At 37.7% G+C, this 111,807-nt stretch overlaps 3 protein-coding genes, 1 non-coding gene and 2 pseudogenes across 5 annotated transcripts; 3 read left to right on the plus strand and 3 right to left on the minus strand.

Moving 5' to 3' along the window:
- Window positions 1-10,481: 10,481 nt before the first annotated feature.
- Window positions 10,482-11,889, plus strand: LOC143564852 (uncharacterized). Its single transcript, XM_077051997.1, has one exon. The coding sequence runs from the start codon at window positions 10,852-10,854 to the stop codon at window positions 11,887-11,889; it is 1,038 nt and encodes a 345-aa protein (XP_076908112.1). The 5' UTR covers window positions 10,482-10,851.
- Window positions 11,890-12,874: 985 nt separating this feature from the next.
- On the minus strand, window positions 12,875-12,947 carry TRNAR-UCU (transfer RNA arginine (anticodon UCU)). The gene has a single exon. It is a non-coding gene; the product is annotated as a tRNA-Arg (tRNA).
- Window positions 12,948-25,883: 12,936 nt separating this feature from the next.
- Window positions 25,884-41,392, minus strand: LOC143564869 (heat shock cognate 70 kDa protein-like; annotated as a pseudogene).
- Window positions 41,393-50,559: 9,167 nt separating this feature from the next.
- On the minus strand, window positions 50,560-55,854 carry LOC143564854 (protein decapping 5-like; annotated as a pseudogene). Its single transcript, XR_013140953.1, has 11 exons — window positions 55,598-55,854; window positions 53,806-53,906; window positions 53,618-53,698; window positions 53,286-53,525; window positions 53,129-53,177; window positions 52,873-53,047; window positions 52,758-52,806; window positions 51,855-51,920; window positions 51,590-51,748; window positions 51,389-51,496; window positions 50,560-50,772 (listed from the first exon to the last, which is right to left on the minus strand). The product of XR_013140953.1 is annotated as a protein decapping 5-like (transcript).
- A 2,318-nt stretch (window positions 55,855-58,172) lies between these two features.
- LOC143564865 (nuclear matrix constituent protein 1-like) lies at window positions 58,173-65,520 on the plus strand. The gene is made up of 8 exons (XM_077052011.1): window positions 58,173-58,624; window positions 61,070-61,279; window positions 61,354-61,607; window positions 61,708-61,978; window positions 62,061-62,144; window positions 62,225-64,092; window positions 64,824-65,070; window positions 65,156-65,520. Exons 1-8 carry the CDS (start codon window positions 58,319-58,321, stop codon window positions 65,447-65,449), a joined length of 3,534 nt encoding a protein of 1,177 aa, XP_076908126.1. The 5' UTR covers window positions 58,173-58,318; the 3' UTR covers window positions 65,450-65,520.
- Window positions 65,521-72,761: 7,241 nt separating this feature from the next.
- Window positions 72,762-75,508, plus strand: LOC143564855 (uncharacterized). Its single transcript, XM_077051998.1, has 2 exons — window positions 72,762-73,131; window positions 73,964-75,508. The coding sequence occupies exons 1-2, from the start codon at window positions 72,883-72,885 to the stop codon at window positions 75,008-75,010; spliced, it is 1,296 nt and encodes a 431-aa protein (XP_076908113.1). The 5' UTR covers window positions 72,762-72,882; the 3' UTR covers window positions 75,011-75,508.
- Window positions 75,509-111,807: the final 36,299 nt, after the last annotated feature.

The raw sequence follows: 111,807 nt of genomic DNA on the forward strand, positions 1-111,807 counted from the left end.
AGTTGTTCGTACTTGTTTTAACGGAGTTGAGCAATGGGGTTCAACACCGTTAAGCGTTTACAGGCGGAAGAAAAAAAAAACAACTTTAATGGCAAGTGACAGAGAAGATACGATAATCCAACCCGAAGCAAGCGGGGGGATATCATTGCAAGTTTCAAAGTTGAATGGAACAATTTACTTCACATGGGCGATTGTGGTGGAAGCGATCCTAAATGATCAAGGCCTATGGGAAGTTGTTAAACCAGAAGAGGGTGCAGCTATTTATACGAAAGAATAAATCGGCAAAATCATTTGTTTTAAGTGGTGGAAGGTGGTATTCTTCTTCAGATTGCTCAATACAAGAATGCTATAGAAATATGGACGGCTTTGAGGGCACGATATGTTGGGGCCGAGACTATCGACCAGTTTGCGGGAAAAATAACAAATATGGTTTTAAAGGCAATGAGTCTTGGTGAAGAAGTTACTGGATGCGGTTCCAGAAAAATATTTCCAACTCATAGCCTTAGTCAAGCAAAGTGTTGATCTCGATAGTATAATGTTTAGAGATGCTTTTGGAAGACTTGAGGCGTTAGAGGAACGTCTACGAGGGACAGAACGCACTTACTTTTCAGTCGATCAAAAGCAATTATAAAAGTAAATTGTATGGTCAGTCCGGTAGCCAAGGTAGAGGTTGGTCGAGTTCACGAGGACGTGGAAGAGGCCATGAAAATGGATGTCAACATCGTGGGTCAAGGCATACGAGTCGACGAATGATCGTCAAAGGAGAAGAAATGTTAGATCATAGGTTCAGTATTACCAATGTGATGAGTTTGGTTACTTTGCGTCTATGTGCCCGGAATGTATGAAGAAAATGAAAAATCTAATTTGAACAAATTTTTTTATATTGATCCATCTTTATTTATTATAAAAGGTGATCAAAAAATGGGTTTTATGAATGAATAAGGTTTGATTCCATAGCATTTTGGAACCAAACCGACGGAGAAAGATGCTTGGTATCTCAACAACAGAGCATCGTATCACATGACGGGAAATAAAACGTATTTTTGTTGAATGAACGTGTAACGGGAAAGGTGAACTTTGGAAATGAATCTTCTATTGATATTTGGGGAAAATGGTTGGCCTTATTGAAGGGAAAACGGGGGAGCATCGCCTGTTGACTGATGTCTAATACATCCCGAGCTTACAATGCAATATTATAAGTCTTGGTCAAGCAACAAAAGATGGATGCGATATTCACATGAAACACGATTTGCTAACAATTAAAGATGATACATGTGCGCTTTTGATAAAGGTGATAAGGACCAAGAACCGATTGTACAAGATTGGCCTCAAGATAACAAGTCTAGGTAAACAAACTAGAATTGAACTAAAGAATTTTGCAGGTCGAGATCTTCAAAGGTTTAGACTGAAAGAAGACAAGCTGAGTACTAGTTAGATTCCAATCAAAAAAACAAGTTCTAACATACAAAGTCCAAAAACGAGTGTTCAAGAAACTAAAAGCCCGGTCAATAAAGTGACTCAAGCCCAAGGATAAACATGTAAGGATCTAAAAAAGCAAGTGTTTCTTCAAGCCAAGTGAAGCCCAAAGAACATTGCAAGATATTAAGATATGTCTCGGTAGAATCAACAGAAAAAGAATGACAAACGTGAAGTTAAAGACCCACTTATTTCAAGTCGAAAATTAGGAGGCGAGTCTGGTACAACAATTTGGGGGGGGGGGGATTGTTGGCCTAATTGTTGTTTGGCCTGAATGTAAGGCCCAACCCAAGAATTAAAAGGGGTTTATAATGGGTTGTTTAATGATCATGTTAGGGTTATGAGGTTTCTTGTTAATTAAGTTAGAGTTTGTTGGAATTACATATGCCCGAGACACATACTTATACTAATGTGGCTAACTGTGTTTGATCCAAGTCGGGTCATACCCAATAACAAGCTAGACAACACCAAATGTATTCTTTTAGTGATTTGATCACTTAAACGAATACCGAACACTGCGCAATTAGAAAATTGGTTTTCTAAATAATTACACTTGATGATTTAAATAAATTATCTGGATAATTTATTTATATATAAATTAATTATTTAATTGGTTAAATAATTAAGATAGCATGTATGTTTTATAAAATTAGTTTTATAAAGTATGAGATGGAGATGTTTTAATTGTTAAAACAAAACAAAAAAAATATATATATATATATATATATACAAAACCGGCCACCCATGTGGGGTGGTGGTTTTACCCAATCAAACACAAGATGCTCTTTAGTTTTTTATAAAGACTTCTTCTTTTGATCCTCCAATGGATATACATGCAATTTTTGAATCCTTTTCTCAAGTGTAGCAAGCAAGCTCTCTCTCTCTCACTCTCCAAAACCTACGGCCCTTTTGGGCAGAAAATAAAGGGGCTTTTGAGCTTGTTTTGGTGTTCCTAATCCTAGCAAAACAACTTGGTGTTGTCACAAATAGCTTGGGGTATCACACTCTTGAGGTCTTCTTCTTTGGAGGCTTGTCATTCATCCACCATCCCTTCAACAATCCACTTGTTCTTCTAAAGGTAGAAGAAGGTACTATTTACATTTTGTGAGCATATTGTTCTTGTAATTTTGATCCTTGTTCTTTGGGTTTTAGTTTTAACATAATGGTATGTTCATTAACATGTTTTAAAATCTAAGCTTCCGTTGCGTTTTCATGTTAAAATGGTTAACTTGAAACTTTGATAACCTTGTATAAAACCCAACAATGGCATCAAGAGCCGGTTACAAGGACTTATGCTCCTTACATGTTCCTAAATTTCGGGTTTTTTCATGGGTGAAAAAGGGGTCCGAAAATTTGGTGGATTTTACCCCTCATGGTTTTGTAAGATCTTGACATGCATGGAAAGATCTTAGGAAACCATTTAACATTATGGATGTTGAAATATCAAAATTGTAAAATTTGGGGGGGGGGGGGGTGGCCGTAGCCTCTTGGGGGGGGGGGCACCTTTTGGTTTTGTGATTTTGGGCAATGGTTGCTTAGGTTGCATGCTTAGAACATTTGGTATGTTTGGATGTGTCATAACCGAAACCTAGACCTTGGATGTGTTGATTGTTGTTTTGTGTATGTTGATTATGTTTATTATTCAATATGGTTGTAATAATTCATAATCTTAGGCTTGTGTAATTTATTTATTCATAAATTGGTATGTAATAAATAGATTAGTTGCATTTTCCTTTTTTTTTAGAAAAATATGTATTAGGATACATTTTGTAAAAATTGAAGATGCAAGAATTGGTGGATTTGGGCCTTGGACCGAAATTTTGGGCTTGTTGGGCCTCACCGGCCCATCATGGGATTCAAGCCCATTAAGCCCATAAATTTCACTCTTGGGCCAAGAAGACTTTTGGAAGTTTGGAGCCCATTAACAAGCCCAACAAGAACACAACAACTTGGAAAGGATACTTGAAGCATTTGGATGCAAGATCAAGTGGGAGTCAACATTCCATCCTTGTGTCATGTTTTGTCCCTTAGGTGTGACTTATGACCTATACTTGTTTCGGCTAACAAGTATGGTCAAATTTAGCGGTTTTCGGTTATGACTATATTTTGCATGTGTATGCTTGGTTGTTTGTTTTACTTATTGTAATGTGTGGTTGATAGATATTAGGATATCCAAACCGTCACATAGGAACGACAACTAGCATAAAACGGGTTCTAATATATATTTGGTAATATCGCGTCAATTAGTTTAATTAAATGGGTTTATTAAAACTAAGCGATCACTCACTTATAATAAAATTGGTTTTATTATAACTAGAACCTTGAAAATTGGTTTTCAAAAATCGCCATATTACTAAATGCATGTTAGGGTATGGCATAATGTTTTTCAACTAGAATATTTGAAAATTTAAAAATCCCTTTTTCATAATTACCAAGGAAACAAGTCTAACACCATCCTTTTGTATGACACTTAACGTATTAGGGAACTTTAAATGGGATAAAGGTCACCTAACCATTTTTAGCAAACTAATATACTTAGGGTAATATTAACATATTTATGGGATAAAGGTCACCTAACCAATTGTATGTTAATCTTACATGTTTATACAAGTAGGACGACTTGAATTGGAAACCATGTGATAAAGGTCACCTAAGCATGGGATCTAATGGTGTTGATGGGATAAACATGCCAACACGAAATAAGAATTTCGAATGGTCCCATACCTCTAGAAGTTGCAAAGGGTTGCAATTGTCAAGGTTGACTACCTTGTTAAATCAAATAACGGGATAAAGGTCACCTAACCGAAATTTGATTTATCGTTGGATTCTAGAATTTAATTATTATTTTAAAATCTGGAATAAAAGGGTATTAATAATTAAATTGTTTATAATACTAAAATAAAACTTTGTTAAATTTTGTAGATGGCCGCTAACAATGCAAACACCTCTACCCATAACACCCGTAACCTATCCTTAAGAACCATCCTTGAAAAGGATCGTCTAAACCATAATAACTTTATGGATTGGTATCGCAACTTGAGAATAGTTCTCAAACAAGAAGAGATATCATATGTCTTAGACGATCCCATTCCCGACGAGCCTAACGTGGAAGATGAGGAGGCGTATAACAATTGGGTCAAGTACACCAAAGATTCGGTGCAAGCCTCTTGCCTCATGTTAGGGACTATGATTCCCGAAATCCAAAAGGATTTCGAGCATCATGGGGCATACGACATGATAACTCAATTGAAGGAAATGTTCCTTCAACAAGCTAGAGCGGAACGTTTCGAAACGGTTCGAGCGTTTCATGCATGTCGTATGGAGGAAACCCAAAGCGTCTCATCTTATGTCCTAAAGATGAAAAGCTACATCGAAAAGCTTCGTAGGTTGAATTGTCCCGTGTCTAATGAGTTGGCTACGGATTTGATCCTCAACTCTTTGACCAAAAGGTTTGAAACCTTTGTCATGAATTATAACATGAATGGATGGGACAAAAGCATTGGTGAGCTTCACGCAATGCTAAGAACGGCCGAAGCGGGAATGGGTAAAAATGTTTTACCCGTTCTAACAATCAATGAAGGAAAAAGGGGACATAACTCCAACCCCAAAGCAAGTGTTGCTAAGGGCAAGGGCCACGTCCAAGGAAAGGGAAAGAGGAAAGCCATCACGCCCACCAAACCGAAGGAAAAGAAGCAAAAGGTTGCGGCGCAAGATCCATGCTTTGAGTGTGGAGAGATAGGTCATTGGAAAAGGAATTGTCCGACCTATCTCAATGCGTTAAAAGATAAGAGGGATGCGGGGCATACCTCAGGTATTATCTTTACTATACATATTGAACTAAATGTTATTTCTTCAAATACATGGGTACTTGATACCGGATGTGGAACTCACATTTGCAATTTGTTGCAGGGGTTCAAAAGAAGTAAACAACTCAATAAAGGGGACATTAGTCTCTTTATGGGCAATGGAGCAAGAGTTGAAGTCCAAGCCCAAGGAGACTACATATTAAATCTTCCAAGTGGTTTGGAAGTAATTTTGAAGAATGTTTTGTATGCTCCTAAGTTAAGGAGAAACATTATTTCCGTGTCTCTTTTAAAACAATGTGGCTTTGATCTTAAGTTTATTGATTATGATATTCATGTTTTGATGAATGGCATATTTTATTTTAAAGCTATACCCATGAATGGTATATATGAAATAGATCAAAGTGGTATGTCACATAGTAGTTCAATGTACAATGTCAGCACCAAGAAACTCAAGAAGGACTTGGGTGATTCCTATCTTTGGCATTGTCGCCTTGGACATATAAGCAAGAATCGCATGCAAACTCTTCGCAAGAGTGGTATTCTAGAAACAAATGAGTATGATTCATTTGATGTATGTGAATCTTGTTTACAAGGCAAAATGACAAAGCAACCCTTTAATAAAACTTTTGAAAGGTCAAAAGAATTATTGGGTATCATACATTCGGATGTATGTGGTCCTTTTAGACCAATGACTAGGAATGGTGAAAGATACTTCATTACCTTTATTGACGATTATAGTCGATATGGTTATGTGTACTTATTGAAACACAAAGATGAAGCTTTTGAAATGTTCAAAGACTTCAAAACTGAAGTAGAAAGACAACTCAAGACCACAATCAAAGTACTTCGTAGTGATAGAGGAGGTGAATACCTAAGTGGTGTTTTTCAAGATCATCTTAAGAGTTGTGGAATTATTTCACAACTTACTCCACCTGGAACACCACAACATAATGGTGTGTCTGAAAGGAGAAATCGTACCCTATTAGATATGGTTCGATCGATGATGGCTAGAAGCACTTTACCTCTATCATTTTGGGGCTATGCTTTACTTTCCGCTGTTCGCATATTGAATATGGCTCCAACCAAGAAAGTGGAGAAGACACCTTTTGAAATATGGCATGGAAAGGCTCCATCGCTATCATTCTTAAGAGTTTGGGGTTGTGAAGCTTATGTAAAGCAATACACCCCAAACAAATTAGAAGTCCGATCCACTAAATGTATCTTTATAGGTTATCCTAAAGATGATATAGGATATTACTTTTACGACCCTAGTGAGCAAAATGTTATTATTGCTCGAAAGGGTAAGTTCTTGGAAACTAAGTTCCTTGAGGAAGGAACTAATAGTAGAACAGTGAAATTTGATGAGGATCAAGAATCACAAGATGATACACAATTGGTTGATACTAGCACTCAACAAGAGGTTGTTGAAAGTGATCAAGTGGTTGATCAAAACACACAAAACGTTCGCAGATCTGGTAGAGTTAGCAATCCACCTGAAAGATATGGATTTTTTGTAGAAGGTTGCTACGTGGTAGATTCGGATGAACCAACCACATACCGTGATGCAATGTCCAAGAATGATTGTGACAAATGGCTTGAAGCCATGAACGTTGAGATGCAATCCATGTATGACAACCAAGTTTGGGAATTGGTTGAACCACCACTCAATTCCAAAGCTGTTGGAAGTAAGTGGGTTTTCAAAAGAAAAACTGATATGCATGGAAACTTGGATACTTATAAAGCGAGACTTGTAGCTAAAGGTTTCACTCAAACTCAAGGGGTTGATTATGATGAAACTTTTTCGCCTGTGGCAATGCTAAAGTCTATTAGGATATTATTTGCCATAGCTGCACATTATGATTATGAAATCTGGCAAATGGATGTCAAGACCGCTTTCCTAAATGGATATCTTGAGGAAGATGTCTATATGGTTCAGCCTGAAGGTTTTGTCGATCCGAAACATCCTAATAAAGTATGCAAGTTAAAGAAATCAATCTATGGATTGAAACAAGCATCTAGAACTTGGAATCATCGTTTTGATGAAGAAATCAAAAGTTTTGGGTTCATCAAAAACGCTGATGAGGCTTGTGTGTATAAGAAAGCTAGTGGGAGTATAATTACCTTCTTAGTATTGTATGTCGATGACATTCTACTATTTGGAAATGACATTCCAACCATGGAAAGCGTTAAGGCTTGGCTTGGAAGTAGATTTTCCATCAAGGATCTTGGTGAAGCTGCCTATATTTTGGGAATAAAGATCTATAGGGATAGGTCAAGGCGCTTGATAGGTTTGAACCAAAGTACATACATTGATAAGATCTTGAAAAGGTTCAAGATGGAAAACTCCAAGAAAGGTTTTGTACCTATTCAAAGAGGGACCATATTGAGTTCAGCTCAATGTCCAAGCTCAAAGGGTGAGCAAGAGATGATGAAACAAATCCCATATGCTTCTGCTATAGGATCCATCATGTATGCGATGATATGTACTAGACCGGATGTGTCATGCGCTTTGAGCATGACAAGCAGATACCAACAGAATCCAGGAAACAGTCATTGGATGGCTGTTAAGAGCATATTGAAATACCTTAGGAGAACTAAGGATATGTTTCTGATATATGGATCTGGTGAGGAGGAACTCGCTATAAAAGGTTACACGGATGCGAGCTTCCAAACTGATCGAGATGATTCTCGATCACAATCTGGGTATGTGTTCACTCTTAATGGAGGAGCTGTCTCTTGGAAGAGCTCAAAACAGGAAGTGGTAGCATTGTCCACTACAGAATCAGAATACATCGCCGCTTCATTGGCAGCTCAGGAAGCTGCATGGTTGAAGAAATTCATTACTGATCTAGGGGTGGTCCCTACCATTCAAGACCCCCTAGAAATCTTTTGTGACAACGAGGGTGCGATTGCACAAATCAAGGAACCTCGTTCGCACCAAAAGACAAGGCACATAGAGCGGAGATTCAACTACATAAGGGATGAAGTTGAAAAAGGAAAGATATGTATTCGCAAAGTTGGAACTGATCAAAATCTTGCGGATCCATTCACGAAGCTCCTAGAAAGACCGAAACATGAGCGTCATGCGAGTGGCTTAGGACTTCGATATTCTAGTAATTGGATTTGATCTATTTTGTATTTACGTTTAAAAGACTTTTGTAATTTAACTTTTATATGATTATGGAATCTTGAGTTAAATTCTAATTTTGCATGTTTAATCCATGAATAAGTTATCTTATTCTAAAAGTCCGTAGTCGATCACATTTGTGGGAACAAATATGAAGCAAGACTATTATGAACTAGGATTGGTGGATATTCATAAGGAATGAATATGGAGCATAGGTTTGCTGCCAAGGTTCATAGATATTTGCGGGATACAAATATTGGACTGACCCGCTCTCAATATTACTACATGGAGTCGATGGACCTGATCATTAGTAATTTTGAGTAAAGGAGAATTTCATATTATCCTTAGACCTGAGATGTATACTGGGCCTTGATTTTCACCGAGTATTACACTTTGACTCTCCCCTTCGCTATTCGTAAAAGATGGTACATAAGGATGAGCTCGGGTGGAGTATAAAGTGATAGTGAGAGGCGTATACAGTCAAGACGGAATTTGTTCCTCTTATGTGTTGAGAGTTTAGATGTCTAAGGCCTGATAAAGTTGAATTGTAAAGAGAATGATCACCTATGTCTCTTAGATTCAACATGATATCTAGTAACAGAGGGATATAATGATAGATTCACCTAAATCATATCAAGTAAGGGACTTGAAGGAATGATGTTATTGAATGGCACTTCGTCAAACACATTAGGGGTGGTGAACTGTTGTTAGGCGGTATTCACCACTTGCATTAATTTTCTATGTATCTCGTGCAAGTGGGAGATTGTTGGAATTACATATGCCCGAGACACATACTTATACTAATGTGGCTAACTGTGTTTGATCCAAGTCGGGTCATACCCAATAACAAGCTAGACAACACCAAATGTATTCTTTTAGTGATTTGATCACTTAAACGAATACCGAACACTGCGCAATTAGAAAATTGGTTTTCTAAATAATTACACTTGATGATTTAAATAAATTATCTGGATAATTTATTTATATATAAATTAATTATTTAATTGGTTAAATAATTAAGATAGCATGTATGTTTTATAAAATTAGTTTTATAAAGTATGAGATGGAGATGTTTTAATTGTTAAAACAAAACAAAAAAAAAATATATATATATATATATATACAAAACCGGCCACCCATGTGGGGTGGTGGTTTTACCCAATCAAACACAAGATGCTCTTTAGTTTTTTATAAAGACTTCTTCTTTTGATCCTCCAATGGATATACATGCAATTTTTGAATCCTTTTCTCAAGTGTAGCAAGCAAGCTCTCTCTCTCTCACTCTCCAAAACCTACGGCCCTTTTGGGCAGAAAATAAAGGGGCTTTTGAGCTTGTTTTGGTGTTCCTAATCCTAGCAAAACAACTTGGTGTTGTCACAAATAGCTTGGGGTATCACACTCTTGAGGTCTTCTTCTTTGGAGGCTTGTCATTCATCCACCATCCCTTCAACAATCCACTTGTTCTTCTAAAGGTAGAAGAAGGTACTATTTACATTTTGTGAGCATATTGTTCTTGTAATTTTGATCCTTGTTCTTTGGGTTTTAGTTTTAACATAATGGTATGTTCATTAACATGTTTTAAAATCTAAGCTTCCGTTGCGTTTTCATGTTAAAATGGTTAACTTGAAACTTTGATAACCTTGTATAAAACCCAACAGAGTTAACATTATAAATAGGGGCAATTAAGTTAAGAATTGTCAAGAAAAGATTAGATGCATCCAACTTAGGGTTTATCAAGAATCAAACCGAGTTATGGTTCAAAAGTTGTAATCAGTTTTTTGAGTTATATTTTTTTGATTAATATAAACGAAAAGTTAGTTGTTTAATTCGTGTTTGTTTATCGATCGGGACTTGAGTGATCACCATTGATGGATCCATAATATGTTTTAGTTTTATTCTCCATCATAGAATCTTCTCATTTATGTTTTGTTCTTCGGCGTTGATACTATTATGTTTACTAGTTAGAGAGCTTATGCTATGTTCTGAACACATGAATTGCTTGCTTTAACTAACCAGTTGAGATTAACACACTTGTGTATATGTATGTGTATGCATCATATACATGTGAATTTCACATATGAAGCGAGATAGATTCTTTTTGAGTCACTCAACCTGTCAAAGAGTGTGATAAGTTGTCATTCTCATCACACTAGCTAGCTAAGGCTAATTGATTGTCTCTGAATAGCCTATAAATAACTGTACTCTTGACATTATAACCATTCCTAGACTTGGCCACATCTCTACACCTATCAACTTAATGCCTCTTTAATATCTCCCACTATGCATCAATAATATCAACCACATGAACTCTTACTACACACCTTTGCTAAATCCATCTATTTTTTATTATGATTATAAATTTGGAAAATTATAGTACATGCAAATGTAGCAATAGCCCATCTCACTCGGTCACTCTCCCTCTCACTCACTCTACATTTGAATATGGAATACATAATTTCATCAAACAACAATGAATCCAATCATGAAAACCTTGAATCAAACTACGAAGAAGACGCACCTGTGTTCGGGCAGTTCCCATCTCCTTTCTTCGATGAAATACCGAATAACGGCCATCAGCACAAGATAAGTAGCACTGCGAACGAGCCACCGCCTTCACCTTCAAAAACGACGAAAACTAAACGCGTAAGGAAGAAAAGAAGTGCCGGTAAGACGGACAGGCATAGCAAGATTCATACCGCGCAAGGCCTTAGAGACCGAAGAATGAGACTGTCTCTCAATATTGCTCATAAGTTTTTTGGCCTTCAAGATATCTTAGGGTTTGATAAAGCAAGTAAAACCATTGAGTGGCTCTTTTGCAAGTCCAAGAAAGCAATAGATGAAGTCTCTGAAAGTCATGTCAAGTTAAAAAAGACCAAACCAAGTGTGGCTAGAGAGAATATCGAAAGCTGCGAATCGCTTTCGGATTGTGAAGTTGATTCAGGTATCGAATTCGATGCTACTTCGAACAAAGGTAAACAATCGAAAAAGCCCACCGAAAGCGAATTAATCGCTAGGGAATTGAGGGACAAGGCAAGAGCAAGAGCAAGAGAGAGAACAAGAGAGAAAACAAAATCAAAGCAAGTGTTTAGAGCAAACCCTAATGATGATTTAGGGTTTTCAACAAACCCTAATAATCATTACATTGAAGGTTCATCAAGTTCTCCTTTGGAATATTCTAGTATGCATCATTTGTTTGATCATACACAATTGAATAATGTTGCAAGCTCAACATATTATTCCGGGTACGGTTATAACAAAGAGTTTGAAGATCCACCAGTAGGATGGTTAAATTCAAGCAATACATTCTTAGGTTTCCTTGGAGGTTGGGATTCCGAAAATTTCACCGAAAACTATGGACTTCTTCCGAATATTATTCCACCATCCATAGGTGACAATAATATTCATGAGCAAAGCTTTAGTGGTTACAACATTCCTTCATATAATCTTGTGCAATTCCAAACTCAAAACCAAAGAGATTAGCAGATGAGATCATTGTATTGTTTTCGAATTATCGATTTATAGTTCAGTTTGAACATTCGATTACGAGTGATCATAAGAATAAATGGTATATCATGTGTTACAATTTGAAAAATGCAATTTTGATTTATCAATCATAAAGGTGAAAAAAAATGTATGTTTTTAATTTCTATATATTGCATGCACTTCTTGGTGTGATGTTAAGTTATGTGAGCAATGTGATATAGTGCCTTTAAAGTTATTGGTTGAATGTAGCTTGTCTTGTTCAGAAGGCATTATATTATAGTTAGGTTTGAATGTTTAATTTACTATAGCAGTGCATAGAACATGAATGTGAATAGAAAAGACAGAATAATTATCTAACTCAATAATTAGCATTAATATTATATATTAAACCAACTAGCTACACCTATATTACAAAGACTCAGGTTGACTGGTATTTGTTGGCACAATCAATATGGAGGTTTAATGTTCTTAATTGATAGAACACAGTTAGGTTGTTTGTATATTATGATGTGTTGATGCAAAACTGAAGGGAAGTACAAAAATAAACAACTTTATTATGTTTTTAACACCTTTAGTCTTACAGGTAGGTTAAATAGCAAAATGTTTAGTGGTTCTATTTATTAATGTGTATACATAGTGGTGTTGGCTAAGTGGTTGAGGGTTATAGTTTTAATTTATAGTGGACGAAGGATAAGGAGTCTGACTTCTAATCATGCGATCATACTCGATCCTCTTTACTCGTTTTATTCTCAATATACTCTACTACCCGTTAATCCATTATGATCGAATGATCGATTGTAAGTTTGTAACCTTAGTACCAATACAAATCATGTATGAAGGTTTTTATGTGACCGGACTTACACTTATAATATGTTCTGTAAAGTTTATTGACTATTTAAGAAAAAGCTTTTAGTTAATGAATGTTAATTTCACAACGATTATAAGTTATTTATTTGATAACAAAATTTTTTTAAAAAATGTACACACCCGGTGGGACTCGAACCCACAATCGCCTGATTAGAAGTCAAACGCCTTATCCATTAGGCCACGGGTGCTTACTAATATTGCTTCCTCTCGATCAAATATAGAACAATCTGCGTGAAGTTAAAACAACGTTTTTTTTATTTTCTTTAATGGGATCCTAAAGGAAGATATTCGTGAAAGATATAGAGAATTATAGATGCTCTATACACCGGGTTTGAGCAAGATTTATAATTGAGAGATAGAATGATATTATTCTTGTATACGGAATGCGCACAATGATTAATGCCTGAAAGGAAATTATTTATTCATAAACGTTACTGAATAAAAATTATATAAAGTGTCAGATATTTTAGTGTAATTCGATTGACTTGTCGACCAATGTAATCATAATATTCATTAAACAAGTCTGGAGGTGCGAGTGCACACATGTTTGAGTTTATTATACTGTTAGGGATGAAGACCCAAACTAACGGGGATTCCTAGAAGGCAGCGCCCTTGGTAGCATGCTCCAACTACAGTCAAAAATTCATCAAAAGATGAATTTTCAGATTTGGTAAAGAATTTTACATTAAAAATTGCATGTTAATGGAGGGTTGTGCTCAAATAGATGTTAAATGAAGGTTCTAATTGATTTCATATAACGAAGTTAGGATCTTAAGGCGTTTAGATCGATTTCAGCTAAAGTCGCCATTGTTAAGCTTGTTAGGGTGCTTCAAGTACGTCAAGCAAAACTTTTATCATTGGAAAGTTTGTTCAAAAGAAACAGTTACACGAATGTGTAATCTAAGAAAATGTAGAGCTAAAGTGAAAATTCGCCTTAGACGAAAGAACTGTCTAGGCATAAGTGCCAAACTTTCGCCCTACTACTTTATGTGAAAGAATGGTTAATGAATTGCTAGGAAAAAATAAACAAATTTTTTTGCCTGATCAAAAACCTTTCACTCAATAAGAAGACAAGTGAAAGCACAAGTTAGACGAAATTAACGTATATAAAGCGAAACTAACTTAACTTTCGCACGGGCAGTAAACACAAGTATGGTAGTTTGTGATCTTCATGCTAAGCAACACTTGGTCTTCATGTTATTCAAGTGTTCTACATGGAACGAGATCATCTAGATTAGTAGTGTTGATAGCTCAAATGACTAGGTGAATTCTTGGATCGATCCCTTATTAACCGTTTTGAGAGTAGCATGCATACTTATAGTAAGACGCGTTAATTAAAATGAAATGTATGGCTTTAAAGTAAAGAAGCAAATAGTAGAAGAATATATATATTATATATATATATAGTGTGAGGTTACTGTACAATAATTGTTTAACGTATGATAGGTACGCGACACGCTCAAAATCAAAAATAATACAACGCTCAGCCAAAAACTAAAACGCTCAGGCAAAAACCTAAAATGCTCAGCCAAAACCTAAAACGCTCAAAAACGGTTTTCGTGTATAAAAGCAAAAAAATGATCGATTAACGATCCAAAACTGTTTATTTCGGTGAACCAATGATTAATTGGATATGTATTGACGATTTCGAGATCTTGTGATATGATTTCATGGATCGATTTCATGAATATAAGAATATATTCTTCTACCTAATATGTGTGTGTGTGTATATATATATATATATAAAGTTTGTGTAAAGTAAAAGAAAATATCTCTATATCTCATGTATTTGATCCAGGATATTCAAGCTGTCAACCTTCAAAAACTCTCAAACAACTAAAGCCTCCTTATATTTCCTCCACTTTGTCTCTCTCTCACTTTGCTCCATGTTTAATCTTCAAGCCTTCAACCACCATTGCCATGAAAATATCTCTCCTTCTCCACCTCATATTCTTGCTCTCTCTTATCCTCCTCATAATCTTCCATGTGAAATCCAAATCCTCTACCACCTCGCCTCTGCGACACCACCGGAAAACTCAAGCCTCTAACTTCGACTTCACCCCATTTCTAATTCACCACCAACATGACAACTTACCAAATCAAGATATGTCATTATTGTTATGGTTTAATTTAGTGGGTAAAAACATGAGTAGCTGCAACGGCAAGGCACCTAATGGTTGTTTAAGATATGTCATTATTTTAATTATTATGGTTAGTGTAAAAGCTTTGTTTGTGTGCAATGCACGTGACATGCCATTTCATCTAATGCGGGTCCGACAAGGGGTGTTGGCAGGTAAAGAGGAACGGATTCAACCAAACCCGTACAAACAAAATAGTGATATATATTCATGTTTTTCAACGTCGAACTCAAACCAGTAGAAGCTTTTATATCGAACCCTTAGAAACCTTGACAATGAACCTTAACCCACATTTCAATTAAAAGTTTTAACTTGTTAAGCCCATAACATTAAGTTTTTGCATCATTAATTCACGTAGGTGAATTGATATTAACAGAAATAAACGAACGTGGTTTTTGGAATAACTCTCCAATGCTTTTTTTATTAATTCAAGAAAAATAACTCAAAAACTTAGATTACAATCCATACCATAACTCGGTATTTATAACCTAACCAATACGTGTTAGACTATAACTAGAATTGCTAAAAACAATTAATTCAGATAATTAATCCAAACTTGATAATTATCTCTTATCCTTAACTAACTTTACTTGCACTAAAAGACCTCTTCTTTGTACCGCAACCCGCATATAATTAAGGATGGTTCGGTAATTAATTCCAACAATCGCCCCCCTAATTTCCGAACCGAAATAGGGAGATCTTTAACACCGAGCAAATCCCGCATCTCTTTGAACTTAATCCTTGCAAGAACTTTCGTCAGTATGTCGGCCCGTTGCTCTTTGCCACTGATATGTTCAACTTCCAATTCACCATCTTGAACACAGTCCCGAATAAAGTGAAAACGGGATTTGATATGCTTGGTTCGACTATGAAAAACGGGATTTTTCACAAGTGCTATGGCAGACGTATTATCGATCTTTAATACCACCTTCTGCAATGCCTTTTCAGTAATCTCGCTTAACAACTCTCGAAGCCAAACGGCTTGACCCGCGATTGCCGATGCCGCCATATATTTTGCTTCACATGAAGATAAAGCAATTGTACTTTGCTTTTGAGAACACCATGTAATAGGAGCATCACCATAATAGAAAACATGACCTGTGGTGCTCCGACCGTCATCCTCATCAATATTGTGACTACTGTCACTAAACCCTAGTAAACCGGTTCCACCTCGACCATACTTAATGCCATAATTTAACGTGCCCTGTATGTATCGCATAATCTATTTCACCGCCACCGAATGAGGAACTCTCGGGCTTTGCATATACCGACTCACCACTCCAACCGAGTACGCGAGATCGGGTCGAGTATGAACCAAGTACCGAAGGCAACCGACTTGTCGCCGATACTCCGTTGCATCTACTTCCGGTTCTGACTCGAACTTTGACATCTTGTCCGCGGGTTGCATCGGACAATAAGTCGGATTACATGATTGCAAATTAGCCTCTTTCAAAATCTTCAACGCGTAGGCTTTTTGTTTAATTGCAATCCCGTTCGCCATTTGATTAACTTCAATCCCCAAATAATAAGATAACTTACCCAAATTGCTCATCTCAAACTTTTTCGCCATTTGTTTCTTGAACTCGCTAATTTCGGTCTTCTCCGAACCCGTCACCACCAAATCGTCCACATAAACGCCAATAATTAGGACCGATGTCAGCGTGTGTTTCTTGTAAACCGCTTGTTCGTTTTCACACCTTTGGAATTTTAGACCTTTAAGAATCCCGTATAGCTTGGTATTCCAAGATCGTGGAGCTTGTCTTAAACCGTAAAGAGCCTTAGAAAGTTTATAAACTTTTCCCTCATGCCCCGATTTTTCTAATCCCTCCGGTTGTAAAACATATACTTCTTCCTTGAGCTCGCCGTGTAAAAACGCGGATTTAACGTCAAGATGGTGTAATTCCCAACCATTACTAGCTGCAAGGGCGATAAGAAGTCTTACGGTTTCGAGTCGAGCTACGGGTGCGAACGCGTCTTCGAAATCAATTCCGGGTTGTTGCACGTAACCTTTTGCAACGAGTCGGGCTTTATACTTATTAATTGTCCCGTCGGCATTTCGTTTGATCTTAAATACCCACTTGAGCCCAATAATTTTTGCACCGGTTGGCGGGTTGACAAGAGACCACGTTTTATTTTTCTCAATTGACTCGATCTCTTGCTTCATGGCCCGTTCCCAATTCACGTTTCCTTTCGTTTCGGAATACAAACCCGGTTCTCCATAGGTAGCTATTAAATGAACTTCATCTCCTCTTACCACCCCATCTTCGATCACGTAATCATTTAATCGTAACGGAATCGCACGTATTCTGGTGGACCTGCGGATCAGATTTTCTGCTGAATTTTGGGCTGTACCGGGGCTGTTTTCAGCTGCAAATGGGCCATTTTGAGCTGCAAATGGGCTGATTTGTTGCTGGGCAGAATCTGATTGGTCTGGCTCAGTTTCGGTTGGATCAGACTGAGCAGTACCTGATCTCGTTAGGCTGCTGCTGCGGTTCTGTAACTGGACTGACCCTATACTGTTTTCTTGGTCAGACGTGGATTCAGAATGCTGAGCTGGTGTCTGGGTCGTTTCGTTTGTAATAATATCTGGACCAATTTCAATAATAAATTCACCCGACTCGAGCTGAATTTTATTTTCCATCCATTTCCAGCTACGTTTCTCATCAAACCGAACATCCCGACTTACACATATTTTCTGTTGAGTCGGGTCATACATACGGTACGCCTTAGTACCCGGTTCATTCCCGAAACACCATCGGACGACTCCGATCGTCGAGTTTTTTCTGATTAATTTTGGGTTCTTTAACAAACCCGACACACCCAAATACCCTTAAGTGTTCGACTGTGGGTTTTCGACCGAGCAAAGCTTCGTATGGCGTCATAGCTTTAACCGCTCTCGTTGGAACCCGGTTTAGGATGTAAACCGCATGTCTCGCGGCTTCTCCCCAAAATATTTATGGCACGTTCATTGTTTTTAGCATACACCGAACAGCCCCAATAATGGTTCGGTTGCGTCTTTCTACAACCCCGTTCTGTTGTGGAGAATACGGGGCTGTTAGATGTCTCCGGATTGCACTCGTTTCACACCAACTATTGAAATCTTTTGATGTAAATTCACCTCCGCGATCTGTTCGGAAGACACCTATTTTGAACCAAACTTCGGCTTCCACCACACCTTTAAATTTCTTGAAGGTCTCGAATGCTTGATCCTTGGTCTTTAATAAATAACACCACATATAACGGGATAGGTCATCAACAATTAGAAACATATACCTATTCCCGACGGGTGTCGGTGGTGTTATTGGGCCACATAAATCTCCGTGTAGTAGCTCGAGTGGTTTTGTTGATCCGGATATGGTAACCTCGATTGTTTCCCTACTAAACATGCATCACACAAATTAGTAGCATGAGAAATTAAAGGAATTCCACGTACCATATTTTTCGTGCCTAACGCCTTCATTGCCTCGAAGTTTAGGTGGCCCATTCCGGCGTGCCATAGCCATGCCGGATCGTCTAGTCTCGATAATAGGCAAACCGGAGCTCCCACGATTAACTTAACCGTACACAACCGGTTCCTTGTTCGAAACACTTTCATCATCAGTTTACCCTCGCCATCATACAAGAGTAAATAATTCTCCTTCACCCGAACATCACTCGGTTGCTTGACCGAGACTAATTATATTGCTTTTTAAACTTGGTATAAAATAAACGTCGGATAAAACCCGGTGATCTCCGGTTTTTGAAGTAAACAAAATTGTTCCTTTACCGACTATATCAACACATGACCCGTCCCCGAATTTAACCTTACCCGTTATATTATTGTCGAGTTCGGAAAAATACGACTGGTTACCTGTCATGTGGTTCGACGCTCCGTTATCGAGATACCAAGTGCCTTCTTCAACTTTCTTGGCTTCTAAGCTTTTCGGGTTAACTCGTTCTTCGTTCAAATAAACAATCTCGTGAAGGTTTAAATAACCAGCCGGGTCAAGATCGGCTGGTTGGTTTGTTTCGGCTAGGTTTGCTTCTTGAATTGCTCGTCTTCGTTCTGGACACGAGGACGAGAAGTGTCCCATCTCGTCACAACGAAAACATTTGATCTGAGAACGGTCCTTTTTTACCTTCACCAGTCCTTCGGTTTGGTTCCGACCCGTTCATCTTCCCCCGGTTTCCCGGCTTCATCCACACCCCCATGAACTCGGCCCGCCTCTACCTCGCCCTCTCGGTGTGTTACTCGACTGACCACGGTTCGAATACTCGGCTTTATGGAACATCAGCTTTTCTTGACCCTCGGATTGACCTATCTGGTCCTTAATCCGTTCTTCATAAGCTTTTAAGCGTCCAACCACATCATCAAAACCAACTGTCTTCAAGTTAACGAGTTGTTCGATCGAGGCTACCATATGTATAAAATTTTTCTTTGGTAGCCCGTTAAGAAATCTCTTAACCATCTTAGATTCTTCGATTATTTCACCAAGAGAGGCTGCTTTTGAGGCTAGAGTATTTATTTGGCTTGCAAACTCATCGACAGTACTCGATTCTTTCATCTTTAAACTATCAAATTCGTCCATGAGACTTTGAAGTCGTGCTTCCCTTACCCGATCAGCTCCTAGATGTCAGGCCTTAATCGTGTCCCACATCTCCTTAGCGGTCGGTAGATTCCCCACTTGCAAGGTCATTGTCTCCGGAATCGATTGGAATAATAGAGCAATCGCCATGCTGTTGTTCTTGGCATCTGTACTCGTTCCCGGGTCAATCATCTCCCACACCCCGTGAACATTAAAGATAGCCCGTAACTTCATTGCCCAAATCGTGTAATTCGTAGAGTTTAGCATCGGACAAATTAACGATGTCGAGCTATTCTCTTTCGTGTTCTGATTTCGGTTACTGTTACCTACGTCACCCATGGTATTCGATCTTCTTTTTCTGTTGTACCTGACTTGAAACCTTTGATCTTGTTCCAGCCCTACCCTACTCCTTGGTCAAATTCAGATTCTAAGAATCAGCCTTAATTAATCGAAACCCTGGTTGCTTGGATCGATTAAACACTTCCTGATTCTTGAAAGTATACCTGCTGTATTCTTCTACCGAATTGAATTGGGCCCTGCTGCACTTGATCGATACCCGTCTGAATCCATTGCTTCTTGGAACAAGTCACCCTTCGATGGTGTTTGTGAATTACTCAGCTCTGATACCAATTCACGTAGACAGAATTAAACGAACGTGGTTTTTGGAATAACTCTCCGATGCTTTTTTTATAAATCCAAGAAAAATAACTCAAAAACTTAGATTACAATCCATACCATAACTCGGTATTTATAACCTAACCAATACGTGTTAGACTATAACTAGGATTGCTAAAAACAATTAATTCAGATAATTAATCCAAACTTGATAATTATCTCTTATCCTTAACTAACTTTACTTGCACTAAAAGACCTCTTCTTTGTACCGCAAGCCACATATAATTAAGGACGGTTCGGTAATTAATTTCAACATTAATTTGATTTTTGCTATCTTTATTATGTGACTCACCCCGTGCTGCTTAACTGTATGAGACAGAAAAACCCGGACATTAGTGATAGACAACTGGTCGTCTGTCCCTCTAAAATTGACTATACATCACTGGATCCAATTTCTATTTTTTGTAATCGTTTAAAACTCTTTGTGTTCTCCTGGTTAGATCGGGTTTGGTTTGATTTGATTTCGTCCTAAGATTCATGCCCATTCGTTTCCTTAACAGTTATATAAATACTGCTGTTCCGCTATAAGCTATATGTTTGGAGGAAAAATCCGTAAAGGGAAGTGGTTTAGAGGTAAATCAATAACTTGAGAGGTTATTTAATATTTATCGTGTTAAGTCAAATATTCAAACTCTTTTGACATAAGTAGAAAAATTAAAAAGAACTCTTTTGATCTGTCTAGTGATATGTGACTCACAAATTATAGAAGTAACATGTCTTGCATAGTGACGAATAGCTAAATGGAAAGTTGATTGAACATTAATCAAACTAAGCTAAATTATTTTGAACATGGAATTAAGAAATAAGAAACGCATGGTAACGTAACACAATTACACAAGAGTGTAAGAATCGCTTGAAGATGACAAACAAGCAATGAATTTCGATGGGCCCAGTCCAAAAGATAATTCAGCCCTCAATTTATCTTTGCAGGCCTTGCGTAGTTGCGTGTTTACTTCGCAGCCCACGAGTAACATTGATGAGTTTCACTAGCAACCCAAATTGTTTTAATTTATTGGTTCAACAAGACAACAACTAGATTCAATGTTTTAAAAACCGTTTAATGTTACAACCTTGTAATACCGGTCACATCGGATGCTGGACAAGTAGCCTGGTAAATTAGACAAAACGGTTTGTAATTTGAACCACCAATTTTACTGCTAATACCGGTTTCTACCGCCTCACCGGTTTAAATCTAGTGTAAATTTTATTGTTTAGACTCTAGACCAAATACTTAGCGGCTCATATTTGCCTTTAAATTTTTTAACTTTGCAGTCTTCCCTATACCATCGAATCAGTCATTTCAACTTTCAGCGTAGCAATCTTTCCTATGCCATGTAATTATTACTTTTAGCTTACCTTTTGAACTAAAGTTGGATTCTTTTAGAATTATAGGGTAGTCAACCTGGTTGAATCGTCCAATACAAGTGGTTGTACAATTTTTTAGCTTAACCATGTAAGGTTCAAAAATCGGTCTTACTAAAAGATCACAAGGACTTAAAATGAGGAATTGAGGATTGATGAGCTGATCATAATTCATGACCTAAGGACATTGATTTTTTAATTTAAAAAAATATTTATAAAAAAATTTATGCTGTCAATTTATATAGTCATTCTAGAATTTGTAAGTATAAAGAGTTATATATAATATATCCATCATAAGTACGTTACTAATTATGAAAGTGAGAACTGAGAAGTAACATTTACATACATATATTTTAATCTTTACCTATGTTTTAAGTTTCACTTCTAATTTCTCTCGCCTCATAATTTTTTTCTCAATTTCTTTTTACATGTAATAAAATTTCTAGAATGTAGTATGCATTCATAATGTAAAATTAATAAATTATTTAAATTTAACGTTAAATTTCAAGATCATGCAGGCCCCACCAACACCTGGTCCCAGTCCCAAGTATCCGTTGAGATGTACAACGTTATTACATGTACCGTTGGAGGTAGCTGCCAGCTGGACAGCCTTTTCTCCTACTAACATTTGTACCCCTAGTGTTCTGAACAATTATACTTATAGCCCTTATACTTTTGTAATGCCCACAAATAGTAGACAAATGTATAAACAAGTATGATTAAGTGATTAACTAAGTCTTAATCGAGAAACCTCATACAACCAACCTTAATGATATAATTTGACATAAAGTCATAAAGTAAAAAAGAAGCAAACAAATTAAAAATCTAACACAATTAAAACAAATAAAACACTGCTTTTGGCCCCTAAGCAACTCTAAATATCTTAAAAGCACTTTCATGAAAAAGTGATTAGTGTTATTAGTTTGTTTGTTTATTTATTAATAAACCACGTTAATTTTTTAACCTCTACAAAAATCAACCGTTGCGATAACAGGGTACTCGGAGCGCATGTCGTAACACCCGATCTCCTTCTCATGCAACATAATCATTCATATTCACTTTCAACATTACCTGATTACATACACGGTGGAAGCCAGTGAAGCCGAGTTTGATACTCTAGCACAATCACAATCCGGTCGTAAAACCTGATTTTGGAAACCGATTGCATTACCCAAGGAAACAACAACAACGACGTAGCCGATGAAACCAAAGTATGCCCGAGTACCCAATGATATATACCGTCAATTAACTTTTATTGATGATATCAACATGAACTTTTATTACTTTTTATTAAATGTATTATAATCATCCCATACAAAAATTGAAAATATATATATCATTTGACTCATAATACAAGGACTAAAAATAAAAACATAATCCACCCGTTGCAAACCCTCTCTCTCCTTAACTATAAAACCAAAACATGTTTTGAGTTCTTTATCATATATTCATATCATAAGTTCATAACAATCTAAACTTCTAAAGCCCAAAGAATAACTAAAGAAAGATGGCTATGGTGTTCGTGATATCACTCCCATTAATATTATTCTCGGTGATGCTAGGTGTCGGATGTTATTTGTTGGGAAGAGCAAGAGGACGACAAGATATTAGAACTCATGTTCAAACATTTGGTGTTCCGGTTGCACCACCTCATGCATATCCTGTTGATAAATCCAAAGTAGCAGAGATGGTGTAGTTGTTTGATTTGCAGTTTTGTGTATCTATCTATATCACAATTTGTTGTATGTATTGTTGGTTGATTTGTAGTCTTGGGTTGAAGTGAATTGAATTGATTCATATGTGATGAATAATATATATTAACTAGACTATGATCAATTGTTCTAATCAGATCCAAAAAATGAGAAATAAATAGTAAGTAAATAGATCTGAATCTTGTTTTTCCAACGGCAAACAAAACATAGTAAAATGTACACCATCCCTAAAATCGACCCACATATAACAACCCCACTATCATCAAATAGCTAAAATCGGCCAAGAATATCATCTCACCTCCTGAAAACGCACTTTTAACTCTACGTACTACATTTGAGTTATAAATAAAGAATTGATCGATTTTTGTCCTTGTAGTTTAGCAAAATCTTGTTTTCAGTCTCTAAAACATTTTTTTATAACACTGTTGTTTACAACTCTTGTCACTTCAGTTGTTAAAATTAACTTGTAATTTTTTTGTTGAATGAGTAGATGGGTATTTTAGTCATTTAGATAAGATAAGACTATTGATATAAATTTAGTTTCTATTAAACCATAGAAATCAATGTTTCTGTTTGATGAGAAAACTCTATTCATGAACATGTCCTATTTGCTTTAATATAACTATAGTAGCACAAAATTAATGATGTAACTTGGGAAATATAGAGATAATTGTAGAAAGAAGTAGCAAGAAATATGAAATATAACACATGAATTTATACAAGATGGTGAATTTTCTCATTTACATTGAGGTGGAATTATGACTTGTTGACATTTATTAATTTTATCATTTTATAAATGAGATCAGATTCAAATATTTTGATTTTTTTAACGACATAATATAAATTTTATCGATAAAAAGTTCTATAAATAAGACTTGAAGAGGCTTTGGGAAAATCAAGCAAGAATTCGGAGAAATTCATGTATTATCACCGGTTTGAACCCCCCTAAAAAAATCCACGTCATAATCTCAATCTTTCAACTCGATCGATTGAACTTATTAATAACCCTTTTGGTTAGATTTATATTTTCAATTCCTCTCAACAGGTTAATAAGCAAGGCTATAGGTTTATTATGAAATTTTCAAATTAAAATGTCTAAGAGATTACATAACTAATTGCAATCATCACTAAATATAACACTATTGGTGATAAACATAACTCAACCCAATCACCAAAATGAGCATCAAATAAAACTAGTCAAGCCTAAAATGCTTAATAGAATGCATCCAAAATTTGGTATATATGTTACACCAAGGTTGATTATAAGTTATTAGAATCAAAGAAATTCAGTTAAAAACAGAAACCCGAGCTACTGAGCTAGCAAAGACTGAAACCATACCGAACATATATATCAGCTCGGTTTCCGACCTGGTTATTAATATATCTTCCTACCCTTTATCATTTCTAAGGAGTTTTTGCAGGTAAAGTGTAAAACCCTTGCAAAACCAAAAATTGTTTAAACGTTACTTGATATAGTCAATATTTTTGTTTAAATTGTTTAGTGCCATTCAAAATTTCGGTCTAAATAAATAAAATAGTCGATTCCAATACCCTTTAGAACTATCCGCATATCAGTCGATTCCTATACCCTTTAGAACTATCTTTTAGCCTATAGATTTTATTTGATTATGGAACTAATAAACAGGCATTAACAAACATGAACACGAACACTTTAAATTGTTTAGTGAGCGAGCATACACAATAAACATGGTTTATCTAATTTCACATGTTCATTCATTTGTTCAATTAAAATTTTAATAATGAACTTTAACATGCTAATTAATATGCTATCATTAAGGTTTGAATATAGGACTAGTTGAATGATAAGGATAAATTAAGAACATTGCTATAAATTTGGTTTCTATGGCTTTAGTTGTTTCTTTTAGCTTAGTAAATTCGTTTCGTTTAAGTTGGTCGTGTTCAAGTTAATTTGCAGAGTCACGGGTTGGCCTATTTAACATAAATATTTTATTAAATTGTATTTTTAGTTATAAATTTATCATTTTAGAGTAATAAAAAGTTTAGTATAATCAAATTTCTATAACAGAATCATGGGTTGTGTTTGAGTTTATATCGCTGATATGATTTTCGAGTTCGGTGCAAAATTTCCACTTCTTGTCGGGTTAGACTCGCAAACCCTGAACATGACTCCTTCAGCAACCATAGTCAGCAGGTTTGTGCATATTTCACATTCTATATCATTTCTGTATTGAAGATAACCTATCTTCTATAATAATAAGATACTATATAAATCTCCTTTACTGTTTGTTTTTAAGAACATGTATAAAAACATACCTAACAACTATAAAGCAAGGAGATTAAATAACTTATTTACAGTTTATGTGCAGCGTTTTTAGTTTATTACTTCCAACAAGGAAGTCCGAACAAAGGAAAAAAACCGACAAAGAATCTATTAATCTCCTGTTTTTCGCTTAGATGCTGCAAGACTTTCCACTTGGTGAAAATCATCTATTAATGCTAATCAATCAACTAATGTGTCACTTAAAATCTTATCAAGTGATTCTTGACAACAAAGCAACATAATATGAAAATCTTTAACTACTTAATATAAACCGTTTAATATCCACTTACTTGCATTCCATTATTTAGCAATCATTGATATATATAAACGCACGCTTAGATTCTACTATTCAGCAGCCATAATCATAAAGCTAAACGAGTAGCTTGCAAACAAACTCTAGGTGTACCTTCTTAGCATGAAGGTCAGCAAAAGATGCAGCTTGGTTGTCCTTCAGCCACTTGGTCGTTTCATCAATGGCTTTCTTCATTCCCTGCAAAATCTCATGGCGCGTACACTTCTTGGCATTTGCCTCTTCGATCTTGTTCTTCATGTTGTATACGCAATCCTCTAATGCATTGTATGCTTCTGCTTTCTTCTTGAATTCTCGGTCCGCAAGTTTGTACTCCTCAGCATCATGTACCATCTTCTCAATCTCGTCTTTGGAGAGTCTTCCGATCGCATTAGTGATTGTGAGTTTCTCAATCTTACCAGTAGATATTATCGAGGCGGTGACTGTGAGGATACCGTTGACATCTATTTCAAAGCATACCATAACTTTAGATACCCCTTTCGGAGCAGGTGGTATTCCGGAGATGCTGAATTTGCCCAACAAATGATTATCTTTGGATCTGGTTCTTTCGCCTTGATACACTTGGATATCGATGACAGCTTGATTATCATATCTTGTAGCGTATGCATTGGCCTTACTTGTCGGTATTGAAGTGTTTCTTGGGATAACAACGCTAAATACTTCTATGTTTATTTCTATACCAAGTGACAAAGGAGCGACATCACGTAGAACCACATCTCGAACACTCTTCTCAGTGTTACCATTTAACTTAGAAGCCAAAGCAGCTGCACCATACGCAACCGCCTCATCAGGGTTCACACTCTTGCATTGCTCTTTGCCTTTGAAATATTCCTGCAGCATATTTTGGACCTTTGGTATCCTAGTTGAGCCACCGATAAGAATCACTTGGTCTACAAATGATTTCTTCATCTTAGCATCACTTAAACAAGTCTCCAAAATCTCGATGCACTTTTTAAAGGAGTCCATGTTCAGCTCTTCAAATTTCGCTCGAGAAAATTTTATAGAAAAATCAATCCCCTTGTACAAGCCATCCAATTCAATCGATGTTTGAGTAGTACACGAGAGAACCTTTTTGCTTTCTCACAAGCAAACCTTAACCTCCCCAATGCTCGTTGATTCCCGGTCAAGTCCTTCTTCCATCTCTTATTAAATTCCAAAACACAGTGATCCACCATACGGTTATCAAAATCCTCACCTCCCAAATGAGTGTCACCAGCAACAGCTTTCACCTCAATTATACCCCCTTCCTCAATAGTCATTACACTGACATCGAACGTGCCACCTCCCAGATCAAAGACAATCACATTTATCTTTCCAGCGATACTAGACTTGTTGTCTAGACCATACGTGATTGCAGCTGCTGTAGGCTCATTGATCATACGAATGACATTTAATCCAGCAATCGTACCAGCGTCCTTGGTAGCCTGACGCTGTGAATCGTTGAAGTAAGCGGGAACAGTTATGACAGCATCTTTTACATCCTTTCCAAGATACGCCTCAGCAGATTCCTTCATCTTTCCCAGAATCATTGAAGAAATTTCTTCAGCCAACCTTTGGCGTGTCGGAAGCCCCTTTGATGACCTTAAAGGGCCACAACTTGATGTCTTCTTGCACCTTGGAGTCACTGAATCTCCTTCCAATTAGCCTTTTAGCATCTGGGTTAATTAAGTCAAAAACCAACATCAATAATCAGAAGAACTCGAACCTTTATAACATAATTTATGGTTCTACGTAACACGCACTGAAGAGGTAGGTCCCAGCAGAGCCCAGTTGGACCCGCAAGACTCACCTTGAAGAGGGACGTCTGCGCAAGGACCAACTGGTCCCGCAGGACCCACCATGCTCAGAGATGAAGACCTTACGCGCAGTACGCCAGCTGTTCCCGCAGGAAAAGCCTCCCAATGGTGAAGTACCCCGCCTGTTCCCGCAGCTGCGGATACAAGCCATCAGGGAAGGCTACCCGCACTAATAGCAAGGCTACACGCACAAGGCACTAACTCAATAATTCAGTGTCACCTGAAGGAATGAGCAAGGCGGGAATACTCCCGCCCAAATGAGCCAGTCCGTACGCTTCTGGAAGGTCTTTTGTACTATACCTGCCAAGGTATGGACAAAATAGACAAGATCTGACCAGAGCAGCCCATGAACCAATCACAGGGTGACAGCTTATCGACAACAGTACGAGGAGCACGCTCTAGTACAAAATGTCACTATCAGCCGCTGCCTACTCACCAACCCTTGTCGTGGCACGTACATAGCCTGCAGTTGGTGGAAAAGGAACAGTACACAGCCGGCGGAAAAGGAATAGTACATAGCCGGCGGAAAAGGAACAGTACACAGCCGGCCTTGTCACTATCAGCCGCTGCCTACCCACCAACCAGCATGGCACGTGCGTAGCCCACAGTTGGTAGAAAAGGAATATTATACAGCTGGCTGTACCTGCTCGGAAACCTACCTTCGGCTATAAATACTCCAACACCTTGGAACGGTATCATCATCTTACCTTCACTAGCTATTTCTCTCAATATACACTTATATTCAGAGCAATCTAGTCTGATTCTCACGCCGGAGGGTGGTCAAAAGGAGGAACCCCCCCCCCTTCTCAGTGACGAGCTCACGGTGTCTGTTTTGCAGGTCATCTGAAGAACATCCATCTTTGCCGAACCTAACCCTCGTGGGAAACATCACTTAGCCCCTAGATTATCCGTAATCTGCCCGGGGTCACTTAGTGTTTCTTCATTGGCGCCATCCGTGGGACAAAGCTAGAACTAATTTTCTCAGTTTTTTCAAAACCTCTGAAAAGATGGTTAACGTTACTCCGGTCCCAAGGCCAGTGAGTGACCAAGAAACCCCGGTAACCACAACCCCAGCTACTGGGGGGAACACCGGCGGTTACACAAATTTTACGAACACTACCCCGGTTACCCAAGTCGGGGCAAGTGCAGTAAACAATCTTTCACTGGGATTCACCGATGACCAGTTGGAGAAACAGACAAGGCTCCCCCGCCAAACACTCGATCAAGTTAAGGCGTGGGCCGAAACACGTCAGAAGGAATTCCAAGCTGAGTTGGATGAACGCTTGCGTTCACTCCAACAGGCCGACGAATTCGGAAGCACTCGACAACAGCTCAACATGAGCAGTGAGTGCGAGTACTCGGACGATGATCGGGAGGAATCCGACACCGACGCAAACCCTCACCATAGGGCGAAAGGGAAGCGTAAGGAAACGGACTTCCAACCAAGAAGGAATTTCGGAGAAACCTTCAAACCAAGGAAGGCGGGGGGAAACCCACGTGACTTCTCCAAAACCTTTAGACCAACTGCTGCAAATGCGGGAACATCCAAGTTTGCAAGGGACATTGCGGAAGCAATCGCCCCGAGAAGTGCCAAACAGATGTCCAACATCGGCACTTATGATGGTCTATCCGACCCAGACGATCACTTGAACAGATTCATAGCGGGGGCAACCGTCAGTAACTGGACGGAACCCACGTGGTGTTATATGTTCCAGATGACGCTGGTTGGAGCGGCCAGGGCGTGGTTTGATCGTTTACCGGTCTACCACATCTATGATTGGGCGGACTTTCAACACAAGTTTAGCCAACACTTCAGTCAACAGAGGAAATACACTGAAGAGCAGTGGACGATCCTCAACTGCGTTAGAGAGGAGGATGAATCTTTACTAGACTTCATCACTCGCTTCAACTCCAAAAAGTTGAGTCTGGGCACAATAAGCGAAGATCTTGTTCGCGCCGCTTTCATCTAGGGCGCCGAATACCCAGAGCTTATCCGCACGTTGACGGGTAAGGACGGCATGCCATCCACATGGGATGCCATCATGACGGCGGCCAAGCGCTTTGCCGAAACGGAGAAGCAACTGGGAAGGGATCTTCCCCAGAACACACACCTCTACACGCAGAGGACTAGAGAAAACAACGTTCGGACCGCCCGGCAAAACAAAAAGAGGAAGCTAGGTATTTGGCAGTCAAGGGTAAACTTTGACACCTCATCCAGCTCTCGCCCTCTAGTAGGCGGAAGGGATAACACGCACCCTTCAAGCCGAAAACACAGGTGGACGCCACTCACCAAAAGCGTCACGGAGATATTTGCCACCGAAAAACTCCCATGGCCAAAAGCTCCAATAATCCGGCAGCGACCTAATGCGGATCAGAGCAAATCCTGTGACTTCCACGGGACAAAGGGTCACAACACTGAGGAGTGTACATCCTTGAAGGATATTGTTGAAACATTCGTCAAGGATGGAAGACTTGCACACCTTGTGGCATCAATCAAGAATGGAGGGAGGAATGATAACCGGTACAAAGGAAACGGACGAAAGCCCGTTGACATCAGCATCTACATGGTTCATAGTAACATCAGAGGAAGAAAAAGACGAACGACAGAACCATGCGCGTGGAAGGAAGCTGAGGTGCGCTTCCCGCGAGTGCCAGGAGGACCCAGCAAGGAAGGCCCTATCGTCATCAAAAGCCAGCCGGGGCACTACATCACTTCCCGCACTCGTGCTGACAACGGCGCCTCGTCAACGGTTATGTACAGGCAGTTCTTCGATAAGCTAGACGACGAAGACAAGGAACGCCTGGAAAAGGTCTACGCCTCAATGGAAGGGTTCGACGGCAGCACAAACACCCCCCTGGGTATCCTATCTTTCCCCGTCATTCTCACAGACGGGAAACACTCCCGCACAGAAGACGTGGACTTTGTCGTGATGAAGAAGCCACACCACACATACGACATTCTCTTCGGGAGAGACGGGATGGCAAGATTCAATGCTGTGGTATCTTCAGTCCACGGCATGATGGGATGGCCAACAGCTGAGGGTGTAGCGATGATCACCGGTATTCCCCAGGTATGCATCACATCTGTCTCATCTAAACCCAAACCAAAGATGGCTAAACCAACCATCACCGAACCAGAAAAATGGGCCCTCAATGGCAAATACTCTGACCAGGCTGTTACCATTGGCCCAACAATCACTGATCCTACGCGCACCTTACTCAAACGCTTACTACAGAAAAACGCTGACATCTTCGCGTGGACACCAGATGACATGACTGGTGTACCTCGAAGTAAAGCAGAGCATAAGCTCAAGTGTGACCCGGCTTTTACGCCAGTCATACAAAAGCGCAGAGTAATGGGGGCGGAACAAGCTAACGCGTGTAGAACCCAAGTCAAGGAACTCCTTGACGCGGGCATCGTACGCGTTAGTAGATATCAAACATGGGTTGCAAATCCCGTTATGGTACCGAAGGCTAACAAACAATGGCGCATGTGCATAGATTTCAAAGATTTAAACAAAGCATGCCCCAAAGATTGTTACCCGTTACCCGAAATTGACCTCAAAGTGGATTCATTAGCACCGTTTCGCCTTAAATGCTTCCTTGACGCATATAAGGGGTACCATCAAATCCACATGGCCGTAGATGATCAGGACAAAACCGCATTTCGGACGCCCGATGGCACATTTTGTTATCAAATGATGCCATTCGGACTTAAGAATGCAGGGTCCACATACCAACGCCTGATGGACAAAGAGTTTCATGCCCAAATTGGGAGAAACTTGGAAGTCTACATGGATGACTTGGTCATCAAAAGCCCTGAGCCAGAAGCGATGTTGAAAGACATCGAAGAAACTTTCAACACGCTCAGAAAGATAAACATGAAGCTCAACCCGAGCAAGTGTTCCTTTGGGATGGAAGAAGGGAAGTTCTTAGGAGTCATTGTTACTAAAGATGGCTTCAGAGCGAACCCTGAAAAGGTCGAAGCCATTATCAAAATGGAATCACCTACTACCATCAAGCAAGCTCAGACACTGAATGGACGCCTAGTCGCACTTAACCGCTTTTTGTCAAACCATGCGGATAGGTCGTTCCCATTCGTGTCAACATTGAGAAACTGTTTAAAGAAAACGCACTTCCGCTGGACACCAGAAGCGGAAGCAGCTTTTCAGGAAATTCGGTCACGCTTGATCGAACTCCCAACGCTCACAGCACCAGAAGCGGGGGAGGAATTAATCATATACCTTTCCGCCACAGATAGAGCAACCGGGGCAGTCCTGCTAGTAGAGCGAAAAGGTATCCAGATGCCTATTTACTATGTTAGCCGTGTCCTAACAGACGTAGAAACCCGGTACTCTACCCTGGAAAAATTAGTCTTAGCACTTGTACAGGCTTCACGCAGGCTAAGACGATATTTCCAAGGTCACCCAATCACCATTCTCACCAACTTCAAACTTGCAAACGTTCTAGGCAAACCCGAGTTATCGGGACGTCTAGCCAAATGGGCAATTGAGTTGGGGGAATATGCGATAAAATACAAGCCGAGACCAGCCATAAAAGGCCAGGTCTTGGCCGACTTTATTGCAGAAGTCCCCGCTTCGCGGGAGAAAGAGTGCCAGGAGGAGGCTCAACCCTCCCCAGCACAGGACATCAATGATGTCTGGCGACTCTACACTGATGGAGCAGCCAGCAACGAGGGTTCAGGCGCAGGGTTGAAACTAACCAACCCAGCAGGCCAAGAATACACTTACGCTATTCGACTGGATTTCCCAAGTACGAATAACGAAGCAGAGTATGAAGCATTCTTGGCCGGGCTGAGGATTGCGCGTAAGATGGGAGTGAAAAACTTGGAAGCCCACGTAGATTCCATGTTAGTAGCCAACCAAATAAACGGGACGTACACGGCCGTGAACGACACAATGGCCCTGTACCTCGCACAGGCAAAAACCCTTATGCGGGATTTTAACGATTTTAAAGTCATACACGTCAAGCGTAGCGAAAACAAATCTGCGGATGCGTTAAGCAAGCTTGCATCGTTAGCCTTCACCCATTTGGGTAAGGACATCTGCATTGAACTCCTTGGAGCACCATCAGTCCCGCACAAGGAAATTTGTGTCATCCAAACCGGCACAAAAACGTGGATGACACCGATAATAAATTACCTTGCAGCGGGTATACTACCAGAGTCAAAAACACAGGCAAAAAAATACGCTGTAAAGCACTGAATTATCAACTCATCGATGACATCCTTTACAGACGTAACTTTCTTGGCACACTCCTAAGATGCGTGGACAACCAAGATGCTGGCTACCTCCTAAGGGAAGTACACGAGGGCATCTGTGGAGTACACGCAGGTCCACGCGCTGTTGTAGCTAAGCTAAACAACGCGGGATACTTTTGGCCGGGGATGCATACGGATGCGCTGGCATACATCAGAAAGTGTAGGTCTTGCCATCTCTACGCACCCAACACGCATCGCCCGAAGAATGAACTTGTTCCAGTCACCTCTTCGTGGCCATTTCAGAAGTGGGCCATCGATGTGACAGGCCCATTTTCCACAGCAGCAGGAAACGTTCAGTTCCTAGTGGTAGCCATCGACTACTTCACCAAGTGGATAGAAGCAAAACCCTTAGCCCAAACAACCGCAAAACATATTAAAAAAATTATTTGGGAATTTATTATTTGTCGTTTTGGACTTCCACAGACTTTGGTGAGCGATAACGGCACCAACTTTGCTGACAAGAAGCTACAAAGGTGGCTGGAAGAACTTCAAATCACCCACACCTTTACCTCAGTGGCACACCCGCAAGGTAACGGTGAGGTGGAAAGAGCAAATAAAAGCATCGTCGAAGGCATAAAGAAAAGACTCTTGGAACACAGATCCGGCTGGGTGGACGAAGTACCACACGTCCTTTGGGCAAACAGAACGCTGAAAAAGGCCAGTACGGGAAAAACCCCGTTCAGCCTCACTTATGGCACTGAAGCCATGGTCCCGGTCGAAATTGGTTTACCCTCACCAAGGGTCTTGATTCAGCCAGAAGACAATGATGCGGAAAGACGGTTAGACCTTATGCTAACCGAAGAACGCAGAGACTTAGCCGCAGCGCGTGAAGAGAACTACAAGCGACAAATGCAAAAGTACTACAACACGAGGGTAAAACTCTGCAACTTCAATGTAGAAGACTACATATTGCGTAACAACGAGGCTTCAAACCAAGAGCGCCCAGGAAAGCTGGCACCGGTCTGAGAAGGACCGTACATTATCAAAGAAGTTTTGGGAAAGGGCGCATACCGGCTCGAAAGGCTCGATGGCACTCCCATCCCAAGAACATGGAACGGAGCTCAATTACGCAAATGTTACATGTAGATCAATTACAAACTTGTAAAGAAAAGGCCTAGAGCCACTTCTAATGGAAATGATTCTCCTTTATCACATTGTGTTGATAGCCTTACCTTTATACTTATGAACTTCCCACACTGATATGCCGGTATTCACCGAATAATTATGAGAAGAAGTAAGTCGTTGCGTGTGGAAGGCGGCAAAACCCGCATAAACACATAAAACGGTAAAAATTTCTAAGGAAAAGATAAGAAAAACTTTCACGTAGGTCAGTTATAGGTGAAGTTTGGTCATCCCACTAAATGAAAGTGACGGTCCTACCCGCACAATCATGATAGAGGAAACTAAACATTAACCTATTGACAACCGCGCGTCGAAAGGTTAACTTATTCAAAATACTTAGAAAATTTCTAAGGAAAAGACGAGGAAAACCTCCACGCAGGTCAGATATAGGTAAAGTTTAGCTATCCTACTAAGTGAAAGTGACGGTCTTACCCGCACAATCACGAAAGAGGAAGCAAAACTTTAACTTATTATTTGCCACGTTGAAAAGTTAACTTATCCAAGTACTCAAGAAATTGCTAAGTTAAACCAAAATATGCGTGAAATAAACAAGGCAAGGCATTAACAAATAATCTTTATTCCATCAAAATTCAAATATTACAAGAATTGCCGGGCATGTACCCGCATACAAGAGTAAATCTGTGCAAAAATAAAAATCTACCCTAATGGTGGAAAGGGATCTAAAGGATCAAGCTTCAGGACCACTCCCACTTGGACCCGCACCATCAGTAGAGTGTGGCGGTTCAAGGAAAGCCTTGAGGATAGCTAGCCCATCATCAGCAGCAGTAATCTCGTTCACCTTCTCCACCACCGGATGCGGGAAGGCAGCATACTGATTCACTGCTTGGTCATAAGCAGCTTCAGTATCTACATCATAAAGAGGGAAGTTGGAAGGCGGGATGCCTTGTTCAACAAACCCTAGACCAAGCAGGAAGCCAGCCTTTTCCCCATCCTCATGAGAAGCGTTGAGGGCTGCGCTCATCGCATCGTCATATGATGTGTTCGTAAAGACCCGATGCACAACCTACAAAACAGAAGTATATCAAACTCTTCTAAGTGTAAGGAAAAGCGTAAAGAAATTGTGAAACTGCGCATACCTGCGACAACGCTTCTCGAAGAAGCCATTCCTTGGTAACCAGAGCCTCCTGGAGGGCAGCTTGAGCTTCATTACGGGCGCGTTCGGTTTCGTTCTTTGTAAGGTTGGATAGCAACACATCTTTGGCTGCAGCCTCTTCGACGCCCTTTAGCTTACGCTCAGTGTGGTCAAGCACCCCCCTCTGGTCCAAGATCTCTTGGAGCTTCTTGGCATCTTCCATGGCCAATGCGTCATGAGCCTGCTGGAGCCTCTCTAATTTGGCTTTAAGATCCTCATTCTCGATGCGTAGAGGCTTAGCAACAGCTTCAGCCTTGGTGGCCCTCTCGGTTGCGTTCCGTGCAGTTTCCTTGGCCAACCGAAGCTGTTCGTTAACAGCTTGGGCAGCCTCGAGCCGGGCCTGAACTTCAACCTCGAGGGCCTTGAAGGCCTTCTCCTTTTCCGCAGCAACGGCGGCATGCTTCGCATTCTCCTCCCGAATAGCTCGCGCCTGAGCCACTTCAAGGCTACGCGCCGTCTTTAACTTGTCGTTTTCACGACAAAGTAGCTCGACGCGTGGCTGCATCCGGGCGAGGAGGATTCGGAGCTCGTTGGACAGCCTACCCTTCTGGTAGCTGGCCATGGCTTCCCCCAGCGCACCGCTTGGGGCGGCGTGGCGCGCCCATTCGAAGCACTCCTCAGCAGTCCGGAGGGTCGTTCCCCGGCGGATATTCCACCGAGGAGCGTATACCTCGTTGGAATCACGGACTGCAATAAAACAAAAAACAGTTAAGAGAGAGAAATGATAAAAGGGATATAGGCCAAAATAACCCTACGCACCTGTAGGGTCGACAACAGGCCGATAGCCACCAAACCCATCACCTGAACCTAAGGGATATCCATCCAAAAGGTCAGGGAGACGGGAAGGAGGCGAGGATTGGCTAGACGCCCCAACACCAAACGTACCTGAAGGACCTGCCGTAGTCGCCGGCGCCGGAGGAGGCATGGTGGAGGCCGCCGCGGTGGAAACAAACGGAGGTGAACTCATCGGAGGTGAACTCACAACCGTGGCCGTGGCGGCGGAAGAACCCGCAAGAGAAACCACCGCTGGCTCAGTGAAGGATTCTGTGAAAATGGCACTGACAGCCGGCGGGGGTGATGTTGCAGTTGGAACAGTTGGCTCAACGGGATGAGCAACTGAACCAATACTGCTAACAGACGTAGCCGCCTGGGTCATCGCCTCGGGTAGGTTGACCAAACCTACCTTCATGGGTCCAGAGCTGCTCCCTCCCGCTCCACTCTGGAATGCGGTAGCATCCACGCCTGCACGAAGACAAGATATATAAGTATAGTGGCGGAAAGATATGCAGTTAAGATAAAGGAAGTTTATACTTACGAGTCCTCTTGAGCTTGAAGGTGCGAACAGGCGGAGACGAACCCGACGGAGCCGGCCTCTTCACGCCGGTCACCGTCGCTGTACTGGGCTGCCCGGAGATGACAGCTGTCTCAACCTCCGGAGCAGTGGTCTCACCACCACCAGGGTTCCCCGCCGCCTCTTCACTCTCGGTCTCCGACTCAGACCGGTTCCCCTGATCGGCAGTTGAGGCGACCTTCGCCTTGCCCTTCCCGCCAGCAGCCTTCTTCTTCCGCGCAAGGAAAGGACCATCTGCGGATTCCTCATCAGAAGATGACAAGATTAGAGGAATTCCAGCAGAGGTTTGAGCATTGAGAGGGCGAGGGTTGAATAATCTTTTACCTGGTCGCGTGGCGCTTAGTATCTCGTGGCCTGGCGGGTAGGCCTCCACAAACCGATCCGCCGTCTGTTCAAGGATGGGCAACTCGTTCTCGTCAAGAGCACGAGTACCCAGCCGAGCGGGACAACCAGCCTCCCGCGGATGCAGGAGCGATCGCAAGTCATTCCCCTCTGAAATAAAAAGAGAAACAGTTAGAAGAAACCTTAAATCAGCAAAGAAGACGGAGCATACCGTAAGGGATAAAGTTCAAACCGTATTCGAGGACGATGGGAATCTGTGGCGCCTCTGCCCCAGCATCCTTCCACACCCGGCTCATCCCGAGCATCACCATACCGGACTCCGCAAAGCGGTAAACCGGAGTCTGGATCCGGGAAATCTTGGAGAACCATTCCGCCTCCTGGTAGTTGGAGGCGTGAAGGCTGGGGAGTGCTCTCCCGTTCTTGAATGTCATCGCTATGGGGACGACACGGGCAGAGATGTAAAAGAACTCCCGCTTCCAAGACCGAAGACTGCGCTCGGTAGCGCAGATCTTCAAACCCTTGATCCGGGTAACCAGGGTGTACCAGCCTTGGATGCACCTCCAGGAGTAGAAGGTCATCAGGCGGTCGACATGGGGCTCCACGCCAAGAATGAGGCACACCCATTCAAAATGGCGGATCTTGGCGATCGCCATTGGGTGTACCTCCGTCAGGTGTACACCGTGTCTCTCCAAAACACGGTATACAAACTTCGTCAATGGGAACCTGAGATTCCCATAGACGAAGAAGGCAGCATATACCCCTATTTTGCCCTTGGGGGCATCATACACTGTCTGGTGAGGCTCAGGAAACTCAGGCTCGAACGGATAGAGCATGAACTTCCTGACGATGTACTGATAAAGCTCGGTGGTAAGAGCGCACTGGCATTCGCCAGCAATGCTCTTATCATCCTTATCAGACGTAGACGTCGGATTCTCGACGTACACGTCAGACTCCTCGGCGGTAGCTTCTGGATCGTGAGTAGAAGACATGTTTTGAGGTAAAGAAGAACGATTTCAGGAGAATGCTCGACAGAAAGTTAGAGTATTCGCCGGAAATCGTTTAAAAGAAGAAGAGAGAAGTGAAAGTGTGGCTTAAGATGAACCCTCTCCCCCTTTATATACTCATCGCAATGAATGCGATGAATTTAATGCGGGGGAGAGAGAAAAACGAAGGTGCAATGAAACTATGACACGTGGAAAAAGCAAGCTGGCAACAGCTGTTGACAGGACGCGCGCCGTAAAATCCGCACCCACGCGCCCGAAAAATCGCGCCCACGCGCCTGAAAAAGCGTCTGGAATGACCATATACTGTCACGTCGTCATAACTTCCTGCACGTCCTGAAACTGTCAGAAGAAACCGTCGGACACTAACGTCCCTTCAACAGTTTGGACTGTTCTTATCCTTTCACCAACTCTTCGAATTTCAAAGAAATTCAAAAAGATTCAAAGATTCAAAAATAAGAGGGAATATACCCCCCCTTACCTTGGTATCCAAGAAACCGTAAGACAAGTGCGGGTACAGTGTCAAGGCGAAACCCTTCACATACCTAGCACCTGCAGGGAATTGAAGCCAAGAATACCTTGGAAGTAAAGAAACTATAAGACGAGTACGGGTACGATGTCAAGGCGAAACCCTTCACATACTTAGCACTTGCAGGGAATTGAAACCAAGAAGGATCTTCTGGACCGTGCTTGCGGAAAGAGAAATAGCACCTCCGCATAGCGGGAACGTTGAGAACTACCTTGTTTGAAACTTCAAGGCGGAATTGGTGGTTTAACATAACTGATCACTATGTCCGAAACTACCAAAATCTCGTGAAGAATCTATGCAAGTGAAACTCAACGCTCCCGATGTGCGAAGGGGTTAAACACCTACCCGCATCACAACCAAAGATCAGGCAGAAAAGTCGGGAATTTCTGCGAGTGACATTAGGAAAACTGCGGGAAGAATCCCCACGGAAAACCTTAAAACTAAAAACCCTTTTCAAAACCCCTTGCTTAAGTCCAAAAGTTCACCTCACTTATTAACAATTCATGAGAAGAACATTGGACTGGGGGGACTTGAAGAGGTAGGTCCCAGCAGAGCCCAGTTGGACCCGCAAGACTCACCTTGAAGAGGGACGTCTGCGCAAGGACCAACTGGTCCCGCAGGACCCACCATGCTCAGAGATGAAGACCTTACGCGCAGTACGCCAGCTGTTCCCGCAGGAAAAGCCTCCCAATGGTGAGGTACCCCGCCTGTTCCCGCAGCTGCGGATACAAGCCATCAAGGAAGGCTACCCGCACTAATAGCAAGGCTACACGCACAAGGCACTAACTCAATAATTCAGTGTCACCTGAAGGAATGAGCAAGGCGAGAATACTCCCGCCCAAATGAGCCAGTCCGTAAGCTTCTGGAAGGTCTTTTGTACTATACCTGCCAAGGTATGGACAAAATAGACAAGATCTGACCAGAGCAGCCCATGAACCAATCACAGGGTGACAGCTCATCGACAACAGTACGAGGAGCACGCTCTAGTACAAAATGTCACTATCAGCCGCTGCCTACTCACCAACCCTTGTCGTGGCACGTACATAGCCTGCAGTTGGTGGAAAAGGAACAGTACACATCCGGCGGAAAAGGAATAGTACATAGCCGGCGGAAAAGGAACAGTACACAGCCGGCCTTGTCACTATCAGCCGCTGCCTACCCACCAACCAGCATGGCACGTGCGTAGCCCACAGTTGGTAGAAAAGGAATATTATACAGCTGGCTGTACCTGCTTGGAAACCTACCTTCGGCTATAAATACTCCAACACCTTGGAACGGTATCATCATCTTACCTTCACTAGCTATTTCTCTCAATATACACTTATATTCAGAGCAATCTAGTCTGATTCTCACGCCGGAGGGTGGTCACAAGGAGGAACCCCCCCTTCTCAGTGACGAGCTCACGGTGTCTGTTTTGCAGGTCATCTGAAGAACATCCATCTTTGCCGGACCTAACCCTCGTGGGAAACATTACTTAGCCCCTAGATTATCCGTAATCTGCCCGGGGTCACTTAGTGTTTCTTCACGCACCTATTTTTATTTTTTGAATTCAATATAATTTGGTACTCTAATACACTATTACAAGCTTAAAATCATCATTTTCATTTTTTATTTAAAAATTTTTTTTTGCAATGTTTACACAGAATTGGAAAAAAAACCCGACTATAACTAGGGGTGCAAAGTGCAAACAAGTCGAGCTCCTCCAAATCGGCTCGTTAAAAAGCTCGATCGAGCTAACCTTAATCCAGCCCGAGCGTGAGCCTAAAAGTAAGCTCGTTTAATAAACGAGCCCGAACCTGAGCTTCACTTATTGAGCTCGAGCCGACTCGCAAGCTTAAACGAGCCTGTCCTTTATACAAATTTTTTAAAATACATATTTAATAATTAATATATATAATGTTATGAAAAATAAATAAAAATAACTAAATGATATATGTTATTTTATACATAAAATTATATAGAAAAAAAATATGTTAAAATTATTATAATTATATAACAAATAATTGATAAATAGTAAACGAACCGAGCCCGAGCCGAGCTCGAGCTTGAAACTCTACTCACGAGCCGAGCTCGAGTTTTGAAAATAGAGCTCGAAACGAGCCGAGCTCGAGCTTTGAAAATAGAGCTCGAAACGAGCCGAGCTTGAGCTCTGTGTAAGTTAAACGAGCCGAGCTCGAGCTTGAGCTCTGCTCATGAGCCGAGCTCGAGTTTTGAAAATAGAGCTCGAATCAAGCCGAGCTCGAGCTTTGAAAATAGAGCTCGAGCTCTGTGTAAGTTAAACGAGCCGAGCTCGAGCTTGAAACTCTACTCACGAGCCGAGCTCGAGCTTTGAAAAATGAGCTCGAAACGAGCCGAGCTCGAGCTCTGTGTAAGTTAAACGAGGCGAGCTCAGGCTTTGCTCGACTCATTTGCACCCCTAACTATAACCGAAACAGAAACCGAAAATAACCAAAACCGAACAGTTTGTATATTCATAAACCGATAACTTCGGTTTCAGTTCCGCCTAATAACCGAACATAACCGTGCTCAGCCCTAAATTATAATATAATTAACTAACAGAATCATTGTTAGCAATGCAAGTGATTGATAAACCCATGAGCAATTGCGATTGAAATAGTATTTAATAATAACTTCATAAGTTATTATTATTATTATTATAATAATAATAGTAGTAGTACATACAATTTGTTCAGATGATCACTAACAAATTCAATAATAATAATAATAATAATAATAATAATAATAATAATAATAATAATAATAATAATAAGACTGACCGAATACGGTGTTAGCATGGTTGATAGGTTGTTGATTCTTGGCGCCATCACCAACCAGACGCTGATTGTCAGCAAAAGCAACGGAAGAAGGTGTGGTTCGGTTGCCTTGATCGTTAGGTATGATCTCGATCCGATTATGCTTCCACACGCCCACACAAGAGTATGTTGTTCCGAGATCAATGCCGATCGCCGGCGAGTCAGTTACCTTTCCGGCCATAATATTATTATTAAAGCTGAAAGTGAGGTGGTGTAAAGTTTACAGTAATTAAACGCGTTACTAAAATGATATTCTCACGTAAACTGAGCTTTATTTTTAAAGTTCGAGCTCGACTCTTGAATAGATTTTCAAGCTCAAGTTTGACTCGGGCTTAGCTCGTTACTATTTTATAATTATTTTTTATATATGTAATTATTATACATATATAATTGAGAACTTCATTTTTTTTTATTTTTTTTAAATTTGATAATTAAACGGTTATTCGTCTCGACTCGACATTGAAAACGTCTGGGACAAATAAATGAGATTTTTACTAACACCCGAGTTTTACCAACATTTCTGTTTACTTCCGGAATCGTAACGTACGTAACCGAAACTGACCGAATTCGCGTCGACTTATCGTCGCAGCGCCCGGAACCGACAACGCTTGGGTTTTACCTACCGAACAAATGTTGGTTTTTATATGTTAATGTTTTATAGGTTAATCAATCAAACCCATAGTAATGTTTTATAGGTCGCCCTCTGCTCTCACATACAATATCATAACAAGAGTCTGTAATAATAACTTTTTTTTGAACGGTCAACTAAGTAACGCCGGGTACTCCGTACGCGGCCCCCATTGGCTAAAGGTAGCCCGAGCCGGCCACTAGTCCGGACAGACGAAGCCCCTAGCGGTCCACCTGTTGAGGGATTCACCGGATAAAACACGACCCCACGCCCGCCAAACGGCACGACAGCGAGGAGCCGGTAAAACTGGGTGAGATCAGGACTCGAACCCTAGCAAGCCAGGGTCATCCCTTATATCTCCCATATAAATTGATGGTAGTGAGGTTTGAACCCCCTACCTCTCACTAGTAAAGTGAGTGCTCTACCGTTGAGCCACATCCAATTTATACTGTAATAATAATTTTTAAGGAGGTTTAGTGTTTTAGAAGAAATAAATGTCTGAAGAAAGTTTGAAATTTTACGTGAAATTGTTTTAGTGGTTTGTGAAATTCTTGTGTTGTGGGTGGTCTAGTACTCAATTTGGTTTAAATGGGTTAAGTTTGAATATTTGAATAGCTTACCAAAATTTAGACTTAAAACACACGGAAAGTGGCCCATAATATTTTTAATTATTGTATGCAACCTCTTAAAAGGTTTATTTAAACCAAAAAATATTGTTTTAGTAGTATAGTTTTTATAGTCATACTGAATTAAATAATTTTGTTCCTAGCAAGTAGCATACAAAGTCTAGTTTAAGCAAAGGTTCTCATGCCAAGTGTTGGGTGCAGGGGTATGCGATGTTTATAAATGATTGGTTGAAACGGAGCCGGTTGATAACCATCATGTTCAAGTGTCCGTGGGCTGATCTCTCATGAAAACAACTTAACTTACCTACATGTATGGGTGTTGACTCCTTAAGAAGCTTGTTGGAATGGGGAGGGCGAATATAGGTGACATTACTAAAAGTAAACCCTCGCAAGCGATTCTTATGATTACCGTTTTGATTATTTGGAAATGTAGAAATGAGAGAATTTTCAACTCTAAATCGATCCATGAGGAACTCGCCTTGGAGATGGTTAAAGAATAAGCGAAATTGTGGCTTTTTATTACATCTAACTTTTATGTTCCATTGTAATCTTTTGTCTTTATGTGAAGTTCTAACCGTTGTTTGTGCACAATTGCCTCGGTTTCCTGTTTGGGCCGGGGCTTTTGGGTTGTGTTTACAATATGTAGTCGTTAAAAAAAACAGACTTTAATGAACCCACCATTAATGTTTTTAACTTCTTTAAAACATATAATAAAAGCAAGTCGAATTGACAACAAATTTGTTTTATAAGTGTATATTCTTAAACTTACTATTAGCTTAATATTTGTTATGGACCATGGTTTTTCGAAAATGATTAATGAAGCTAGGTAAATTGTCTTAATCATACGTAACTTTTCTTTGTCTAATAGTAATGGTGTTATAAAAAGTAGTTAAGAAATTAAATCTCATTTATTTATTAGACTAATCATCAAAATGGGCATTCGATTGTTGTTTTGATAGTGTGAATCGAAGAATCCAACTTGAATGATATCATTAATCCAGCTTTGTGCAAGTTAAAATGTCGTTTTTAAATAGTATGATAGATGGTAGATTTGGTTGGAAAATGAATACTTGCATAAAGTAGATGGTTTTGTCTCAAATCTTCCTTCAAACAACTAGTAAAAAATGCAAGTTGTGAAACTCCAAATGAAGTTATTTATGTAGCACCTAGATGGCTTTTCACCAGCATGGAACTTTTTTAAGAATCATAATAAATAAAGTGTCTTAAAGTCATATTTTTCTTTATGGTTAGTAGTAAAGAAATCAACTAATCTAAAAAAATATGAAATAACCATGTTTTATTTAATATTAAATTTAGGGTATATTTCAATATAAAACTTAAATCTTTTAATTTTTGAATCCAATGACGGGGGTGGCCCAAGGAAATAATAAAATGGCTGGAACACATTAACGCTAAAAGGGTTAAAAGGTTAAACGCTTCATTTCCCGCCCAAACTTATGTAAACAAGTACCCACGTGCTACAGTACGATGTCACATCACTGTTCACATCCTTGTCCCCTCTGAGCAAGGGACATGCTCAGATAAAGTAATAATATTTTAATCATGGACCAGCGGTCCAAAGCTTCCCGCCCATAAAGGTCAACTCTCTATGCAAGCTGGAGGTAGCTTAGTTTGTACACTGGTCAAATGGCTTGATCTCTTCTTCTATATAATAAGAACTTAGCCATAAACATAAAGGAAGGAGATCTGGGCAGATAACATACTCTCCCTTATCTTCTCTTCTTCCTTAAGAAATACGCCTCTCACTTATTTCTTTCTTACTTCAATAACTTCATAGTTTCACCAAGAACATCATCCTAGAACCGATTCCAAACATCACGGCTCCGGATCCTCGGTGAACTATAACAACCAACTACAAACTAGTGAACCTCCTTCTACATTTTGCAAACGTAGAGGGACACCACGACCTGCGTTAGGTTAACCGGAACCCTTGAAGCCTATTAGCCTAACCAGTCCATTCACTATCATTGGTCTTATCTTTGTTGTAGCAACAAGTTGGCGCCCACCGTGGGGCTACGCCACTTACTTTATCATAAAGACCAGTAGTGTAGTTCCATCACCATGTCAGAAGGTGGATCTCCCGGAGAAGTCAACCAAGTGTCAAGAACACCAAGTGCCGGTCAAGAAACTCCGGCAACAACTTCGATTTTTTTACTCCGGGAGGAACTCGAGCAGAACCTTTGTTCCTCGAGCTTTCACCTTTCCGAACTCCAACCCCTTCACGATCCGGAGTTCCTTCTCCCCATGCAGGGGTCACAAACACTCCGGAACGCGTCGACTTGACGCTGGAAGGGGTGTCACGAAATTTCTTGCAACTAAGGCATCTTCTTAACCAACCCGTGAGCCAAGAAAGATAAAAGGGGATAAGAATAAGGCTAGATTATGACGAATCAGAGCCCTCACTGTCGCTTGGACGACCACCTTCCCCTCTAATCAGCTCACGCCCTGCTGCTTCTCTTTTTGAAGCTGGTCCAAGTGTAACCTGTCAACCCTTTAACCCATCTCCCTACACCTATGGGAGATCAAGCCCAACGGCTTTCCATTTGTTCACTTCACAACCCCTTGGACACGAGACCACTCTCGACCAGATATGGCAGTCACCAGCTTCAAGTGCTCCTCCCACAGCTACCACATGGGAGCAGGCCATGTCGGTCTTGCCCTTGGCTCGAAGTGCTGCGATGAGCACTCCCATGGGAACGAATCAAACAGCAGCAACCCCTGAAAGCCTTCAAGGCTTTAACCTGATGCCTCAGATGATGGCTCAAATGATGGCACACTTTCCTTGGACACAAATCATCAACCAAGCGCTGGGTACTCACCAAGGAACAACAAGTCATAATCATGCTGTAAGGCTAGATGAGGATCTGGCAAAACCTTACAAGCCCGGTAACCTATCTTGTTTCTCTCAACAAATCGCCGATTATGACTTTCAAACAAAAATCAAGATACCACCCCATATAAGAACGTATGAGGGGACTGAAGATCTCGAAGACCATCTCCAGGTCTTCACTGGGGCGGCCAGAATCGAAAAATGGTCCCATGCTGAATGTTGTTTGATGTTCATGCAAACGTTAGTGGGGTCAGCCAGAATATGGTTCAATGACCTTCCTGCTCAAAGCGTTCGAAGCTTCGACGATCTGAACAAGGGCTTCTTGGCCCACTTCTCACAACAAAGATGGTACGTCAAGGATGCCACGGTCATTTTTCAGATAAAACAAAAAGATGACGAGAACCTTCGAGACTTCGTCGAGAGGTACAAGAAAGAAGAGTTACAATGTGCGGGGGCTGACAAAAAAATGAGGGTGGCAGGCTTCATGAACGCCATCACCTCCAAGCACCTCACAAGGGACTTTAACAAGTGTCTGCCTAGACCCTTGAAGAAGCTCTCGAACGAGCTGAGGCTTACATCCGAGGCGAAGAGGCCGTTGATTTCAAAGAACAAAGAAAACGAGCTCCTAGTTGGAAATAAGCTTCCAAGACACTGGAATGGCAAAACGCTTAAAAGGATCCATGCCTAGTCAAAGTCTTGAGATGTACTACAAGAGATGAATAATTCTCCTTTTTGTGAACAACAACCTCTTGAAATGAATGATAAAGTTTTTGTCATAATTTGTCTTTACTATCCTATAATCAGGTTGAGAACCTAGCAAGAAACTCCATGGCAAGGGCCATGTAAGGGGATGAGCTCCCAGGCCACATCGGTCAATAGGTTCAAGGGTTAAATGGACCTATATAAGGGGTGAGTACCTATATCAATTCGACTCCATGAGACTTAGAAAATTTTTTCAACTAAAACTCGTCTCATAGATAGGTCTGAACAGCCTACACCAATTCGTTCCTTAAACTTCAAAAAGTTTACGAAAACAAAAAACATACACTAAGTAGTGATATAAAGGATAGCCAACATGTGTTTTTTACCTAATGAAGCCTTGAAGCTAAAATTGACTGCAACACTAAAACTTCTTAAGGAAAGTTAGCTAAAACACATCAAACTAACAAGACAAACAACCAAAACACAATACTTAGAACATTGTGAGTCATAAACAAAGCCTTAAAAGGCCAACATCATCCATGACATGCCATTCAGGCTAAAACAAAGGAAATCACAGGGATTCCCATGAAAATGTTCTATGGGCAATAAAAACAACCAAAACTGAACAAAGCCTCGAAGCCTACAAGCCTTGAAGCCTTTAAGCAATAAACAAAATGTGTGTAAAAGTCAGAAGCCCTTGAGCCAACCTCTCAAACACCTCTGACTTGGGGGGCTGATGACGGGGGTAGCCCAAGGAAATAATAAAATGGCTGGAACACATTAACGCTAAAAGGGTTAAAAGGTTAAACGCTTCATTTCCCGCCCAAACTTATGTAAACAAGTACCCACGTGCTACAGTACGATGTCACATCACTGTTCACATCCTTGTCCCATCTGAGCAAGGGACATGCTCAGATAAAGTAATAATATTTTAATCATGGACCAGCGGTCCAAAGCTTCCCGCCCATAAAGGTCAACTCTCTATGCAAGCTGGAGGTAGCTTAGTTTGTACACTGGACAAATGGCTTGGTCTCTTCTTCTATATAATAAGAACTTAGCCATAAACATAAAGGAAGGAGATCTGGGCAGATAACATACTCTCCCTTATCTTCTCTTCTTCCCTAAGAAATATGCCTCTTATTTATTTCTTTCTTACTTCAATAACTTCATAGCTTCACCAAGAACATCATCCTAGAACCGATTCCAAACATCACGGCTCCGGATCCTCGGTGAACTATAACAACCAACTACAAACTAGTAAACCTCCTTCTACGTTTTGCAAACGTAGAGGGACACCACGACCTGCGTTAGGTTAACCGGAACCCTTGAAGCCTATTAGCCTAACCAGTCCATTCACTATCATTGGTCTTATCTTTGTTGTAGCAACAGAATCGTTTGAGCCAAAAGCTGAACCATACTCACCTCTACCGTAGAGGTGTCTATATAGGATCATCAATTGTGTTTTAATTTTGAAAGTTTACTTATGAGTGTGGACAGTGATAGAGAATATTGATTTCTCACATTTTTTTTTCTTGTTAGGTTAATTTTTTTAAATGTTAATAAAGGGTAGCTTAAATGATGTTTGGGCATAACTAGTTAAAATGGTTATTGTGTATTTGAATTTAATAGTGAATGAATTTAATATGAAATGTGTTTATTTGAATTTAATAGTGAATGAATTTAATATTAACAAGACATTTGATTTAGAGGAGAAAGATGATTATTATGAATCAAAATTGCCACCAAGATCTCCATTAAGGTCTCCAAGACAACTTATTACAACCATAAGTAATAAGGCTATGAGTTCTTTAGTCATCAACCATAAAAAGAGTGGGGGTGGTGGTGATAAGGTGGTGGATGAAGGGTTTGGTGAAGGTGGTTTGTGGCAAAGAGAAATATTGATGGGTGTCAAGTGTCAACCACCCGAGTTTTCGGGGGTTATATATTATGATTGTGACGGCCGTCGAGTTTCGGAGTTCACTCCAAGGTCTCCAAGGTCACCTAGGATTGCTCCGTCGCCGCAGTTTAGTTTCCGGTGGTTAGAAGTTAAGTTTAGGGTACACTTATGTTTGTATTAAGTGTTGTCTATGTGTTTTTTTGTGTGTATTGTATATGCAACTTGATTGGAAGAAAGTTTAATCTACCCTTGATTAGTTTACTTTTATATCAATTCTATGTAGTGAAAGTTGGTTTTACTTAGCCATTTAAAGAATTTTATAATAACCTTTTGAATTCTACACGTCTGATACAAACGGTGATTTATCTGATTTTGTTGATTAATAGAGTATTGACAGGTCATGTGAGTTTTCCGAGAATAAAGCTTAGATGGTTAGAAACTTAAGAATAATTAGTTTTAGTTGTTACATTAATTTTGATAGAATGATACCTAAAAGGCTAAAATCTTGTCACATTAAATTTATTTCGAATCGTGTGTGAGATTTTAAATAAGGGTTTCAAGAAAATTAGCCTAAAGAATAAAGTATCAATAGCTGTGAAGAAAAATCAAACTTATTTTGTTTAAATAACAATTTACAAACATATGAATGAATATCATACAATATAAATCATCATCAATATAAATAAAAGAAATATCCACGTGATTTGCACTCGTGTAAGCATTTTTCTTGTTACTTATTTTTTTGACATTAAACTAACATACTCTTAAATAATTCAATAAATATTTCACCTCTAGAATATCTAAAATAGAGAGGAGACACATTACCACCATACTATATTCTTTAGGAATTTTAATAATATTAAGTATCATGTATAATATTATTTTTTTTCTGGATATTTACCGATAAAGGTAGCCTCCATATTAGTCTATCGTTAAATTTCCGATATTTACTTTACACTAACAATATAAACATAAACATAAACTGGCGAGTTCTATGCATGCACCGGCTCGTACTACCCAGACACGCCTAACAAATTCCATACATACATTGACTCATATTACAGTAGCAGATTCTATACAACCATACAAGTCGTATAACTTTTCTTCATCACTTGTCACGATCAAAAAACTAGTTTTAACTTTTAAAGTAATATAAGTATTTTTAACTTATATACGTAATCATGTTTTCACTTTACCCATTTTTCCCTTTAACGTATCTTGTGGGCAACTGCTCATTTATATCAAGGTTGGCCTTTACTTTCTCATAATAATTATTCAAGACAACGACGTTAGTTTCCATTGTCTAAACAGAAAGTCGGTTCAGACTACAACATGACCATTTATGTGTTTTAAGAAAAACAAAGACTAAATTTTTAGTATGTTTTTTAAATTATTGTAAACTAAAAACCGCGCCTTTAAAGAAATGACTTTCAATGGTTATTCTTTATGTGACATTTTCAATATACATCACATCATCTTTCTTATCTCTAAGCTTTTAACCCCCGCTCAAAATTGATTGATGACGATATTTTGTGTGTGTGGCAAGCAAGCCGTTGTAAGAACATCATGGACACAGAGGAATCCATGTCGGTGCTTTTATAGTTGTCCTCTTGTCCTAACAAGGTAGGAACCTTCAACTGATGTCTAATCTCTAAACATCATACGATCTTTTAAAGTCATTTTATGAAATGATCTGGTATAAAAATATAACTATCATGAGAAAAACTGAGCGACATATTAAATTATTAATACCCCTAAAATAAACATAAAAAAGTGTGATAAAATTCTATGCAAAATAAAAAATGATATACAATAATAAATAGCAATACCTTGTTAAAGGAAACGTTAATTAGAAAACTAAACTGAAAAAAATCGCAAAAGTTAAATAAGACACTAACACATAGGTTTACAAATACCATTATCGTTTTATGTATTACATTTAAAGCAAATAACACAAATATTTAAGTGGTTCACAAATCATTGAAACTTGTGTATACCCCTTTTTAGAGCATCCTTAATAAAGAACCACAAAAACGTCAAAAACTATTTCTAGTCAGCTTGACATATCATATAAACACTATTCTTTTAAAATAACAAAAGCCAACCCAATAAAAAATCTTAAAAACACCCAATAAACATCGTCACATCATCACAGTTTTTTTTAGTTCAACACCCAACCCTCTTCACCTAGCCCCACCACCTACAACAAGCCAGGTTTTTCCTAGCTCTTGTGAAAAAAAAAAATCCATTAAAAAAAGAACGCTAAAAATAACATATAATGACAAACTTTTAAAAACACTTCATAAAAATGCCTTATTATGAATGCTCATATTAATAACCAAAAACAAATCTTACATATATTAACAAATCCTAAACAATACCAAACCAAACCTAACCCAATTCATGTTGACAAATTCTAGTCATTACCTTACATTGTTGTGTACTTGTGTTTAATATTTGTTTAAACCAAAAATCAATATTAAGATGTTGACATTTGTTGGCAATTAGCTAAATCAAACACCACCATATTTTAATCACATAAAAGTCTTTAACCACTGCTAACTTCAATTTTATTATCATGAGAATATGCATTGTTGTCATTGATAAATCACAAAATAGATCATTAAATCCTTTGCATAAGTAACAAAAATATTAAAAAGAAAAAATCTTTCAAAATGATTTTCCAAGAACACAATGAAAACCTTAGTAAGCACGGGCCGGGTTCCTCCCACCACGGGCCCGATTAACATAACCGTATCCCCTTCCATAATAACCGCCTCCTCGAGATCGACCTCCCCGGTAGGGCCCACGTCCGCCCCTACCACCCCCCTCTGTATCTAGAGAATTCACCAAATGTCTGCACCATCAAAGAAACGTTATCATAAATGATAATAATAATAATAATAATAATAATAATAATAATAATAAAGTAATAATAATTAATCATTGTTATAAGCAATGCTGTTGAGACCGGACCGGCCGGTCGAATCGGTCCACCGACCAGTCCGGTTCTATATAGTTTGCTCGGCTCTCACGGAACCAGCTGGTCCGAACCGGTTCGGCCGGTCAGACCGGAAAACCGGACCGGTTGAACCGGTTTTATATGAAAAATTTTTTTGAAAAAATCATTTTTCCAGCTCAGCCTGTCATTTTTTGACCAAAGTTTTTCGGCCGGTCCGACCGGTTCGACCTGTTGAACCGGTGAACAGGTAGGCCGTCCGGTTCGGTGTCCGGTCCGGTTATGAAAACATTGGTTATAAGTGCATGGGTTGGCTTTGGCCCAAAATCGTAACCATAACCGAGATGTGGGTTAATAGATAACCATAACCGACCGAATATTATCAGTATTAAAAAATCATTACCGACCAACCGGCTTTTGGTACGGTTCGGTTACATCGGTCAATTTGTTTACGGGTCAGTTAATTCGGTTTTCTGCACACCCCTATAGTTATAACTTATAGCATGAGTATTACCTCTGTATCTAGTTTCATCTGCTCGGAGAATCTCGTCCTCCCGTTATTCGATCGAGTATCATTGTTGCACGTCAAAGTATCGAAAAAATCATCCTTGCTATAAACAGGCTGCAAATCAAGCCAGTTTAATTAATTTTAAACATTTTATTAAAAAAAAATAAATCAAGAGCTTATAAAATATAAAATATGCTAAAACATTACCGTGACATCATTTTCATCTTCAAAATCATAATCATCATTTCCATTTGAATTTAACATGTTGTTTTTTCCTAAAGTACCCCAAACTTCATCCTTGTTAAACTTCTCGTTCATTGCAGTGAAATCAAATTCTTCGGTGAAATTTATCACTGACCGGACCCCCTGCATCGTCAAAAACACAAAAAAACTTAGTTGACGAATATACCCTTCCGAGCTTATGACAGTTTGAAAACATAAAAATGATTATCAAGAGTTCCAAAAAAAGTACCCCGGATCCTCGGCCTCTTTCACGCCCTCTGTAACTGTTGCGGTTATGGTACTGACCTCCATTTATCTAACAATCAATAATAATGATAACAAAAATAACATGTTAAGACACACATATTGACATATTATTTAAGATCGAAACTTTAGAGCCACAACACATTAGGGGTGTAAACGAGTTAAGCCGCTCGTGAGCAGCTCAACATCGGCTTGCTTAAACAAGTTTGTTAAGCCACTCGTGAGCTGCTCAACATCGGCTTGCTTAAACAAGTTTAAGGTTGTTTAAAAAGCTCGAATCGAGCCAAGCTTAAAAATAAGCTTGTTTAAAAAACGAGCTTAAGCCCAAGTTTCACTTATCGAGCTCAAACCGGCTCATGAGCCCAAACGAGCCTACTATTTATATAATTCTAGTAATATACTATATATATATTTATATAATAAATAATAATAATATATAAATTGGGATAAATATAACTAAATAATATATCTTATGCTAGATATAATTTTTTTATAAAAGTATATAAACTAATTAATGAATAATTAACGAACCGGGCTCTAGCTTTAGAACTACAGCACGAAACGAGCCAATTTCAATCTCAATCTGTCATATTTAAATGAACCAACACCACTTGAGCTCAGTTCGGTAGGCTTTCTAAAGGTTGAGCTTGTCCTCGACTAATTTGAGAAAAAAACTTAACCAAACCAAAGTTCGTCTTGAGCTAATGTAAAATTAATACATAGAAGTCCAAAAGACTTAAAACATAAAAATGGACTAGGTTTGTTAAGGCTCGACGAGCCTAAACGATCTTCCCAAACAAAGCTCGAGCTCATTAAGGAAACGAGCTTTATCTGAGTCCAGCTCATTTACACCCATACAAAACGTCAAAAAAAGAGTGAAGTGTCGTACCTTTGGAGGATCACTTGTTTGAGTTGGTAACGGTAATATTGGAGGCTGAGTTTCTGTAGAACCCATAACTGGTGCAGACGGTTCAGATAATGGTGCTGGTGCATACGGTTCAAATGACGGTGCTGGTTTTGGTGCCAGTGCAGGCGCAGATGGTTCAGATGATAATGCTGGTTTTGGTGCCGGTGCTGGTGATGGTGCTGGTTTCGGTGCAGGTGCAGCCGGTTCGACATCCTTACGAACCGCTTGAACCCCAGCCTGCAACAGCTGGTCAGGGGTCACTAGCGACGGTGCACCAGAAAGCCCGTTGGATTTGCTAGAAACGAGAGGTACATTGATACTCGGATCAAGGCTCGTAGTAGTAGTAATACTAGTAGTCAAAGATACAGGTGGCAGAGCTGTGGGACCCACAGAGTTAGAAACCTTAGTTTGCATAAAACTCGGCAGCGGTTCAGAAGATGACAACAAAGCCGGTACAGGAGGAAGACCGGAAGGCAAGGCGGACCCCAGTAAGGACGACGAACCAGACACGTTAGGCGGTCCACCTGGCAACGAAGAAGCGAAACCAGGATACTGCATAGGTGTCGGCCGATACAAAGATTGCTGATGTGGCAGCCCGTTTGGTGGCGCGTAATATCCTGGCCAGTACATTGGTGCCATTGCAAGACCGCCAGTGTTCACATCCGGTTGATATAACGGCATTCCAAAACCGGGGCCCGTGGGTCCCACTTGTAAGTTTGATGGTGTGGGACCGGGCCGAGGATAACTAGACTGCATATAATATAAAGTCTATAAATCCATCGCATAATAATAATAATAACAAAATACCATGGCAAATAAATTAAAGTTTACTTTTTTCTTACTTGTATAATTGCAGGATCGTTATCTATAGGTTGTGCAGGTTGAACAGGCGGAGCGGTTGTAGAAGTTTTCACCTGAAGATCCTGCAAGAGTATATAACAAAATAACCTCCATTAATAAGTTAAACTACATTATTTGAATACAATTAATAATAATAATAATACTAATAATTATAATAATAATATCGTACCTTGATGTCACTTCCGCGAAATAAAATGTATTCATAAACCTTGTCACTAGGCAAGACTTGGGCGCCATCCTTTTTCCGCCCTTCGCTTCCAAATGATCTTACTGTAAATAGTCACACAAGCATTAAGTTAACATCTTGTCGTTTAACCAAAATATCTTAACAATGCAAATCATTTTCAAAATACAAAACCTTAGTTAGTTAATTGAAATGAATTAAATAGGTAGCTAACACAAGTATGAATGTAGCAGGATATCTGGTACAAGTAATATCAGAAGTTTTAATCTAGAAGTGTGCATGAAACCGAAAAAACCGATCCAAAACTAAAAAATGAAAAACAAAAACCAGCGGTTTGGTTTTATGTTTTTGTGAAAACCGAACTTAGGGTTTGGTTTAGGTTTTGCATGCAACAAAAATCGAACTGAACCTAATCAATATTGTAGATTTTTATTTTTTATATTAAGTAATTCATAAGAATGTAATACGGGAAAATCCCCAAAATGTCCATTTTAGAAAACGAGTTCAAAAGTTTGTCCGTGTGATCTTTTTTTTCCAAAAATGCCCCCTCATTTACAGTCGGAAAAAACGTATAATAAAGGGAATCCAACGGTATTTAAAACCAGTTAAAAATCTCATAAGTTCGTATTTTACCAATACGAGCGGATCCAACGGTATACTACCCTAACCTAAATTTAATTTCTACTATAAGAAAAATTAATTTCTATAATCATTTCTTCAAAATTTTAAAAGATATTTAAAGTTTACTAATTGAAATTTAACTTCTAAAAACATTACATTTTTTAAAATCATTTCGTTTACAAAACGATTTAAAAATTAGCAAAACGCAATGATTTTAACAATTAAAATGACATTAAACGAGTAAAAAGCAAACTTTTCAAAAAATGAAGTTTCGGTTTTTAGTTCATTTTAGCCAAAAACTGAACCTAATCGAACCATGCACATAGACCTGTAAACGAACCGAACAATGGCATGTTATTGTTCGTTCATTTAACATTAAATTAGCAAAACACAATTATTTTAAAATTAAAATTACATTAAATTAGTATAATTAAACTTTATCAAAAACCGAAGTTTCGGTTATTAGTTCGGTTTTAGACAACAACCGGACCATTCACATAGGCCTGCAAACAAACCGAACGAACACGAACAATGGCATGTTTGTTCTCGTTCATTTACCTTTAAACGAACATGAACACTTAATTCTCGTTCATTTAACTTTAAACGAACACGAAAACGAATAATGGCATGTTCGTTCTCGTTCATTTAACTTTAAATGAACATGAACACTTAATCGAACAAGTATTCGTTTTCATGTTCGTTCATTTAATAAACTAACATGTTTGTTCATTTAAAATCCAAACGAACAGTCCACAAACATAAATGAACATAAATTAACATATGTGAATAAAGACAAACGAACATATATGAACAAAAATAAACGAACACAAGCAAACACACATAAATGAACAAAATGAAACATAAAATGAACACAAACTTGTTGTTGCATAAATGAATTTCCACCCAAACGGTTCACAAACAGTTCACTAAACATTCGGTTTATTTACAACTTACAAGCCTATGCACACCCCTAAATTTAACTAAACTATATTAAATTCAATTACAATTCCAAATTATTAAATCCACTTACAATTCATATAATATAACCCTAACATAAACAACCAACAAAACCCATATAAAAAAACAACAACAACAACAACAACAACATAATAATAATAATAATAATAATAATAATAATAATAATAATAATAAGTACCGTTACGCAACCCAATGGATGATTCTTCAGTATTGATATTATACAATATGCCTTCATATCTTATATCACTTTTGGATGTTAAACTAATGAGGCTTCCGATGTATGAATCGGCGGTTGATGATGAAGATTTTGAGACATCGGCGGCGGACATGGTTGTGGATATTAAGGTACTGTGTACCTGCGAGTAGGGAAGTACTAGGAAGAACAGGAACAGGAACAGGAACAGGAACAGGAACAGGAAGATGTTGACTTGTGTGTTTTGTGTTTAACAGATAATGATTGGTTGGCTTTATTTTATTAGGGTTGTGGTTTTTTTTATAAAAACTGTTTTTGGTGGTAAAGTAGGAAAAAACTTAATGACAAGATTTTTTTTTTCTTTTTTTCCAACTAATAATGAATAAAGTCTTGTTATCCAACTTCATATGTTTGTGATTGAAGACAATGTTTGATAGCTTAAACCCATTATTCCCTGTTTTAGGAAAAACTCGTTGTTCGAAAATCCATTAAAATATGGGGTGTTTGGGATTCCTTTTTAGAGTCTTCTTTTGCACTTTTAACTTTTGGAAAAAACTGTAAAGTGTACGGTAATGAAAAGTTGAATGGGGAAAACAAGATTTTTTATAGTCAAAGTTTTAAAAGTAGTCACAACGTTGTGACTTTTCCAACTTTTGTCAAAAGTAAAATAAGAAACTCCAAAAATGAATCCCAAACACCTTCTAAAACCAGATTGGGGTAAAATTCAAACTTGAATAGAGACCTAGTAAGTCTCTATTCTAGTACAAATCTTTAATTACTTTCCAATGTAGTTAAGCTAAAGTTCATCTGCAAGTAAGAATTGTTGTTTATGAACTAAAAAAGATACTCTTAGTTTTAGTTTTGTTCGGGTTGACCGTGTTGGATTTAATACACCTAGGTATGTTTATAATCAAAATCATGTTAGAAGTTGATTCTTTATAGTCATGCAATGAATAACACAGGTGATTGAATAGTTTAAAAGAGTGTAAGTGTTTATAAACGAATCACATCAGAAAGTGATAATTATTGAATGATAATTAACTGCTACTGAGATAATAATAGTTGTATTTCGTAAATCATACTGTAAATCAATGTTATTTAGAAAGAATATATGTTTATTTTGGTTACTTAAATGGTTTATTGTTTATGTTTATAATTAAGATTCATAAAAAATATCATTGTGATTTATATATTATTTGAATTTGTAGATTCCCAAAATGGATCTAACAACTTGTTCGGATCATTCCGTAACACTCGTGAGTGAAAATCATACGTATCACTTGGATCCCGGATCAATGTAGCAAAATCGAAGAGAAAGAAAGTAAAAGAGGTATATATATTAGCAAGGAACAATCTATGGTGCCAAAATGGTCGGCCCAGAGGGCAATTACAAGCATATGGCCTACGACCCAATACAATGAGTTAAACAAAAGCTAAACAAATATTACATGATAAGTCCATATAATACACAAGCTTAAACAAAGTAAATATATAAAACGATGTCCAATAATCTTACTTTAGGCTTTTGTATAGATGGTAGCTTTTGTCTCTAATTCTTCATCAATTCGTCTCGTAGTCATACATGATGCTTCCATCAAATAGACGATTCTCGATGATGCGATCGACAGACTAATTAAACTTGTTGATGAGGTTGGTGAAGCAACAGTCGATGTCTTGGATCTCCATATCTCCTATAGGTGACTTTTGAAACTTCAAGATGTCTTGCTCGTCTAATCGAATAACTATCAAATAAACAAAGCTCGATTCCACCGTTGTAGTACACAACTGCTTCACGAAATATGTCATCAAAGCTCCAGCCATTCAACGGATTAACACATGTCATCGTCGAAGGCATCTTGTACTTCCAAACGTGGAAGACCCCAAAAAAAACCAATCTATACCCGAAAAAGACAAAAAAAAATGAAAAAAAAGGTATTCATATATCCAGTTCTGTACCCCGACCCTAACCTCGGGCACATAGAGCGTGATTTTTAAAGACAATACCCATACCCAAACCTTGTATGACCAATACCCGATGATCATACCCGAACACGATTTCATACATGAAACCAAATATTAGATAAACCTGATTTATGCACTTCTACCTAGAGGTGCACAAACCGGTTTTAAACTCAAAACCGGTTTGGGTTAAAACCGATTCGGTTTGGTCAACAAAGTCAAAACCGGTTTATTATCGATTTCAGTTTGGGTTGAAACCGGTTTCTTACCATGCTACGATCGCTTTCGGTTCGGGTTTTGACCGTTTTTGCTCGATTTTGGTCGGTTTCGGTTCGGTTAACCGGGATGAAACCGGTTTTGGTGGAGAAAATTACAAACCGGTTTCGAACCTGCGGTTTCAATCGGTTCCAAACCAGTTTCTACATAATCAGTTTAAACCGGTTCAGTTTCGGTTTAATTTTTCAATCGGTTCTAAACTCAAACCCAAAACCCGAAACCCGAAAATTTTAAATATATTCTTTTTCCATATCCTTTCCTTCTTCATATCCTTTTTAAACAATAATCTTGAAACACAAGACCCGACTCGTATTCACTTCGTAAATCATAAGCAACAACAACCTCTCTTCTTCACCACACCATTCAATTCACCTCAATTTCAAAAATCCCCAAATCCTAGGGTTTCTTTCAAATTCAAAACCCTAGCTTTCAAATACTCAAATCCCACCACACCAATCACCAATTAACCAAATGTACACCACACAGCAGAGAGTAACACGCTCCCCGCTATCCATAACCCCACGGCCGGACGGCAACTCTTTCGGAAACCCTACCCGACACGTGTCCGGCAAGGGCAAGGCGGTGGCGTTCGTCGACGCCACGCCGCCGCCGCCGCCGCCGATTGGGTTGTTGAATGAGAATGTGAATGAATTAGGTAAAGGTGAGGGTTTGGAGGATTGGATTAGGTTTAAAGAAGCTGGGTTGTTGGATGAAGGTGTTATGGAGATGAAAGATCGTGAGGCGTTGGTTGAGAAAGCCGAAAGGCTCGAAAAAGAGGTATTATTTTATCCGTTTAATCTAAACCGAACCGAGTTTGTTCGACCGCATTAAATAAAACATTGTTTGTATTTGTGAATTGTCCCGCGTTCATTTCGTTAATAAACGAACACGAACAAGAAATCTCGTCCCGTTGGCTATTAATAAACCGTTCATTTATCCGATAAAAATTATTAGGTGGTGTTTGGGTAAGCTTTTTAAAACGTGCTTATTTGCGGATTTGGAAAAGCAATCTTGAAAAGCTTCGAATCGAAGCTTTTCAAAAGTGCTTTTGCTTTTCAGAAAGCAAATAAGCACGTTTTAGAAGCTTACCCGAACACCCCCTAATAGTTTTTATTGGATAAATGAATGGTTTATGAATAGCTAACGGAACGAGATTTCTTGTTCGTGTTTGTTTAATAAGGAAATGAATTTTTTGGTGAACGGTTCGTGAAAGTAAACGAACAAACACAAAGTTACGGAGAATGGTTTGGTTTGGGTACCAAGTTTGTGTTGTTTTTTAGCATTTGTATTTATATATATATTTTTGTTCCATGGTTAGTGGTTTTGGTTAAATCTATAGGGTAAGATTAGAAAAGTTGTTTAAGGGGGTGGTTGGGATTGCTTTCGGTGTGAGAGGGAAAAGTTAATAAGTTACACTTTTGTAACTTGTTAACTTACTGAAAAGTTATAAGGAGGTGAAAATACGGAATCCCAAACACCCCCTAAAAGTATTAAAAACCTTTAATGGACACAATTGAACTTTGTGTTTGTTCGTTTACGTTCATGAACCGTTCGCCAACAAATTCATTTCCTTATTAAACAAACACGAACAAGAAATCTCGTCCCGTTAGCTATTCATAAACCATTCATTTATCCAATAAAAACTATTAGGGGGTGTCTGGGTGAGCTTCTAAAACGTGTTTATTTGCTTTTGGAAAAGCAAAAGCACTTTTGAAAAGCTTCAGTTTGAAGCTTTTCAATGAGCTTTTCCAAATACGCAAATAAGCAAGTTTCAGAAGCTTACCCAAACACCCCCTAATAGTTTTTATCGGATAAATGAACGGTTTATTAATAGCTAACGGAACGAGGTTTCTTGTTCGTGTTCGTTTAATAAGGAAATGAAGTTGTTCGTGAACGGTTCAAGAATGCAAACAATGTTTTATTTGATTAATTGAGTATGTTTGGTGCTAAGGGTTCTGTGTAGCTACCAAGTTTGTGTTGGTGTTTTTTTAGCATTTGTATTTATGTGTTAATTTTACGTATAAATTGATCACATAATGCTCGCATATATTATTGTTTCATTGTCAGTAGTTTTGGTTAAGTCTATATGGTATTAAATTTTTTTATTTTTATAAAAAAACATAAACAGACATAAATGAGCACATTATTGAACGCTCATGAACACAATAGAACGAACATGGTCTTTCATTAGCTGTACGAACTTTATTGTTCATGGTCGTTTATTTATTAAACGAACAAACATAAATAAACTTATTTGTTTATTTATTAAATGAACAAGCCTTATATGTGTCATTGGTAATCAACTATTGAGTTTTAAAAACTGCCAATCTTGAACTTCTATGATAAGAGGCTATATATATATGTGATTAGTGTTCTGGCATACAATGCAGTAACATTATTTGTGATACACGGATAAAAAGTTTTGGAATCAACAATAGTTATGAAAGTTACTATGATATACCTTTCAGTTAAAACATGCATGTTTTCTCCAAATGATGTTTTTTGTATTATGTTAGCATGTCTAGTAATATATTTTCAGCACTTCAAAAGATATAATGAGAAATATGTGAAGTTTTAGTTCATGCTCATATGGGTTTAGTTAGAAGTTTTTTAAATGTGTTCTTGTGACACTTTAGGCATTTGATATTCTTAAGTTGGTTACTTTTTCTATTGCTTATGTATCAATGTTAACCAACTGTAGTCAGAAAGGCATTTGATATTCTTCAGTTGATTATTTTTTCCATTGCTTATGTATCAATGTTAACCGACTAAAGTCAGAAATATGCCAGTTACAAAGCTGCTAAATTTTGAACTGCTATGATAAAAGCTACATGTATAGGTTTGACCAATGTTCTAAAAAGGGTCTTTAAATGTTTTTAAGCCCTAAGATTGGTGTTTTTTTGGGTATGTTAGCATGTTTAGTAGCATTCGTTTGGCGGTTTAAACGTTAAAAGGGAAGCCTGTAAAGTTGTAATTTATAAACACATGATTTTAGTTAGAACTTTTAAAAACGTGTTCTCTGTGACATTTGAGGCATATGTGTATATGTTCATTGCATGTAGATTTTGGTGGAAGTCTAATGCACCTTTGATGAAGATATTTATGCATAGTTGTAAAAGTTATCATAGTTAGGAGTTTTTAGTTAATAATCATTTCTCACGTAATTAATCTACAAAATCTAGTGGCTTTATGTCTTAACACATTGTTGTATTCTTTTCACAGTTATTTGATTACCAGTATAATATGGGACTCTTGCTGATTGAAAATAAGGAGCTAAGTGCAACTGCTGAAGAACTAAAAGAAGCACTTGCAGAAACACAAGAAGTTGTTAAACGTGAGGAGGCTGCACATTTCATGGCCTTATCTGAAGTTGAAAAACGATACGATGATCTGCGGAAAGCTTTAGATTTTGAGAAACGATGTCGTGCTGATGTAAGAACATTTCTCTCTTTATAATGTACCTTCTTTAATAGTTGGTGTATTTTAACATATGTGTTTTTTTGCAGCTTGAGAAGGCGTTACGTGAAATTGGTGAAGAGAACAAACTTATTAAACTTAAATCTCAGACCAGTTTGGCTGACGCAAACAATATAGTAGCTGAAATTGGAGATAAAGCTAGACTAGTGGAAGAAAAGATGCAGCAAGCTGATGCAAAGCTTGATGATGTCAACAGGAAAAGTTCGGGTTTAGACAGAAGGTTACAAGAGCTAGAGAACAAGGAAAGTGTGTTGCGAAGTGAACGCCAATCATTTATCACAGCGTATGTTTTTCTAAAGTTATTATGGCATTTTGAATGATTATATGTTTTTGAATTTTGATGTGTTTGATATGAATATATGATAATGATATTATTTTAATAGGCGGGAAGCATGGGAAAATACTTATTCGAAACAGAAAGATGATTTACGGGAATGGGAAAGGAAACTGCAAGAGGGTGAAGAGAGGTTATGTGAAGGTAGGAGAATCATTAATTCGAGGGAGGAAAAAGTCAATGAAATCGAGAAGACGGTCAAACTAAAAGAAAAGGAACTTGAGGATGCACATAATAAGATTGCTTCTAGTCTTTTGGAGTCAAAGAAGAAAGAAGACAATATAAACAACCTGTTATCGAACTTAGTTGCAAAAGAGGAAGTATGTTTCTGATCTTTATTTTCTGTTGGCCATATTATTCACATGTTGATGATCAATTTTTCATTTTTTTATTTGGTTGCAGCAAGCCGAGTTGATTAGAAAGAATCTTGAGATTAAGGAAAAAGAACTGCTTGATTTGACAGAGAAACTGACCGCAAAAGAAAAGGTGAGTTTATACTTAATTGACACATACGCAAGTAATTTGGGTTGATAATTGCACCGATAATGACGTTTGTTTTGCTGCAGGTGGAGCTCCAGAAGCTTCTAGATTCTCATAAACACGCTCTTGATTCTGAAAGGCGGAAATTCGATTTAGAAATGGATGAAAAGAGGAGATCAATTGAGGCTGAAATGAGAAGCAAACTAGAATCCGTTGAGCAGAAAGCAGATGAGTTGAATCATAAGGAGGAAAAGTTAAGAAAGCTAGAGCAGAATCTTGAAAAGAAGTCAACAAGATTAAACGAGAAAGAGAAGGATATTGACGTAAAGTCAAAGTTAATGAAAGAAACGGAGAAATCTATCAAAGCAGAAGAAAATAAGTTTGAAGTTGACAAGAAACAGTTGCTTGCTGAGGTGGAAAAGCTAGAAGCTTTGAAAGCTAATACTGACAAAATTAAGGATGAGATCACTCAACAGGAGGCAAAAGTTGATAAAGAAATAGAAAAACTTATAATCACAGAAGGCGAAAGAGCAAATTTTACTCGTTTACAGTCAGAGCTTAAAGACGAGATAGAAAAATGCAGGCTTCAAAAGGAGTTGATTATGAAGGAATACGATGATTTGAAGAACGACAGGTTGAAATTTGAGCAGGAATGGGAAGCATTGGACGAGAAAAAAGCGGTTGTAAGTAAAGAAATATTGGAGTTTAATGAAGAAAAAGAGAATTTTGAAAAGAAATTAAAATCCGAAGAAGAGAGGTTGGAAAACGAGAAACTTTCCACTAGAGATTATATAAACCAGCAAATGGAAGCTGTGAGGCTCGAGAAAGAAACATTTGAGGCTACAATGAAGCATGAAGAATCCCTTTTAGTTAAAAAGTATGAAAACGAGCATCGACAGTTTCTTCATGATTTCGAGAAACGAAAGCAAGAATTTGAGGCGAACTTGCAGAATAAACGAATAGAAACGGAGAGAAATATGCAGGAAAAGGAGAAAGCTTTTGAAGAGCTACGGGAAAAAGAATTAGATAATATTAATTACTTGAAGGAAGTTGTAAGAAAAGATTTTGAAGAACTGAAGTCTGAAAGAGAGAGAATTGATAAAGAAAGAAACGAGATTGCATTAAACAGTCAAAAGCTTAAAGAAGACCAGCTCGAACTGCAAAATGACATTAGTGACCTTGGTGTTCTTAACAAGAAGGTAAAAGATCAAAGGGAGGATTTTGTAAAGGAAAGAATTCGGTTTATAGAATTTGTTGAGAAGCTAACGAACTGCGAGAATTGTGGCGATATTATTAAAAGTTATGAGCTTTCTGATATTCAAGTTCCTGAAGTTAAAGACGATATTCAAACTCCAAGGACTATAAATGACAATATTGAAAAGTTCGAGGGTAATGCTGCAAACAAGTTAAAGTCTTGGGTACAGTCAACTGTGTTTAAAATGTCCCCTCACAGGAAAATTAAACACCAAAATGATGAAATCTCTGAATCGCCCCTACCAGAGACGTCGACTGATATAGATGCAAAAGTTGACCGCTCGAACGCGCCAGCTGGCGTTGACGCTGATAATATTCCAAACGATTCACACGATGATGGTCAGAGTTACATGGGAAGCAAGAATGAAGTTCCAGAAGCTTCCGAGCAATCCGAGATGAAAAGCGGGAGGAAAAAACCCGTGCGGAAACCAAAAGGTAGGTCCCGCAAAACACCGACTGTTGAGCCTGTGGCTGAAGAAAATTCTGAGAAAACCGTGGGGCCCTCTACAAGAAAACGGGCTTATGCTGAAACGAGTTTTGTGAGTGGAAGTGAAATGGATGGTGGTGAGAGTGAAGTTCATTCTGAAAGTGTAACCACTGCTGGTGGCGGTCGCGGGCGGAGGAAGAGGCGGCAGACGGTGGTGGCTCAGCCACCACCGACTCCCGGAGAAGGTCGATATAATCTCAGGCGACACAAGACGTAAGTTGATCTAAACATTTTGAAAGCGCTAAAGTCGATGTTCTTTGTTTTTTCTTTGTTTTGAAGTTAATAAGTTACAAACCAATGTGTTTTATTTGTTTTGAAGTTAAATAAGTTACAAATCAATGTTTTCTCTTTATTTTGAAATTAGTAAGTTACAAATCAATGTGAGCTGTTTTCAAGTTAATTATAACTTTCATATACGAGAATGCGTTTATCCTACAAATGATTATCTGATTGTCACATTCTTCTATACATAACCAATTTTAAGTAGAGAACTACGATGTATAAACGCGCATAACTATTGCTTTGCTTTAAATGCGACACATTGGACGGTTTTTAACAAAACAAGTTTTCTAGTAACAAAACAATATTTTAATACAGATTGCAATGTTCGACGATATGGATTTATTTTTTTCTTTTTTCTCTGAGAAGTAACCTTTAGTGATACATCAAAAGCAAGGAAATTATTGTGACAATGACAAGAATTATATTAGATTTGAGAACAATGCTGCATTTTTTTATTAGACATCTCAAACTTGCAGTATCGATAACAGTAGTTTTGGTTTCTAAATAGAAAAAAAAGTTGATTTTGAATTTTGAAGTATTAAGTTTGGATTTCCAAATTTGGAAGTGTGGTCTTAATTCTACAATATTAGGAAGTTAATGAACATATGGTCACATTTTACATGTTTAAATCTTTTTTTTGTTCTTTAATTGATGATGATCAGTGAAGATACTGCTCCTCAAGTTAAAGATTCTACCAATAATAGAAAAAAGAAGGAAGTATCTGGAACAAAAAAGCACGAAACTTTGGATGTTTCTGGAACAAAAAAGCATGAAACTGCGGATGTTTTCGAAACAAAAAAGCATGAAACTTTGGCTGCTGTGGATACGGAAGTTGCTAGTGATGTCAGCGTGCCGTTGGTTCATGTCACAGTCAGCAAACGAACCGACACAGAGATATTTGACGCGGCTGTAAGTGTATATGTTGCTATTATTAATCACTATGTACAAGTGGTCTTGTTATGGTAACTCGGTATGAACATATGATATATTGCAGTTTAAAACACCAGGAGGAGATGCTGCAGGCACCAGCGGTGTGGTGAAAATCGTTAAAAATACAGAAATAGTTGAGGAAGTTGATGTTGCGCATGAGTTTCAAAACTTGGATGATAATGAAGATGATGTGAAAGATGACGATGATGATCATGATGACGACAATGAAGATGATGGCGATGAAGAAGAAAATGACGACGACGACGATGGTGACGATGACGATGATGATGATGGTTCCGAGCAACATCCTGGTGAAGTGTCGGTTAGTAGGAAGTTATGGAAATTTTTTACAACATGATCAAATGATCCTTTTTTCAAGTTTTGTGTAGTGTACTTCCTGCTGCGATATCAATGCTTTTTAGGCAGAAAACAAGGAGGCTCAAATGTTCAAATGTTCAAATGTTAGTATGTTGTGTCATTTTTTTTAAGATCTGTGTTTTCTATTCTGGTGTGTTGTATAAGATTTACATCAAGATTTTTTTTTTAATTTTTTTTACCATTGATGAAAACTTATGGGCTCTATCAATATCGCGATAGCAAGTGCGACTAGGTAAAACATAAAACATATTGTGTTCGGCGGGGGGGCCTTCGAGTTAAAGTAGGAAATTAATGGAAAGCATGATTCAAACATGAGACTGGTAAGTTAGTTTGCAAGCATGTTAAGAGGTTCAAAAAAATAATTTTGAAGCAACAACAAAATTGTTGCAATGTCATATGGAGAGGTAATGCTCGAGTTGCGAAAATATAAATGCATGATAAAGATGCGTGCATCAGGCTTAAGTCTGCTTGATACCACACCCTTTGTGGTTTGCACAAGTAAAACGTACAATGCGTATGACCTTTATGATCTTTCTATTTTGTAGATTCGATTCTATTATCTTTTTAGATTATGTTTATAACATTTAAACTTTTCAGAATGAAAGAAAATGATTTTTTAGTAAAACTAGTGATGTATTAAACACGATCTTAAAACATCACTAGTTTAATTTATTATGTCTTAAACAATACTACTTAGAGCATCCACAACGCTCCTAGGTGGGGGTGGTTTGCGGAACGGAGGGACGGGGAGAGGAAGGTGGTTGGCGTTGTAGGATAAGGTCCGCGGACGGAGATTTGTGGGGAAAGACTGGGTTCCACCATTTGTTTTGTGGTCCATTAATTCTCAGTGTTTCAATGTTTGTAATTAACGGAGCTCTTTCAGTTCCATTGGTTATATTGATAGTGTACAATTGATAAATACAATGAATATCAATATCATGTATACTTTTGCACGTTTATTGTGTTGCACTCAATTATATTATTATGTGAAAGACTTTTGTTTTCCTCTAAATAATATGTATGTATACCCTAAAGAGTTCTAGAACTAACTCATGTTTCACCTAAAAAATCATATTCTTTTATTATGAAAAGTTTAAATGCTATAAAAATTTCAGGTTTAGCCCACGAGTCTATAAAAAGTGAACCCGCGTTTTAATATAAAAAAAATCACTTTTTATAGCAAATATCGAAGGTATAAGGGCCAGTGGACCTCTTAACATGACCGTGTTCTGGTTGTTAAAAAAGATTTAGTTGGCAAGTCTTTGGTTTTGCTGTGATAAAAGCTAGAATTTGTATTATGTTTTAACCATTTATAATTTGTAATTTTAATTTCATTGTGTTGAAAGTTTTCAAGAGATGCATATAGTTCCCTCTAATCACACAAATAAATTTACTAAAAGATGTGTATAATTTCTAATGTGTGAAATAAAATTGTAAAACTAACGAAATTCATCATGTTTTGTATAAATGCACAACTTTACAAGTATATACATATATCATGCACGCACATTTTATACATTTTAAAAAATCAAGGGAATATAAATTGCACAAGTATAGACTTATATGCATGCTGCACGCGCACCGACACATATATATGTAACTTTATTATTTTATTGAAGCGTGATGTACATGTACTAATACAATTTTTATGCTAAAACATAACAATGATTATGTAATAAACGTGTCTCTTTATACATTATTTCATCGTTCATCTTAATCTTAGCAAGAAGAAATTTACACCATGTATCTGTAAACTACAATACTTAGCTTTATGTTGTTTGATGCAAAATCACTAAACGGGTGTTCAATAAATAAATAAATATGTTTAATGACTAAAATTAAAACAATCAATATTAAATTGTTATTGAACATTTGGTTTAAACTATAAGCATTTCATAAAAAAAGCACCTCTTGTGTGTTTAACAAAAAGTCTAATACATGACCATGAAGTAAAAACAAGAATATAACACAACACAAGATGTTAAGAAAGCGACTCATCATATGAGAGGTCTTTTCATTTTATTATATGGGTTATTTTTAAATCATAACAAACTTTATAGTTTATATGCAATGTGGGCTAAAGAGAATACAAGACAGAATTGGTTATAAACTAATAGTTTATATGTATATATATATATAGACTATATAGTGTGAATATAAAATAAAATCTATAGTTAGATTGCCATGTTGAACATAAAATGTACAGCTTTTAAAGATGATTGATGAGTTTCATTGGAAATTAATTGTGGTATGAAGATAGCAATTAAGTTGGGTGGGCTACTTTGTATGATATCTCACTATCCTACTCTTATGTCCATCCATCTATGATTGCTTTTTTTTGATTTTTTAATTGTAGGTTATAATAAAACTAAATTAATGTCTTTTGTATTTAATTTTGGTTGTGTTGGTTTTTATTAATAAAAACTATTAATTTTTTAATTGTTGTCAGTCTAAACTAATGAATTTCCTAGTACGATCCCACCTCTAATTATATTTATTCCCAACAGTCCGTGACTAACATAATTTTAATACTGTTAGAGCATTTCCATCCCATTCCTTATAATTATGTGAGAGAGGTTTGCAAATTATAGGGTGAGGTTATGAGTGATTGTGAGTGTAAATTATAGTGTGAAGAGAGAAATGTAATGATCTTTTGTAAATTTGGGGAAACATTTGAGGAAACATTGTTTCCCCTATTTATTTTTTAATATTTGTTAGATTGGTTGTGAGTAGAGGAGAGAGAAAACTGTAATGATAAATGTATAAAAAATATTATTTAATTGAACATGAGAGACAAATGTAGTGTTTTTTAGTGTAATTATAGAGATAAGGATGGGGTACGGGTTGAGAATGCTCTTAGTTGCATGTCGTTGGAAAAAACGTTTTTGACCGGACCACTAACATTTTTCCCGGAAAACTCAATATTTTCATCCTAAACATCTTTGTAACATTGGATCAGACCATTAAGAACCTTATCAAATAAGAGCCACAATTATTGAGGTCGGCGAATCCTTAGAACCATCATCGGAATTGGTTGGTGGTGCTCAAGTGGTGGTATTTGGTGGTGGTGTTCAAGTTGAGTTATCCGACAACAAATGTGACTTTTCCGGCAACCCGCAAGTAACGACGTTAGGATTTCGTTAGTCACGAACCGTTGGTAACAAATATATTAAAATATGAGACCATCAGCAACCAATTCGTTAATTATGACCAATGACAACTAAAAAAATGATAGTTGAGATTAATAAAACAAGTATACCTTTATTTTATGCCAATATAGTATAGTGTATAAATATCTCAAATCTAGTGTTTAAAATTCGCAACTTGGTATGTGATAACGTAAACCTCACTTGTGTAATGAATGGCACATAAATGTTTTTTTAGCCTACAACGAGACGCTAAAGACTTGTAGGTTAAATTTATTCGGATTTAAACACGTGACATTATCTGATATCTAAAGTTACTTTTCATAATTTTCAGAATCTAAAGAGTAACAGCTAAGGCTTAGTTGCCTTTTATCTTTTTAGCCGTCTTGTGATACGTGACTAAACATGATTAGCTCAATATGAGTCTATTAGATTTGGTGGCCTATCTATTTATGAAAAAAATTGGTTAAACTTGATTATTTACTTTTAGTTTTTTCATTTGACTCCAAATATCTAACCGACAATAGTGAAAGGGTCCACAAGACTCCAAGTAACTCTTTGAAATAAACGTGCACAATCATGATTTAGGTTGTCATATGACTCTCATATCATGTTTGATAAAACATATTGTGTTTGAATTTACTGGTCTAATTACATGATTTTGTGCTTGGGTTGTTCAGTTTAACTGTTTATTTATTAAACTAACATGTTTAAACCATTTTCACATGTCAACAACCCGATTAAAACAATTAGATTAACGGGTTATACGGAATATATTCTGGTCACACGATTATGTAAGCGTATACGAGTTATGATTGATGTTCTTTACTTGAATAAAAATATGGGTCGTGATGAGATTCAAATAAATTGTACAACCGTCAAATCGAAACAAGCATGCAACACGACTTACATACCTAGGATTTTCATTTATTTATTTATTTTCATGTACTTTTATTTTTTAAGGAATATTGGTTTTTATTAATCTCAACTATCGCGTTTTGGTCGTTGTCGGTCCCAACTAACGGTCCCAAATTTTAAATATTTGTACCCAACGGTCCGCGACTAATAGAATCCTAACTTCGTTAGTTGCAGGCTGCCGGAAAAACGTTTTTGGCTGTAAAACTCACATTTTTTTCGGAAACTCAACATTTTTGTCCCAAACATCTTTGTAACTTTGTATCGGACCTTTAGGTACTTTTTTCTAATAAATACCTCAATTATTGAAGTCACCGGAACCCTAGAACTATCCTCGCAAACGGTTGGTGGTGCTCAAGTGGTGATTGTTGGTTGGTGGCGGTGGCGGTGTTCGGGTGGTTATTTCTGAAAAAAATGTGACTTTTCCGATCAAAAACGCTTTTCCGGCAGCCTACAACTAACGGTGTTAGGATTCCGTTAGTTGTAGACCGTCGGGAACAAATACGTTAAAAGTTGGGACCGTCAGTAGCCAATTCATTAGTTGAAACCGACATCGACCAAAATAAGATAGTTGAGACTAATAAAAACAATATACATTTTATTTTAATTATAAGGGCAAGTGAAGTGATAAATATTGGAAGCCTATGGAAGCTTTTGTACATTAAAACAATAGTTAATGCACATGCATATATTTTAACGTTACCTATGTTAATTTATTGTTTTGAATTTGTGTTATGTCTATGATTATTGTTACTCCTATTTTTTGTAAAAAAAGCAAATTTGTTGTTTAACCACAAACCTAGAAATGATATCTATTATCTTTTAACTCAATCGAATTCATGGCTAGTCGAAGCTTCCATCGAACTTACCTCCGTTTAAAAGCCTTAACGGCTAGCGAAATCAAAGCCCTAATCAAGTATGTCGATATCCAAACGTGTTGATGATGATTGTGAACGAAGTTGGTGGTGACCCGTTGTAGGCAACGATGGTTTTGACTGTGTTAACTCACAAAATTATTGTAACAAAAATTAAAAACTTTTAATAGGGACAATAAGTTTTGTAGTTTAATGTGCATTATTCATGTGGTCCTTTAGCACCATTATACTTTGTAAGTTTTGTATGTACTACAGTCTACATGTGGTCCTCAATAGACCAATTCATATTTTTATTGAAACAATTTTGAACTTTAAAATGTTATTATTTTCTTAATTTATATTATTATTTTCATAAAATGTTATTTTTCTAAAAGAATTTGAATTGAACCATTAAGATGAAAACATGTGCTTTTGGATTATAAAAGTGAAAGATTTGAACTAAGTCTTGTAAGGTTGTTAGTTTGAATCCCGAACTAACCTGGGTTTTTGTCCCACTGTTGTCAGAGAGTTTTGCTCTTCTGGTGACACGACTGTCAAGCGGCAATCAGCAATATGGTTTCCTAAGGGAACGCCCAAGCCAATAAGACCTGATTAGGACAACATAGTCTGATAAGAGGAAGACAATGAGACCCTTCAAATTTAGAAAATATGATGAACTAACACACACAAAAGTTATCATTAAAAGAAACAAAAAAAGTTACTTTTGGTTACATTAGGGTTCCTCACAAGTGTCAGTGACCTTTGCAACCTATTTATTGATTCCTACTGTATGATTGCAGGTTCAGTTACTTGTGTTCATAAGTATTCCCTAAGAACCCTATGGTACAACTGTTTTAGTACATGGTACAATAGTCAATGGACACAAAGTTGTGATAGAATCAAACATTGTCACTTATTTTATGAGAATAATAAAAGTGTAAAACAAAAGAAAAATATGATTTGATGGAAGTGTTTTGGTACACAAAGTTCTTCTTTGGCAGAATCATTAAATGAGAGAACAGAAAACTTCCAATCCACCCATTGTCTTATATATAATTTTTGTGTTATGAAGTAAATAACCAAAGGTACGCGATATCGAGACACTAGACTATGTATTCAAAAACCATACGTCACGTATACGACTCTTATAGGTCTATAAGGGTCGTACAGAGACAACTTTGTTAGACTTATTAGATTATGTTCCTATACATAGTCAAGAGTCATTGAATATATGAATATATTCATTTGCGTTTTATTTTTAAATTGACATTATTAAATTAAACAATACAAAATTTAAAAACAATTTATTATAACAAAAATAAGCTAGATATGATATATAAATGTAAAAAAGAGGGATGATATGGAAATGTAGTGAGATTTATGAATGATATAGCATTCACGAAAGATGAATGAAAATATAATGTGTGAGTTGAGTCACACGTTTATGAATGTTAATGCAAAAACTATGAGCAACTTTTAAGTAAAATTGTTATTTTAAGTAGAGAAACTGTTTTTTAATGTGTCAGGATTAATTCGAACTCAGGAAACTTTTACAGACAGTTCTAACTTTGAATGCATTTTCTTCCAACGATTCAATAATAACCAGAAGTAAACCCCATTATTTTTTTCTTGATGATGTGGATTGCTTATGTGGCAAAAACGTGTCTCTTACTGCAAGTCGAGTATTCATTAGATATGCAAGCCTAGATAATTGAAAGCTAAACTCAAAGTTAACATTGTTCGTTTTTTAGGGCTTCAATCGAGTGTTCGTTAAAAATGTATCTCTTAATAAGCACGCAAATACGTTTCCTACTTTAAATATGAACAATATGACAATTAGGTAATCGTATAACCCTTATTTTTCTTCCTCCCTTTCATTATATTTGTCAACACTACACAAAAGCGTTTATTACGTTCTATAATAACTAAATTCAGTTAAGTATTAAACATGACTTTATAACATCACTAGTTTAACTTATTATATCAAAATAATAAAACTACTCATTACAAACACTCATAAATCTTTTAATGGATTAACTAATGTCACAATTTTAAAAAAATATGTATAATGCATCCACATACACATAACATATACATCCAACATATAACAACACACATGGTTAAAACTTAAAACATATATGGTCCCCTCTATTCTCCCTATGACCACATATATATCCCACCTTAACCTCTTGCAAACACTCACATCACCATAATCTAAAACACTGAAACCCCATAATTACTTCCTGGTTAAACCTTAGCATCCATTTAAAGCCCAACTGACCCACATCATCTAGACCCCTAGACACCTCTTAAAATTATTATTATCTTTCTAGCAGTTTAATTTTGTGTACATCTTTCTGCTACTCTACAACCTTAGCCTTGCTATAAACACACCATAGGTTGGTTCCTTATATGTTCTTGTTCCTAGTTCAAATCTAACTAGATTCATCTCATTATTAATTCATCATCACATGTCACTTGTTGTTTTGTGAGTGTAAATGTGTAACATGAATATTGTGATGGATAGGTGTTTTGTTGTTGTGGTTGTGGTAATGGTTGGTTTGGTTGGAAGTTGTATTAATGGGGATGATAATATTAATATTGATAATATTAATGGAGATGTAGTTGGTGCTCCAATGGTGAAAACTGAACAAGAAGCTTTGTATTATGCTGTTCAAGGATTTGTGGGAAAGTGGTGGAATGGGTCAGATCTTTATCCTGATCCTTGTGGCTGGACACCCATTCAGGTGAGTTGTTAATTAAGTTTAATATATTGGGTCGTAAATGAACCGAATGGCGAACTGTTCATGAACTGTTTGACGAGAAGTTTGTTTATGCTCATTTGTTTAATAAATGAACGAACACGAAAAGAGGCTTTGTTCATGCTGAAAGTTAATTTTGAAACAGAGTTAAAAGAAAGTTGAAGTGGTAAAAGTGGCAGGTTTAATTTAGTAGTTTTTTTGAATGTTTAGAGTTATTTAGTTTGATATAATTAGTAGAGATAATGATGCTAGTATTAAATTATAATTATGTTCGTTAATGTTTGTTTATTTGTTGTTTATGTTAGTTCATTAAATGCTTTTAAAATTTGTGTTCATCAAGTTTTCATTGTGTTTTCTGATCCAATTTCTAAAAGTTTGTTCATTTGTGTTCGTGAACTTGCGTAAAGTGCTTGTTTATGGTCGTTAATGTTTGTTTATGTTAGTTCAATAAATGTTTTTTAAACTTTTTAATGACTTTTCTAATCTTATCATATAGATCTAAACAAAATTATACGAGTATTATGTGATTAATTATATGTAATATTCAAATATGAATATGAATATTACAGAAAAACAAACACAAACTAGATAGCCCGTCTTGGTTAGCCAAATCAAATAAACATTTTTTGTGTCTGTTCATTTGTGTTTGTGAACCGTTCACAAACAAGTTCATTTCCTTAATGAACGAACACATACAAGAAATTTCATTTGGTTAGGTGTTTGTGAACCGTTCATTTTTCCGCTAAAAGCTTAACGAACAAACATTTTCTTGTTAAGATCTTACTAATTTTATCACGTCTATATTTTATTTTTTCAGGGTGTTTCATGTGATGTTTTTGATGGATTCTGGTATGTCACATACTTAAAAATTGGTCAAGTTTATGACAACTCACTTCCATGTGCTCCAAGTCTTATATTTAGCCCACAATTTTTTCAACTACAACATTTGAAATCACTATCATTCTCCAACTGTATCATCTCACCTAATCAAGCATCATTTTCGATCCAAACCGCTAACTGGGACTCGTTTTCTAGCACTCTAGAGTCCTTAGAGTTTCGTGGCAACCCGGGTTTGACCGGTCAAATCCCGACTGCTATTGGCAACCTCAAGAACCTTCAATCCCTTGTGTTGATCGATAACCGGTTGTCGGGCGGGTTGCCGGTCAACATTGGTGGGTTGACTGGGTTAAAGAGGTTGGTTTTGTCCAGTAATTTGTTTACTGGAAAGATACCAGAAAATTTTGGTGGTTTGAGTCAACTATTGATTATGGATTTAAGTAGAAACTGTTTGACTGGAAGTCTACCGTTGACTTTTGGAGGGTTGACTTCTGTCTTGAAGGTTGACTTGAGTAAGAATCAATTAGAAGGTGATATTCCAAGTGGGATTAGTAATTTGAAGAATTTGACACTTTTGGATCTTAGTAATAATAAGTTATCTGGTGGGTTAAATTTTACAATTCAAGAAATGAGTTCTTTGGAAGAGTTGGTTTTATCAAACAATCCTATAAATGGTGATCTTGTGAAGTTCAATTGGCAACATGTTTATAAACTCATGGTTTTGGATCTTTCAAACACGGGTTTGACCGGTGAGATTCCCGAGTCGATTACTAGTTTGAGAAGCCTCAGGTATTTGGGTTTAAACGATAATAAGTTGTCGGGAAGTGTCTCACCGAAGCTAGCGGAATTGGGAAATTTGACGGCGTTTTATGTCAATGGAAATAATCTAACCGGTGACCTCAAATTTCGACGGGAGTTTTATCAAAAGATGGGAAGGTGGTTTGGCGCGTGGAATAACTCGAATTTGTGTTTTCCGGTTGCTAAACTACCAGCCAGTGTTCGTCCGTTTGGAGTAAAGTTATGTTAGTTGTGATTCCATTTATGGAATCACACGGGTTTGGATAAAATATTATTTAGGATAGGTTAAGGTAATACTGGTGTAAGCAAAATAGTCATTATTTTGACTTGAATGAATGAATAGGTGAATGTCGAAACTCGAAATGCATTTGAGTAAGTGTTGTTTTTAGTGTTAATTTGTTGTTTGTGATTTCCGGTTGCTAGTGTTCATCCGTTTGGAGTAATGTTATATCGTAAAGAAAAATTGTGATTTCATTCATGAGTTCAGTACCCTGGAATGGAATCACGCGGGGATGTTTTGGATATATATTATCTAGGCTAGGTTAAGGTAATACTTGTGTAAGCAAAATGTTCCTTATTTTGAATGGAATGAATGAATAGGTGAATGTTGAATTGCATTTTAGTAAGTGTTGTTTTTAAGAGACTGCAAGGTGCATGTGTTTGTTGAATATGTGTTTGGTCTGGTCCAGACAATGGACCATTTGGGGTTTACTGCCTTTTGCAATCTTTTGATATCTTTCAATAGTAAATCTCTAGAACTAATATTCTAAGATGTGTTTATTTTTAAATCTAAGGTTTTTTAGAGTACAATATCTAAAACTTATTAATTCTAATTCTAGTGGTTTATTTTGCGTCACCAAATTTTGAATAAATGGCGTTTACTATAAATTATTTTAATTTACCGTTCATAAAAATATATATTCCAAATTATGAGGTGAGAGTAATTATGTTATAAAAAATAATATAATGTAATATTAATTTTTATAGTTCAAAATATATTGTAATAATAATTATTCTATATTTATACATTTTTTACAATAAAAGTCATTTGTATTTGATCCAAACTTATAAATTATTATAAACCGGTTATAAAAATGAGTCCTAAAAAGCTATAGATCGGCTTTATATTCTGTTTTGGACAAAAATCAGCTAAGGATCTTGTATCCAAATCTGTTAAGTGAGGTATCGTGCTAACGCAGGAATGATGAGTGTATGAGCGTAATATTGGTGAACACAATGATTTGATCACGAGGGAAAAAACCCTTAACCAAGATAGTCTTACTTCGGTCAAAACTTATCAAGGTAATCGTTGGTAAAATAACTCTGATCAAGGATTAATAGGATAATCTTTAGTCGAAGCACTTTAGTCAATGATCAACAAGGTAACCTTTGGTCGATGAGTATGTGGTTATCGTGGTTTCCGGCACAAAAAACCCTCGGACGGTGAAAACTATCACCGTCAAGTTTATTAATGAACAAAATGTGATTACAAGTGTTTATGGAGTACTTGATCGAGAATACAAAGAAAGCTAGTGTATAGAGAGAGTATTTGCTTTTGCTCTAGTGTGTGTGTGTAAGTACATGTGTTTACCTACTCGATCAAATCTCGTTTAAATAAGATAATAACAATAACAATATTTCCTATCTATCCGGAAGTCCTCCACTTAGCCACTCCACGACCTTTGACCACGTGCCAATAGCTATCCAGTAGCGAGATAAGCGGAAGAATGAGTCTCATAGCCGTTGTTGATATTTGCACGTTCATCTTCACATAAAATCATCCATTAACAGTTACATTGAAGTAGGATCCTGGATCCACGTTCCAGCCATAGGATGTCCCGTGAGGATAACTCGTACAAATACGTCTTAAAGTTGCTATACCTGTTTAACACATCACCATATTAAATGCAATCATTAGTAAACAAGTAATACCGAGGATCGTCGATCCTTTATATCCTGATGTATATTTCAAGGATAAACTATCCGTAAGACAGTTAAGGATAAAGGATCCTCAGTATAAAAATCGTGGCCTAACAATTGCCCCAAAATGGCGGGTGATAGTGGAACACAGCTGTCATTTTGAAATTCAAAATCACTGTGAAAACTGATAGATGGGACGGTATTGCTAGAATATTTACCATTTAGCCCCCAAGGTTAATTATAACCGTTATATATGCCTGTTTTGGACAAAAATCTGCTAAGGATCAAGTATCCAAATCTGTTATGTGAGGTTTAGTGCTAAAATGATAACAACGATTATATGAACTAAAAGAGTTGAACACCGTGATTTGATCACGAGGGAAAAAGCTCTTAATTACGATAATCTTACTTCGGTCAAAACTTAACAAGGCAATCTTTGATAAAATGACTTCGGTCAAGGATTAACAAGATAATCTTTGGTCGAATCACTTTGGTCAAGGATCAACGAGGTAACCTTTGGTCGGATAGTACGTGATTATAGTAACCTCCGGCTCAAAAAACCCCCGGACGGTGAAAACTATCACCGTCAACTATATTAATAATAAAAGGTGGTTACAAGTGTTGTGGAGTTGTTGATCAACGATTACAAACGAGCTAAGTATGTGTGAGATTACAGAGAATTTGTGAGCTAAAATCTGCAGTAGTAAAGCTAGTGAACCGTGTGTGTCCTAGGGTTGATCACAACTCAAATATATATAAAGGAAAAATAAAATAACTAACAATAACTCCTAAAAATCCGCAAGTCCTCCACTAGCCACTCCCATCACTTTGACCACGTGCCATAGAAGTCCAGTAGCGAAATAAGTGGAAGAATAAGTCTAGGAGCCGTTAATGTTGATAAATATCAACATTCATATGAGAAACAATTGTTAACAGCACCAAATACCGAGGATCCATGATCCTGACAAAGCTCTGGAACTCTTCAGAAGGATAATTGATCCAGACACGTCTTCAAGAATAACATATCCTCAGTACTCAGTTATTTGTGACACAACAAGAAGTCCTATAAATCCGCCACTTCTCCCACTAAACGTGTTACAGCCATTTGACCACGTGTTTGACAAGTTCAATAGCGAGATATCCGGTGGAATAAGTCTTGGAGCCGTTATACTTATTAAATAACAACCTACACACAAGAAACAATTGTTAATAATACCAAGTACTGAGGACCACTGATCCTGACAGGATCTGTCTAAGGATAACTGATCCAAGAACATATGTCAGGATAACGTATCCACAGTGTTAAATTTCCGTGCACTAACAATTGCCCCCAAAATGGCGGTTGTGATAAGATCACAGCTGTCATTTTGCCTTTGAATTCAGACTTCCTGCAAAAACAAATGAGATTTGACAAGCTAGATATAATTATCATATATCTATAGAGTTTGAGAACTTCCCTTCAATCTATATATCCAAAACTTCTTATTTTTCCTGCAAATCATGGTCAGCTAGTAATAAATGTCTAACCCGGGTGGATGATCCATATTTAAATGGTGAAATCCGGGTTAAGAATTTTTGAAATTGCAAGTAAGTTTAATAAATAGTATCTTTTAACTATCTGTTGATTGTCTGTTATTTTGAAAGTTTGTCTGATATAGCTTTAGACTTGTTAAAAGTTTTGAGAAATATTCTTTAGTAAAAAGTTTTTTAGGATAAAAGATCCTTATGAAAATTGTTTAGGATAGAATATCCTTAAAGAATAAATAGTAGGATAAAATATCCTTAAAAGTTGATAAAAGTTTTATAATAGTATTTCCTTGAAGGACAAATTTTAGGATAGAGTATCCTTAAAATAGGTAAAAAAATTTAGTAATAAAACAACTTTAAGGGAATAATCCTCTAAACTGAAATATCCAAATTTATCGCAACCAATACGATACATAAGTTAATTAACAGAGATCATACCAGAAGGTCTAGATAGACCTAAGTTACTAGAAGTATTGAACTCTTAATGTTCCTTACAAAAGTAGCTTTAGGATTCGGGATCCTTAGAATTTTGATCCTTAGAATCTAATTTATGATACCTGATGCAAATAACTTATGATATTATATGGGATTAAACCCATTAAGCTGGGGACAAGCCCATAAAATAAACTGGGGACAAGCCCAACAAACTGGGGACAAGACTAACAAACTGGGGACAAGACTAACAAACTGGGGACAAGCCCATAAAATAAACTGGGGACAAGCCCGTGCAACTGGGGACAAGCCCGTGTAATCTGGGGACAAGCCCGTGAACTGGTGTTAAACTGGGGACAAACCCAAACTGGGGACTGACCCAAAGATACGGATGTTAACTGGGGACTCGCCCAAACCGGGATTTAGCCCAAACGTGAGATAACGTGAAAACGTTATAAACCGGAGGTATGGTACGTCTACCATAATTAGTAGGATCCTCCATATAGCCGGAGACAACGAAATTGTCAGCCACTAAGCGTGCACTGGTCCCGCTGCCCCGAACTACATGTTGGATAGCGTGCGCAACTGACGATCGTGAGAAAGGTGAAAACCTTTAAACCGTAGGGGATATGACCATCGGGGGTCATACCCAATCGTGGGCAAGGCCAAGGGAAATAGTATAGTAACTTAAATGTAAAGGAGAGGTGGCCAACTTCTTAGACATTGAACCTCTTGTTGAAATCTGCATTGTTACTTAAAAACATAGAAAAGATAAATATTAAGAATACATTATCCTTAAAATAACAAGAATATGAAATGAATAAGTGATCAGATAGATATTACCAAGGTGTGGGCTGCCAGGTCGGTATTCCAGGCGCGGATCCAGATGGCGAAGGAGGCCGGTGATCCTGCTTTTGACAAGTCGGCCTGGGATGTGGAGAAATGGAAGGCTGCTCTTGACGACCTTGGTGGTGAGGATGATGAAGAAATGGTTGAGAACACCGAGGCTGGAACCAGTGGCGTCAAGGAGGCGGTTGAAGCTGGAAAGGGAGAAGGTGATGTTGCGGTTGAAGATGCAGCTTAAGTGGGAAATGAAGGATATTAAAGACAAGGCCCGAGCCCACTTTTTGTTTGGTGTTGATGTTTTTATGAACAATTTCTATGGTCTGTAATAAACAATAGTATTTAGGATAAAGGATCTTTGATCCTTAAGACAATGTGCGGGGGTGACAAAGGTGGAGGGATCCTCTGTTTGTGGGGATGAAGCCTTTGTTGCCCCTGTTTTTAATTGTCCTGCACTTTTGAACTGTTAGTAACTCTTACTTAACCCGGATGGATGGTCCATCTTTTCGTATGGTGAAGTCCGGGTTAAGAATTTTGGATAAGTCCTTGGGGCTTATTTTAATTAATATAAATCTTTTGACTATTTGCTTGTTATTTATTTTCAAAAACTTGTTACATATAAGTTTAGCATTGTTAATAATTTGATAAATAATCTTGAGTAAAAGATTTTTAGGATAAAAGATCCTTAAAAATTGTTTAGAATAGAATACCCTTAAGGAAAAAATATTTAGAAAAGAATATATTTAAATCATAAATCTTAGGATAAGACATATTTAATAGTTGATAAAATTTATATAAGAAAAATTTTCTCAAAGGGCAAATTTTAGGATAAAGTATCCCGAAAATAGCTAAAGACTTTAGTAATCAAATAACTTTAAAAGAATACCCTTTCCAACTGGAATATCCAAATTTATTGCAATAAATATAAAACTTAAGTTAACCAATAAAGATCATACCAGAAGGTCTAGATAGACCTAAGTTACCAGAAGTATTGAACTCTTAATGTTCCTTACAAGAGTAGCTTTAGGATCCGGGATCCTTAGTTTCTTGATCTTCAGTAAGAACTTAGAAAATTCACTGCAAATAATTCATATTATTAACTGGGATCAAACCCATTAAACTGGGGACAAGCCCAACAAATATTCTGGGGACAAGCCCGTGCAACTTGGGACAAGCCCGTGTAATCTGGGGACAAGCCCGTGTAACTGGGGACAAGCCCATGTAACCGGGGACAAGCCCAACAAACTGGGGACAAGCCCAAACTAGGGACTGGCCCAAGGATACGGATGTTAACTAGGGACTCGCCCAAACCGGGATTTAGCCCAAACGTGAGATAACGTGAAAACGTTATAAACCGGAGGTATGGTACATCTACCATAATTCGTAGGATCCTCCATATAGCCGGAGACAACGAAATTGTCAGCCACTAAGCGTGTACTGGTCCCGCTGCCCCGAACTATATATTGGATAGCGTGCGCAACTGGAGATCGTGAGAAAAGTGAAAACCTTTAAACCTTAGGGGATATGACCATCGGGGGTCATATCCAAACGTGGGCAAGACCAAGGTAAATAGTAAAGTACCTTAAATGCAAAGGAGAGGTGGCCAACCTCTTGAACATCAAATGAATCATTACAATCCTGCATGGTTACTAAAAACTTGGAAAAGTGTTAAGAATATATTATCCTTAAATTAATAATAATAATTCAAAAAGAATAACAGATCAGAAAGATGTTACCGATTTAAGGATCCTAGATCCTTTTTCTGGATAATATATCCTCTCAGGATAGTGGATCCTGATCAGAAAAAAATATTTTTTTAGGTGGATGGCATTCCATGCTCTTGGTAACCTGCTGCCTTCCATTGTGAGCAAATGATATGCCCCCTTTCCTGCTTCCGACTCAATTTGATAAGGTCCTTCTTATTTGGGCGCTAGTTTCCCATCAGCCGGATTTGTTGTGTTTTGGAAGGCTTTCCTCAATACTAGATCTCCTTCTTGAAATCTTCTGATTCTGATTTTTTGTTATATGCCCCAGCTACCATTTGTTAATAAGCTGCCATTCTAATTTTTGCTAGATCTCTGAGTTCTTCTATAGTATCCAAGTCTTCAAGAATGATTTCTTCATTGGCTTCAGGATCACGGTAGCTGGTTCTCGCAGTAGGAACCACCATTTCTGTGGGAATTACTGCTTCTGATCCAAACACCAAAGAGAAGGGTGTCTGGCCTGTTGCATTTTTGGGTGTAGTTCTGTCTACCCAAAGAACAGAAGGAAGTTCTTCAGCCCATTTTCCCTTCTTGGATCCTAGCTTCTTCTTTAGATTGTTGATGATGATCTTGTTTCTAGACTCTGCTTGACCATTGGCTTGAGGATGAACCGGAGTCGAAGTAATCATTTTGATGCCCCAACTGAAACAAAAGTTAGTGGTTCTCTTCCCGATAAACTGGGAACCATTGTCACAAACAATTTCAGCGGGAATACCAAATCTAGTTATAATATTTCGTTTAATAAAAGATATTACTTCCCTTTCTCGGATTTGTACAAATGCTTCTGTCTCAATCCATTTGGAGAAGTAGTCAGTCATAGAGAGCATAAAGACTTTTCCACCTGGTGCGTTTGGTAGTTTGCCTACAATATCCATACCCCATTTCATGAAAGGCCATGAGGAGGATATAGGATATAAAGGCTCCGCTGGCTGATGAAGGATGTTTGCTTGTCTTTGGTGAGCATCACATTTCCTTGAATACTCCACTGCATCCTTCTTCATCGTTGGCCAGAAGTATCCAGTTCGGAGTATCCTGGAAAATAACTCTCTTCCACCTGTGTAATTGCCGCAATCTCCTTCGTGAAAATCCTTGAGTACTTCTTGTATCTCAGGATCCTCAATGCATCTCAAATATGGTCCTGCAAGAGATTTTCTATATACCATATCATTTAACAAAATATATAGGGATACCTTGAGTTTGAAGGACTTGGGATTTTCTGTGGCTGGAATTTCTCCAGTCTGAATATAATTCTTGGTAGGATGGATCCATTATCCTTTGTTGTTTGAGGATAAAGGATCCCAGAGCACGATTTATTTATCATTTGTTATCTCCCCAACTTCCTGTTCTCCAATTGCTAGCGCGAGAATGTGGATTATTGGGATCTTCAAATCCTCAGGAATTTTCAAAGATGAGGCTAAGTTTGCCAAGGCGTCTGCCCCAGCGTTTTCTTCCCTCGATACATGTGTAATACTAAATATTTCGAAGGATTTCGATAACTCCTTCACAACATCTAAATATTTCATTAGCTTCTCACCTTTAACAGCATATGAGCCATTAAAGTGGTTAGTTATCAATAAAGAATCTACATAAACTTGAAGATACCTTATCCTCATGCTTTTGGCTAATTGCAAACCTGCGATTAAAGCTGCGTACTCTGCTTCATTGTTTGTTGCCTGGAACTCACAAGCTATGGATTGGGGTAATATGTCCCCCTGTGGCGATTTCAGTAGGATCCCTAATCCTGTTCCTCTCACGTTGGATGCTCCATCTATGAAGAGTATTCAAGGATCCTTGGTCTTTTCCAGTTGTTGGACTTCCAAGTCAGCTTCTTTTTGTAGATCACTAGTGAAATCAGCCACAAAGTCCGCTAGTGCTTGAGACTTGATTGCTGTTCTCGGCTCGTATTGGATATCATATGCACTTAACTTTACATCCCACTTAGCCATTCTACCTGATAACTTTGGTTTTCTAAGAACATTCTTTACAGGATAGTTAGTTCTCAAAATAATACGGTGAGTTTCAAAATAATGTCTCAGTTTAGTAGAAGCCATAATAAGTGCAAGAATTAGCTTTTCTAAATGAGACTACCTGGACTCCGCATCTAGAAGACTTTTACTTACATAGTATACATGATGCTGTTCACCTCCATGATCCTTTACCAAGACTGCACTCACTGCATTTCCTGAGACAGCAAGATATAGATACAAGGATTCTCCATCCACAGGCTTCATTAGAGCTGGAGCTGAGGATAAGTAATCCTTCAGGGCTGTAAGCGCAGCTTCATGCTTTTCAGTCCACTCAAATTTCTTGCTCTTTCTAAGTATATCATAGAAGTCTTTGCACTTCTCGGAGGATCTTGAGATGAATCTATTCAAGGCCGCTATTCTTCCGGTGAGTCTCTGGACATCTTTGGCATTTGCAGGAGACTTGAGATTGATAATGGCTTCGATCTGCTCCGGGCTTGCTTCAATTACTCTCTTTGTGACCATATATCCCAGAAACTTTCCAGCCTTAACACCAAAGTGGCATTTGGATGGATTCAGTTTCATGTTATAATGGTCAAGGCTATCGAATGCTTCTTCAAGGTCCCTGAGGTGATCCTCTGCTTTCTTCGACTTTACCACCATATCATCTATGTATACCTCCATAGTCTTGCCTAATTGGTCCTTGGACATCATGTTGACTAGTCTTTGGTATGTCTGTTAGTGCACAAAAATTTGACACTGTGGATATGTTATCCTGGCATATGTTTTGGATCAGTTATCCTTAGCGTGTGTTCTAGATCACGTCAGGATCATGGATCCACAGTACTTATTATTTACTAACGGTTGTTCTCATGTGTGGTCTTATATTTAGCAGGTATAACGGTTAGAAGACTCAGTCTATCCACTATATTGCAGTCAAGAAGATATTGACGTGTCTAGATTAATTATCCTTCTGAAGAGTTCCAGAGCTATATCAGGATCATGGATCCTCGGTATTTGCTGCTATTAATGGTTGTATCTTATATGAAGGCTGATATTTAATAAGTGTAACGGCTAGAAGACCTGGTCTACCGCCTATTTCGCAGCCTGAGTGATGGAGCACGTGGTCAAAGTGGCTGTTACGATTATATTGAAGACATGGCGGATTTTTAGGGATCATTAGTTAATAGTCATTATTACTCATAACTCCCTTGAATTATTATCTTTTATATATAAGGGAGATTGTGATCAGTTAGGGGACACATGTACTATCACACACACATTAGAGCAGAAGCAAACATTCTCTCTACTCACTAGTTTACCTTGTAATCTCGATCATATACTCCACAAACACTTGTAATCACCTTTTATTTATCAATATAATCGACGGTGATAGTTTTCACCGTCCGAGGGTTTTTTGTGCCGGAGACCACGATAACCATATACTTATCGACCAAAGGTTACCTTGTTGATCATTGACTAAAGTGCTTCGACCAAATATTATCCTATTAATCCTTGACCGGAGTTATTTTACCAACGATTACCTCGATAAGTTTTGACCGAAGTAAGACTATCGTGATTAAGGGCTTTTTCCCTCGTGATCAAACCATTGTGTTCACTGATATCACGCTTATACACTTGTTACTATCAAGTTAGCACCTTACCTCACATAACATATTTGGATACTTGATCCTTGGCTGATTTTTGTCCAAAACAATGTCGCTCCTGCATTTCTTAGTCCAAACGGCATAGCAGTATAACAATATATGCCGGTTGGAGTCATGAATGTTGTATCCTCTTGATCAGATGGTTCCATCTGAATTTGTTGGAATCCAGAGGAAGCATTAATAAAGGTGAGCATTTCATGTCCAGCCGTTGCATCCACCATGGCATCTATATGTGGTAATGGGAAAGGATCCTTGGGGCATGCCTTGTTTAAATCCATGAAATCGGCACACACCCTCCATTTTCCATTCTTTTTTGAAACAACGACCACATTAGCTAGCCATCGAGGATATTGAATCTCTCTGATCATACCGGCCTTAAGAAGTTTTTCAAATTCTTCTTGTATGATCTAGTTCCTCTCAGGAGCGAATTTCCTTCGCTTCTGATGGACGGGTTTTTCAGATAAATCAAGGCTGAGCTTATGAGTGATTACCTCTTTTGAAATACCTGTCATGTCTGAGTGCTTGAAGGCAAAAGTAGATCTTCTTCGCCCTAAGAAGGATGTTATATCCTCCTCAATCTTGCTGGGGATATTGGATCCTAGGAATACTTTTATTTCTGGATCTTCGGGGTCCAATGACACTTCTTTGAGGTCTTTCTCCCGAGCTTCCAACACGTCCCTAGGATGTTGCTGTAGTTGCTATGCAATAGTTTGCTTGGCTGTTGGCTTCATTGATGAAGAGTAATAGTTCCTAGCCTCCGCTTGGTCATCTACTATCTTCACAACTCCCCAAGGAGTAGGTAGCTTGATGCATTGGTGATAAGTTGAAGCTACAGCCTTCATTCCATGGAGCCAAGGCCTACCTAAAATAACATTGCAACAGGAAAGGTTATTATAACACAAAATTTTTGGTATGAATTTAACCCTTCGATATAAATTGGGAGGTTGATGTCCCCCAATGTCTTCTTGGTTTTGCCACTGAAACCGACTAGCACCGATGTTCTAGGGATGATTTCTGAATCCGGGATGTTCATCTTCTTGAGGACATCATGTTGGATAATGTTGACTGAGCTGCCACCGTCCACCAGGATCCTGCGTACATAATGGTTAGAAATAAATAAAGTAATAATCAAACCGTCATGATGAGGATCCTGAATGTTCAGCTTGTCTTCTTCATCGAAGAAGATTCTATTGTCTGTTGTTAATGTGGTTGAAACTATTGGATGATCTCCGTTATCCATCTTGATCTCCTTGGCGAATCTTTTTGCTGTTGAGAAAGAAGTTCCACATATGTCTGAACCTCCCGAGATGAAGTTAACTGTTTGCACATCTGGCTTGTCTTGTTGAGGATCCTGGATCCTTGAATTGAAAAAGATTCTCTGATCAGTCATTCGAGTAGTGGGGATGAGTGGTCTTCTCTCATCATCCAACTCGAATTCTTCTATGGGACTTTCTTCTATGGCACAAGAATCTCTAAATAATTCGTAGTCTCTGGAGACAAAGTTGATCACATGGGCTTCCAGCGGCGGTGGTGTTTCTTTCTGTGGAAGATCTTCAGGATCCTGAATATTGGATTTCTTCCTTCCCAAGAGTTCTTTAAAGTGACCTTGCTCAGGAGGTATCCAATTTCTTTCCTTAAGCCGATGCACTCGTCTGTCGCGTGGCCAAAATCTTCATGGAAGGCGCACCACTTAGACTTGTCCTTGAAGCCGACAACCTTCTCATTCTTTCGGGGCCACCTTGCTTTTTCTCCCAGATCCTTCATGGCACAAATCAAGCCATGAGTATCTACAGAGAAACAATAGTCGGAGATGCAAGGATAGTCTTCATCGTCATCTCCTTCTTCAACTGCCCGTACGTTCTGATTGTTGAACTTGGCGTATGGCTTCGAATTGTTGTTCCTGTTCCAGGATCCTTTATTCATTTCGGGGGTTTCTTGCTTTTTTTGTCCCCCAAGACGATCCTGGATCTTTTTATCTTCTTCTAAGCCGATGTATCTTAATGCCCTGTTTCTGACTTCATCTAATGTCCTGCATGGAGTCATCACTAAATCATCATAAAAAGGGGAGCTCTTTTGAATTCCCATCTTGAATGCTTCAACAGCAGTAGTCATATCAAGGTTTGGGATTTCTAGATCTTCCTTTCCGAACCTGGTAACGAAATCCCTAAGGGACTCATCACTAGGTTGGATAACACAGTATAAATCACTGGTTAACCTCTCAAATTTCCGACTACAGGAAAATTGAGTGTTAAACAAATTAACTAAATGAGAGAAAGATTTAACCGAGAAAGGGGGGAGGCTTAGCAGCCATTTTAGTGCAGCTCCTGTTAGTGTGGCTCCAGATCCTTTACAAAGGCAAGCCTCATTGAGTCTTTCAGGAACATGATTAATTTCCATCATTTCCCTACATTGGGCAATATGTTCCTCAGGATTGGTGCTCCCATCATACATCTTCATGTTGGGAGTTTGGAACCGCTTTGGAATCTTAGCATCACATATGGTCGGAGTGAATCTGGATAATTTGTGACTTCCCTCCGGTATCTCAGGAACTGGGCGTATCACCCTCGGGACACTGGATATCATATCCTTTAGCTTCTGTAACTCCCTAGCCATGGCCTGGTTGATACCTGAATCCTGCATAGGAACATGGTTAGTATCTAAAGATATAGGATCATACCAGTTACCTCTCTGATGGGTGGAGTTTGGGATTCCAGACGAGTGTCTGGGATAAGAGGAGTCAGCAATCGGAGTGGGTCCTCCGGAAGCTATGGTCTGCATGGGGATTAGGTGTCACACCCTCAAAATCCACTAACGGAGTTTTACCCTCAGAGGGGGTGAACTAACAGGATCGGAATCATTAGTTATAATCAAACCATAAAAACATTTAAATGAAAATAAGTGCGGAAGCGTAAAAACCAAAAGACAAAAGTTACGTCACGCAGGACGACTTAAAATCCAATGACAATAGTTTAAAATCAGTTTGCATAAACAAAAGCGTTTTCAATAATGCATGATCCTATACCGCGCGCCCGCCTCGGCTACCTGAGAATAACATACTAAAAGTGTCAACACGAGGTTGGTGAGTTCACAAGTTTATATAAAATAAAGCGTTTAGCGTTTTGCGTTCAGCGTTTAGCGTTTTGCGTTTAGCGTTTTGCGTTACCAGATAATGTTAAATCAATTATATATCGATAGGTAGCTAGCCTATACAACAAGTATTACTAAGTGTTCGACACCGAAGCTGACTGTTTAACAAGTGCCTTGCCACCAGGTCATCCAGACCATGGTAATGTGTTAGCCAAAATTACACCCACTCGACCTCCAGTCGAGTTTAGCGTTGGGTGGGGGTTTGTCAAACCCAGTAGTACCACTCAACAGTGACTCGCTATTATCCAATATTAAACGGTTCGATGTTATGAAGGACTTTAGTTGTTTCGTTTGCCACTTAGACTTTACAAGTGATATATAATCTAATAACAAAATCAAAAGCGTTTCGGAGTATGTATTCTCCCCCAAGTAAAAGCGTTTAAAAGAGTAAAAGGGGAAACGTGAAACTCACTGTTTGCGAAGAATTCCCAAAAAATAAATCACCAAGTGATGCGCGTCACAGAAAACTCTCTCTAGCGTTCTAAAACAACAAAGAGATTTTTCTAAGTGTCGGAACTATTATCGAGTCTCTAGACTCGGCACATAACACCTATGCACAAATTACGTTTCGTGTTTCGTTTGTGAATCGTGTGTGACTTAACAAGTACATTTGTGATACGATACATGTGTGAACAATTATTTACGTGTCATGTATTAATAATGTATATCACTAGCAACTATTCCCCGCAGGGGCAATTTGGTCAAAATACCACACTTATTTAGCAAGTATTCCCCGCAGGGGCAATTTGGTCAAAACATAATAATTAACTAGCAACTAGCACTTTTCATGCATTTTCACAAAGTTCGGTAGTTAACTTTACCGAGACAGAATTCTACTTGAAAGATTATACTATTCTACCGATCATAGCATCTCAATTAATTCATCAAAAATCATCACAAAAGCATACATGTATTAGGTTTCCAGAAAATATTTTATTTTATTTTTATTCCACATAGGTTTCTCACAATGATCAAAACATTACAGCAAACTCACAACAGTCAAATTCATGCGCAACAGAATGTTATTTGAAATTCCCGTTAAATGAAAAATCCAACAAATGAAATACCAATTGGGTTAGGTTCTTAACTCAACAAGTTAACTTCCAGAAGTGGAACCAACCCATTTGGTCTTGTAGTTCATGAGATATAATGTTTACAAGACAACCTAACAACAGGTCTCACAACTCAGCTTTGCACAACGTTTTTGTAAAATCATAAAAGTTAACTTTTACATGTTCAAAAATTGCAAATTTATATTTTTTAGAAACTAGACTCAACCTAGTTTACTGTAGTATCAATAATCTCGACCAATTTTCACACTTACACCCCGTTACAGTCAATTGAACATCAATAACACAATCTGTCCAGAAACTGTTTGCATCCAAACTCAACATATCAACTATCTATGGACCATAATCCGTTCATATGACCTTCTAGACACCATAACCACTAACCATGCACATCAAATACACACCACATACATGATTAGGGTTTTACTTGAACTCAAAAATCAAAGAAACAAGCAATTAACATGCAATTACATCCATTCTAGTTATCAAATCAACAATCAATACATAATTAACCATCATCTAATCAAAACATGTCATATGAACATCATGTATATAATTTCCAGATTCTAGGGTTTATAATTATACCTTCTAAAGTACAAAAATAAGCAAGGGGAAGGTAGAAGATGACTAGAATCGGGTGTAGGATGTTTCAATTGCGAAAGACAAGATCAAAAATCAAAGAATATGTGTGTGTATGTGAGCCGATCGCAAGGGAGACAAGGGGGGGGGGGCTGCCGTCGATTTGGGAGGAGAGAAAGAGAGATTTAGGGTTTAGGTTTATTATTATTTAATAACAATCATGTTACATCTAGGTCCCTCCACTTCAAATTATTAGTTTACTAGCCCAAAGTAATTAGTTTGCATCTTGAGTTAACTTCTTAAACAATGTTATCACATAACACATAAGCCTAACACATAATTATTGTTTTAATATTTCTCGTTTATTCACCAATGATTAGCGTCAACTCGTTTGCGTTTCAGTGCAATTCCCGAAAGACTACACATGTAGTAATTGTCAAGCGTCATTTAAACCCTAGTTTAAATGTAATGAGGTGTGCTTTATAGATTCAATGATCTTTAAGTTTGAATTGACGGAGTTGAGTTGACGGAGTTAACCTGAAATTGACGAATGTCACTTCATTCCCATGTTAAAGAATTTTCGTCCCGAAAATTTGAGTCAAGTCGTGATGAGTGTCTGAAAAAGTAAGAAAAATTTTCAATTTGTCATATTAGGTTCTCTTGGTCAAAATCAAAATTCCTCCACACCACGGGTCAATGATGCTGAAAAAAAATCGTCTACTTCTGGGTCTCATGCAGTGTTAGCTGATGGAAGTGATTGGTCACAACGACTATTGTGCAATGAAAATCAAGCTAATATAGCTATGTTTGGGTTTCCTGAATACGTTCAAGATATAAGTGGAAGTGAAGTTTCTTCTGATGCTGAAACTGAGTCTGAATATGATAATTCAAGTGAAAAGCTTCCAACTAGCTTTGCTTGTATGGCGAAGATCAGTGATTCTACCACATCTGTTTCATGACCAAGCAAAATGAGGTTAGTAATTCTGCTTCTAAGGTATCATGTGTTGATTGTGATTATAATGAATGTAAAATTGATTCATTAAAACTTCAAAATGATAATCTGCTAAAAGAGATTGTGTCCTTAAAAGATACTTATAGACAATCCTTGACTTCTCAAATGAATTCAAGAGAGAAAATTGAGGCTTTAACTATAAGTAATCATGATCTCAAAGCTGAGTTATCTGTGAAAATAATTAATGACCAAAAGTTTCAAGAAATTTTGAAACATCGTTCAAAGATAACTGAGCTTGAGAATGAGGTTCTTGAGTTAAAGAACAAACTGGGGAAATTTTGAAATTCATCTTTTCTGTTGAATGAAATTATAGAAGTTTCTGGAAAACAAAAAGATTCAAAGTAGGGCATAGGTTTTGTTGAAATTCCATCACCATTTCACAATGATTATAAAATTAATCCTTTTGCTCCAACTGAGAAAGATGTTATTCTTAAAGAGCCTGTGATTTCAGAAAATTCTAACCCAAGTAAGTCTGAAACTGTTAAAATCCAATCTGTTTCTCAGAAACCTCATGTTCAAAGCAACAAAGTTTTTGTTGAAAATGTTGACAAAGTTATCATTGAGGATGTGTTTGAACCGGAAATTATACACAAGAACAAGAACATTCCAAGTTCTAATCACATACTGTGTGAACCTCATGAATTTGAGGAGGCTGTGTATGGTTCGCACACAACTAAGATGAAACAAGATATTTTTGTCAAACCAGTGAAGGCTAAGAAACCAGAAAAACCCAAAATTTCTGATGGGGATTTGTTACGTTTTATAAATCCTAATGCACTTAAGCCATCATCTGCTCGTGTATTTAAGTTAAAGGGGATGGATACAATGTTCACTGAAAAAGACATTCCAATAAGTATCATCAAACCTGAACTCATTGAGAGTGTGTTTTACAATGAAACCTCCAAGGTTCGTGAACTTGAACGTCAATATGCTCATGCGAAAATATCAGCTTCATCAGCTTCATTTGACACATTGACTAAAGGAAAACAAGTTTTGAAACAGGCTAAGAAAATTAACTTTGTGAAGTCAACTGGGACAGACACATTGAAAAGTTTTCCGAACTGTTCTAATTTAGATTTTTACTTGAAAAAGAAATCTGAATTGTCTGATGAGTTTGCTAAGAGCATGACAAAAAATGTGAGTCATTATCAAACTTCTGCGTCATTCGTTCCAACTACCTCTCAACATTATCGTGTAGACATGCGAAGCTGCTTTCTTTGCGGTCAGCATGGTCATGTAGTGAGAAATTGTAGTCAGAAGAGCTATCAGAATCTTCATCCTTTTATCAAGGACCATTCTAAGCCGGTTCCTGTGGTAAAGGAGATTCTGAAACGACCTATGTCGTATGCTGATGATACTCATATTATGTTTTCTGATATACATCCTCGAAAAGTGGTTCATATGAATGAAACTCATGGTTCTGTCAAACCTAAGTTTATTCCTGTTGCACCCTTATGCAAGAATGAAAATTCAAATGTGGTTCGAGCCGCTTACTTAAGACGAAAGTCTAGGAAACCTGTAACTTATTCTCAAGTTGCTGAACAACAATTGAATGCAACTAAGGTTAATTTTTCTCAAGAAAACCAAAAGGTGCCCAAGACTGAGGCCTGGGCTGTCTTTTTGAACTAATCATTTTTCTTGTGTGTGTAGGGTTCATCAAAGACCATTTCTGGTGAAAACTGGATCATGGACAGTGGATGTTCTCGTCATATTACTGGAAATCTCAACCTCTTATCAAATGTGAGAAATATTCAAGGGGGTTATGTGGCGTTTGATGGGAATTCTGGGGGTATGATTACACAGGAAGGTGATGTTTCAAATGGGAAGATTACGTTTGAGAAAGTTAACTATTGTGATAAAGTGGATCATAATTTATTGAGTGTGTCACAAATTTGTGATAAGCAATACACTACGATATTTACAAATAAAGAGTGTCTGATCTTGAAACCGGGTTATGTGATTCCCGAGGACATGGTTGTCATGCGATCACCACGATCAAATGATATTTATGTCTTCAATATGAATTCTAAAGTATCTACATCGATCGAAACATGTTTTGTCTCGAAAGCAACCGAGAAAGACTCAGTGCTTTGGCATCGAAGAATGGGTCATATACATGTTCGAAAGATGAACTACCTAATGGCAAACGATTTGGTAGAAGGGGTGTCATTAAAGAACTTTAAATTATCCGATCACTGTGTTGCTTGTAAGAAGGGAAAACAGAAGAAGAAACCACACCCATCTAAGGTATTAAATTCCATTGATACTCCACTTGAATGACTTCATATGGATTTATTCGGTCCAGTGAATCGTGCGAGTATTTCTGGAGACTGATATTGCCTAGTCGTGACTGATGATTATTCGAGATACTCATGGGTCTTATTTATGAATTCGAAAGATCAAACGCCTGTTTTGGTACAAAACCTTATCACTAAAATTGAATCACTTTACAAACAAAAAGTGAGGAGAATTCGGAGTGATAATGGAACTGAATTCAAAAACACTATATTGGATTTCTTTTGTCTCCAAAAAGGAATTCACCGTGAATATAGTGCACCTTACGTACCTCAACAAAATCGCGTTGCTGAACGAAAGATTAGAACTTTGATTGAAGCTGCAATGACTATGCTCACTGATTCTAAGCTTCCTGTACAATTTTGGAATGAGGCGGTGAATACGGCTTGTTATACACTCAATCGTGTTCTAACAGTTAAACGACTCAAGAAGACCAGTTATGAATTATTGAATAATCGTAAACCTAATTTAAAGTACTTGGAACCATTTGGGTGTCCGTGTACTATGTTGAAAAAGGATGTTGGAAAGTTTGATGAAAAAGCCATTGAGGGTTATTTCTTGGGGTATGCGTCTCCTAAGAAAAGAGTGTTTAATTTTACGTCTGGTTGTGTTGAAGAGTGGTACCATGTGAACTGTCATAAGTACACTACTCCTTCACAAGGGAAAGGTCCCGACTGGATGTTTGACTACGATGGCTTGTTCAATTCATTTACTCCATCAACCGATCATCCAGATGAAGATTTAGTCCGTGCTTATTTTGAAGAACATTTAGAAATGCCAAGATTTGCAAGTTCAAATGATGTTGAAGCTCCATTGGTTGCTCCAACTGAAGAACCTAACAATGAGTCTCATGTTCATCATGATAATACTTCTACTTCATCTGATGATAATGCAATTGTGGATCAAGTTATTGAACTTGACAGTGATGTTTCATCTCCTGAATTGGGTGAACATTACACTAATTTATTTGAAAATGTTGCTGTTTCTGAAAATCCTACTCTCAGGATTCATAATTACCATCCACAAGAAAACATTATTGGAGACCTTGATGTAGGGGTTCAGACACGACATCAAGTTGCTTATTCAAGTGATAATAATGTTTTATGTGCTTATGCCGATTTACATTCCACTGGTATTGTAAATACAGCTAAATTCTCTTATTTTTTATCCCAAGTTGAGCCTACAACTCCTCGTGTGGCTCTGCAAGATCCATCTTGGGTAGAAGCCATGCAAGAAGAATTACAGCAATTTGCATGTTTAGGTGTTTGGGATCTTATTGACAAACCTGCTAGAGTCAAGAAGGCAATTCCGACTAAGTGGGTATATAAGTGTAAGAAAGATGATCGTGGGGTAATTGTGAGAAACAAGGCACGTTTAGTGGTGCAAAGTTTTCATCAGCAAGAGGGAATTGATTACACTGAGGTGTATGCTCCAGTTGCAAGATTAGAGTCGATTCAAATCTTCCTGGCATATGTTGCTTACAAGAATATCAAGGTGTATCAAATGGATGTTAAGAGTGCTTTTCTCAATGGTGAACTTCATGAGGAAGTTTTTGTTTTACAACCTCCAGGTTTTGAAGATCCCGATTATCCTGACCGTATTTACCGATTAAACAAGGCATTATATGGTCTACATCAAGCCCCGAGAGCTTGGTATGACACGCTCGCCGACCATCTGACAGATAACGGTTTCAAATGTGGAACTGTTGACTGCACTTTATTTAATAAAAATATTGGCGATGATCTTCTGCTTGTTCAGATTTATGTTGATGACATAATTTTTGGGTCTATAAATGACATGTTGTGTAAGGAGTTCGAGAAGTCTATGCAAACTAAGTTCGAGATGAGTTCGATGGGAGAGATGAATTTCTTTTTAGGGTTGCAGGTTCATCAGTCTGCGAAGGGAATCTTATTAATCAGACAAAATATGTGAACGATGTCTTGGGCCGATTTAAGATTACTGCCGGAAAAATCCCTTCTACTCCTCTTCCCGTGGGTCACAATTTATCACCAGATGAATTGGAGGATACCGTTGATCCGACCCTCCATCGTGCCATGATTGGTTCTTTAATGTATTTAACTGCTTCTCGACCCGACATAATGTTTGCTGTTTGTTTATGTGCTAGGTACCAAGCTAGTCCCCGAGTGACTCACCTGGAAGCGGTCAAGCGTATTCTGCAATATCTACGGGGAAATACTGACATCGGGTTATGGTACCCCAAAGATGATACTTTCGATCTTACCGCTTACTCAGACTCAGATTATGGAGGATGCAAGATCAATTTCAAGTCTACTATAGCGGGATGTCAATTCTTATGAAGCCGGCTTGTTTCTGGCAGTGTAAGAAGCAGACAACGGTCTCCACTTCAACCGCTGAAGCTGAGTATGTTGCAGCCTCGAGTTGCTGTTCCCAGGTTTTGTGGATACAACAACATCTTCACGACTACGGTTTGAAGTTTCTTACTACTCCCATCTTGATTGATAATTCTACTGCTATTAGTATCACCAAGAATCTCGTACAACATTCTAAAACGAAACATATCGAAATTCGATATCATTTTATACGGGATTGCTATGAAAAGAAATTAATTGATCTTGAGAAAGTGCAGACTGATTTCAAAAAGCCTATCTATTTACAAAAGCGTTTGATAAAACACGTTTTAATTTTTTGCTTGGTTTAAATGGATTGAAGACCCTTGCTGAGATCCTAAAATTAGGATAATTATCTTTACTTTTATTATTGTTCTAGTTTAAATTTCATTCTGTTTTTAGGTTTTAGGGGGTGAATCTTAGAAAATACAAAAAATATTGTGCGTTTAGTTTGTATAGATAAAACCCAAAAACATTAGAAAATTTTGAGAAACCAAAAATATTGTGTTATTTCCTGTTTTATTTTAATATTTGAAAAACCAAAAACATTTTAAAATTAGAAAATACCAAAAAGACTGTGATTTCTGTTTGTACATAAAATATTGAAAAGACAAAAAGAATGTGAATTTTCTTGTTTTGTAAAGAAAAATCCGAAAAGACAAAAAGATTGTGTTTTTAGTTTGTAAAGAGAAAAACCAAAAAGATTTTTGCTTATGTTCGCTGAAAATTACGTCATTTGCTTCTATTTTGAAGAACATATACTTGTGTATGTTTGGTCCTGATAATTTCTTGAAAATCTTCGGGTTTGCCATTTATCTGACAAATGGACAGTACTTGGGGTGTTCATTAAGCTTTCTATTTATTTTTAGCTGAGAATTTAGTCAGTTATTTAAGTTTGTGAAGCATGCATGCATGTTTTGGTCATGTTCTCTACTAGTAGATGAATAGGATAGCCATTAATTTATAAACTTAAATTAACTGGGGCACTTTAAAAACATTTTATTTTATGCTCCTCAAAATTTTGAGTTTTTGAAGCAAAAAGAGAAAATGATAGTACATTGATTATTTGACCCCAAATCCGGAAAAGAAATAAGCTTAAAAGGCTGTGTGCCTAATCATCGGTGTATTGATAGGTCTTAAACAAGCAATTAGAGTAAAGTAAGTGATATAAACTTAAAGAAATGCCAAATTGAAAGGGGTGTTAGTCTCTAGCAAAAGTCTCGGTGAAGATGGCAGAAATGTAATAACCGATCATACTCAAGCCTTATAATTGTTGATCACCCAAAAATCTAATAAAGCAAATAACAAGCGTTAGGATTCTGGACACTGTGAGTCTTTATGCGGCTTAATCATCTGGGTATTCTAAAGTCATTAAACTTGATCGCTGCTGTACTTTGTACAATCTAAATTACCGACTTGATCAAAATTTGTTGTTAGTCATACAATTTTTCCTCCCTTGCGTACGTCTCAATACCAATAAGAAACGGACCCCAGGGGATACAATGTATGTAAGCCGACAGATGGACTCGTGCATACTCACTCACAGTAAAGGAAACTTGATGCATTGCTCAGAGTTTCTCAATTGGTATCAAATTTTGATCAGCATTATAATAGTTTAAGTCAAGTTGGGGTGATTTGGCAAAAATCAAATTAAGATTGAACCGAGATTAGGGGCTGATAGTTTCTGATGTTATGTGCGCTAATTGAACCATAACTCATATCACAAAAATGCTTGAAGGTTTGTTATAAGATTTAAGTGGACAACAATATCAATGACCGACTTAACGCCAGTAGTAATATAGCTGAAATATAAAACTGTGATAGAAGGGCATTTTGGTCAATATGATTCTCTGCTCAAACTCAACAAAAATACAAAAATATGTATTGCTTTTGATAAATCATTGAAAAACACAAAAATATTGTCCAATTTTTATGTTCGGATGCTTCTATGTAGATACATTCTTTAATTTTTACAAAATACCAAAAATATTTTATCTTTCGTACTTTACAGATTATTTAATGACTTTAAGTTATGTTTCGAAAACATGAAACGCTTTTAAAGTATTCAATTATCGGGATAAAAAGGCTCTCGATAATTTATTTAAGTTAATATTTTTTATTATTTATTGATTAATTCATTATTTAATTCATTTAATTATTCAATTTAAAATTAAATAAAGTTTTTAATTCAATAAAAGCTACTTCGTTAATTATGGATAACGAACTAGGTGATTATTTAGCGAACTGGTTTCTAGTTCGCTCACCTAATTCGCTTCCTCACTCTGTAACGAATCATCTCTACTTCGTTATACATATTTAACGAATCAAGACACGAGTCATGTCTTGTTCGCTACTCTAAGGTAACGAACTGGAATAGCGAATTATCTAATTCGTTATTTATAATTCAAACGAATCACTTAATTCGTACAAAAAGTACCTCAGGTAGCGTGCTAAGCTATATTAGACAGAAAAAGACGAACAGTCCTTCACTGTTCATCTTTTTCTTCATCCTAAAGTCACCTTATTCAAAATTTTCTCTGAAATTCGACCTTTAATTTTCGACATTTCAAGGATACCATTTTGTTTCTAAGGTATAGATGATCATCGCAGTGTGATTTTCGTCAAAAATGACTGAGATTTGATAGACTATTTATGGATTTTTGTGGTTTAAGGGTTTTTCGAGTTCATAAACCCTGATTTATTTGTGATTTATCATGTTAAAGTTGTTTATTTTTTATTCACTGTCACCGGAATGTGATTCCGAGACCTTGGGTAGATTTTAATCAATGATTGATTATTGTTTGCTAGGTTGATTGAATGATATTATGTTCAGAGGTTTCGACTCTGTTTAAGTTACTGATTGTTCTTATGTATATTACGGTGTTTAGCCTCAATCTTAACACCGTGAGCCTCGTATTGCGATTCTGAGTCACATAGACATGCTATTTTGATTGTTCGACGATAAGCATGAACTAATTGTAGCTGGGTTTGTGCTGTTGACCTTCGGTGTTCTTATTAATTTTGACCTTGACTATGCGAGTTAAAGATCAAGTCTAATTTTATTGACCATTCGTTATCTTTAGCGAATTGGAACTGCTTCGTGTCCAATTCGTTAAAGAAACATACAAACTAGCTCAACGAATCAAGATCTTAACGAATCAAATTTGGATTCGCCAAATTTGTAACGAACTAGACTTCAGTTCGTTACACTTGTATAGTTGATTCGCTGTCTCTTTCGTTAACGTATTTACCTGATAGCGAATCGCTTGATTCGTTACCAAATTGTAACGACCCTTGAACATATAACCCAGAGGATCCCTGCGGAATGACTGATGACCCCTGCTGAAATTGCGAGTATCCTTGAGCCTGTCGACCCACATCCTTGTTGAAGGATATGTGATCCTGACTGAAAGAGTGAGGATCCTTGAGCCTGCTGACCCATGGACCCCTGTTGAAGGATGGATGATCCTGGCTGAAAGAGTGAGGATCCTTGAGCCTGCTGACCCATGGACCCCTGTTGAATGATGGATGATCTTGGCTGAAAGAGTGAGGATCCTTGAGCCTGCTGACCCATGGACCCTTGTTGAAGGATATGCGATCCTGGCTGAAACATTGAGGATCCTTGAGCCTGTTGACCCACGGATCCTGGAGTACTATGAAAGTGTGTGTATGTGTATATTAATGATTTGATAAAATAAATAAGCATATAAATAAACAAGTGCATTGAACAATCAAGTAGGGTAAACACGTATAGGCAACACGTATAAGGACCCTAAAGTAAAGACTATACTAGTGTAAGGCCCCGTTACCGGTAGCCCTACTTTCGTGTTGGATTTACTCATAAACGCAGTTCTAAATATCAGAGTTAAATAAAACATTCGCGGAACATTAAAAACTTTCATAAAACATTTCGTAACATTCCAAAACTTGTCTTAAACAAACAACTTGTCTTTCAAAAAACAAAGTAATTAAAACATATCACGTCTTGAGCCTTCTGATGCCAGCCTCTTATTCAATGCCACGTGTCTCCTCAAGCGAGCTGCCACATCCTACTCACCTGCGTGCATACTAAAAGTCAGCTACGCTGAGTGAGTTCTAGTTAATCATACATTATACAATACACACAAACTTATATTCTTTCATTCATACTTTCATACTTTCATACTTTCTTTTGTACTAACTTGCTTTCATATCTTACGTTATAAAGAGCATTACGCCGTACATTCCTCGAGTATTATTAGGGCTCGGTACCCTCCTTCCTCGAGTATTATTAGGGCTCGGTAACCTCCTTCCTCGAGTATTATTAGGGCTCGGTACCCTCTTTCCTCGAATATTAGTAGGGTTCGGTTCCCTAGTTCTCGAATATTAGTAGGGTTCGATTCCCTCTTCGTGACCATACAACCATACATCATACCTCGAGTATTATTAGGGCTCGGTACCCTTTTCGTAACCATACAACCATCCTTTCCTTCTTTTATTAACTTTATCACGTTCTTACACATAAGCATACATATCATACTTACCTTATACATAGCGTTCCAACCTGACAGTACGTGCAATATCCGTAGATCGTTCACGTACCATCAAGCAATCATTCATACATTTCACATTATTCACATAAGGCATACACTTATCTCTTAGGATAAGCGTATTAACAAACATATTGAGTATGCACACAGCCCCGAAAACATAACACATAAATGGGGCTAGAAACTCACCTGAATCCTGTTACGCTCTCCGTTAATCGTTATTCCCTTCTTGAGCTGTGCACGGCTAACTGTATAATATTTACATGTATCAATTAACTACTACTACTCGTATAGTATTTCTATCTTTATATAACCCACAACGAACGGGGGTCCGGGGGCAGCGCCCCTGGCAGCGGGGTCTAGGGGCGGCAGCCCCTTGCAGGGTCCAATGGGCAGAGCCCCTGGCTGGGGTCGAGCTGCCAGGTCAGCTTGGAAAAATTTTATTTTCATTAACTGTCTTAACACTTTTTTCATTAGGTTTTTAATTTATTTTCCAATTTGCTAACTCCAGCGAACTTATCATTAAGCGAACTTAACAATAAGCGAACTTAACATTAAGCGAACTTACTGTAAGAGAACTTAGTGTTAAGCGAACTTAACATTAAGCGAACTTAACATTAAGCGAACTTACTGTAAGCGAACTTAGTGTTAAGCGAACTTAACATTAAGCGAACTTGTCACCAGGCGAAGTTATGGCTTGGCGAACATACTAGGCGAACTTGCTTGGCGAAGTTAGTTGCAGGCGAAGTTAGTTGCAGGCGAAGTTGCCTACCATGAACCTGCTTACAGCGAAGTTATCTAGTGACGGCCACTGGTTTGGTTTTAACTCCGCTAATCGGCTATATTTCAACGTATAAACCGTTTAACCGTCCTGGTAAACATTCCCATAGCCAACCTCGGACAAGACTTGACTCGGATAAGTGTAAAGTTTGGGCCTTTAAGCTAGAACGTTTAACACTAGATCTTAGGGTTCCATTTTAACGAGCCGTTTATGTTCTTGGGTTCGTTCGGTTCGTTTTAACATCAAGTTTATAACTTTACATTTTGTTTACACTCGATCTATCTCCGTTCTAAGTTTCGAGGCTAACCGATCATAAAAACATAAACTTTAAGGTAAAGGCTTACCTTTATGCGATCGATGCGGTAGCGGTTGGCTTGGTATATTGTATCTAGCTCGTATAGTGAAGATCCAATAATGGTTGGCTTGATCTTCAGACTCGAATCCGCCCTCTCTCTCTCTCTCGGCCGTAGGAGGTGGTGTGTGTGTTTGGAGTATTTAGAGAATAAGATGGAAATAATGAGGGTTTAGGGTTTAAAGGTGTTTTAAGGAGGTATTTATATTCCTCAAGGCCCATGGACCTATGGCCCATTACCCCTAATCCATCTTAATTAAATCCAAGTCCATGATGATTTCTTGCTTAAACGCTCAATCATTTAACGAAGTCTTTATTTATTCAATATTATAAAATTTAGGATGTTACAACTAGGTCGTCACGTCTAACCACCTATCTAATAGTCTTGTGGCTCTGATACTAATCTGTCACACCCCGACCAAAGGCGGTGGAACATGCCGGGGTGCAACGTGATTGGACAAATACACAAGACACTATTTAAAGTGACAATATTTAATCAACTCATTTATTTCATAAATCAATAATCAACACATCTCGTTCACACAAACAATTTGAATACAAGTAACAATCATATTGTTCGTTTTACTAATACCCTAATGGTCTTGGTAACGTTTTCATCAAGTCCTCGAGTCAACAAAAGTCAAACCTGCAACATTTCATAAAATAAAGTTTGTCAACACAAAGGTTGGTGAGCAATTCATAAGTTTGAGCATATAAAGTATATAGTAGTAAAAATCCACAAAACTTGTATACAAAACAATAAATAAAAGCAACAACTTGGATAAATTGACAATCGCTAATAGAATTACGTTAGCGCCACCTAGCTACAAGGGGTTGCCAAGTAGTCTAGGATTTAATAGAATATCGTTAATTGCATTACGTTAACGACACCGTGCTATAAGAGAATACCAGATAGATCACGGATTTATAGACTTCCCCATGACTGAAAGCGATAAACACATAGGCACATAGCATGTAAGCATAGAACACCAAATCAAGCAATTATTCAAGTAAAGTATACAATCACGTTTGTGGGTTTAAAGATTCAAGTAATTGAAGCATTTAGTTTGATAAGTATGAAATGTCACCCCAAAACGAAAGATGGAAAAAAGGGGTATGAAAGTACTCACCTCGATTGATGAACCGAGAAATAAATAGATAAATAAATGAAGCTCGAATGGTAAACGAACAGATCCAACTTGAAACGATAAACACCTTAGCTAAAATAAATAATGTAATATACATTAATGAACTTGAAACCATAATGAAACTATATTGGAAACATTGAACGAGGAGGTTTGGTTGTTAAAATCGGGTTACCGGTTAGTTTGTTAATGATTAGAGACTCGTACTTAATTAATAACTAGAATAAAAATAATATCATTTTATTGAGACTTTTAAATAACTAAGCCAATATTAAATAAGAACAAGACGAGCTTATTTTAAAAGATCGGTTTTATAAAAAAATGAATGGATAATAAAGTTTATAATAATATTATTAATGATAAGATAGTAATGATAATGACGATTCTAAAAAGATATGTTATATATATATATATATAGATATATAAGATAATAATAATAACAATAACTATTTCTAATAATACAAATATAGTATAATAATTATAACAATAATTATTATTAGTAATACTAATATTGATAGTTATAGAATAAAATCTTGGTATTAAATTTTAAGGTGTTGTTGAAAAAAAAATAGTAATAATAGTAACTAATATTGATAATAAATAATGATCTTTTAATAATATTAATAACCACTTTAATATTTATAATAATGATAATAATAATAATAACATTAATAATGAATATATATATATTAGTAAGTTCAATATAATAATACTAATAACAATTTTTATGTAATAATATTAGGAATTATAATAACCGAAATTTGATAAGTATAAAAACAACACCAAAACCAGTTTATAATGAGACTCGAACCCGAGAACTCTCGTTTATCAACTTATGTACAAACCAAAACGAACCATGATAAAATGTGTTAACTTAAACCCATAAGGAATTTATATCCATTATCCGGTTGTTCGTCTTTTACCCAAATCAACCCAACTATGCTCAACCAACCAGTTTCAAAGAATAACACCGATAAACAAAACGATTATTAACAAATTTAAAACCGAAATTCGATATAAGAAATTTAACAATACTAACACCCAAATAAATTTACCTATTGGGTGAACATGAGGATCCGTTGGAGACGAAGATACAACAGGTCGCCGGAGTCAATTCCGGCTGCCGGAGGCGCGACAGAATTACACATCAGAGAGAGAGAGATAAAAGAGAGACAGAGAGATGGAGAGAGATAAAGAGAAAGAGAGAGAGAGAGAGAGAGTCGAGAGAGTGAGACACCATGCGGCCGGCTTTCCGTACGCCGGAAAGACGACTCGAAGGAGAAAAGGGGGGGTTCGGCGGTGCTACAGGGTCAGGGGGAAATTAAGTGGCCGGAGGTGGTGATGATGTAGTGAGTGGAAGAGGATGGCCGGAAAACGCGTCGCCGGTCAGAAGATGGGGTGGCCGAAATTGGGTCACCGGAAATCGGCCAAGGAGGGTGAGGGTGGTGCTGCGTAGGAGGTTTTGGCAGGAGATGGTGGCGCTCGCCGGAGGCGGCGGCGGCCGGGAGTAGAGAGAAAGAGATGGAGGCTTGATGTTAAATGTTTGTAGGGTTAGGGTTTTGGGTTGGGTATATATGTATGCATATTTTCATAACAGCCCCCTCAAGTTTTAATAAATGTTTAAAACGAGTTTAAAAGTTTTAAAAGCTTATAACAACTTAACGAAAATTAGTTTGAACCACTTATGTTTTTCTTGACGACTCTATAATATGACTAACACCGATTTATTGGTGATCGAGATATATAATAATATTATATGATAAATAAATAAAGAAACAAAAAGATGTTGAGTCGGGTTTGTATAATAAAGGTTTGCAACACGAATACAAATCGATATCCGAATTTTGACGAATGTCACAGGAAGGGGGTGCCAAGCAAAAGTCGCTCATATTCGTCGTCTACTAAACATTGCCTTACATCTTACATGCTAGATTTTAAGATGTAAACTATATAAATAAATAAATTAATTAAGAAAAACTAATTATTTGAATTTAAATGTAAAAAAAGTAAACGCCAATAATTTTAATATTTTCTCTCAATGTTGGATTCTAACTTTGGCAAATTTGAAGTATACTTGTATGAAGGGATGAACCAAAGCTTTAATCATGGGTTCGAACTCGACATTGGGCGAGGGTTTACGGATTACATCCGGTTCCTGCGCATTAGGGTGGTATGGTCTCATGGCAGTTGACGAGTCAAATTTAAACATAGCCTCGAAATAATAGATTTATATGCGAGATTCCCAATCGGTAAAAAAAAGGCAAATTGGATTTAGTAATCCCAACTTAATGCAGTTGGCCGATAATAATCTCAACTTTGAAAATATTTGTCACTGGTCATAACTTTTACACTATTTGTTTTCATTGGACCTCCGTTAAAAAAAACTAAACGACGTTAATTTTTTTCCAAATTTCAAACTGATATTTTAGAGCTTTTGATCCGAATGATGATACGAGTTGATGTAAAACACCTCCAAACGGCTATCCAAACGATTATAGGATGCCTCAATTCTGGTGTTTAAACTTTTAATTAAAAATCAAGTTATTTGAAGCGCCGTTTCGAGTTATGTTTTACATCAATTGATTCATATTCTCATTCTGATCAAAATCCCTAAAACATCAATTTGAAATTTGGAAAAAAACTTAACGTTGTTAACTTTTTTTTTTAACGGAGGTCCAATAAAAACAAATAGTGTGAAAGTTGGAACAAGTGACAACTATTTTCAAAGTTGAGATTATTATCGCCCAACTGTATTAAGTTGGGATTATTAAAATCCAATTACCAAAAAAGGGGGGAGGGGAAAACGTGTTATGTTTGAATATTAATTGCTTAATGTGACGTGGCAGATGAATCTTGTAATCGGTACAGGTGTCTATATATTACTGGTCAATCGGAAACAACTTTACACATCATACAAACAATGGTTTCGACTAACACTCTATTCAGCATCGCCAACGCCGTGGTTGTAACGGCCATTGCCCTCTACCTATTTTGTGCATCGCCGTCGTCTTCAACCGTTCCGCCACCCACTCCTCCGCCTCATTTTCCAACTGAACTTACTCCTTCGTCTCATTTTCCAACTGAACTTACTCCTCCGCTTCATTTGACTGAACTTACTCCACCGCATGCTGAATATACACCCCCGCCGCCCGATGCTAGGTTTCTGAAGCCAAATCCGACTCGAACGGTTACGCCGCCGCTGCGACGTGATAATGATCGGACTCCACCGCCGTTGCATCGGACTCCACTGCCGTTTCGTCAATATCCGACTACACCGCCACTACGTGAGGATTCTCAAACTAGGACGCTATCTACTGATCGTCCACTGATATTTTTTGATGTTGTAATCCTCAACGTTAGAGAGGCTATTAGAAGAGAGGTCGGCGGTGTTAACAAACAACTCACGACACTTCACGACAATATACCTGAGCAAACATCTCAAAGTGTGAATGATATGAGGAGTTTGATAGATGAGAGCAACGAAGAGGAGAGGGAGCGTCACGCCGCCCTGATGGCTGCCCTAACCGCCGTCAGGGCGGAAATTCGTGTCGTTTATCGCTACGTGAAGCACCTTAAGGGCATATTTGAATCTATCTTTGAATCACGCCACGGTAATCCTCCGGATAGTGATCCCGCTTGATCTTTGATGATAGTATCTTCGTGTGTTTACCTTTCTGTTTCTATTCAATAGCAGTACTCTCAACTATTGTTGACTTGTTGCTAACGGTATCTTCGTGTGTTTACCTTTCTGTAAAACAGTTATAAAATACCTCAGCAGCACATGTTGGTGAACACGTTGACAGAAAATATATTGGTTACATAATCATCCTTTCAAGACATAACTTAGGTTTTGGCCCAACGCGGATTAGGAAATAATCAGGTTCTGAAATCTCAATAACAATTACAAACTCTAGCTCAACTCGAAATTGTTCAGCAAACATACTTAGCTACTACCAACATACACAAGATAATCCCCACTTGAACATTACTTAGGTCCGGCCCAACGCGGCGGAGACATTATCAGGCGTGGTGTGGTGTGCCCACCGTCTATTCACATATGTAATGATCCAGACAAACGTATACGATAGCCTGAGGGCCAGCAATTACTTTTGTTTATAACATTCTAGGGATACTAATCCAATGTAAACAATTTATGACTCGATTTATAAAGTTGTAAAGAATTTAGATGTATTCACCTTTGTTATGTTTAGTGCAGTTCACTAATGGATGCTTCTTGTTACCTCAGACCTATATTACAAGAATAACTTTTTATAACTACTAGATCAATGATCTAGCTTTATACATTTAGTCTAGTTGCATAATTATTACCTGATAATCATTTCTTTTTTATAAAATACTATGTTACCTTTAGTTCAAGAGGTTACACCATGAAGAAGAAACACATATACTATGTTTCTTCTCTCATAAAGAAACATTATTAGATCTTTATAATCATAAAGAAATAACGTATATGCTATATTTCTCTATATCGACCCATTTTTTAAATTAACTTTTCAATCATCTCTGTTAATCTTTATATGTTTTTGTATTTCAATTAAAATTACCTTATAATTCTTGTAAATTTATCATTTTTAATAAATAAGACATTTTCATTTCATTAAATTTATATGACGTTACATATATATTACGTTTAAAATATGTTCCACCCGTGCGTAACACGAGAACTATCATAGTAAAAATATATAGCAAAGCAAACAATTAAACAAATACAAGTTTTACTTTATTTAAGAAGAAGAATATATTTATATAACATCTTTAATTGTTTTATGAAAACATAGTATTGTTAAGTCGAAAAGCGACTACATTACCTTGTATCCACTAGTTTCTTATATACGGTATAAAGGAAATGAATGCACAAGAAACAAACGATCAATGGTATTCCCAATATGTACAACGGGCGTCTATGCATGTAGGGGCATCACCCCGGAATAATGATCTGGTAGTAGACGAATCACATCTACTTAAATAATGACAAAATTGATATTAAAATAGACAGATAACAACATGATCAAGTGGACCCCACAAATCAAAACGCATAGAAATAATCTGGATAGCAACATAGAGTGGTCCCTTCCTCCCCTAGTCCCCCTCCCTAGACAAATCATATCTACTCAAATAATGACAAAACTGATCTCAAAATAGAAAGATAACAGCCATGATCAAGTGGACCCCCTGAAATCGTACCCACATAAATCACCTTGACAATGACGTGGAGTGGTCCCTCCCGCCATCCATCTCCTTAGACGAATCACATCATTCATATAATAAAAAAAAGTGATCTAAAAATAGACAGATAATGATCATGATCGACTGGATCCCCAAATCATACCCGCAAAAATCATTTAAATAGCGATGTGAAATGGTCAACATATGTGATAAATGTGATAAATGTTTAGAAGTTTAAAAGATATTAATGCCACTTGAACTCATTGGCGAAATGCTTATTTTTTTAATCTTTAATTGGTTAATTATATATTCATATTCATTTGCAACCAATAAAGTCATATGTATAAATAAATATGTATAAATAAATGTATACTTTCTGCTATATTTCATGTAATTTTTTATTGAAAACATTATACGAAAACGTTTTTTTAAAGAAAATAAGACTAGAGACTAAGTTATTTTACTTGTATCTCTTAACTTCTTATACAGAAGGATATGAACTAATTGAGTGTATCGGTCTTGGGTTTCTTTGTAAATCGGACACATCTGTATTTAGCATCTTGCTAGTTAACTGTACAAATAAAATACTTTGTTGGTCGCTAAAAATATATGTATGCACGTCTGAAACTCACAAACCGACTTTGAAAAGGGTCTAGTACCATAAATGCTAAACAATGTTCAAACATTGTAATAGTATATTTGTTTATTTTGTTTATGGTTAGTTTATTACAATTACAATTGTTGTTTTGCTTATTTGTTGGGCTTCTTGTTTATGAATATACATATGTTTGGGCTCTAGCTCAAAAGGGCTGCTGGATTTGGAGCACATCATTCTTGAGCTTAAAGGTTATTGTTTTCAAAAATTTTTTTGTAAATGTATACATTCTTTTCAAAATTTCTCCTTCCCTCGGAATAGGCCGTAAGCGGATGACCCATTCCTGCCTCACCTTCCAGTCGGCCATACGTTTGTGTGTGCATGGTGGTGGTGGTGTGTGTGTGTGTGTTGGGAGGGGGGGGGGGGGGGTTGCAAACGAGCCGAGCTTTGGCGAGCTACTCAAACAATATCGATTAAAAGCTCGAAATGAGGTCGATCCTCAAATAAAGTTTGTTTAGTTATCGAGACTGAGCTCAAGTCTTGTATGAGAAACTCGTTTAGGCTTGTCGAACCTTAAATGGCTTTGTGTATTTTTTAGTGTTTAACTTATTTTTTACTTTTATGTATTATAATCTTATAATAGTTGAGCTCGAGCTGATCTTTGGTTCATTTAAAATTTTTCTCTAAATATATATGAATACTTAAAAATTTTAAATTGATAAATAAACTTGCCACGTGTCTATAAACTAACCGTAACAACCAGTTTCACTAATCATCAACTCGTAAAGATTAAATAAATTTAAAGCCTCGAAATCAACGCCCACGAGTAAATAAGATATCATTTAGTCGTGACGAGCAGATTCTAAAGCCTTAAGAGTCGCGAGTAGTTTATCAAACTAACCACGACGATGAGTTTGATTACCAAATGCATCTAATTGGTTTGTTTTATAACACGCTAACCGGAATGGTTAGTTTGTTTGGTCAACTAGTCGTTACGAGTATATATTGGTGAACGACTACTTTACATTCATTATACGAGTATTTTATTGGTAATTAACTCGTCTCGATAAGTTTACCTGGTAAACATTACGCATACGAGTAGTTCATATGTAGTTAACTCGTCATGACTAGTTTACCTTGTTTACATTCCCGATACGAGTTTTTTATTAGTAATTAACTCGAACTGATAAGTTTACCTGATTTACATTACTCATACTAGTAATTTATTGGTAGTTAACTCGTTGTGTCTAGTTTACCTTGTTAACATTCCTATACGAATAGTTAATTAGTAACTAACTCGTCTTGGCTAGTTTAACATAACAATCTACTCGTCTCCTTACTTTATAGTGTAAACTAGTCGTTACAATGTTATTTTGAAGTTATTGGGTTTATATAAATGTCATGTTCCACCCATACCGGATTGGTTTTGTTCAAACGCAAAGGTCAATTGGGGGGGGGGGTTCTTTAAACAAATACCCGGATTGGTTTATTAGAAGCCTGGAGGGGTTGTTTTGGATTTGTTGACTCATGTGTATGTTACTTTCAAGCCCGTATGGGTTTTGTTCATTCCCGATTTGATTTACTTGAAGCTGAGAGGGGTTGTTTTGGATTTGTTGACTCATGGTTATGTTACCATCAAACACAAGTTGGTTATGTTGAGGACCAACTATGTTTACTTGAAACCCGGAGGTGTTGTTTTGGTTTTCTTGAATAATGGGTATGTTAAACATCAAAATGGGTGGAACATGACATTTATATAAACCCAACAACTTCAAAATAACATTGTAACGACTAGTTTACACTATAAGGTAAGGAGACGAGTAGATTGTTATGTTAAACTAGCCAAGACGAGTTAGTTACTAATTAACTACTCGTATAGGAATGTTAACAAGGTAAACTAGACACGACGAGTTAATTACCAATAAATTACTCGTACGGGTAATGTAAATCAGGTAAACTTATCAGAACGAGTTAATTACTAATAAACTACTCGTATCGGAATGTAAACAAGGTAAACTAGTCACGATAAGTTAACTACATATGAACTACTCGTATGCGTAATGTTTACCAGGTAAACTTATCGAGACGAGTTAATTACCAATAAAATACTCGTATAATGAATGTAAAGTAGTCGTTCACCAATATATACTCGTAACGACTAGTTGACCAAACAAACTAACCATTCCGGTTAGCGTGTTGTAAAACAAACCAGTTAGATGCATTTTGGTAATCAAACTTATCGTCGTGGTTAGTTTGATAAACTACTCGCGACTCTTAAGGTCTTAGAATATGCTCGTCGCGACTAAATGATATCTTATTTACTCGTGGGCGTTGATTTCGAGGCTTTAAACTTATTTAATCTTTACGAGTAGATGATTAGTGAAACTGGTCATTACGGTTAGTTTATAGACACGTAGCAAGTTTTAATTGGCTATACAAACTACTCGTGGGTAATTATAAACTATTCGTTATAATACTTATTTTGGAAATTTGTTGGAAATGACACATAAAACCTGAAAAACGTATTCATAAACGTCTATTTTGAGAACTTTCCCATAATCAATTGCTATAAAATAAACGTTATGAAGATTGTAGGTAATATTCCGTACCATATATAATGTATTGTAAGTTCATTACTTAAAAAGAAAGGTAGGTTTGACGATTTAGTAGACAATGACAGTTAATATAAAGTTCCAAATTAATTGTAAAGAGGTTTTCTATTTAAGAACTTATGTGGGCAAAATGCATAAAATATAATGAACTACTACAATATAATAATAATAATAATAATAATAATAATAACCTGCGCACCGGTCACCCTCCTCTAATTGACAAAATATAAATAAAATAATATATATTTTTAATTTATGTAGATAGACATAAAAACGTGACCTCGAATTTCCAAATTTCAAAATTTTTAAAAACGTGACAGCTGGTAAACCAGTATATATATTATTATTCACCAACACTATCACTATCCATTCACCACCACCATCCACCAAGAATTTCGTCTTGAACATGATCCGCCGTGTTCTCCGGCTCCCGGATGAGACGTTGAGCGCGATGTTGGCGTTAATGATGGTCATAACGCCGCGTTCAGGCGAGATATAAATTGGCTGCGAGACGATACCAATGCTTCGAACCAGGAACTACGTATGGCTGTCAACGATATGAACGATCAGATGTTAAGGGCCTTCAACACCAACCACAATGAAACAATGGGCCATCTCCGTACCATTCACGGAGACGCGGCGCGGGAGTCGACAGCGATGTTCACCAACGCAATCCAAGCGATGGGAAGGGATGTCATTGCGATTCGTGAAGATGCGGCGCAGATCCGTGGCGTTTTCTACCACATCCATCGCGAAGAAGATGATTAGTTACGGCTCTTTGGTTTATGTCTGTCAATTTCAATTTCATGTTCTTAGGTCTATTGTAATTCTCCTGCTCTTAGGTTTCAGCTGAGCTTATCTATCTGTGTTATTTTCTTTGTGGAATGGAAATGGTTTTTTAATAAGTTGTGTTTGTTTGTGTTTGATCGTCTGCCGGCGGTTCCGGCGAGATTAGGTCTTATTTGATAGGTTAGTGGACTGGACCTGGTGGCCCTCGATTATCTGGTTAGGATTTTCTTTTTGTGTTGAAAACCGGCCCTCGATTAACCGGCTGATTGACCGTTGACCACTAACCACGTTTTTAACAAGCTCCAAACGTCATAAAACATCGGAAAATCACACCATTGTACGCTATCACTTGCCAAGTTGCTTTCGGTTTTGTTTTTTTACGTACGGTTTTACTATTTGAGCTTCAAAGTTTTAACCACCGGCTAACACGAGCTCCAAACGCATAAAA

This window comes from Bidens hawaiensis, unplaced genomic scaffold (assembly GCF_021521415.1).
Source record: "Bidens hawaiensis isolate Kalapana, Puna unplaced genomic scaffold, B.hawaiensis_p1.1 tig00022167_1, whole genome shotgun sequence".
NCBI lineage: Eukaryota > Viridiplantae > Streptophyta > Magnoliopsida > Asterales > Asteraceae > Bidens > Bidens hawaiensis.

Bases quoted from the DNA above. Each gene is read 5' to 3' on its own strand.
- LOC143564852 (XM_077051997.1), top strand. From the start codon at position 10,852: ATGGAATACATAATTTCATCAAACAACAATGAATCCAATCATGAAAAC.
- LOC143564865 (XM_077052011.1), top strand. From the start codon at position 58,319: ATGTACACCACACAGCAGAGAGTAACACGCTCCCCGCTATCCATAACC. The intron at 61,979-62,060 runs GTATGTTTCTGA...ATTTGGTTGCAG, and splicing joins ACTTAGTTGCAAAAGAGGAA to CAAGCCGAGTTGATTAGAAA. The intron at 62,145-62,224 runs GTGAGTTTATAC...GTTTTGCTGCAG, and splicing joins AACTGACCGCAAAAGAAAAG to GTGGAGCTCCAGAAGCTTCT.
- LOC143564855 (XM_077051998.1), top strand. From the start codon at position 72,883: ATGTGTAACATGAATATTGTGATGGATAGGTGTTTTGTTGTTGTGGTT. The intron at 73,132-73,963 runs GTGAGTTGTTAA...TTATTTTTTCAG, and splicing joins GTGGCTGGACACCCATTCAG to GGTGTTTCATGTGATGTTTT.